We start from the raw sequence: 144,179 nt of genomic DNA on the forward strand, positions 1-144,179 counted from the left end.
ACTCATGTTCAGTACTGATTCTCCCCTTTCCTCTGTAGGCTGTACTCTGTAGCTAAACAAGCAGAGAAATTAAGTCAGCAACTAATGACCATCAACCTGGGAGAAAAGGAGAATTGGAAAGCAATTCACGCTTGAGGACACAGACAGAAATTACTCCAGGTAAGCAACACACAGCATGTCAGCAACTCTGCAGGATCTCCCTTCATGCATCTTCTACCCTGCCACAGCCCGTGGCAAAGGTTCATTTATCCCTTTGTCCCTGCAACTTTCTGAAGCATAAATGCCTTCAAGGGCTGTCCCTGGAACAATGCCACTTAAGCAACATCCATAGCCCTGGAAGAAATGTTACCATGCGTATTTCCTTTTCTCCTTAAAGGTGAATCTATTATAGGCTTTCATACAGTACCTACTTTCTTCACATTGACGTAATACAGGCTTTTACTGCCAGGAATTAATGCATCGCAGGGAAGAAGAGAATAATTTCAGCTCTGTATGTTTCTCTATTTACATCCATTTATTTAGGGAGAATACAATATTCCCATTTGAAAGCAACAAGAAAAAGGGTTTTGAGGGAATGAGTGTTTCAAGTATAGTACTTCAACATTACTACAGAAGCACCCAGCGATTCTAAGGACATACATGCAATATTCTGACTAACCTGTTTCAAATGTTTCGATATTGAGCTGATACAGCATGATTATGACAAACAAAGGCTTCTGGCCCATTTTACAGACAGGTAAATAAAGATGAAGAAAACAGAATGCAGATCTTCGAGTTCAGGTTTAGACTTCAACGCTACGCATACAACAGTGAAATGTGATTTTCTGAAATGACACACAGTATTAACAAGTGGTTCTTAATTATAGGTGTGTTGTTGCAGACCCACAGATTTGTGGCTGTTAAATATTATGTTAAAATTAAACAATACAGCCTCAGGGGAATCATCTGTTGAATTTTTTTTTTTTCTGTTTAGAGAATACCTAGAGAGAAAGAAGCCTTGAAAGTTTTGCTCTTTCATCATATCAAAGCCACAAGAAACTCAGTGTTTAACACTGATTTTATGGTTTTAAACTGCTGGTTTACATTTGTCATGTAAAGCAAATTATTCCATTTTATACTTCCGCAGGTGAGCTAAGAATCAGTCCCAGACAATACATTTGAGCAGCTAATATACAGTTACATTGAGAATTGGTCAAACTTTTTCCAGTTTTTCTCTGCTTTTTTTAAGAAAAAGGCAAGAGAGGTTTTTAGGAGCTTGGAAAGGGTTGTTTTTGGCTTTTTTTTTTCCCCCACAGATAATCTGTTTTCATCAAACTTTAGTCACTGTCCTGTTAGAAACCTGCATTTATTTGCAAGCAATGCAAACAGTTCCTCAGCTCAGGGACTATGCAGTGAGTCAGCCCCTCGCATGATGGAGTCCTGATGTCAGCTGGATGACACTTTAATAGAAACAGTGAAAAACAGCATAGTGAAATCTCAGCCTGAGAGGGACTGACATTCTAAGTCTCTATTGCCTTTTTCTTGTTATTCCATTCATTTCATCCAGACTACGTAACTGACGTCGGTCTTAAATGATGAAGGCCTTTTGGAGGATTTTCACTAAGCTTTCCCTAGCTGCTGGATTAACAGGACACTCAGATGCATTTTTTTTTTCTGTAACACTAAGTATCCTGTCACTTTTAATTCAAACTGACCTACTGCAATAGCATTAGTTCAAATGCAGTTTGTTTGGTGTGAGCGAACACTTTACATCGTCTTTGACAGAAATTTCATTGTAAGTACAATGCAACATTTACCACTACAGAAACAAACAAATCATGATCTTTAAGCACCAGGGCTACTTCATGTAACAGCAGGGACTTTCAGAAGAACAGGAGGGTTTAATGAACTGGAAGTGGCACTGCAGAAACGGTATTAGCAGAGTGAAGAAAGTTTAATGGAAATTATGGCAGCTCAGGATTAAAGGGCAGGCAAAGGTGAAACTACTTCAATTCAAGCTCCTGCTTTCTGCTCAGCAGATTTTGACTAGACAAGCCTGAACTGTTTGCAAATACCTGTTGTTCCTTGTCCAGAAAAATATATTAACTTCATTTCCCAATAATTTTCCCCCCCCACAAATACATGGCTTCTTTCTGTACCCCTGGAGTAGAAAACATAACTCCTCAGCAACAGTCTCTGGACTGCTGCTCTCTTCAGCTCCATCCAAGGTTATGCCAATGCTCTTTTTTCCACAGAGAAAATTGCAATGATGCCACAGTGCATTGTGCCCCTGCAGAAGATTTTAAGTAACTAATTAGCAATCAAGATTAAAGCAATATAGGTTGACCAGGAAAAGGCCATGAGTAGGCCTCCCACTAAATGGAAAGTCTTAAAGCAGACCTTTCCGCGCCACATTCTACATTTTGTGTAGTCATTCACAAATCCCCACTTCCACTCCTGTGCTGGCTAGTTCCTCTGTTGAACGTCAATGCTTTTCTTCCTGCGGTGTTACAGAAATGGGCTTTCCTACATCCAGCTCTAGCCCTCTGTGTGTGTGACTCAAGCTTCCTTCAAAAAAACCCCTCTCTTCATAATGTGAAGTTAGACAGGAGTGCTGGATGTGTTTCATCCTCTACAGACTATTCTGACACTTTCTGCTTGCCAGAAGGAAAAAAAAAAAAAAAAAAAAAGAAACGTTTCACTGGGGAATATTTGACCATATACTACTTAACCGTCAGCTGCTACTGGAGCTCCTTAGTGGGCCCAAAGACTGAACCCATTTTGCACTCCCAGCGTGGTTTCCCAGGCCAAGACACCCAAGGAGAGGCGTGAGAGAATGCACGTGCTGCCTGCGACTGCCTGCAGTTCCCTTCTCCCACGGGAAGGGAGAAGACTCCAGTCGCCAGGGATGTCAATCAAGTGTTAAATCTGCAATAGCAAAGCATACTTTTAAGCCAGACATCTATTTAATAATGCTTACTCCTTACTCAGAATTGCAGACAAACCTGTCCATAATCAGATAACATGAAAAAGACTCTGACAGATGGCTGGTGACGTCTGTACCTGCCCCCTTCCCCCATACTTGGCCAATTTGCTGTGGTTTGCAAGTATCTGAGAGAGGCAGCCTCTGAGAAACAGGCACGCTTTGCACTCCTGGGCAGGCTGAACGTGTCGCAGTAGTGAGCGTAACCTGCTGGTTAAAGCACAAAAGTGATTATCAAAAGAGTTCGAATGTTGTTCCTGACCACACAGATCATTCACGTGTGCTGCACAACTTGACAGGTGGTGGTTGCGTAAGTTTGGGGAAATTTTTTTGTAACACTACTGAAAATCTCGTATTTTAACTTTTTTCTAGGTTGGTGAATAAAGAAGGTTCTGCAGTGGAAATAAGTTATCTTTGACAGCATTGCTGCAATTATACTGAAATTACCAAAACCAAATAAAACCTCTGCAAATCTTTCCTCACTTTCAAAAAAACAGAAAACGTACTGATGTTTATAGGTGTTCTCAAGGAACTGTAATTCATACTGGTACACCTCACATGAATAAAGCATGATGCTTACAAGCTGTGTCTTTCATGCAGTCCAACTGATTTGTTCAAGTGGCCATGTTAGACCAGCACTGCATCTGAGCTGGTGAGGTTATTAATTGGCAATAAATAGAAACACACTATTTAAACCACTTTTGACTAATGCAAACCCAGATAAATCTGAGTTGGCAGATTTATTAGCACCCAATATTATACTATGACTGAAAGAATGATTAGCCAGGACCCTTGACAGGCTGAAGATATATGATCTGATATGGCAGCCTTTTTCTGAATCTGTTGAGAGATGGCTTTAGGTGTGTGGGTGTTTGTTTAGTGCTTGTGTAAATTGTTAGACTGATAGCCCTGAAATACGAAACTTTATCTTAAAAACTGGGCACAGGCTGGGTCCCTTTTTATAATGCTGTACTGTGCCTTAAACAAGGCTTGGGGGCTTATTGCTAAGAGCAGGACAGGAGAGTGATGCGGTGCGTTTTCACCAAGGAGACAGCTAAGTCGTCTAATGAGATATTTCTTTGCAATGTAGAAGGTATGAAAATACCTGGGACATGTTTCACATATTTGATGTGTTTACGTTGAGTACAGAATTGGTCATTTTTAAAATATCTTACAAACTTTTCATGCTGCACACCTATATTTGCTTTATGTTGTACATCGTTCTGAAGAATTAGGTATTGTTATAGGGATATCTTAGTGAAAACATTGGGGAGAAGCAGCACAAAGCAAGGTCTCCAAAGATAAAGAAGGGGGAATTTGAGACATTTCTCCCCCCCATCTCCTTTTTTCTCTCACAAAGGGAATCAGTGTATGACTTGCTTCAAATTGAAGTCAGCTTTGCAAATTCACATTTGAGCAATAGCCTGATCCAGAAAAGTCTAAATTAACTGATTAACTACTCAGAGTACCCCGGGGAAAGGGAAATCTGTTTGCAGAAATGGAGAGTAAAGGAGGGGCATAAGTAAAAGCAAGATGACAAAAGGGCCTTGAAATTTCCAGTGAGCATCTAAATTTTGTAAGCCATCCTCAAACCTAAGAAGCATGTGTTACTTAACCATAAGTAACAGGACTGCAGCTGAGCTCTTGACAGAGCTGTAATAGAAAGAGAAACGTAGCATGGACAGAGGGCATTAATGGTTATTTTCTTTTATCATTCCCTGCTTTCTTGAATTCTTATTAGGGAATTAATAAACACATATGGTTTGCAGAACAAATCCAGCCACTAGGAACTTTCCAGAGTACTTTTTTATTATTATTATTACTAATGGTAATTATGCCTACAGGTGAAGTAACAGCTGAGTGACTCAAGTTACCCTGCTGTTTAATTTAATCAAAGGAGTCATGAATCCTTTAACAAGACCTTTTAGAAAAAGGACAAAGATAATTTCCCCTATTATTGGGTTACAAAGAATACAAAGAATTTATTTCATAACACCTAATATATAGTAAAAGTATATGAGGAGAGAAAGAGAAAAGGAGAGGGAATCAATAAAGCCACTTGAAGGTATGCTGATTTTTTTTTTTTTCCTCTGAAATTTTGTGGCATGTTCTTAAATCAGTGCTATAATCTACAGGGCTTGTAGATGCTACAAATTAGTCAAGAAAATTATGTGTTAAATTCAAAAAATTGTGAATTTAACAGAAAGAGCATTTGACTGCTGCTTGTCTGTAGAGCACACAATACACATGAGGAGGAGGCAAAACCCCATCTACCAACACTAAATCTTGGGAAGCTGGACTGAGATTTCGTTATTTCTGCTGTTCCAAAGCCTGTGGCTTGCAGAAAAAGCTCTTGCAGAACTTGGGAATCAGAAGCAGCAGGAAAGATCTACTGATCTTTGGCATATTCTGTCTTCTCTGATGTCCCAAAGTATGGGAAATTTGAGACTAGACAATAATTGGAGAGGTTAGACCAAACATGGTATTTAATAAAGGTCTAGTAGATTTCAAGCACCTTACTTCTTGAGGACTGATGCTCCTGAAGATATTGTAGAACAAACCCTGGCTTATCAATAAGACAACTCAGTGCTACTACTGGGTTCTTCAATTTATGAAAATATTGAGAGTTAATGTACCAGCTCCACTGTCAGAACAAGAGATGCAATCCCTCCTGCCCACAATGTGTCTCTTCATTGTTGGATTTCTACTGCTCCCAACTTAAGGTTAAAAAAGAAAATATAAGGAAAGAAACAAACGAAAACAGTCTTTAGCCTGTCTCTTGCAGTGAGCAGCAAATAGCAATAATCTTCACAACCCCCAGAAATCTTCTGAGATGACTTATGGCCGTCTCAATTACAGAGTAGCCTGGGGACTCCCCAGTTTCTGGCAGTGTGACCTATCTCTCGCTCAGCATAAGTGTAGCCACTACTCCTCACACTGGCTACTTTAGCCATGGTGGAGAAGTTACACTGTCTATGCGTAGCCTGCAAAATAAATCCTCTGCCTTGGTGCTTGATTGCCCAACAGCTCAGGTGCATGCCACATGGCTCTGGTTCCCTCACTGCCCAAACCTGAGCTCACCAGGGCTCCTTCCCTAACTGTATCTGGGTTTTTGGAGAGAGGCATGACAGAAAGGTAAAGGCTACATGCCTATAGTCACACAGCAGGACAGTGGCAAACATAAGAGTAGAAAAATTTTCTACCCAAGAGATCCTTCTTTCAGAGTCCAGCCGAACTCAGAAAGTTAAAGAACTAACATGTGCGGCAACCTTTCACTTCAAGAGCTCATCTGAAAGGCTAATTAAGGTCAAGCATACCACACTATGTAGAAAGACTTGTTAAGTCATTCACTCTGGAGGAGCTGGATTGGTTTCCACAGGACACTTGCCAGTTTTTTGTTCAAACTACTTTCAGAAGTCACAAACAATAGGTTTTTTTTTTTTTTAGTAATTCCTTTGCAAGATACTTCAGGTCTCTTGCCACCTGAAAACTCTTATCTGATTTTTGGCTTAAATGTATCTCCACTTAAGTTTTATATCCCCATGCCTCTTCATCATGCTTGGGTGCATCAAACTACATTTCTTTCATTCCTGGATGTTTGCACACTTCAAACATTTATAGCCTGTTATAACATCATTTCTCCTTAGCCATTACCTAGTGATACAATGGATTATTAAATCATTCCAATATTTTGTCTGAGTTCTTTCCTTCCACTCCAATATTTGCTGCTTCCTACTGAACTCCCTCCAATTTGTTCCTCTCTTTGGTAACGCAGTGCCCCAAATGAATTCAGCAGGCAAAATTCAGTACTCAGTGTACAATATGCTACTGATTCACTACATTTTCCTTTCTATTCCTCCCCTATTTTTACACCCTTCTGAAAATCAAGTCCCTTTTTGGCATCTCAGTAAAACAACTAGATGCATTTAGCATCCAGCCTAACCCTTGACACACAAAACACTGAATGTGCTGAGCTCCCAGGAGACAAAGAAATCTAGCCCTGTGTTTACATGCCCGAGGATAAAGCTGGGCTCTTTTTGAAAAATCTGCACCACCCCAGCACCACTGGAAACAACCTGAGACCCAGTGCCTGTTGCCACCTTTGCTCTGAGAGCAAAGATGGGAATGATATTTCTTGAGTGCCATGAGTAACCCATGAATAAAGACTGGGGGGCAAAGGAAGCTCGGATATACTGCTCTTTCATTCTCGGGTGAGAATGCAGTGACAGCGTTGGCCAGGTCGGGCCAGGAGCGTGGGGCGCATCGCCCCTTCTCCCTTCCCACGCAGTGAGAGCTCCCCCACCTGGACCTCCTCTTGCCCGCCGCCCCGGGGTGGAGGGCTGCTCCCCAGCTCTTCCCTGAGAGGGAAAAGGGGGATTTCAACAGGGGCACGTCATTCCCTCCTGGCACAAAGTAAAACTTTGAGGCCACACAGGCTAAATGCACAGGAAAATAGCGTCTGCTGTATTTCTGCAGACAGAAAATGTATACTTCAGGAACAAAAGCACTCAGCTAGCATTTATAAGCAAGCTGTTAAACAAAAGCTGGGGGTCTCCTGCTTCCTCACGCTCCTGCTAGACGAGAGGCGCCTGGAAGAGACTGGAACAAGAAGAAAATAACTTTCATGGCACGCTCCCCACTTATGCCTTGCTGTGGGGACAGACCGAGTGCCCCAGCAAGCCCAGCCCCATGGCAGCAGGTGCCCGAGGAGTCGCTGGGTCACTGTTCGGAGCCATGGCAGGAGGCTGAGCAATGGGGACCCACGTCTCACCGCCTGCCTGCCAGCCTTGGCCCCCGGGAAGAGCCCAAGGGGAATCCTTCTCCAGCTCTGGCCCAAGATGGGACGAAACTCTCCAAACCTCAAGTATCACCACGTTAAATTAAGGGCGCTGGTTTTACTCCCTTGAACACTGGGACAGGTCTTCCCAGTTTGGGTGCCTGCTGCTGCAGCAGCTGCATTTCATGAGTGTCCAAAATGAAGCTTGCCATGGCTTGACTCTGCGTATCCTTTATCACACTCCTTTTAAAACGCTGGTATTTTCCAAAGGAAAAGAAAACATCCTGTGCTATCTGGAATTTTCCATGGTTACACTTTGCCCAGAGGTGACTTGTCCCTCCGAGGAAACTTTCAGCATTATGTAATTTTTTTTTACTCCTGTTGTTTGTATCTACAGAGGCAGGCAGATAAATGGAGAGACAAACAAATGAAAGAATAGCCTGAGATTTTTATCAGAGTGCAGAGCTAGGATGACTCAATGATCAAGACAACTGCTCTGGAAAGTTTTAGACTTTTGTTAATTGAAGATTGCTGAAATTCCAGGATGATGGGGGGTCATCCTTGAATCTTTCTCATGGAGGAAAATGTAATTTTAAGAGAGAGGTGTGACTGGAAATACCTAAAGGGAATGCCATTTTTAATTTTGAGATCCTGTCAAATTGAGCTTTCATAAAGAGCTAAATGTTCAAGTAACCACTTGAGGATATGTTTTTTGTTAACATTTAGAAAAATGCACAAATATTAGTAGTTTAAAAAGCCACAACTTTGAATCCCACTGTTAATATTTAAATATACAATTTACTTCTAACCACTGTTATCCAGATTGCCACTTTTCTGAACATTTGAATCCCTAAGCTTCATGCATCTTTTTTGAAAGTGTGTTGATTCCTCCCAGAAACAGCTCTAAACTTACTCTCCTCACTGCTCTGTAATATAAATATTGGGCATCAAGTATTTTTCTGTTTCATTGTATAATTCTTACACACACAGATACTATAATAGTATAATTTCTAAACAATATGATTACTCACACTGAACCTACGTGCGCACACAGTCTGCAAAAGAGTTGGGGGTCTGGTTCATCATGATGAACAAGACCATCCTGTAATAAATGTATTTTTATTGTGAGGTGGTTTGTGTGTGGACAATTTAATTACTTGTTTGAGCAATAAAGTTTCCACAACAATAAAGGCTGGCCAACCTACCCTTTTCTCACTCGATTAACCTGCTGAAACTCAAGACACCTGTTCCAAACGAACAGATTTTTATAGAATGAGTATCAGAGGACTTGACACTTTGCCACCATCTTGACATCATATTTCACATAAGACAACCCCTCCCAAAAATGCTTTTCATTCTGTGTGACAGATACATTTGCCTGGAGCTGTTATCAGGAAGAATGCAGAACACCTTGTCAAAAGGCAGATTTTTTTTTTTTTTTTTAAAGATATGATCTCAAGGAAAAAAAAAAGTAGAAAAGTATACTGATCATCCATATCCAGAGGCTAAGAGGCTAAATCCTTTTGTTATTGATCTACTTAGGTTAGGAATTCAGGAGATACATGTGTGCCTTTGCATGTCTGTTCTCTGCTGGTCTGTACTATGTTTCTTCTGGGACACAGACGAAAAGCTAAGTTCAAGGGTCTGTCCTAAACTAATCTTTGATTCTTAATATTGTAGATGCCCATGGAGTTGTAATACCCAAGGTGCCAAAGGCCTGTAAGCATCTTCCAAAGCATTGCATTACACCCTATTGAGGCAAAAAGTTACTCAAAAACACAGAAAAGAGCTGTTGTTTCATCTTTGTTGTTTGAAAAAATATTATAAGCCTTGATGCTCTAAATCCCATGACACAACGCACCTGCTCTGGTCATTCAACTCACTTGTCTATTGAGATCAAATTCTTAGTCGAGGCAATTTCAAATAAAATTAACCTCCTGCTTCTCTGGTATACCAATTGGGGATCACTTTTCTCCTCTACAGCCTGGGGGAACTCATGATGCGAGTTATCCTTCAGGGCTTGCGTTGTGCTGCCTGTGAAGTAACACTGGAGTGGCAGGGAGACTTCTGCACAAGCCCTTCAGTGGTGCTGTCCCAGCAGCAGATTTGCTGCAAGTAAATTTTGCTTGCTGAATTTATGACTTTCTGAATTACAAAGGAGCAACAGTTTGCGCCATTACATTAAGAATTCAAAGTAAATTATTTAATAAAAAAATCCTTGTTTATATTCCAGCTGTTGATTATCTCCGAGCCTGGTAGCAGCAGGTACTATTTACAAGAAATCCTGAAGAGTTCACACCGAAAGAGAACATAATGAGACAACCGGGCCCAAGATGAGACACTCTGCACTTCACTCCTCCACAGGCAGATATCCTAACACTGCCTGTTGATTCCTTACTTCTGGCATGCAGAGGTTGCATCTGACTTTTCTCAAAGCAAATTCAGCTTTCATAACAGACTAGTGACAGGTGGGGAGATGAAATTCCCTGTTTAGCCATGCAGCGGTGCACCATGGATAACCCCACACACGGTTACGTACATCATCCCAGCCTGAAGGGAATGCCTACTAGGCAGCAAAGATAACTCTGCTTCCAACACTCAGCCCTTCACCCACCCATAAGCGTTGGGTAAAACTTCACTGAAGCCAGCATGTCCTGCAGTGTGAAAGAGAGCGTGGTAGCACTGTTAGTGTTAATATAGCTTAACCTCTAAACTGTGCCAGCCAAAATAAGGTTTACCACCAAAATCATGTTTTCACTATACCTATCCTTGGACTTTTTCAGGTATAGAAATGCCATTACAAATCATAATGCCCATCTGACACTACTACACTACTCACATTTTCAAGAATGGATTTGGCCTTCAGTCACAAACCCTCTTTAAGCAAAGCCGGTGTTCTGAGGCAATCACTGGCTGGTATCAGTGGAAATTAAACAAACCCAGTATCCAAGATGGAAAAACGTTCTGTTGTCAATCACCAGCATGCTGAAGCACCCAGCCCCTGGCGTAAAACACAATTAACACTGCGTATGAATGAGTCATTGAAAGATTTCAGCTCTCTGAAGGAAACACTATTGCCCGCTTTTTCCTTCAGATGTTCCACATTCCCCCAAAGACACCTAAGATTATAGTGAGTATTAAGTCTTGTTCCTAAGGGTCAGTATAGCATATCAACAGAAGAAATACAGCTTATTGCTAACTTTCTGCATGCGTAATTTGCAATTCCGTTCCATGGGCACTTGCTGACTGAAGTAATCTCAATAATAAAGGTGAAAAATATATATTCCTAGAAGACTATTATATGGAATGACATAGGATGTAATACCCTGTAGCCATAGAGAAATGATGACTTTAAATGAATGAAACCAGTGCTGCTTATGTGGTGACAGGAAGATACAGCCTTTTTAAAAAAAAAAAAAAAAATCTGTATTGAAAGCTAAGCTGTTATTATGTGTAAAGCAGCTGCAGAGAAAGTGATAGCATTAAAGGCATTAGAACAAAGATTATCTGTTCTCTGTAATTAAATCCTTTTCCCTGCTTTATACCAGATGACTCCTCAGGTCACATGAGCTCAATTCAAGCATCATCCTTGAAACTAGCCTGAAGAGGTTGGAGACAGTCACTGGAAACCCCTCAATCTACAGGGATTTAATTGTTCTGTGGTTTCCATCCTGCCTTCTCTTTGCAGGAGTGGAGAGCTGTGACATTGATCCTAAAAGTATCTGGGAACAGGCGGGTGTTTGCACAGCTTCCACTTCCCCCACACCTTTTGCCAGTGACTTCTCATACATTTGAGATGACAACACATAAATATCACTTCCTTGCCAGAGTGGACAGTTTATTCATATCGTAGTTCCAGTAGCTGTATGGCAAATATTATCTCGTGGTCACTGAAGGGTAAATATCCATCTCCTGGAAAGTGAGTGCAGTGCCAGGTTATTCTCTGCATGAGTCGGGGGGACAGAGGAGTGTGTCAGCACTCCTGTGGCAAACACAGACACTCCTCAAGGGCCTTTTATCAGCCTGTGACTCTGGTCAGGCTATGGGATTAGCTCCATGTTCTCTGATTCAGCTTTCCTCCTCATCTGACACCACCTCACCTATTGCTTACCTAATACTCTTCTGCTGGAACCAGTCACACAGGTTTAAAAACAAATAAAGGTTTTGCAAGATCCAGGAGGAGGGAAGAGGGACTCTTGCTAGTTCAAACTGTGATCCACATCATCGGTGATTAAAGAAAGAAAAAAAAACCAACAAAAAAATCACTGCTGTTAGGTGGTTTATGAGAGCTGCTGGCCTCAGTCAAGTCACAAGGGGGAAAAAAAATCTATTCACATGGATGCCCTCAGCCTGGTATGAGGATCTCAACACTTGGAGGGCAGGAAGGATGAACTTACTTTTCCTCCTCCTAAGGTCCCTTTGGGTTAGAGCTGGAGGTGAAAAGAAGATAATGACTGAGTCAGACCCGAGTTGTACCACATCCCTTTACAGCCAGAAAATCAAAGGCTGACCCAGGCCACAGTCCTTTCGCTCCAACCATTCTCCTGCTAGACAAAGTAGGCTCCTTCTAGTACAGTCTTAAGGAAAGCAAGCTCTGACATTTACAGTCTGTTTCCCTTTAAGATCACATTAATTTTTCAGCTTGCAAGGCAAGTTTGTACCTTTTTAAACTTAGTACTGAAAGAAGAAAGAAAAAAGAGGAAGGTTGACTTGGGACACGCAACACTTTGAAGAAATTCAGATACGAAATGCCTCTCCTTTCTCTTTTACACAGACAAAACAGGAGTGTAAATGAACCAGCTCTGCTGGAGCCAAGACTGGAGGAAAGCCTGGAGCCTCTGTAATTCATCAAGGAGCCATAGTAGCGCTAGTGGTGAGAGGGCACAGAAAATGGTAGAACCCCAGTTGTCCAATGAAGCCCACTGTCATCCCTGGCATGAAGCCAGGCTGGACTGGAAGCGGGCAAGCATGCACTAGCCCTTGCAATTCAGCTGAAGTTCAATCTCTGCTCCCTGCCCTCATTTTCCCTGACTTGGCCTCCCAGCTTGCTTCTGCCACTACCACCGCCACCCGTATTCTGAGGGACATGGCAACCTCCCCAGGCGATCATCACCTCCATCAGCTTTCAGGATTCCCCAGACCTTTGTTCTGCTTTACGATGAATGCAATTTATGGTATGTCCCAACAGTACTATCCTTCAGTAAGAGACACACACACGGAAGGGAAGCCAACAGCAACACATAAGTCTGTCAGGTAAATGAAACCACCCCCACTGGAGGTAACTCTGATGAACTGGAGAGAGTCAGAGTCAAAGCAAACAGTGAAGTTCTGGAGAGCCCAGGCCCCTTACTTCAGTCAGTGGCCAACACAACTAACATGAGGAATATTTTTTCTTAACCTGAACTTTTCCACCCAAGCTTACAAAGGCTATTACATTTTACAAAACTTGGTAGTATTTACTTTCAGAGCTTTATTAGGCTTCTTTTTGCTGAGCAGTTAAAGGATATTCTGAGAAGCCATGCAAATGTGTAAACTAAAACAGAAAACTGACAAGAGGAAAAAGAAAGCAAATGAAGTTTTACATGAATGCGCATATGAAGTTGTGGGTGTTGTACAAATATAGCTTCCCTGTGCCACTGTTTCATGCTTCACAGCAGAGGACTGCTCAGCTGGTCCCAGGAAGCTAGGAGAAAAAGGCAGGTCAGCCCCTCTATTTTGCACAGCATGGCAACATGCTGCCAAGCCAAATCTACAAAATCTTTTACAGGTGTAACGTAGGTGACCACTTTCCTACAGCCCCCCATAAATTCTGTTTGCTCTCTGAGGGGGCTTGGCTGCAAAGGTTTTACATGGATTTTTTTCTTTTTTTTTCCTCCTAGTAGGGACTCTGACTTTTGCTTATTGAATCAACAGAGGAAAAATACAAACTATATAAAAATGTGCCTATTGGAAATTGAGACAAGACTGGGAATACATGTTTGTAGAGAGGTAGAGGGGTGCATTCAAAAGCAGAGAATGAAGTAGGTCTTTTGTTTCAGAGGCTTATAACACATTGCAGGTATTGAAAGCCAAGGCAAACAGGAGTGGCTAAGACTGCTTTCTTGTACCCTTTTTACAAGGGCATGGTAAAATCAGGCATTCCAGCTATTTAATCCACTAGCCTGTCTCTGACACTTCAACACAATGTATGAGTAAATGGTATGTTGACATATCATGGATTTAACGAGAGTTTATTTCTTAACCAAGGGAATTAAAGGTTGGTTTATGCCTCAGAGAATGAAGGTATATTTGTACATTTTTATCCTACCTAAAGCAATAGAGTATTTTTATCTATACACAAGTTGCTTGTGGAATCCTATCCGGCAGCATATACTACATGTTGTAAACATGCCACATCAAAAAAAAAAAAACCAACAAAACAAAACAACCAAAACCAAAAAACCACAAACCAAACTTTTCTGATCAGTTCCTTTTCTAAATAACTATTTGTATTCTAGCATTAGTACATTTTACTAGTATTAGCATCCTTGAGGAGAATTGGGGAGAACATGATGTACAAAGACAGGCTGAGAGAAGTGGGTTTGTTCAGTCCTAAGAAGAAATGGCAAAATCATATACTATTGCTTTCAACTACCCAACAGATACACATAGAGAAGGCAGAGCCAGAGTCTTCTCAAATGGTCAGATTTCTAGGATGGGAGGTAACAGGTCCAAGTTGCAGCAAAGGAAATTTCAGTTAGATGGGGACGGGGGGGAGTCACCTTGAGAGTGCTTTAAGACTGGAGGAGGTACCTGGGAGCTTGTGGAACCTCCATCCTCAGAGACACTTCAACCCCAACTTCAGGAGGCTCTGATCTAATTTGCCCCTTCTTTGGACAGGATGATATCCAGCAGTCCCTTCCCACCTAAATTATCCTACGACACTGCTGTGCTGCCTTGCTTTATTTCACGTTAGAGTAGCTTCTTACCTGGATTCTTACAGAGGACTTCGATCAGTGTTAAATCTCTAACAGATCAGAAACTGTATCATCTGGTGTAAACAGCAACCGCATCAGTATTCTCAAAGTTTGTTCCATGATATGCACTTTGAAGAGTTTCAAGTTCATTCAAATGTATGGGTATTAAGTCTCTGTGACAAAAAAATGCACTCCAGATTTCATTCTGCATCCCAGAATACATTCTAAAAAGGTATTACTTATTTCTGCCCCCCACCCCTAACTGTGTGCTTTAAGTGTATGGGTTTTGTCCAAAACTATCTTAAGACCCATCCTAGGCAAAACAATCCTCATGGACATCAGCTGAAGTGTTTCAGCTAGCAGTTCTTTGCAAGAGGAGGAAATTCCTAGGAAAGCCTGAATCCTTCTATCTTCACGACACAACCTCCAAGCTTATATGCGAGTCCAAACCCTTGCCCGCAGTAGGGGAGTGGGGTAGGTAGCGGTTTAGTAGCAGATGAATAAGAATGTTTTGGTGCTTAGGAAGGCTTTCAAACTTGTTTTCTTTTTAGGAGGCATTAAATGGTTGAAGGACAAAAAGGACTTTAATATAAAGAAGTTTGAAAGTACCAGAGAAGTATTTTTATCAGTATGAATAAACATATTGCTTTACAAACACTAGTCCATTTAACCCCACATTAAAACAGACATTTAAATCCAAACAAGGAAGTTATCTTAGTCAGACATGCAGTAGAACTTATTTTATATTTTCTACAGCAAACCACCTCCCGTATTGGTTAAGTGTTCAGTTTCCTGCCCTGCTGAGTTTCTGGTGACATACATTTTCCTCTGCCCCCCTTGCCAGTTCACTCACTACCTTCCATGCTCCTGCTCTCTGCCTTCTGATTTTCCATGGGATAGATGTTTCTAGCATATGACACACTTCTGCAGTTTCTCTATGCCCACTCACACCATTATGCTCTCTCTTCATTAGTATCCTACCCTGTCTCTCTTCCTGATGTTTTTCCTCTTCGTTTGTCACTGATGTTTTCCTTTTCCTTTGTGTGGTTTAGGCTCCTTCCCTCCCTGCGCCCCATGTGCTTTCATTTTCCTTCTATTGTGATTAAGATTTCATTTTAATGCAAATTTCAAAGCAAAATATTATTATTCCCAAATGCTACGTGCACACTCATGTTTGAACAAGACAGAAACACTTCTCATCCCTTACCTTTTGTTCTAGGTTTTCCCACCTTGCTATGATGGTTTCTTTCTTCCTCGGGATTAATCTCTCATTTCTTTCTTTGATGCTCTTTTCTGTAATAGCACAATTGTTTTTCTTTGATAGTACGTTAAACTTCTTTTCTTTATCAGTATTTAAAGCTTGATTGATGTTTGACTTCTTTTGTCACCACTTTCTTTGAGTACCTTATTTATTCCTTCTCACTCTTGGTCTGCTATTTTATTCCATCACCATTTTTAGGAATACTCCTCAAAGATAATGCTAAAGGAAAGCACTTTTTCTCAGAGGGCCAAATACTATTATGTCCTTCCTATGTGCAAACACTAAAATTAGTAATAGTGCACGCCTGCAAGATAGATTACATAAGCTTTTTCTTTTTTTTCTTTTTTTTTTTTTTTGACTCCAGGCACTTCTAGGGTCTGGGCTGCCACTAGTTTGCACCTTGAATATGCAAACAAAGAGAAAAGCAGGTGTTAAACATTCCACTTTAGAGCCACTTAGCAGTGTGAATGCAGAAGCCCTACTTTCCTTTTCCCTCAGCCAGGCCATAATTGAACCTAAGTAGAACACTACAGGTGCTCTTCCTAAAGGAGTCTATAGGTCTGTAGTCAATTCATTGAAAAATTATCTTTGTGACCTTTCATTCTGGCATGAACAGCCACCAAACTCCATTTTCCATGAAGTATTGTCAAACATGGATGTTTTATCAACTTAACTCTGAAAATTGGAAACCAGAAGCTCTGGAATTTAAATAACACCCTGATAAATATTGAGATTGGTAAAATTACAGTTTTGCTTATTTGACCACAATCTGGGACCTGATCTAGCATGTGCTGAAGTACATGATTAACTCTAGGAAACAAGTGAAGTTACAAGACCTACGAAAAGTGGTTTCTATAGAAGAAAAAGGGTATGGAAGATTTAAACTAATAGTTCTGCTCTTGATAGTAATTGCTCCAGGCCTAGCAATTCCTCACAGACAATTCAATTAAATGCTGACAGAAACACAAATAGAGCTCACACGGTCTTCTAGTTCTTGCAGTGTTGCACTGATGTCATCTTGTCTGGAAGTTACTGCAAAAGGCTGTTCTTACTGAACACATAACTACTAAATAACACGGAGGTGTCTAAAGCAATTAGAAAAACAATAACCCTATGTTTCAAAACTTGAGTTTCCCAATCTCCAGAACTGACCTTGTTGTACCTGGCAATCTCATACTGGATAATGTATATCTTTGCATTCCAAACATTTGATGAGTTTTGCATTTCTCCCTTTTGGGTTTATGCTTGCATTCCTGAAGAGTCTCTGATGGTAACTGAAACAGAATGCACTTGTTGTGCTGAAATTAGCAGCAATGAATCACCTGGACTGGAATTTTTTCAGTGTATAACTAGTTTATTTGTTCTAATCTCCTGTTATTGCACAGATATTTGCCTTTCTAAATTTAATCTTGTCAATGAATATCATTCAGTTACCACTCGTCTCTCCTGACTTAATGATAGAGTGCAGTATTACATATATATATATAAAAAATATCAAGAACAGTTTTGAAATGTCAGTGTTTTTAATGGTAAGAATTGTCTGCAAAGCAAGGCAAAACAGCATTGTAGAGACATACAAATAGTCATGTAGAAAGATCAAGTATTATAATTTATAATAAACTGACACAGCATGAAATTTGGGCTACTTTTAAGTTTGTGGTAAAAATTCCAAAGCAAGTATACCTATAATTAATTTTATAATAAGACAGACTGAAAACTTACAAACTGCACTAGGATGGAGGAAAATTTGAGAGCACTTCTTGCAATATTAATAGCAAGAAACTTAAGGAAATACTTCACTCATCTCAAAACAGAGCCTTATAAAATGAGGTTAAGCTTAAAAAAATATCAAAAGCTGTTAACATGGAAGTGCCCACTTAAGCCTCTCAAACAGCTTTAACTGACTGCCAGTGATATTGTTGCAGAGCAGTATTCAATAACCTTCTGACACAATTAATGCATGTTTGTATTTATCACCTCAAACTAGGAAAATGTGCCTTTCAGACACTCATTAAAAGTATATGTACATGCATAGCATCACTACACAGCAAAATCTGTGTGTGGGCACAGTAGTTGTCCATTGCCCAATTGTGCTGGATGAGTGTGATGTAAAATAACTGGCAACAGTTTCTGAGGCAGGTTAAGCATTTATACTCAAAGTAGTTAAAAAGTTTTAAAACATAAGAAATCCATGTCTATATCTTCTTAAGTTCTGTGGCCAAACAGGTTACTGCCCATGATGTATTTGTGAGTGACTCCGATACCAGTTATTAATGCTTGGCAAATATGTATAGAAATAGGTAAACCCTTGCCTATCAAAACTGTTTTTTTTTTTCTGCTTGCGTCATAAATTTTCATATGAATACCCTTGTTGAAGATTTACTGCAAGACTCTGCAGTATCACAAAAATATTTAATGAACCAAACTCCAGCAAGTGCTGGCCATAAAACCAACTTGAATAGTATACCACAATTCAAGAAAGCAAAAATAGTGGTATTATAATGGCTTTATTTGGGTCTAAGCTTCACTAAAATTTCTTGATGTACTTTGCAATCCAGCCATTTCTTGGACTTCTTTGATGAGAAATCTGTCCTCAGATCAACCCTTTCTCATTACCTGAAGCTTTTTTACACTCTTTCTTTCATAACTGAGACTGTATCTAGCTATGCTTACTCTTTCCAATGTTTCACTTGCTTTAAAAAAAAAAAAAAAGTACTAGCAATTCAAGCTGGTTTTATTTTTGTATCTCTCAGCAAGTTCTAATAAAGTAAATTGAGCAATATTCTCAGTTTATTGTATTGATAAACAGACTGTAAAGTGTTTTATGATATGGTACTTCTTGTATGAAAGACACTAGACTAACATAAATTGCAATCGAAACTGTAAAGTACTAAAATATATTTTCCCTCTAGGGCTCTCTAGTATATTTGGCTGAAAAAAAATAAAATAAAATAAAAAAATAAAATAAAATAAAATAAAATAGACTTGTTTATTGTGTATATTTTTTGTAGTGTAATTAAATGTCTCTATGGTTTCCACTCAGAAACAAAGTCCTCTTTCCCTGCTCAAAGAAGTCTAAAGGCCCACAAATAACTTTACAGAGCTGCCTTGTTCCAAATTGGAGGTGAAAAAGCACTTTCTTTTTCACTTTCTCCAAACTGTCTCCAGAGGAATGGATCTCTCAGCACTTGCAGCCCTGTCATTTCCAGGCCATGTTAATAGTAATTATTAAAAAATAGCATCAGACTCTTGATTCAATCTTTCGTACTGTCCCAGTGATACTGTCTCACTGTAATTTGGACCAATGTAAAAATTTCCATTCTCCACCCAAACTCGTGTCAAGTGGATTCTTTGTGGTGATTACTTCGGATCTCATCCAAAGTAAGTGTCGAGCAAGAAGGTATCATCTTCCCCCCAGGATCAGGACTTGTCAGTGTGGCAACTCCTGTACCCTAAGGGACGTAAAACAATCGCAGCGGCTTTGCCCCCCTACCAGTGGTGGCCGGAGGCAGCTGTCCGGACTGGTAAAGACACAGAGGTGTTCTGCCTCTCTGGTGGGGCACCCCAGCCTAGGCACAGGTTCCGCGGCCCCAGATCATGCCAATGCGACTGCAGCTCTGCAACACCCACAATGAAACTGGGGACAAACTCAGTCCTCGGTGGTTTTATTGGAGAAAAATAGAAATTTGCAGGGATGTGGTAATGTAGCTATAGGCTCCAGACAGGTCTCACTTCACACATAGCAGCTACATTTTGAAGCCCAGCTCTTCAAAGACACCAGGACCTACTCTGATCCCTCTTACAGTGTTCACCAGCAGTAAAATTACTGAAGTGCCTGGAACTACTGAAGGGTGGTGAGAGGGAACAGTGTGAATCAGAGTAGTATCCAGACCCAAGGGTAGTAGTCTTTGTTCAGTAAATACAATCCCTCCAGTTTCATACCTTCTTGCTTTAACTGCACTTCCCACCCAGACCTCCCATTAAGAAGGAAGTGCTAATGGAGCTGTTGTAATCCTTCTTCAGAAAAAGGCAGTAGTTGAAATAATGGATAACTGAGGAAAGAATACTCACAGAAAAGTCAGAGGACAGGTAATGGATCTTTGAAATAAAGGTGGAGGTGAGATACTTAAAAAATTAACCTCCTCCTCTCTTTTGGTCTTCCTTTAATAAAAAGGTGATAAATCCATTATGTGTTTTAAGGTTCAGAGCAGCTGCATAATGAATCTGCCATAATACACAGGAAAGTGCAAATTTGCCATTACATTTCAACAGCTTGTACTCTACTCTGAATGAGATGGAGGATTATACAAGCACAAAAACACTCCCTGGAGTAGCTGAATGGAGCTGGTGGAATTAAGGCTGAAACAGTCACAGTTATCTCCTGATACCTGTTTAAGCATACAATGTTAAGCCCTTCTTTTGACATAGACTTTCATAAGCTTTGATTGTCCTCATAGAAAATTTCAGATGGGACTTCTCTCAGTCTCAATTCAACAGCTTGCCTAAAAAGGGGAAAAAATACTTCCCTAGTCACATATGAAGGATCTGCTTGCTTCCCTGTGGCTCTTTCTAGATCCTAAAACTCTCTCTTATGATTCAGGATTAATTTTGATGTTTGGAACAGTAGTATTTTCTAAATCTCTCTTGAGCAGTGGTCTATCTTGGATCTGAACCTGCCATTTTAATTTGAAAACATTATTGTATCATGTGCATTCTCCAGTTCTTACTCTTGCCTAAGCCTTCTTTCATGTTTTTCAACCATTTCTTTTTTTTTTCCATGAGCATCTTACAACAGATAAACACCTCATTGCTCAAATGTAGCATAAGATGAATATTTTGTATTGTCTTGTCATGTCATTCTTCAACCAGAGAATCATACTTAATGGTTTAGACACCCATGAGGTAGAATTTTTCTCACATCTGTATCTCTTTGTACCCATTATTAAACTATATTGGCTCAAAACAGCCAACCTCTTCTATCCTGGACTTTCTGAAAAGGTCATGTCTTACAATAAGGCAAAGTATGATAAGAACACAGAATTCAAGGCTTGCAAAGCTGATCCTACACCTCTGTAATAAAGGTGGAATAGCAGCAGTAATATTAGCTGTACAGAATACTTTTTTCTCCCAAACTCTGGGGAATGTTTGAAGAGGAGGAAAAAAAACCCCACAACAAATACAAGCAAGCACATATCACAAAAGTGTACAAAATCTCAGGCAATGATAGAACTCAGTCTTAATTAATTCATACATAACTGGTCCAAGCCATAAATTGGGCCAGAGCAGCAGGGTCCCCCTTGGCCAGGCAAGTGTGCCAACTGTGCTGAGGTTTCCTTTGAGTAACATCCAGCATTTGATAAGTAGGACTTCTCACCACTAGCCTGAAGGAAGGAGGAAGAGGTACTTGAGGTGACATATTTTTTCAGCATCCTAGCAGTAACTAGTGTGTGCACCAGGTTTTGCACTCTGCAGAACCCCAGTGAGGACAAAAAAAAAAAGGGCAGATCCCCAGACAAGTCCACTTCTCTTCCTGCTCACACATACACATTTGGGGGAGAATGAAAGGAGGAAAGATAGATACCCTATCACAATATGTTTTGTGATAGCCCTGGTTATGATCAGAATTCATCTATGTTCTTACTAAATTAAGATGGTATTATACTGCAGACCTCCTCAAAGAACTTTTTTTTTTAGAAACGGTGTTTTCTTTTAAGATTTCTTGATAAATCTGTTGGTTAGTGCACACAAAATCCATCTGCTCCCTGAAGATTGCCTCCAGACTGCAGAGCACTGCGTTTAATAATGCACATCCTTCTTGTTGTGTGTTTTCCTTTTTTCCTGGGAAGCGTACTGAGTGGTTTTGATGTTTATTCTCTATAGTCATGGTAGAGGGTGTATCAAACTTTAACCTAAGCATCTTGCACGTGGGACACAAACACACTCCCCCAAAGGAGACCTTATGTACACTTTTTGAGATGTGAAGACCTCCCTCCTATCACCATTTCATCAGTTGAAATATGCTACAGTCCAAAAGCAAGGAGATAGGTAGCCTACACCAAGCTAAAGAAACATGTGGTTCCTCTGTACACAGCAGAACTCATGAAGCCTGGTCTGCCCTCTGTGCAGATTCCCAGGTGTCTATTAAAGGATGAGGTTTTTAGCTGGCTCCTCAGAGGGAGACCCTAATAGGAACTCTCCGCTCTTCCTGGTCACCCATTTGCATAGAACTTACAAGATACTCTGAGGTCATTTCTCTTCTGTGAAACTGAATTGAATTTTGCCACTGGGTTTGCAGGTTGCTTGGAGGGGAGAAGAGGAGGACAAAATCACAACTGAGCATGCTTATTCCCTTAGAAGGCCAGGCTAAAAATCCTATTTAGCTGGGGACAGGTGGAGGGAAGGTGACACACATGAGGGGTAAGAAACATCAGCAAACAAAGGAAAAACAGCATCAGGATGAAGCAAAGAGAGGAATCAAAAGCCCAGTAAATCACACAAGCACCAATCTTTCTTGAGAAATCTTTTAGTCCTTTACCTCCAAATTCCACTTTATATACAAACTTGAGCAATCAGTGTTTCTCCAGGTTGGCACAAAAATACAGATGTAGCCTTTTTACTTTAGAATATAAATAATATACTCCTGTCCGAGGAAACAAGAATTAATCAGTAAATAAGATCACATGCCTTCACTTAGTGACTTTATTGATACCTTACTCAGCAGTAATTCTAAATTATTCTCCAATACATATACTTGTACGACAATTCTGCCACATCCTACCAGAGTCTAAGGACTGAATCTGGCCTGTTGGTGCCTTCTCCTTCCACCCTTTCCTATTGGAGGTAAAACAGCTGTTCAGTCAGGAAACACTTCAGCAAAAGGCATGCAGGTTTTTTCTGACGTTGCTCACAGCCCAACACAGGTTACACGTTGCCACTATTGCTGTAGCATCTGGGGAAAAGGTGTGGAAAGGAAGAGGGTGAGCATTTGCAGAAGAAGGAAGGAGGAGAAAGGGTTCCAAACAGGGACCCTGTTATAGGTTGCAGCCTATGACTTCTCCTTTCCTGCCTTGGCCCCGCCCTTGCAAGAAGAGAGGGTGATGCTTTAGCCAAGGTTAGTGAACAGCTGCTGAGTGAAGTGCCCTGAGGGACTTGAATAAAAATTCCCAAAGGCAATTTGTCCAGTGTGACTTTAGGTCTGACCACAGTGCCCTATATCTGTAGTATCTGGACTCCAGATTAGCAAGCTCTTTGTACGTGCTGCTATTCTGGTGCCTTCAGTGGGAAACTACTGAAAGATGAAGCTAGGAATGTGTTTCAATGCCTGCAACTATAGAGACCTACATAGCTGATGTTGTGGGATGGATTAAGTCAATATAAAGAGCTCTACCCAGCAAGGCTTACCTTTGTTTTACATCTGGAGATATCTGTTAGAGATAATCAGAGTGCAAACACCACAAACTCAATGGGACTTTTAACTTGTGAGGTTTTAGGCACAATGCTGATTTATGGCAGAAAGAAGGGGGTATTTTCAATGCCATCTGTTGACAGAGGAGATAAGCATTTGACCTGGTGCTCTAATCTCATTTTGTAGGCATTGTATATCACGATGTTTTAAGAGCACGGCTAAGCAGGAGACTTGTCTGTTTCCCTTGGCTTGGTTGTTCCTCTCTGGGTCAAACAGTCCCCCTGGAGAGAGAGAGAGATTGTCTGCTCCCTGAAGAGCAGCCACCGTGCTTAGCTCCAGTTGTAAAGTGAGGTGGGAGAAGAGGATGGCTGCAGGAAGAGACAAGACTGCTGTACGGTTCCAAAATACTATGTACAGCTGAATAGACATTTGGACAATCATACTTTACTAACAGAATGGGACTTGCAAGTAGACTGGAAAAATAAATCTTTTTCTCCAGGTTCAAGGCAACACTGGAAGAGGCTGAGAATCAGAGCCAAAGTCTTCACAGGAATGTTGGCTCTCCCTGGAAAGAAAAGAAACTTGTGTTGTGCATTTGAGGGGGAGAAGAGGCAGGGAATCTAAATCCAGTTTGACATATCATGTTTTTTTATTCTCTGCAATGAAAACACTTCTAATGGCTTTATTTTTCCATTTCATGCCAATATTACAACAGTTTCTGGTTGACTAAAGCCCAATCCTACTCTCTACAACAGAGAAACTAGAAAACTATCTTAAATTTGCTGGCCCACCTGTTCATTCCAGTGCAATGCAGTTGGGCAGTATGAAATAAGCTTGCTATTATTATAAAAGACCACATTTAGCATGATTCAGTGGGGCTCTTTCAGTATTAGCTACAGCAAAGACAAGGATCAAATGCAACTGAACAGCTCTGAACAGCTTCTGAAATAGATACCTCCATCTAACATGTCTTTACATGGTGCCTCCTATTATTTTTGCAAATTAAAATACAGCAGAGCAAGTTCATTAACGACATTCTCCAAAATGTGCAGGGTCTATATGGAGAAGGTGGAGCATTTTTTTGAAGTACTACCAACCCTCTATACCATTTTTACTCTCCTCCCTAGTGTTGCTGTGACTCGCATGACTGGTGGCTGGAAAACAAATGTTGCTACCCTTTATGACCTTCTTAATCTAACCCTCACTCTACCTTCCATTCTGATTCTTTTTTTCTCCTAACCTTTCTTCTTTGTCCTCTGGTTGGGAAGTTGCAGGTGAGTGGGTGATCCAGGTGCGCTCTCTGTTAATTTACATGGCAACTTGCCGTGAATGTTTACCCTCTTCCTCTTGGGATCCTGTTGCACAGCTCTGTGGATTTGTCTGAAGGTGCCCCATACTCACTCCCTGCCTGCCTCTCTGTCCCTTGAGGATAAAGTATGCTGCACAGGACAGAGCTAACTGAGGAGGGCCTAACGGAAGGAAAAAGAGGAGAAAAAGTTGTAGGAGAGAAACTACGATGTATCCAGCCATTTCCTCTCTTGGTCTGTTTCTCAGGGGTCTCTGGGGGTTGGCTTCCTGCTGAGCAGTGGAAAGGAGAAACTTGGCTAAGGTAAATGCGCTCTGAGGGACACTGGTAGTTCTCTTCATTTAGACCAAATCGAAGCCTCACTCCTCTTGCTAGACCTCTGCCACTGAGTTAGTAGCTGACTCCTAATACCTCCCTGTAGCTGTTAACCAAAGATGCCTTCACTTTCTCAGACAATTGGTATATAAATGAGGAGCCAAATTTTCAGCAGTTCCAAGCCATTAGGCTTTCCACATTACTTACCTGTTTAACCATCCAACCCTTCATCTCTGGAGAGTTTAAAATAATGCCCAAATCACAAGTAATGAAAATTAGTTTCCTTCCTAATCTCACACCTTGCCAGCAATCTCTCACAACAGATGATGCTGCCCTTATGATCCTGATGAGAAATAAAAGCAGGTTCTCCCAACCTTATCTTCCTTCCCTTCGTCATCTCCACATCAAGCTGAAAAGACAGAATTAAGGACTGTACAAAGGTACAGCCAATGGGGATAAAACTACATACAACTGACGCTTGTAATTGTTCTCCATACCTTAAGCATATGAGTTATCATGTAATGTAAAAATAAATAGTGCATATTATGTGTATTGACCTGAATCCTAACCACATTCGTAAAACGGTATTAAGATCAGTGACTAAGCATAAAGCCCATGATTACAATCCAAACCTCAATCTTCTTTGTATGAATCACATTTTTTTAAGCAGCATAACAACTTTGAGTATACAAACTGAGGAGAGGCAAGACCCACTGGTAACGGAGAAAGCCCTCCCAAAGTCCGTTCTTATTTCAACAACAAAATAAAGGCTGTATATCTACAAAATCTACCTTGAATTTTCAAAATTCAAAACTTAACTAAACAGACAAATTACACTTTAAGCCATATCAATGGAAGAACGTATTCTTAATTTATTTTTACTGAATGAGACCCTTCTCAAGTAGCTGTATTTTCTGATAACTGGCCCAGCACATTATAATCTCTTTATTTCAATATTATGTAAGTTTGCCAGATGATAAATTCTGTTTGCAACTGAGTAGAAAATTACATATACAGTATCATTAATGTTTTAATGCTCCAAAAGATTATGGAGCTGAGGGGTTTGGGCTTCTTATGTACTGTTCTAAACATGACAGAGGCAGTCACTTTCAATTTTTTGTCAAAATTTCCTACTTGGGAACTCCAGCTCATCTAGCTCAAGACTGCAAATTTTTCACTCTTGTTCTCCACCCGTCTACTTCCGCAAGGTCCTGTTCACGCAAAACTTTTCACATGAAAGGACAGGAGGAATCAAGATAAGGGAAAATGCCAGCAGAATATTATCTCCTTCCACATATACTTGTACTTTTTGACTGCCAATAAGAAGCCCTATTATACCTTGCTTTTGTCTACTGTGTTATGCCTACCTTTCCAATGCAAGAAGAACGGAGAAGGATAGCTTTGCTCGATGCCTTTTCATAATTACAAAGTCTTTAAAGTCACTCCTTTCTGATAAATATAGGTAGACAATGACTAGCATTCAGTGAAACTGATGAATACTACATGGAATGCAAAATGTATATAGAGCAACAAAGAGAAAAATGTAATGTTTCACACTGAAGTCTTCACATGTCTTCAGGGCTTTTATGTGACTTTCTGTCTTCATTGCTGAATATACATAACTTTTCAAAGATCTTTTCAAAGAGATGCCAAAGAGGTAATTCACATTTTTATAAAAGGAGAGAACAAAATGTTTAATTCTAGTGTTAAATGTATTCACCCCTGCCTCTAGCACTCACTCTTTTCTTTAAATACATGATTTTCTGGAGAATGTCTGTTTTGATTTGAACTGCCACATTTTGCTGGGTTTGAGTCAAAACTGATTATTGAGGTTGCTAGCCACATGTGAAAACAGAGGGGGGAAAAAACCATACCATCCTACACCTGTTAAGGTTTTGTCTCACTGGATTTGACAGGAAAGTTCTCTGTAGTTACTATTTTTTTTTCTTATCCAAGACCAGAACTTTAATGGCACCCATAACTTCTCTTATCAACACATCTGTATCCAACTGTGCTAACACTTCGCTCACCTTCAACTTTTTTTGTTTGTTTTGGGAACATTTCTTTGTGGTTCTAAACAACATAAATTTGGTTTCCTCATCAAGAAGCTCATTTAGCTGCAGCTTGATTGCAAGTAATTTGCCCTAACTGTCTCCGTCTTTTAATTGTTTGTGCCTTTTTCTAATCTATAAACTGTAACTTCAGGCAGGCCATTTTTGTCTTACCATTTCCTCTTTGGAAAGGCATATCTAATAACCCACCTCATATCCTGTGGCTTTAGGCATCTGAAATCATAAGAACAGAAGGGATAGACCATCGATTCAACTCCAAGTTAATTTGAAAAAAATACCTCCATAAAATCTCCTTTTTAAGAAATAGGAAAATAAAACTTCATCCATGAAACTTAGTTTGGTGGAAAATAAATATGCATCATCATTGGTACAGAACTCACTCCCTATTCTGTTTCCACAGCGTTTCCTTATGACCTCCGAGAGACACGAAAGTCTAAGTGCCAATTTGGGTACTGCTACAATCCTTGATTTAATCAGAGTCCAACAAATTTTATTCCCATAGTTCTGAATTGGCACCATTTACCCTACTGGAGACAGAATACATGATCTCATTATTCTCTGGACTTAGTCAAGCCTAGGCAGTTTTTTTTTTTTTAAGTAATCTCATTAGAAGTTCTACCAAATATGGTATCCATATCAAATCTCTTTAATTCCTCCCACCTAATCCAGTTTACCCCCAAAGTGTAACATAAATGTATTAGTCAGATTAGCAGCACGTTCAGGAGTAATCCCTTCCAAAACAAGAGAACTATATGTATTTTTCCTGATCCCCAAACTTTTGTTTGTGTTAATTATTCTAAAGCTGGCTGACAATGTGAATAATACTCTTCCCCCCTCCAGTCTGAATAGCAATTAAGGAATTTGCATTTGCTGTTTCTTTTTCTTACAAAATAAGATATTTTCTCTGCATTTTTTGTTCTGAGCAAATGCCTGCTCTGACTCCCGCTGAAGTCTGTGGCCAAGATCCCAAATGAATGTTTTCAGCTGTGCCTTACTTTATAGCACTTGCAGAAAGCACAAAACACACACAGGAGTACGGCAGCCTTGGGATGGGGAAAGAACGCCAAGCACAGTAGGGTTTCTTTCTCTTAAAGTTCCTTAGACAGGTATTTTCTCACATGATCTCAAAAGCACGGTTAGCTACTGCACTTGCCTGATAGGGACCAGGAATTCCACCAGAGGAGTGCTCTTAGCAAAAAGAATGAGAAGCATTTTCTGACTGTGATGATAAAAGTTTAGAAAACTTTATCACTGCCTTGAGAAATTTTCCTTTCCATTGTTTAAACCACTGAAAATATCGAGACTACATTATGAAATGAAGACCACATTCATGCAGCCAAACTTCAAACAAATGCCAACAAAAAGCTTTTAACCAATCTCTGGCAGCTTTCTATGAGGGAATCAGCAGAAGTGTGCACATATACTCAGAGAAATGTTCACTAGACACATGCATGTGTGTATTGTCCCTTCAGAGCTCTCTTGTCTATGTAACATGTTTTCCTGAAGGATAAATAAAAGGAAGCAACATGACTAGACAGCCTGCACAGTTTATTGACATTGCCAATACTCAGCTATTTTGAGAAGAAGACATATTGGCTAAGAAGTTCTATTTTATAAGGTAAATGGCTGATGGCTTCTTGTATGGCCCTGCAAATTATTGAAGTGTTCCTGAAGCTCTTCCAGTTTTCTTCAAAACCTTTTCAAATCATACTGGAAGCCTCATGAGTTCATTATACTGCAACATCTCACATGTAGACTATGGGGAGACTTCCATCTGGCAAAGCCAAACTAGCATGAAAGAATGTGAAGACCCCTCAAAAACAACATAATCAAGTACTTTATTATACTATTAAAAAGAAGGTAAAAAAATACTTTTAATTCTGAGAAAGAGGTTAATTTTGTGTGAAAGCTCTGACTTCCCCACACACACGCATGCACATGCATCTGAAACAAGGAAGCAATTCCAATTCCCTGATTCCAGTTAGGAAAAGAAACTTCAGCTGGGTTATGGACACTAGCTGCTTTTGCCTAAAAGACTCAGAACGCCAAGTCTCATTTTCAAATGTGATACAAGTTCTTGGGAGCCTAAAGGACACAGAAGTTAACAGGACTGAACTGCTAAAACACTTTTAAATAAGTACCATTAGCATAACATTTCTGAAAATCCCTTGGGGACAAAGCAGTGCAAACCACATTTGGAGACTTTACGATAGGCTCCCACATCTCATTTGCGGGGGGACCCATGCTCTTCCATCAAGTGAAAATTCTGTATCGCTTACAAAAAGTCCTTTGGACTCCTTTACTCCCTATTCCCATCGCAGCTAGTGAGAGACTGGGCTGTCTGAGAATGCAGAATAAGGTATTTAGGACACTAAAAGTATTAAATCTACAAGTAAAGTATCGAGTCTTTGTGTTAATGAAACAGATATGGTTAACAACAGGAAAGACACCAACAAAATGCCACTAGCATGCTGAGTGGGAATAATATAATACACTGTGACCATATGGACTCAAGAGAGTAATTACATATGAGTAACCCATCTGATCTTTCAAGTTGCCAGGCTTTTATCTCAGATAGTCATTTTTCTCTGCTATTACCAACTTTTTGTTCTAATGAAGAACATCCTCCCCTTTCACCATCCTTATTTTGTCTAAGTAATTATTATACACGAATACAGAAGAGGGTGAATTCCTCAAAGCAGATGCATGCCGAGAAACAGTAAAACTTCCTTTCTGCAAGGCCAGAACAAGCTATATAGGCTCATTTGGTACCAGCAGATAATTCAAATTTGTCTGGTTTTAGTGGGCGCTCCCACAAATTTTAACACGATTCACATAGTGGAGAGAGCAAAGTACTGCATTTAAAAAAAAAAGTTTTTCTTTCTTTTAGAATGACATGTTTCATTAAAAAAATACAGAAAGAAAGAAAGAGACTTGCATTTGATCATTACAGCGATAGGCTCAGTGGTCAGTTGAAGTGAAGAGGAAGCACACTGGACAAAATAGGAACCTGGATTTTGGAAATATAGAGTATATCCTATAGCGCAGTAATAACATCTCAGAGCTCTCCACAGACATGAATTTCCCTCCTGTCTTTATATCTGCATTGAAAACCAAAGAAACAGCTTTCAGTGTGAAATGAATGCTTAGCCCTTAAACAGATTTTACACAAGAGGCAGACGCAAGAAGAACAGAATAGCAGAACTATGATCTGAAAAACACAATTGGAACTGGAGGGTAAGAAGGTAGATTGTGTTTTCAGGACAAAATGACAGAATTCTACTTTTCCTAGCTTTGTGGAACTTCATAAAAATGCCCATACAGAAATGCTTGCTAATGTCAGCTTCAGGCATTCCTACATCGTTCACTTTGTTTTAAAAAGAGGCGAAGGAGAAAGGACCAGGCCAAAGCAGGGGGCATTTAAACAAGTGAACAGATGCACTTGTTCATCTCAAGTGGGGACAAACCTGGAATAATTCCAGCTAGATCTGAGTCAGAGGAAATTTCTCTGCTATGAAAAGGAGATTAAAAACAGGCGTCACTACAGTCAGTAATAGCTTCCTTGTAGTTCATCTTTTAATATTCAGGGGAGCTATTCAGACGCAGTGTACCCCTTTCTAACAGGTGCTACAGAAACATGAAGGATTACTGTTTCATACCACATGCAATATCAAACCATAGCCTCCTGGGAGACTTCACAACCTGTAAGAAACTCAAGCTGTATACGATAAGGAATCTGACACACCTCAGAGTTGCATTTGGTTCTGTTGGTTACTGGCTGTAGACTTAGAACATAAGAGCTTGCAAGAGTATCTTTTATGCCCATTTATAAACTGATTACACCATGCTGGCACCAAAATGCTTAAGACAATTTGCTCGATTCCTGTAAGGCAATGATTTTACTCACTTGCTCATGTCTGAAGTTGAATGTTTTCTTAACCCACATGCAGGAATCATTTGGACATAGCAAATCTGATTGAAAGAAAATTTTTCTAAAATACTGGCTAGGGAGTTCCAGCCATGCCAACAGATCTCTGACAAGCTCCTCTCTGTGGATCTGAGAAGAGCTATTTTCTTAGACTGAAGGCAAAGATAGGCAAAATTCCACTCTACGCCCCAAAGCATAATTTTTCATGAATTTGCATGAGACAAAAGTTTGCTATGCTTTTAGGGAAAGAAAAATGTCAACTGTTTGACTAAAAAATGAGCTCTTTGCAGCAAACACTCATTGTTTTTCTTTTCTATACACAGAAAAATTCCTCTCCTCTATACAGAAGAAAGGGCATTAAGAAAAAGCATTTTTGCTTTCTCCATAGGTGTGAGTTCCCCACTGAAGACAGTTTTTCCCAGGTAGCTGTAGGTTTTTGAAATCTCAGAACCAAATTTTTTTCTCAGTTGGTAGCTTGTAGTCACATTAACCCCATTAAAATCTCTTGTTCTGCTTCAGATTGACACTGGAGTATCTCTGACAGACAAAGACTAGTGCCTGCACCTGAGGATTAGTTCCATTTACCCTGTGCAGCAACAAAAGCTCTTGTTTTCTTGGGAAGATTTGAGACAGTCTTCTGATGTGCTATGAAGTTATTAATGTTGCTTGATATTTGCTTTGACAGCTGCTCTGTACCCTCTTTAATCATCTTCATCATGGTTCACAGCTCTTTTTTCCCTTCATTTCACTTTTCCCTATGCTTCTTAGGGAGAATGATGCAACATGCAAGTTGATAAATCTTTCAGCCCTTCATGTATTTCCCCCCTTTATCTTCACTTCCAAAGTTTCACTGTTTGGCATTTTTTTCCTACTGTTCAATAAGAGAAGGGAGAAATGTTCCAGATGCAAATACCACTGGAGTATAGCATTTTTAAAACATTCTGACTCTCATGGAAGAAAATTAGTTTCCAGCCCATATCCATTCAACAGGTAATTTGGTTATGCATTAAAAGGGCTCCTTCAGTACTTGAGAAAACTTTTAAAAATCATATTATGAACATTAGCTGCCTGCCTTTATTGTATTTGGCTGCCTTTCCTTTGAAGTTATTGAAAATACTTAGAGGAGCAACCTCTGCTACACAAGAGCTTTCTCCTCTCATGACACTTTTTGGACTGATGTCATAGTTTGTCACCTGCCTTCCGTTTCCCAGGACAAACTGTTCCCTGTGAAGCTGTAGCTGTGTCCGTCTTGTCTGCTGTCAGTCAGGCTCCCGTTTCTGCCTGACAGGGTGCAATGCAGCAGTACAGATTCTCTGAGCAATGTCACTGTTATCCACAGCTCCCCCAACGGTCTTGTTCCCTCAGTTGCTGCCAGAGCAGGGGTACAACCTGGTTTGGACCCCCATACTCTGGGCTTAAGATTTTAGGTCCGATCAGTTCCCGAAGAGGGACTGGCAAAGATTTTAGGCTATGGGCTAGCTCCCTCCAATACCATCTAAGGGTCAGCAGTGAGCAGTCAAAGATGCCAAAGGACTGCAATCCTGCAACTGAAAAAGGAGTGATCTTCAACCAACTGGAGTGATTTTGAAGCTTCCCAGAGGGCCAGGACATCATCCACCTTTTCAGTCTGCCTCGAATTGGCAGCATTAGAGACAGCCAAGAAGATCCATTATCCAAAGCTTTCTTCCAGGCCTGATAACCTATTTCTCACGTCATGGGACAGTGTCTGCTTTCCGTGAGGGTCCCTGTTGGGTCAAGTGTCTATGTTTACACATTCTTTCACAATTGTATGGACAGGGATTTGCAAAACCTCACAATACTCTATCTGGTTAGTATTACTGAGAAGGCTGATGAACAGCCAAGCTTTGACCTCCTTCGCAAGAGTGCAGTTTGGAGATTGAGGAAGCCTGCACCAGTTTGGGGGATTCAAAAAAAACCCCACCCTAAAACAAAACAAAAAAAATTGAAAAAGAGAAAGAAATTCTCCAATCATGTCAGGCGTGTGGAAAATACTGTTGTACTTCAAGTTTTACAAACAGGAGCCCTGACTTCAAATCCTTGCGATCAAACTTCTGTTTTTCTCAATCACATTAAATGCATTCTTTTCATGTTAGTAGATTGCATACATCACAGAAAAGAAATGACTCTTGATATCTGTTGGTTTCCAAGTCAGACGATTATGATCAAAGTTTAGTATCTCAGCACCTTACAGGGAAAATCCATTTAGAAATACGGCGCAGGAAGCAAGAGCAGAGCTACTCCACTTTGATTTCCAGCCAGGGTGTATCTAGGAACTGAAAATACACAGGTATGATCTTTTCCTTGTTCTTCATGCACTGTAGTATTCATGAGAGAGTCTCAGGGTGACTGCTTTCCCCACAGGCATACCCTTTATATCTCAACTCACAGAAAAACAACATTTAGCAGGGTGGAAATGCAGAGCTTTTATAAGGTGACTTTCTCCCTTTCAGTAAAATCTTTCTGTCTGACTATACCCTGCCACACATGACAACAGTCTCCAGCTCAGCTGCTGCAACATCAAAACCCACACGAGACACTGCAGTCTCCCAAACACCACTCTGTATCACAGCATCTGACTCTTCCTAATTAATTTCCTTTGTTGTACAGAGAGCATCCAGGAGCTAATTGTTCTGATGAGATAGATAAAACATCAAAGGATGTTTTAAAATGGGTTTAAAAACGTGGCATGTTGACAATACTGCAGTCTGAAGCCCACCAGAATTCAACCAGCCTGTGACAGGGAAAGCTGGTCCTTGGGGCCTCGTCACAGTGTTTGAGTGCTGCCTCAACAGCCCGCCTTTGCAGGAGAGTAAGAGCTTGGTGTACAGTTCAGTCTCCATATTTTTGCTTCCTTACCTGAGGTTGTTGACAAGGATGCAAGCTCTCTCAGTTGTAGGGGAAGGTGTTGTATGTGAAGTGATAGAAGGTGATCCCCTGCTTTTACCTTCCCCATCTAAATCACCTCCCACCTCCACACACCCCCCCCCCCTTTACTCTTACTAATTTCAAGTCCTGAGTGGCCATCAGACAGTAATAAGTTTTTGCAATTGGCAAGCTGGATGGATTTGAACTACTGACCCAAGAATTAAAATGTTCTATATGTAGTTATCTGTGCATTCAGAATTTGTCTGTGTCTCACTAAGAGCACAGCAGATAGCTTTGCTTTCTGATCGGAACCTTCCACTTCTCACAAAAATAACAGTACCTCAGCCAGAAACAGGATGCACTCAAGCCCCCACTACCTGATGTTTAAGTTTTCTTTCTACTCTAACAGAACAAAAAAGTAATGTAAAAATCTGTCAGCCCAATTCTAGCCAACATAAAAAAGTTTTTCCCTTAAAAAGATTGTTCACATGATGAACAAAAAGAAATGTGAAAAAAGCAAAAGCCAAGGAGAGTGAGAGATTAAGACCCTGATACCGTACATAGGCACATGCTCACCTGGCTTCATGGGACTTACGTAGATGCACAAATGCTGTCACAAACAGCATTGCCTCTTTGAAATGGGGCCTTGGAAAAGAGAAAAGTGGAGAGAGAACAAAGAAAACATGGGAGTCTTTTAAACTATCTGAAAAGGAATCAGAAGCAAAGAAGAGAAATGGCTGAAAGAAACAAAGGAAACAGGGAACAAATAAACTATGCTCAAGATGTTTCAAAAGAAAAAAGCAAGGTCATGGTAGCATGGGGAGAGACGCAAGGAGAACATCGAGCTATATAGGGGGAGCTGCTGGAAACCACAACGTAGATGAGACAGAGCAGCCTGGCAGAAAACAGGAGCCCTCACACTCTGCAAAACAGCATGTTCCTTCCCCATCTCCTGTGCTCCCAGCACTGAGGGACTAGTCCCAATCCCTGACAGCTTTGCAGGAAAGAGGGGTGGAAAATTTTTATGCAAAATGCCTTTCGGTCCTGCAGAATTTACAGCAAGTATCAAGACAAAATTCTCTCCTGTCCCTGGACTGTCAGCATTTTTTTTGGGATGGAGGTTGGTGGTACTGTTTTGATAACAAAGCTTGTTGATACAGGTACAAAGAAGGCTCTTGGAGGTCAAACACCACCCTTGGAAATGGAGCGACAAGTTTAACAGACTCACTACGTTGTTTGTGGTGTTTGACCTTAAACAATACATGAAGCTTGCAGGATAAAAGAAAAACAGAGTTATAAACATGAACTGAAACAAGTTTTTCAGCGTTCTATTTAAAATGCAAACGTAAAAAGGAAACAGAAAAAATAATCACATAGGAACAGAAAAAACAAAACCAAAAACTAGAAGGTTTTGTTTAAACTTAGAACTACAAGGGGGAAAGTATTCAGAGCAGATATATCACCTGTCACTTAGTATTTTTTATGATTCAGGCCGAGTAACTGAAGGGACCAGCCAGTCCAATCTGACTGGAGAGGCTATTTTCCTGTGTTAGATCTCAGATTTTGTTTTAGGTTATTTTCAGCTCTGTTGATGAAATGAGATGAAAAGATTAAGTTTCACCTACACTGCACTAAAGTTATGTGGACAGAATTTATCTCCAGATCCAAGCTCAGGCCCAGGCCTGGAGTTACAGTGGTACCAGGCTCAGTGACTTTTGTGGCTGTCACTGCAAGTGCTGGCAGCACACTCAGCAACTCTCAGCATTTGGCCTTATGCATGGAGTTTCGAAAATAACTTTTGGCTGGATGGTTCTCTCCCAAGGATAGATGGAGTTTCACTGAAAGCAGTCACACGCTGTGTGACATTACATTCATAACATGTTCTCTTCTCCTGGGGTTTTAGACTTCTTTACAGCGAGACAAACACCACATCCCTAAAATACAAATACCTAAGAGGTACAAAAAGAACCAATATGGGAGAAAATGGATATTTGTAAGGAGTGTTTGAAAACAAGATTTTCTGACCTGGGATCTGATTATATTTTTTCTTTTTAAAATGGGAACAAAATGTCAGCGTTTTTCTCATTTTTTTTCCCTTCAACTGCAATTTTGAAAACTTTTCAATCCCATGTTGACTCAGTAGAGTCATTTTCAATATACATTTTCAAAGCACATTTCAAAAAACGAAAAGTCATTGCAAAGTAAAACTTCAAGTTTCTTATTTGTAAAAACATCTTCAGAACTTCTTATTAGAAATAACAACATTTCAGCATAATTGACATGGCACTAAATTTAGACTAGTCAAAATGGAAAGCTGTTCTTGAAGAAAGTTTTGCAGTGGGCTGTAATACTCACTCTAAACTTGACATGACAAGAAATACACTGATCTTCTGACCACACGACCTAGTTAGCCTGGTAACAACATGGTGCATTACTCAGGATTTCCTCTCCGGAAAGGAAGTGTATCCTGCTAAAAGTCGAGCTCAGGATTGTCATGTCCATCTCAGTGTGAGGTGAGGGGGCTTGCCCAAGGACATAGAGAAAGTCAGAGCTGAAGGTGGGTTAGACCTCTGTTGTTGGTGATTGCTAATCATGCATTCAGACCACGGTTTTCCTTTATGGGGAGCAGTGGAGAAGAGAAAAAAACAGCAGTCCATACAATTTAGGAGGAACCTGAAAGTCTCATTACGATGACAGCAGTTCCTTGGGGGAATATTGCATGAAACTGGCAACACATCCTCTCTTGGTGGCGATATCTCTGTGTGGGAGACATTTGCAGCTGGGAATTCAGGCATGCTAAGTGGTGGAATTGGCCTTAGGACCATGGGGCTGAGAGGAGGGGCCAGAAGGGTAGGTAGAACTAATTGCTAACCTGGTTTTAGTTGTTTTCTCATTGTTGACACAAATTTACTTACATATCACCATCCTATTGGTTAAAAAGGCTGTAAGTACTGTTTCGTTCTTCCCCCCGATCCCCTTTTCAAACCTGGAAATGTATTTCACGTCTATGTCCTCCCAGCCCTACTCTGTAGCCTTCTGTTTATATGATAATGGTGAAATATGGCTTTTTTCACAAGCTAGAAGCCAGATTTCTTTTCCATTCATCCATTACAGAGCAAGAATAAGAAAATGAATACTTTTATATCCATTATATATATCAAGAGACTGAATCTACCTTTTTATTTCAAGAGCTAGAGATGACTGCATAGCTCATGAATTACAAAGCAATTCTGAGACACAACAGCAGCAGAAACAGTAGCAGCGTTTGGCACAATGTACCACACAGATGCGGTATCCAGAGATTGAAAAGTAAAGGGAATTTCTATCTATTTATCCATCCATCTCATTACTGTGTGGCTTTTACTTCCAATGTGGGAAAATAAAATCTTCTTTTACATGCTATTTTTTCCATGCATACTCGACTTAAACACTTTTGATTTATGAAGCCTGTATCAGTGGCATAAAATATAACTATGTCACAGAATTTGGAGAGGTATGTTCAGACAAATATGCTGGAATACCTGAATCTGTGAATTAAGATGCATAGTATAAAAATAATAAATATATTGTTACCATAAATTAAAGCTATAAAGATTTTTTTGCTTACTTGTTGGCAAAGGGAGCGATCTTTCCAGTGTCAGGATTGAACTGCAGGGTGCTAATAAAACATGACACAAATAACAAATAAATTTCCTCTGTATTGAATGGTTTGAGATTTATTGAGGTCTCTTATACCGAGATCTATTGGGAGTTGTATAATCTAACATATAAAATTTATAGCTAGGAGATAAAATGTGGATAAAATAACCATTACCTTACAATATTATTTCAACTCTTGCATCTAATTTGAATATTGTTTAACACAAAACATGCAGCTTTGGTGGAGAAAGGCATTTACACTTAGTAAAAGTCATGACAGTACTTTGAAAGTGAATTACGAAAAGAAGAGAGAGTACATTAAGTTTTCCTGACATTTTACAAGTACATAGATTTACATACAAACTAGTGATCAACTCTCTTCAAGCTACATGGGGTTTTCAGTCATTTGTACACATGCATTTTCTTCCATTTCTCAATGGATTTCTACCCCTTTTAGCAAACAGTTTAGGTATCCTATCTTGGCTAATTTAAACTGCAGAGCAAATCCTCAGCTGGAGACACAGCACAGAGGTGCACTGATTTATGCCATCTTAAAATCTGGCCAATTTCAGCTCTGAAAATAAATTCCAACTAACCTGACTGCATGGATACCAGTGTAAGTGAGTACAGACTGTAGCTCTGATTCTGTTTTCATTCATGGTAGTGTCAGTTCAGAGATAAAGCAATGACTTCCATGTCGGCTTGAATGTAAGCCAGCAGGAGAAAAAACAATTGGTTCTTTGGATCTCATTTTACCTCTGCTTGATTCTGTGCTGATGAAAATGCACTGACATAAAAGTGTGATCACTCCTTATTTATACAAGTATACATAGAAACAGAAATGAGTTCACATTTTATTCTACTTCTGTTCCATTTTGCAGAACTTGCCAGGGCAGATATCACATTTTTCAAAACTTCATTATCCTTTGATACTGTCAATTTAACTGAAAAATAAATAACCCCTTGTTCAATAAGCATAACTTAATTTTTCAAGAAATTTCCCATATGGAAAATTTGGATACAGAAGATTGCTACCAGCAAACCTGAGCCTTTTCCTGTGAAAGTTATTCAGGAAAGCCTGAGATAGAAAAGATCCTTCTTTCCTGCAAATGTAAAGCGAGTCTCCCTATTTTCTGATTTTCAACTACTCTCATTTAAAGAGGTCCTGAAAAACATTGTCACCCACTGAGGAAACCAATCTGCTTTCCCCTGCAACATACAAACTTTTTGGAAAGAATCCCACTTTAGGTAAGGCGCCCTGGAAATCCAAGTCTTCTCTGGAAGCCCAAAGAGGTTGGATATTTGCAGTGATGGGGCAACCTCCCTCCATGCTATTAGACCACCATTCAATCACAGTGTTCAAAGTAGATTTCCAGAAGGTAAGGAGCAAACAGAGGAAACAGCCTTAAGTTGCGCCAGGGGAGGTTTAGATTGGATACTACGAAAAATTTCTTCACCGAAAGGGTTGTCAAGCATTGGAACAGGCTGCCCAGGGAAGTGGTTGAGTCACCATCCCTGGAGGTATTTAAAAGACATGTAGATGTGGCACTTCGGAACATGGTTTAGTGGTGGACTTGGCAGTGTTAGGTTTATGGTTGGACTCGATGATCTTAAGGGTCTTTTCCAACCTAAATAATTCTAAGATTCTATTCTGCCCAGATGGGTTAACAACATTAAATAGCTGTTTACATAGATGTTTATTTATCAGAAAGTTGACACCTACTCTAGATTATTTAACAAAGAACTACCAGCAGCTGTCAGAGGTAATGGTGTGTTTAGTGTTTTACGTTGAAGCCAGATGCAATCATTGACCTTGAGGTGAAAGGCTCAGTAACCTCTTCCTAGTCTTCTGAGCCCTTCCAGTTACAGTTTAGGTAAGAAGTATCTTGCTGAGCTTCTTTACAGAAACTGCCCCACAGATTTAATTGCTAATGCTTTCTCTGACTGTTTTTACCACTCTAACCCTTCTCCTCTGACGGGCTTAGGGAGCCTGCTGTTCTGAGTGCTACAAATTAGTAAAAAATCCCCCTTCTGCTCTTACGGTCAGGCACTTATTCTTAGTTTGTGAGTTCATGTGTTGCTCAGCAGAGACATGATCCTATACCTATTGAAACAATGGACTGAGGTGTTCCTCCTGTTTGTCTCCCCGAAAAGCATGTGTGGAATGCAGGCTGTTGTGGCCCAGCCATGCACAACAAACCATCCCCAAAGTCATGTGCACTGGTGAGGTCAGAGGTACATCAAACTTTTGGCCCAAAGGTTGCCCTTCAGGGCCTTGATAATGATCTAGTGTAATATTGTAGTGTTCATCTTTCTGCCGAAGATAGCTATTTATCTTACAACAATTTGACAAATAACCTACTCCAAAACCAACCCTCCACTTTTGGATGAAATGGTTTGCCTACAGTATCCCCTGTGGGAGGGCCTAAATAGTGTCAGTCACATGTCAGGAGTAAGCTTTTGTACCTCAAGGACAATAATTTGGGCTGGGACACAGGACAGACTGTTAATGAAAGTTAATAGTTTGGGCAACTGGGGTGCCTACTGTCATTCTGATACTGCATTTTGCTGTCTCTATTTTGTTTTACCTTTTAATTTATCTGCGTGTAAAGTGGGTTTGGTACTTATACTTACCTGTCCATAAGGAGTGGTGTTTAGACCTAATGAATATAGGCTTTTTGAACTCCCTGGATGAAAGAAACTATGTAAGAGCAAATTATCCTCTTGTCTATCCTCTCTGAAGCCTAACCTACTTTGATGTGATTGTGATCTATGTCACCTGTAGTGTGTATTATAGGAGGGGTTCTCACAGCAATTAATGTAAGTAAAGCTTTGAGTAACACAAAGTAACTCATGAATGCATAAGTTCAAACACAGGATGGAAATTATTATTTTAGGCATAGTTCCAGGATTTGGTCAAAGTATCTTTAGTTTTTAAATTACTTGCTCTCCATTTTCAGATACAAGCTAGCTTTCATATCCTCCTTGACTCATTAGAGGCCAGACCCTCAGGCTGGTATAAATCACCAGTACTTTACTGATACCAATACAGCTGTCCTGATTTGTACTTAGCTGAGCACCTAGTCCAGTGAGGTGTATTCACAAAATGTAGCCAGGGGCAATACTCTATTGAGATGGTCAGTACAAGTAATGTTAATAAAAGCTGCCAAATGTGAAAGCTGAAATTCTTAAATTTTATAGTCTTACTTATAGAGTAACTGTATAGGTTAAGTAAATCATCTCTAGATTTGTACCACTATTCACTTTTGACCTTTGCACTAAGAATACTTTAAGGAACTGCTAGCAATTCCTTATAAATATATTAATATAAATATTGATATGTCTGTTGTTCTGTTGTAAGCCTGAGAAGGGCTGAGAATTAATGCAGACTTTGAGAAATAATTCCTATTGTTTTACCTCTGCAGGTGACCCAAATTGAGTCAGTCATGCAAGCAGGTGAGCAGGTTTGTTCACACAGAGCTATCTGGATTCCATTGCTGCACTCTGTCTACTCAGTTAGCACCGGAACACCACATTGGTATGGGCTCCTCTCTGCAGGAATAATATTGATTTCTGTTGAAGGCTTTCTCCTAGGAGAAAACAAAAGAAAAGCTTCCATTTTTCTAGTCCTACAATGAAAAGTTAATGGGGAACAGAGTTTACAGCAGGAGAACACGAAGGAAAAAAGAGGGAGGAAAGGAGGAGGCAGCTAAGAATGGAGAAAATTTAAAGGATGCAAGGGGAGAAGGATGGATGTCAGAAGAATCTATGTCAGAAAGGTAGTTTTTCAGTTCCATCCCTCCTGAAAAGTTCACTGGCTCAGAAGAACTGAGGTCCCAGCAAACTACTACCATGGAGCTTTCACAGGCAATGTGCAGGATGTTTTTCTTTTTTAAAAGCTCCAAAACCTTGATTCAATCTCCCCAAACTCCTCCATGAGTACACAGTATTCCTACAAACAATGTGCTACATGCACCTTCCTACAAGGTCAATACTACATATGTGAATGCAGGAAGCAAGAGGAGAAGAATAGCAGCTGGAACTAGAAGACCAAACCCAATTCAGCGACCGAGGTGGGTGTTCCTTCTCACTCCTAGTTTCCAAGCAGTAGCTGTTTCACTACAACAATTCTGCCCAATGCTCTGTCTTTTTTTAAATTATTTTTCAAAAAAGGTTCTCTAAAAACCTTCCCTTGATGGAAATCATGAGCAGGCAAAATATGCCTACAGATTCAGGCATTTGCCCTATTTGCTGCTCTTCCTTTTCACCTACCCTCTTTTCACCTTCATTTTAAACAAGAGGGACTTGCACTTCATCCCTATAAACTCATTAGCAAAACCGTAAGTGGTTTCAATGGAACAAACGTTTTCAATCATAACAGAATACTGATGATACTTACTATTTTATTAAACTGCTGTATTTTTTCCACCCCATGAATCATCCCCTCCCCCCCTTTTTTTGTTGCATTGAACAACTAATTTAATCTGTATAATCTGTAATTAAACATATTCTTAAACACATAAATTCTTTCCCTTGATGATATTCCTACTTTTGAGACTGATTTTCTTCACTGCCAAAACATTTTTATGCCAATGAAATTTTTTTGCATTATCATTACATTTAGCCTTAGCTTGTACAAAAAGCACAGCAGCGTCTCCTTCCAAAATCTGCTTTTAAGGAAAACAAGACTTAGCCAATAACAAGAATGATTTTTTTTTTTTCCAAAGCAGTTCACGAGGGGAGGAGGGATAATTTTCCAGCTTGCTCTCAATTCTGATTACCATAAGAGGCATTTGAAGTGTTCAGCCCTTCAGTTTCTATGTGTGCTCTAATGAGTGCACTTTGGTGTAATCTCTGAAATATCAAATTTCTGAAATAATAAAAAAAAAGTTCCTTTGTGTGGAAGTAATCCAGATTAAAAGTAAAGGAGTCTGAAGCCTAGACAACACTCATTCTACCTTCACTGATACCTATTCCCTGGATGTGTAAGCAGAGGCTGGTTGGATCGCAATAGGTAACAGACAGGAGGCTGTTCTGCAAGAAGCATCATTTTGTGAGTATTTTGTTCATATACTCCTCTATTCCTGGCCATTTTTAGGGACAGGATCCAGCTAGGCTATCAGGACCTTTAGTCTAATTTGTATATTCTTAAGAGCCATCCCACCACAAGAAAATAGCAGCGATACAAATAGCCTTGAACGGTGCCCCTTGTGCAGGGAACTAGGAGCATTTGGTACTTCTGAAAATCAGACCACTTGTTCAGATACTGATAAAGACCAAAGAAGTAGTTAAAGTCTGAACATGTAAGACCCTGTCTGTGCCGCATTGCTCCATTATCTTCTGCAACGCCATTACAGGGATGCAGTTAAAGCCCAAAAGGTTTTTTTTACAAAAAAAGGTGACTGTACTTGAGAGGCCTAATCCTCTAGCTGAAATGATATCACTGGCTTCATTAGACAGTGGGATTAGGCTTGTATTGCTCTGCATGGGCATATTTTGAATCTCTGCTAGCTAGCAGTGTTCTCAGACAAGCAATTAATAGTACTAACCATTTTGGTTAATATAAGGGCAAAGAGACACTCCTTCTGATATGTCATTTAGGTTAAATGCGTTCTCCTTCTGTTCAACTTGTCTGATACTGTAATGTTAAGCCAAGAACTTATCTAAGTAAAAAGATTAAACATATCTCTGAGGAATGCACAACGTCATTACAGTTGAATCATGAGGTTAAAGTGTTGCACTGAGGTTGCAAAATATCAGATAGAGAAGAGATTGAAAGGATAAATCCTTAGTCATTTAGCATAGTTGCCCTATTCCACCTGCTAATGAAATCAGTATGTAAAGTGCATTGGAAAGGGGCTCTGCATGTTAGATGTTTCAGTACAAGTTACATTGCATTCTACTATGGAAAGTGATGGCTTATTGTAATCATTCTTTAGGCTTGTTTTTCACTTGGGATCAGAGGAATGTAATTCAAACATAAAGAGAGTTGCCAATAATTCATTCTTAAAGAGCCCTATAAAGATATGTGGCCAATACTGTGGCCTCTTTCAGGAAAAATAATGGTCAGACATTTTGCATGAAATTATCATTTCATTAATGTACCAATCGTTCCAAATGCTTTCAGACTTAAGTATGAATTAAACAGTATCATATTCATCTTAGAGCTGTAGATACAAGCCTCATCACCTGCCATAGCATTACATTTTATTCGCCTCTGGAAACAGACTTGTGTTTATGTATTTGAGCATTAAAAGCTCAATGAAGAAAAGCATTCCATCACATGCTTAAGCAATTTAGTGGAGCAGGGTCTAGCGTGGGCGCTAACCCTCTTCACTGGTGAGCATTTCAAAAGCAAGCAGACCAATTTTAAAACAATTAAGAAGACATTATAAGGTGAGACTGCATCAAAGAGTAATTAGACTGCACTGTTACTGGATGATATTAGGGACACAGGGATGTTTTCCAGCCCTTCCCCGCAAGTTTGCGTGCATAAGCTAAATGTAATATTCCTTTAAGGCAATGCATTCTACAGAGGGGAAATACAGCCTGACATTGCCTTAAAATTCAGGATGGTATTTTTTAGTCAGTCAGAAAGGAGGGGTTTCTGCCACATTTGGCATTATGCAAGTTGTATATGACAATACTTATGTCTTAAGCTGTCAGAGGCATCCAGAGGTGGGTTTTTAACCAACAGTCAGACCAAAGGTGTATTGGAAACAGATCACCAAAATAATCTAATTTAGACATTAAGTACATGCCCTAAGTGCTGTCCAAATGAAATTCCCATGATCACATGGCTGCGGCCTTTGATTCTCTTAGAAAGGGATGAAGATTTCAGTGAAACAGTTGATAGCTATCTCAGAAAACTGTCTGTAGGTCCATGTAAAAACTATATTTTCTATGAAGGCCGAGCTTCTGATTTCATCATGCAGCTCTGCTGGGTCTGTGGTTTCCAGGCATATCTGCCTTAAACAGGCTCTAAGCACAGCCAAAGGGGGCAGGAGCCTAAATTCTACACTCACTTCTGCTACGGGTTAGTCCCTGTAGTGCTAATCCCTGAAAAACAAGTAGTTCCCTAGACAGGAAGACTAATGAGCCTCATTTCCTGTAAATTTATGGCTCATGGCTAATTGGATTTGGCTGTTGGGAGGATGAAAGAGCCACCTGAAGTTTTCCTTGCAGCTGTAGCTTCTCTATGGGCTTCCTCCTGAGTGAGTGGATTCTTGCATGTCTAGTAAGGATTTAACTCTTCCTCCTTCATCTTCCTCATTTGTCAAAGGCACTTTTTCCTACGCTCACACACCTATTTTCATACAATTTTTTAGGAACGCTGTTCCTACATTCTACCTACAACAAATTTGATTGGAATTGGACAGTAGGTCAGAATATCCTAGTGTGAGTACAGATGATGCAAGAACAGAAGTCTTGCTTCCATAAAAAAATCAGCTTTTGGAGGACAGCCTAGGTCTACAGAGCAAACTCATTGTCCCGTTCCAGAAACAAGGAGTCAGGAGCTCAGAAAAAATGCAAGTGAAGATTGGGCAAGTAGCACTAGCATCACAACAAGGACTAAGAACCAGGACCCAAATTTGCAGCATGCAGCAGAACTGAAGAGACTGGGGCAGGGATTTCTGCCTGAAAATTTGACAATTTCTCAACATCCATAACCAGCAGTCTTCAAAAACACTTGAGCTCAGGTGCTGTCTTATAATGCTGTTTATTCCCTAGGGGATATGTTTCATTAAATAGAAATCACAATTACTGCCTGGAAACTAGAAGAGTGGCAAGAGACCATTGCCTTCACCTCATACTACTCAGGAACCATCAAACAGCTGCTGACGTGACTTTTCAGGGGGGTACGCAGAAGGTGACGGAGGGGAAGATCTTCCTTTCCCCTCTCCTTCTCCAGCTCTCCAAAACTTACGCGGCTCAAGTCAGCTCCTGAGCCACGTCCTCCTCTCCACTCCTGCCTCAGTGAGTTATTTACCCTTCCTGTGTCTTAGGTTCCTCTTCTGCACAATGAATTCAGTGTTACACTAACACAAACAACACCTGCAGCTATCCCAATGGGTACTATAAAACTGCAGGGTGTGTTATTAGCTGTATTTTATAGGTGGGAAAATTAAGATTGAGAGAATTTAAGTGACTTGGTCTGACAGGAATCACGGTCCAATGACTTTATATGAGCCTTACATAACAGCACACAACAAAATACAAGGGTTTGTGTAACTGGGTTATAGAAAAGCAATAGCGACTTCTGTTGGTAGGGCTCCCAGTTGCTTAACAGGTTAGTCTAATTCTGACCCAACCTCCCTACTTAAATTCCTTTAGCAACTTCTATTTACTGTGATCTGGAAAGTCCAACACAACTTACTGCTGGCTGGCAGAATGCTTTGGGAGTGTGTCTTAAGCTTTGAGATTGCTGAAAATCTTTTGAGGGCTTTTATGTCTGTTGATGGGTGAGGAAAGAGGCAGCAGAGAGAGAGAGAGAAGGGAGGGGAAGAACATGAGACCCTTCAAAAAATGTCTTTGACTGGAGATTTCAGAGTACAGGGAGAAAGAAAAGGTTTGGAGACTTCTGCAGGTTTTTTTCCCCAGAAAATTAGAGGTGAATCAAACAAGTACCTTCAGTCATTTTTGAGGATGAAAATTTCCGCCCAAAAACATTCATGAAAAGGAGCAAATTAATAAATGCAAGCAAAAAATTCATAAGCCAGCACACCTCCTGAAACATCAGTTGAATATGCTCCACATGTGAAATATTTATATGCATTCAACATCAGATGAAATTTCACAGTGGTTGTCTTATGTAACCACAAGGTTGCATTATCAAGTCTGAAGGTGACAAAAGCATGAATGAGTGTGGTAAGCTCTTTATGCATGAAAGAAACGAGGCCAACAAAGACCTAAAAAAACCAACTTTAGTTTATTTTATTTTTCAGGCACCCAAGGCAGTGGACAAACTAACTATATTTTTTGCTGTGCAGGGTTTGCATTACTGCAGACCTTTACAGCTTTATATTAAATTCTAAAAATGAGTCAAGGGTTTGGCTCTTTGCTTTTTGTAGCCATAATTCAAGAGGCAGAGAAAGAATTATTTAACAGAGAAAATGAAAATAGTATTTTATTAGCATTATAGCCACAAGTAAACATGGAAAACAAAGCAATTAAAGTAGGAAATATGGATAATTTGGTAGAAAATAAAACACATAAAGCATGATAAACGTCACAACAACTTAATGTGGACCCACCTGTTTGCTTAATAACTTAAATATGTCCATGTATAAACATACACAAACTGGAGAGATACATATATAGTATACAGACACACTGATTTAGAGAGATCTGTGCAGGTTTCTTTGTTGTTGATGTTATTGGTATTATTGGGTTTTTTGAGAGAATCCTGCCCAACATGCTTTCCTGTTCCTGCTCTTCACAATGATATGAAACAGAGGAGGGCTTAGCCAAAGCTGAAGTGAATGCAACAATTTTTTTCATGGCAATTATAGTTACTAAGTGTTTGGTAAACAGGTCTAGAGGACCCTTGCTGCCTATTCCTGAGGCCAGTCTCCCCTCCACTGCAGTCAGCCAGGTCACATAATCCCGTTTATGACACTTACTGAGATCTCCCATACATGCATTCAGTCCTGGACTTCCAGTACTCTATTTCCTACACTGGATGGAAACCTGATTCTAAGCCTAAACTGTGATTCACAGCCAAATTATGCCACTTAGTCTTCTATCTACATTGTCTTTTTGCTTTCGTGGCTTGCACTTATGAAGAGTAATGAGATCCTTCTTACACTTTATTCTGCTAGGCTCAGCCAACCAAGCCTTTTCATCCTCCTTGTAAGACAACTCTTCAGTCTTTCAGTGATCCAAACATTTTTCTTTTTCCGTTTTATATGTCCCAGCTTCAGATCATCTTCTTGAATAAGACACTTACTACATAAGAGGCATTGCTCTGTCAGCTATCTGTGCCTTGAACAATGGCTCTGAGACATTCCCTGCCTCCACCGCAAACACCCTCCCAACACATCTCTGCATCACACCTGCCTTCCTCGTGGTTGGAAAGCACTAGTTCTCATCTTCATCTGTGGATTAATTACTGCATGCAGATCTTTCCCTTTGTCATGGTTTAACCCCTGCCAGCAACTAAGCACCACGCAGCCGCTTCCCCCTCCCCCCTCCCAGTGGGGTGGGGAGGAGGAGGGAAAAAACAAGTAAAACTTGTGGGTTGAGATAAGAACAGTTTAATAACTGAAGTAAAATACACTACTAACTAAGAATAATAATAATAATAATATAATGATAATAATTGTAATGAAAAGGAATATAACCAAAAAAAAGGAAATAACACCCAAGAAAAGACAAATGATGCACAATGCAATTGCTCACCACCCGCTGACTGATGCCTGAGCAGCGATCCGCCCCTCCTGGCCAACTCCCCCCTGTTTATATACTGGACACAACATTCCATGGTATGGAATACCCCTTTGGCTAGTTCAGGTCAGCTGCCCTGACTATGCTCCCTCCCAGCTTCTTGCACACCTGCTTGCTGGCAGAGCATGGGAAACTGAAAAATCCTTGACTTAAGACAAAGTGCTACTTAGCAACAACTAAAACCTCAGAGTGTTACCAACATTATTCTCACACTAAATCCAAAACACAGCACTATACCAGCTACTAGGAAGAAAATTAACTCTACCCTATCTGAAACCAGGACACCCTTCTTTCCAAGTGCCAATACCAGGATGACAGCAGGTACATATATACAACCCAAACACCCGTAATATCACTTACTATAATGTTGGGCAGCTTTGGATACCAAATTGGTCTCCATTTAGCATTTTCTTTTCTACTTTTTTCACATCAGGCACCAGCAGGAAACCAATGGATGACATCTAAGCAATGAGAGAAATACAAGCACTTGAAAGAAAAATCATCAAGTCAATAATAATGCTGTTCCTATTATTGAGGGAAAACATAAGTGCTGTATAAATGAGCCTTATGGTTTTGTATGCCAGTCCATAAATGTGTAGTTCTGCAGACAGAAATTTAAGTGATTCACTGCAACAGATGTAATTAGAGAACAAGTCTGGAAATACTTTCTTGCTCCCTCCTTGACAAAAATTTTCTTCTCTTCCATGCATACGTGATTGTTGTCACACCAGAGAACTTTCAGTGGAGCAAATATGAATCCTTAGTGTTACAACAATGAAATATGAAAAAAGAGAAGAACGGAAGACAACTTTGTAATGTTGATCATACTAACTCCTTCTATAGCTAAAAGCTGGAGTGGGAATAATTCAAGGTGTAATTATCAAATTAGAAATTAATGAGCACCCCGTAGGACCTTGGAAAAAGAGGGAGGTAGAAATCAAAGGATCCCCAAGATGTAACCTAATACATAAGGACATTATACATTTAAATATGAAAATGGATCGGATTCCTTTTCATGCGAAATTGGAAAATGTCTCCTGAATATATCTTTAAAATAGAAATAAAACCAACCACCACCAGCAGATCACTAACATTCACTAATGAACATTGGATGTTAAGAGAAAAATAATACCTAATGTATGTGAACAATCTAAGACACACATATACCTTGCCCTAAAGCCCACTGAAGCTGCTACAGGGATACTCTGTATCAACTTGGAAGGACTTTGGATTAGTCCCAGTTTGTACTGAAGCAAAGGCAGACTCATGGAAAATATCAAGAGTTCAAGTGTCTGTATCTTTTCAATAATGTTAACTAAGAAGGGGATTCAGATGCTAAAGACACAGGAAATTCCATTCTGCAGTCGTCCTTTTTCAAAAGGCACTTAAGACCTTTACCCTTTTTTCCAGTAAGAGTTTGAAAATATGTTATATTTTCTACCCACAACAAAATGATCAGCATCCCCACTGGCCAAAGGCATGACTGAAGTTCTGGGGAAGTACTTGTTTTTTCTTCCCCTGCTACAGTTCATCAGATGGGTAATTCTCCCTACTACAAGTCAGAGACACAGGATGTCCTCTAAACGCAGGTAGAAAGGATGAAAGCTCAACAACATGTAGGAAGGTTAGTGGCCTCCTCATGTATTTTGGGCTGTTCAGTGGACTGCCGCTGAGCTCCTGCTACCTAAAAAGAGCTCACCAGCTTTCAGTTTTTATGTTGCTTTTTTTTCCCATTCCTCCATTTCAAGTAAAAAGTCTCTATAGCAACTGGTTTGCATCCTGATGCATCTGAAGGATGGGGACAAAAGAGACACAGTTTATTTCGAGAGATGCTTTCATTTCCAAAAGTCACCTCTTAAACAACATGTGCACAACGTACGTATATATTTTGTATATACTAAAATGTCCAGAATTCACCTGATTTCCCATGACCTTCCACAAAATGCTATGGCTAAGTGCCTTATCTGAGATTCATGACGGCACCTGGCTCAGCAAGCACTGTGCTCCCACCTTCTGGAAAGTTGAACCCCAAAGTTTGGTCCCAAAGTAATCCAAATGAATAGTCACATTCATCCTTCAAACTGCACTTTACCCAGGAGCATGCTGGAAACATGGACAAGCTTTTAGCCCAAGGTTTCTCAGAGGTAAAGCATTACTTCTTTTCCATGTGGCAGCATTGCACTAAAGTCTTTACCATTCATTGCCCACAATGAGAAACAAAGATAGCGAACAACAACTTTGAAAAGAATATACAGTAACAATAACTCAGTTATTTAAAGTACTTAATTCAAAAGTATTTTGTGTCTAGTTTATAATGAAAAAATATTCAGACAAAAGATTTCTCCCTTACAAAAATGCTGTTCCCAAAAAACTGCCATTTTGCCCTCACCTTGGCAATGTTTACTTTTCAGCTGCAGCTCTGAAAATTAGCAAGTACTTGCCTTTTGCCTTTTAGGCTAATTTAATTGAAAGTGATACTAGATTGTATTATACCTCCTTAAAATACTGTTGTAAGAAACAGCCTGGGGAACCACTCCCCAGCTGCTTTAGAACAATGCATAATTCTGTTTAACTTCCCAAGCAGCAAACAATGCTGGTTTATCATAACTACTTGGAAGGTTGCCATGCCACAACCTAACACTTCTCTTCTTTATTATTGTAATTTCTTACTTCTTAAACTCAGAAGATGGATACCCAATGGACTGAGGAGAATATTTTGTGTGATTCTGACACCTTTGAGAAAACCAAGCTTCACTGTTTGCTTGTCACTCATTGAACATGGAAAAGCTCAGGAAATACATACACACTCCAATAATTATGCGGTGCCTTTGGATGTAAGCATCTGTGATATAGCTATATAATGGTTACTGGGAAGGTGTTTTGATCGCAGGAAGTATGGTGTGTGCAGCTAAAACACCATGTGTTATGGGTCTGCAAGAGTATATGCTCTCTCCAAAAACACACATACCATTTTGTTGAGTTCAACATTTATAATCGCATACTTCAGAAGTAGTTCAGCTTCCAAATTATGTGTAGAGTTTATCTATAGAGGTAACTTAAAATGAGCATAAACTTCAGGATGAATAGATCAATTTTTATAATAAAGTAGATTTCTAGTGCCTGAAACGTTTATTTGCATATCAAAGGTTACAGAAAAGAAAAGCAGTTGCTCTAGCTGGAACTAGTGATAAACTACCTTGTGATCCTAATTTTGTGAAAATACTGTCCATGTGTCATAATATTCGTGTAAGTTTGCTTTCATTCTGTTGAGCAGCACTGCAAGCATTTGATTCCTGATGGGAAAAAATACCTAATTTCCTTGGAGGTAGGGGATTGTATGGAACATCTCAGCAATGTCAAGACTGATTTTCACTGCCAGACAGAAAAGCACTGCTACACAGGCTGGCCAGCATCACATTTGACCTACAGGCTAAGAAGGTTTTATTTCACCACAAGCAGAAGAGAATGCATTGACTAGGAACCCATGTGAACAGGGAAATGTGCTTAGCACAACTCCTTGCCTGGTTTAGGAAACTGTGGGTACTCAGACCCTCTCAGGACTGTGTCTACTGTATTTTCAAGAACACTAGCAATGGAAATTCATGGCTAAGTTCAACTACCTTTTGGATAATTTGTCCTCTAGATGACAAGGATCTTCACGCTAAGAAAAACAATACTGAAACGGATGAAAAGATTTCTGCTTCGGTGGAATGGAACATCTGCAGTTTGAAGAATTATTTTCTTTTTACAGGGGCCTGATTAATTCTAGAATTTGAATACCAGAAGGGTTTGGGTTTGGATTTTTGGGGGGGTTTGTTTGGGTTTTTTTAGTAGTTTTACAATAATGTCAATGATGATACAATATAAATACTGCAGATTTAGAGAAACACAGAAATTAATTAAGTTCCTTGTTCTTTCCTTTTTTCTCTTAGATATTCATTTATCTCTATGAGTAACCAAATCTACAGGAGCACCAGACTCAGGTACTTCTAACCATTTCAACTAAAAAAAAAAAGAAAGAAAAAGAAGAAAAGAACCCAAAGATGATAAGCATCATTGTTACTGATGAAAAATCTTTTACCTTTAACATAAAAAGGCCACAAAATCCTGTGATGTCCACTGATCTTTACTCAGTCAAAATTCCTAGTAAAGCCAATAGGAATTTTGCCTAATAAAAGAGAGAAAGCTCTTTCCCCAAAACTACAGTATTTTACAAAAATGTTTCAAAACCTGCACTTGTAATAGGGTCATCTAGAAACACTTCTGGAATGGTTATACTAGTTTTCCATAATAGTATTGCAGCCAATATTTGTACAAATGTAGACATGAATCAGGTTAAAATTACCCTCAAGTTGACTTTAAAATTCTGGAATCAATATTTAGGTTAGTAATTAATTAAGCTAAATTACTTTAATTAATTAAACTAAATGGATTTAGCTTAAACTTTAGAAGAACCAAAATAAGGGGATCTTCGGCAGGTGGGGCTTGTCTGCTCTTCAGGTTTTCTATTGTCTTTTTCTATGTTTTTAAATTACTACATAGCTTTTCATGCCTGAATCTCTCCAGTCTGTCTATATTGCAACTAGGATATACCTAATAGTTACAGAAAAGGTTCAAAGACAAGTTTTTTTGTTTTTTTCACCTCAGTGACTCCTTACATGACCCCCAGTAAGTTCCTTAATCTCAGCCTATGTATTTGTTTAAAAAGGAAAAGTTAAAACACCAACAATAATCCAAGCTCACAAAAGGTGCTGCAAAATTTAATTAACATTTAAACGTGCTCAGTGATCCTTAGGTGACAGAGAATCTAAGTACAGTGTGACTGTTACACCTTGGAGTGGTGCATAGCCATGAAAATAAAACTCCCCACGTAGTACACCTGATAAATTAGTTTGAGAAGAATGGAGGCATGTAGCTCAGATGCCACTCAATTTCTGTAGCTGGCCTATAAAGGCCTTTGCATATGTGTGTATGCATTCAAATACCAAGCTATATACTGCTGTTATTCTTACTATTCCCATGTATTTTTCTTTTACTGAGCAGGTTCCAGCAATCAGATGGGTTAATGACATGTTGCTTCATAACAACAAGTCAAGTGTTCCTCCTCATGAAAAGATAAAATAAAATGAAACACTTCACTAACAAGATTCATTAAAAGGGAAAGCAGCCTGATTCAAACCGAGATCCAGCCTAGTGCACCTGCTGTACAGCCTGCCTACTAGCTCCAGCTGTGGGTGGTGAGGAGGGGTAAAGAGCTGGATGCAATCCAGCGGTGCTTGCCTGCACACAATGTGTTATCCTTTGGAGAACACGCTAGGATGCAGAACAAATCCCCACAAAAGACTTTATGCAATTTCCACGTTAACTTTTGTTTCCTAAACCACAAAAGAAGGTCTTGCTGTCAAGAAAATGCAAAATTAACTAATACATTTTTCAGGCCTTCCCATGTTGCTATTTCTCGCCTCCTTTCTTATCCCCCAACAGAAGCTGCTAGAAACAGTAAAAGCACAAACTGCATAAACACCAAGCTAAAGATCTGAGCCTGATAAGTGATAAGAATCCTCAGGTCAAATTGGTGAACCCTGGGGATGCTCATCTCTTAGTTCAAACCTTCAGCAGTTCCTAGACTCAACCTCCAAAACACCATCAGTTGCAAGTCTCTTTTAGCCAACCTACCATGACATGGCGAGTATTTTAGCATCTGTAGGGCATGACTGTTGCATCTTTTACACCTGTCAAACCCACCCATACCTTTACTGTATCACTAGCGACACAGAAAACATGAGAAATGGCTTCAGAAAACTGGTAGACACAAACAAGTGGCACAAGTATTTTTTTTCTACAGCAACATGTGCAAATCCACCACAGGGCTTACTATTTATGTTTCCCTTCTGTTTGTCTTGTAATATGGCTATTTGCACTGTTTCTGTCATAGGTTGCAGTACAGGCAACTGAATGTCAGGCTCCTACTGAAACTGCAGAAGCTTTGATTTCTCTGAGACTGGATTTATGTACCATGCCTCCTCTTTGTATTCTCTTGTCCTACTGATTGATTTTAGTTCTGAGCTGATGCACCTCTAGACGTCATGGCACGCTTTGTAGTGCCAATGTGAATAAAGAAGTACTCGATGGCAGGTGGGGTAACTAACACGCATCCAATGCCACAAGTACCAGTTATTTTTCCATACTCTGTTTCTCACAAGAGATCACTCTGATGGTTCTTAGCAAGCATCAGGGCTGGGATTGAAGGCTACGATGAGTCTTTAATCCTGGAAATAACAAATCAAGAAGTCCTAAAATAAAAAGGTTGGAAGAGATGGAAAGGGATCTTTCTAAGCCTGTCAGACTGCTAGAGCTAACTAACACTAACTCATCTGCCTCAGAGCACTTCGGGAGGTAAAAGGTACACTTTTTTTAGTGAGGCTTTTGAAATTATCCTATATTTCACTCATTGCTGTTTCATGCACTAGGGACAGATTTTGGACTTCTTAATCACAAATTCAGTAATCTAAGTAGTCCTCTTAAATCACATGCCGAGTAAGAGAAAACATTTTGGAAGTGCCCTGTGTAATAAGGTATAGAGATCGTTTTGCAGGGCAAAATGAAGAAATGACAGCTTCTCTCCCTACCGAAGTTGCAAGGAGAGTGCAGGATACCATGCCAGACATAGACAAGCATGGTGCTAGCGGCACTCAAGCTGAATGCTGCGCTGAGCAGCCACATCTTCAGACATTCTGTGAGGAGGAAAGGAATTTGGCATGTATGAAGGGAGAAGCTGTTCAAGCCATGAGGGGCAGTGTGAAAGGCTGGATGAGGAGACAAAGAAAGCAGTCAGATAGGAAGTGAAGGCAAACTGGTGTGAAAGGGAGGGGTGCAGAAGAACTGGGGAAGAGAGGATGGAGCAAGCTCTAGCTGCAGTCTGGTCTACGTGACCAGTCCACAGGAATGTGTTACTGAACAAACTTACGAGGAATGAGTGAGAAAAGTATCCACCACACAAGCAATCCGCACAGTTAGAACCTGGGACCCAGATGCATTTAAATTATTATTTTTCCTTCAGCCCACGCATTTGTGTGCTATTGATGAAGATTTCTTTTCTCTATTAAGTCGTAGCAGGCCTCAGCCTAAATAATACCAGTACTGAACCCATGACCTTTTAAGCCATGCTGTCAGGCAGGGGGGCTGCAGTAATGTGAAGCAGAGCTAACATCGAACCAGCAGGGTACAATGGCCCCATTATTGAGTTTGCTTGCACTTGTCCGACACTGGGTAAAATCCCCTGAACGATGTCAAGACCTTTTAAATGTCAAGTTTTCTTGGGTCTGGGCACTTGTGCCTGAAAGCTCCTAAAAGAGCAGCAGGATCTGGACTGCAAAGAGTGACTGCAGGCTGTTTACGGAGGAAAGCGAGCAGGGGCAAACGAAAAGAAGAAAAACATGCCTGGGAAAAGAGATTTTTGCAGCAATCTGTGAGATTTTGCCTGGTAATTAACTTAGGAATCACGCAATTGTTGCAAACCGTTGATGTGAGGCTGCCCTCTGGGTTGAGAGCTAAATTTTGTATTTACTAGCTACCCTGGGAGAGGTGGAGCAGATTGAAAGTAGTTGTGTGGAGGAGTATTTATTAACAAATCACTTTTAAAGTGGAGGGCAAATAGCCAATGAAATCTGGCTTGTGAATTTAACATGGTTTTGTCAGCATATGGTACCACTCAGGGGACATGAAGGAGGCATTTTTGTTACATATGTACGTGTGACTGGCAAGGAAGCTGTAATGAGAAGACTGAAGCAAAAATAGATGTTTCTTGTAAATACATTTGAGCGGAGGAAATGAAGCAACACTGAAACTGTTCAAACGTCCATTAGTGATAATACTACTTCTTGTGAATTTCAAGCTGTACCTTGCAGGGTGAATGCTCTGAACTCCCTGTAGCAGAAATGGGAATACTCAAACAAACAAACTAACAAATGCATGAAGAGAACTTTTTTTTATTGAAGTCACTTATGCAAAATATTAATTGCAAGTCAAGACTTTGGAAAAAAAAAATCATCCACAATAAAGTGATTTAATATGGATGGACTCATCCCATGTCCATGCTCCAAAACTCCCACAGACTTCACAGTGTGCCCACCCCCAATCTGTTGCATCTTTTTTGTTCTTCAATCAGAGGCCACTATTTTAACAACTTAACTGAAAGTCACAGAAAACTCATGAACTGCAGAGAAGAAAGAGGAAAAAGATGTCCCATGTGAACTTGGAAATGTTCCTAGCATTCCTGTTCTGCTCTTGCAAAGATTTCAATGGACTTTGGCTCAAGTCTGTGAACTTGGGGAAGGTATTAGGAACAACAGAAATTGTCAGCAAATGAGTTCTTTTGCACTAATTCCGTAGGAGAATACAATACTTCAAGAGTGCTGGAAGATCCTTGTGCTAGGATCTTTTGGTAACGGCAATAACTTCCTTGCAGATAAGTCTTTAATCCTTCATTTACTACCTACCACATGCTGCGGACACTTATACTCTTTTGGCAGAGTATAGGACTGTTTTAACTGCAGCACACAGCCCAGCTGAGCTAGATTTTTGCAGAAGTAGTGCAACGATCAGGACTTATTCCACTTCTTCTGATATATCTTGTATTGCTGGATGAACAGTCCAAAAATATCACATCTAAATCCATGACACATACAGGTAAAATGATACAACTATCTCCTGCAGTCACATTTTTCTTTGCTCCTTATATCTATTGTGAACTCACACGGAACCAGAATGGGTTCAGACTTTTTTTTTTTTTTTTTTTTTTTGTTAAAGAACAAAACTCGTACCACACTTGAGAGAAAAATTACAAAAATATGAAGTTGAACACGACACTCTTCCTTCACGGTCTGATACTTTTCAATCTTGAATCAAAGATGGAAAGGTAAGGAGAAGGAAAGCTAGGACCAGTGATTCTTCCATGTGCAAAGCAAGCTCTGCTACCTGATTTGATAGCTATTTGCCTCCCAAAAGCAGCCACGGTGTGTGACCAAAAATTCAGGCCACAGAAAATTACAGGACCAAAAGACAAACCTCATCAATTATTGTTTAGAAAATACTTCCATTATAAGCACATTTTCAAGTACTCAGAATATTCTTAAAGACTAAGAAAAGGAAAGAAAGAGAGAAAGAGAGAAAGAGAGAAAGAGAGAAAGAGAGAAAGAGAGAAAGAAAGAAAGAAAGAAAGAAAGAAGGGGGGGGGCGGGGGGGAAGACAAGCTATCCTTGGGCAGAATATCTTTAAATAGTCCTGTGCCCAGGACTTCGTAAGAATTCTCTTTAGCTCTTTTAGAGGTTCCAAGTTTAATGTTCAATAAATGAACATTACAAGTTCATTTATACTGCCTTATTTATATTTTATTATTTTGTTCTCTTTAATAAAGTTTAGAAGTAAATTCAGACTCTGACGTGACTACCGGTGGCCTTTAGCCTATGGTCCCTTCTCTTTGTTCTTACATTCGGTCTCTTCATTTATCAAATACTGCTACATTTGATGATCAAATATTTGAGTAGGATCACTATCCATTATTTTACAGCTTTGTGGCTGACATTCACTTAAAAAACTACAGGGTGGGAGACAGAAAGGTAATCTTTTTTGCAGAGCTCCCAGCAAATAGGCATTAATCTAGTTTGAAGATCTCATTATTTAAGTCAAGATCTACTTTTAGTTCTAGGCACATACATGCAAAATGTCCTCAACAACATGTCTGATGATTCTTGTAAGATGTCCACTAAGAGACCATGAGTTTCCTAAAAAAGTACTCATTATTCACCAGTATTCGCTAAGATTCATCACCTGTCTGCTGCATTGCCTGCGCACAGCTCATTGTGCAGAGCTAAGATTTGATTTTCCAATTGCTTTTACTGAACACAAGTCATAATGTTCATTTCAGTTTCTTAGTTGGCCAAGTATAGCCTGTGAAAGAATCAGTTTGAGCAAACCCTAACGACTGAGTGCAAAAAAAAAAAAGCACCTTCCAGTGATCACTCCGCAATATAGATTTGATATTCACTATTGTGAAGAATTTTCCTGTTTTGGAAGATAGAATATGTACCACATACAGAAAGAGGCACTAATACAGTAAAAAAGAATTTGCTTAAAAATCACAATAAACACTAACAGACTGTCGGTTTTGTGTGTAATGACCCAGCTGTCATTATTGCCACGGCTGCAAATTCTGCTTGCCTGCTGGGCTGCAGAATGATGTATCGGTCGGATATCAAGAGCCTGATATTGCTGCTAATCGGCGTGGCTGGGAGCGTGCTGCGTGCAGCAGAGTGTGGCTCCCCCACCGAGCTGGGCTCTAACTGGCCCCAGCGCAGAGCTGCAAACATGGCAGACGGAGGAGAGGCATCTTTCTTCAGGAAGGAACGTACATTGTGAGGGTTTGGGGTCTGCTCAAATCCCCCCATAGAGACCTTCTTGTTCACTAGGAATCCGCATCCGAAAACGCTGCGTGAGCAGCTCGAGCAGCTGTGCGAGGGGGAAACAGAGGGCCCAGGGCCTAACACCACCCGCTGCACCACTGCTCACAGGTCTCATTCCTCAAGAACATCAGTAGCCTGCACGTTTTTTTAGAGGTGTGCAACTGCAACTCTAGTGCAGCATGTGCTGTAGTGCGAAATTCAGCTGTGCCTAAGAATTTCAGGACAAACAACAGTAACTTCATCTTCTTCTCTCCTCTTTCTTTTTTCTCCTTCAGCATGGCATTTACCTTTTAATCCCACTGAAACTTGTAGCTAGGGTGTGGCAGAAGCTATTTTGCTGAAGCAGCAGCCTTAGATTTCAAACAAATCTTAAAATAACTCCAATCTTTGTGGAAGTTCAGAAAGAAAACATTTGTAAACTTAAAGAGAAGAGGGAAAGGGGCAGCCTGAGAAGACAGAGTGAACAAAAATGCCTGGTAAAAAAAGCCGTGGTGAAAACACTCCAGAAGTGCAACATAGGCAACTGCACTCCCATGCCAGTCACTTACACACTTACAGCTCTAAATAAAATAAGGTCTACTGATTTTGTGGGGTTTTTTTAAAGAATTAGCTTCTATTACAGTTGTAACACTGGGCCAGAGCTACCCTTAGTATCAGCGGGCCAGGTCTCCACTGCTTTTGACCTTTCCTGGCCAAAAAAAAATGTTCCTAGAAAGCAACTTTAAAGTTGTGCATGTTGAATACCTGCTGACAGGAAATTTTAAATTCCCATCGGCAAATGTGTGAGCCATAAGTGCTTGCTTGTCCATCCAATTAGTGGGAAGAGAAAAAAAAAGAGAAAGTAAAGTGTGCTATTTGAGTTCTGCAAACAATCAAACTTCACAACCCAGTTTAATGCTACAATATTTGTAATCAGTCTATACATTGAAAACAAAAAGTATTTTTTATTTAACACTTTTGAATAATAGATAAATTTAAGGAAAGTGTAACCTGTTTTGCTGAGAAGAAAAGCAGGCTAAATTAACTGAATAAATGATACATTGTAAATTATGGGTTCAGGTCTGCTACTGTGTCTTCGTATATATACATTCATTTTCTGGCGTCTCTGCTGAGCTTGTTAACAAGGATACCAATTAGTAACAATGGTACTGGTGGTTTTATTTTAGCTTTACTTGTCTCTGCATTTCCTGGTTTTGTCTGGTGCCAAAAGCTGATGTACTAAAAGGACATGGATTCTTCCATTTCAAACAAAATCAGAAAATACTGGAAGTCTAAAAAAATAATAGCAAATAAACAACTTGTCTGAGCTTTACAGCTTGATCCTTCAGTCAGAAGTTTGAATCCATTTCAGCAAGTGCCCAGGCTTTGGTATAGGTATTTGGAATAAGCCTTCCAGTGTTCACAGTTGTTGCTTATCTCTGGTTATGAAACAGCAAAATAGATATCTGACCCCAGTAACAGAGAGACCTCCAACTTTTACAGTATGTAAAATAAAGCTTATTCTATAACAAATACTATGCTTGTGTAGTGATTTGGAAAGATACATGTTGCACATCTGACTTGGGTAAATCAAAGTAAAGTCAGTCAAAGAAAAATCCATCTGGGGCTTCACAAGAGACTCAATGGTGTGGGGACTTGAGCTGCTTCATGGACAGACAGTACAACATGAAGGGTTCAGCAAAGCCCTTAGTTTTTTGAATTACATTCAAGTCTTTCAAAAGTTTGAGATAACATTGAACTAAAGAACTCTAGGGTGGAATAATTTGATCTGATTTTATATGCCTACAATATAGGTATCTGTCAGAGACTGCCCTCCATGGCTGCTTTTATAACAGTGCTTTTATTGCAGTTCCTCCTACTTCAGGTGTCTGCTTCGGTTGAGGCGAACTACTGGGCCAGATGCTTTCTCTTCGTGGACTGCAAAGTAAAGTAGGGGGGTGACTAGCTCACGTGAAGTCAACCACAATGTAGACGTCTGGCTGACCGCAGCCTCTTGTGCCTCAGGACCAAATTAGAGATGGATGAGGAACTGTATGTGGTAATGCCTGTGAAAAGATGCTGACCAATAACATGCGTTGCCCATTCATAGAAAATACTATCCCCAGTATTTAGGAAAACAACGATCAAATGCACAAAGAATGAGCAAGATAGTTAAAGCCTCAGTACCTGCTGCCTTCCTCTAAAACCAAAGTTTACTAAAAATAACCAAACTAGGGTGTGAAAGCACTAAAGCCCAGAAAAAAATGACGTACCGTTTTACAGCTTACAGCCTTTGTACAGGTTTCACTTATTTCACCTCCCTTGCCCAGTGGAAACAATTAAGATAACTGATGCAAAAGTGACTATGTCTTTAATAATAAGTAAAATTGTCCAAGGTCTATTGTCTTGTCCAAAGTGAGCAACATGGCTTATGTCTGCATAACTAAGCTGTCTTTGACTTGCCAGCCCAGTGTGGCCTCATCCATGTCAGTTGTTTAAAACAGTTTCTGACCTGCAGTATTCTCTGAATTGTGTCCAGGCACTGTTTGGAAAAATACTAATTGTCATGGGCCAAAACTGCCAGGGAGCGTGCTAACAATTTAGCAGTGTGGGTCACTGGGGAGCACTGGTTCAAAACCATCCCTTTATCTCCTTAGCTTCCTAGCCTGATCTCACTAGGGATAGCTTGGATTATCTGGCCTTATTATACCTGTTCAACGAGGTAAAAATTAAATGATAGACACCACATCAAGGGTAAAACTGGAAATCTTCAGGCTTTATGCAGCTACATCTTCATCTAAAATCCATGGACTTGCTTTGTTACACTCTCATATCCTATGTCAGTCAAGCTTTCAAGGCCCCAATCCTTTCATTGGTTGCTCTGTTTATATACTGACTGGGAAAGGTCTACTTTATACTCTTCCTGTTCCAAAAATGAACACTATCCTTTTCTTTGGAAAACACATACAAATACAGATTACATGATGTGATATGAAAGAGCCAGTGGAAAAACTGTGGATCGACAGTTTCTCTTCCAAACCTCTCCTCTCGACTCTTTCATTGAATTTACTTGAAAAATACTCATCAAAATGTCAACTTGCAGTTACCATTTCCATGGCATGTTCATTTGGTTTTTAAATGAGTTGACTTTATCTGCTAAGCTAACTCACGACTGTTCTCTGTGTGGTCTTCTGATTTCTCTTCGTATCTGTGTATCTCACCCTCAGTGTGTACCTGATCTCACATGGGGCAGCCATGTACAGGCAGCCAGCTGCAGCAGACTGATACGTTTTCTTATGCTAATAGTAAGGAAAGATCTCTTGCCATGTGATGCAAGGTTTTGAGATAATCAAATTCAACACAAACTGGCAGGATATAGCATTGCAGATATTACTTAGTCACCTAATTGCTCAGTCTAAAAATTACAGAGAATCCAGGTAGTGCATTAAGCATGAATATATGGCTGCCTTTGCTGTCGTTCACAAACTCTCACTTCCTTGCTATATATCCCTTTGCAGTCAGCTGGAACAGCGTCTCTGGAAAACTCAGAATTTCTAAAGGATGATGAAACTTTTTGTTAAGGATTAATGTAGCAACAAAGCAGCACTATAAAACCAGAACAAAACTTCCTCATAAATGGAACTGTTGATTGTCAAAACAACAGCCTATGCCAGAGGTTTGTTATCATTTGGCTCCTAGTCCTTTGACTTCCATCAAGGTTGCATACGATGGTCTGGAAATCCCTCAATGACTGTGTCTTTAGAGAGAGAGGAACTCAAAGATGTGGTAGCAGTGCGTATTCTGTTCATCCTCAGGTAGGAGTCCGCATGAAGGTTCACCTGAGCCTGAAGGTTCACCTGGTGACACTGCCTTCGAAAGAAAAATCCTCACGTCACACTGTAGAATAAGGCTGAGGACTTGGATGTGGGCAACGCTGGCACTGCCGTCCTCTCCTGAAGGTCGCTTGATATGACCACCTGGGCTCAGTGTTCTCCAGGGACTGCCTATCAATCTATGCTGTCTATCAAAATACTTCTGGGATTAATTGCTATACTTTTCTGCATAGCCCTGGGGAATCATACTGACAGAGGATTGTTTCAAGGGGAACAGCAGGGAAAATGATCCTGAAGTTCCTTTCACTCAACTGCTCTGCACAGATGAATGCACTCATTAGAGGTGTTTACCGGGGAGGGGTGTGTGTGTGCACGCAACAGGCCATCCCAAAGATCTACAGAGATAGAAGGAGATTGTTTTATTTTCTGTACTGCATAACCTGTGATTTGCTGGATCATTATTCAGCTTGGTTTCTGTTGCTATGTAAAAATTACAGAGACCCAGTACTCCTTGGTAAAGGGTGAATACCAGGTTGTCTTTGTTTCCTGCTTACAGAGTCTCTCAGTTCCTTGCTAGATGCCCCCAGTGACAGCAGAGTTGACACTGGCACAGTTTATATCACTTAGACAAGCTGTTAGGAGCCAAAAGAAAGCTGATTCTTTCCTACATTAGTGTTGATTTTCAGTATAATTAATCCCTGTGGTCTAAATGGCATGGGACCGGATACTGTTCCTTCTTTTTAAACTTAACTGCTACACTTGCTGAAAAAGCATAGTCTTATTTTAGTTGCCTTTTATTTTGCAATCCAATAAATTGTGAAGATGGTATTCTGCGTACACTGTGGTTCATCATTCATCCCTATAAATCTTGTTCTGAAGAAGAGTAAACATCACACTTTTTATTGTATGAACAGTAAGTAATAAATAACACAAAACCAGAGGATTATCATTCTGCATATTATCTGGTGCAAAACGAACAATTTCAAACTCACTTTATCCACTTTTAATTATTCTTGCAGGTGTTTAAAACTTACTCATCTCTTCACCCAGCTGCCTCATATATGCTAAACTTACTAGCAAGTAAATAGCATGAACTAATGAAGTAATATTTATATATTTCACTAATTATAACTACAAGAGAGGGAGAGAGCAGCTAATTAAATGACGATCAGATCTGTGAAAGGCTTTAAGGACAATGAAGAGGGACAACGCTTACAAATCAACGAGTAAGTGGAACCCTGCATTTACAAAGTTTTCTCCTTTTTGTAATCACAAAGCAACGTAGCTCTTTTTTCCCACTGAAATAGGAAAGTGGCAGGCCTCTAATTCTGAAAGACTTAGTGAGAAAACACTTTTTTGAAACCTGAAACATTAATTTAACCCACAAGTATGATAAGTGCCAAACACCAATTTTTATTGAATTCAAGCTGAAAGACGGTTTTTCAAAACGTAATTTCTTATCAAGGTGCCTTACTAACTTCAGCTAAGGGTTTTAACTAGCTCAGACTTTAACCTGAACTAGCTTTCAGAGAAACATGCTTTAAGGTTTCTAACAGTGTCCATCCAGAGTCAGCAGTCCCTGACCTGTGAAGGTCTCCATCAATTGCACCTTTCTGTTGCTGCCGAGTTGCAATTGATCAGCCTTGTTTGGGAGGTGTATGCAGAGGTATTGCCCTTTGCTAACCTGTTGCATTTAAGGGCTCTATCTCAAAAATAATTTATGGGATTTTGTGGCCATCCACCAGAGCACAGGAGAACAAGAAGCAGAGTTTGTAAAGCATGACCTAACACTGCTGGAAACTGCATAGCACACTAAATCTCTCCTCCCCAGAGACCTGATTCAGCAAGGTAACCACCCAGGTAGCTGCTGTAACTTCAGTACAACCATTTATGCTCTGAATTCTGCACATATTGAAAACTTGAATCATGGCAGCTGCTGCTACCAGTGACCACACTCATTGCCTACTGAAAGAAGTCAGCACATGAGATTACTGCAGCCCAGTTCAACACCAAGACTGAAGTTTCACTGCAGAGTTTCAGAGAGGAGGGAACTCCTGCTGTGGGGAACCAGCATACCCAGCCACATTACCACTGCAGTGTATGTATGCCTGAAAATGACCCTAGCCAAGCAATGCCTACACAAATGGTCTTCTGCATTGTTTCAGTCAACAGCAGAAAGAAAAGAATATTCGCTTCAGTAGAATTAAAATGAAGAAAAAAAATTACCCTGACAATGTAAACACGGCATCTAATTTTGTTTAGTTTATTTAGCCCCTGCTAACCTCTCTTAAAAATGCATCAATTTCTAAGCAAAATTATCTACATTCCCTTTCTTTTCTTGGCTAGTAATATTTTCTGATTTTAGTACGAATGTGTCTATTGCTTTGGTCAGGACAAAAAAACTACCAGAAAATAACATCAATACCATCACTGATATAGTTGTGACTGCTTCCTTTAAAGTTACAGGCAACAGGCATCTGTGCCCAGAAAGTACAAATTTTCAAAAATATCAGAGCATTTATAGAGCGCCATGCTGAACATGGGGAGGGAGGTTCAAGAGGGGTACAGTGCCAAGCACACTACTCACAGTAACATGCCCACTGCATTCTCTAACACTGTATGCAGTGACCTGAGTACTATATTTTGAGATATAACACTACAGCTTTGATCCAACTGCTACTGTCTTGCAAACCGTTTGCAAAAAACTTCCCCTCTTTTGGGAAAAAACAGGTAATCAGATGTGCAGGCAACCTACACCAAATTCTAGATATGGGTGAGAAACTGTACATAAGGCCAAAATTTCAATAGTTCTCCTTGCTCTCATTTTTATCTACCTCGAAGTCATTATACAAATGCTGAAAAAAGAAAAAGCAAATATTCTCGCTAGAAATAAGGTTGACACAAGAGGCCAGAGAAGACTGGTATTCTGGTTTTCAGTGCTGAGGCCCACCGGTGGCTCTCTTGAGCAGATACATCTGTTCCTAAACATTGTGTTGGAAAGCAGGACCACTCCAACAAATATATTCAGGTTAGTGAAAGACAAAAGAAAATATGAAGATTTTCCATAACCAGTCAAGAAAGGACACAGCACTGATTATCAGAATGTGGCAGTTTCTGGTTGCTATGCTTTTAATTGACTACTTGCACTAGGACATGAAGTAGATTTTGTAGGTATTTTCTAAAGCGTGTGTGACACCTTGCTATTCAGAAATTCTGGGTGTACTTGGGGATTTTTTCCTCTTGGGAAAGACTCACGCTAGAAAACTTCCTGAGGCCGCAGAAAAGGGGAATTTTTTTTCTCCAACTGTATTATGTTGGAGAACTCTGTCTTCACTACCTGAGTAAATGTTCTAGCTTCTGCTATTTATAAGCCTAGTTGTTCGTAGCATGGCTTTAGCACAAGTTACCTTGACAAATGCAGAGTGGGAATTATTCTGAGAACGTGTTAGCAGAACCATCCAAGTGTGGCAAATATATTAAATAAAAGCTTTATTGAAATAAATATACGAAATGAAAAGCTACAATAGTACCTACCTCACTGACAGGTTAATGGCTCAGTGTTTAAAGGCAGAAAAACAAGAGTGGGCGAGAAGAGTTGATGGGTTGTGAGATGCCACACTTGGAACTTTCTATATACTGGACTCTTATAACTCCTGTTTCCAGGCTGTACAAAGTGATGCATTGCCTTTTGGAGAAACTGATTTCTTTCCACTTACAACACACACAGCCTAGGAGCTCAAGCCTTTTATCTTGGGCACATAATATTTTGAGTCCTATCTATAGCCTTCCAGGTTTACAGGTCTCAGCACTAGCATCAAGCCATGCCCTCAATTTAACCTGCTTAAGTTTGGCCCCCACCATTCAAGATGCTTCCTACACCACTGCTTGCAAGTGGGTCCATGGATTGGTCTCCACAGTGCTGGCACTGGAGAAAAAAACTCTCGCTTTGTGTGCAGCTTTTGTGCCAATTTGCATCTTGGCCTAAGATAAAGGCAAGGGGGTTGAGACTGGGAGACAGAAATACAGGGGAGGAGGTTGGTCTAAACACCAACAAGGAATAATTCTGGCAATAACCCTCGAAGAATATTTGGATGTTTAAACTTTGCTGATGTTCTTACTCAATTCAGGCAAGAATTGTCCTAAGTACAAACCATGCTACAAAAGGGATAAGTGAGGACACTAGTATTTTGGCTCATTTTTCTTTTTTTTTCTCTTTTTAGGGAAGAAAAGTAGTTAATATCATCATTCATAGCACTCAAAGGGCTCTGTAGGAGACTCAGGTTCAAATCCTTAATCTAGTGAGTTGTGTACAAGCACGACTCTAAAAAAAAGTCTAAATACTCACCTCAGAGCAGTCAGTACATTAGGGAAGCAGTAAGGATGGAGGAATTGTGCAGAACAAGAATCTGAATCTGAGTTCCCTACACTGCAGATCCCAGCTCCAATTGGAATTATTTTCTTTTAAGGTATCTAAAAGTTGTATGGGAGAGGAAAGCAATTTCTTGTCCAGACTAGCTAAACCTGACACAGCTCTTGGGCTTAGAACATCTATTTGCAGGGGGACATAAGAAACTGGAAGACTCCTACCAGCAATGCCCTTCACAGCCGTGCAGGTCAACATGGTTCTATACCACAGTCTCTGACGGACTTTGTCATTTCCCCAAACCAAGAGCTGCAAAGTCATTTGTCATTCGGCTGAGAGCCTCAGGATCTAATGCTCCCAAAATCGCAAGTGGCAAAATTTACAGGTCTGCATGAAACATCTCAGAGATATCCAGATATGACTCAAATTTGGTGAGAAAGACAGCATAACTTTGTGTAAATATTGACATTAATAACAGCAATGGCATGAAAAAAAAAAAAAGACCCAAGCAAACTAAGAGAGCAAACTTGGGAAAAAAATACCAGACCTTATATTGACAGAGATGGCATTGATTCTGTAAAATTAATCTGCTATTCGAGCAGAGGAAAACTGAATACTGAGACAGACAGACTGTAAGGGGAATAAAAAGGAGTGGCTGAGCTGGGAATTTCACCCCTGAACTTCTTTCCCAATAACAACAGCAGAAAAAAAAAAAAAAAATGCAGGCTTCCAGAACACCAACCACATATTGTTAATTAGCAGTATAATTTGTGCTGCCTTTAATGATGGCTTATTCTGCTCTGGCTGTCAGGAGAAGAAAACAGGAAGGGCATTTGGAAACCTTATGAAAAATAACCACAGTTTTAGGGCATTTGGGCTTGAAAAATATACAGCTGTTGATGGATTAAAACACACACACACACAACTCCCATAAACATTCGAAGAATAATAGATGGAAGGAAAATAGGTAATAAGAGAGTGAAAGATTTTGTTTATAGACTTGACTGGTTGACTAGGGTATAATTATGGGACCTGCTTCCAATCCATCCTATGTAAAATAATTGGTGTGTACAGGAGACGGATTTGCTCATAATAAATGGATCTCCTCATGATGGAGCAGAATGATATCGGTGTGAATACACTAGAATGACAGCATAATTTAACAGGAGTGATGCTGGAGGGTGGACGTTATTAGCTTCAGCATTTCTGAAGGCATGTTATACTTGCAGGCACATCTTACTTTCACACAGAAGGTGCACAAGGTAAAAGAAGTGGCAGTCTTATAGATCAGAAGTTTTAAAGGAGTTAATTAGATTGCACTAATCTTTCAGCTGTACTGCTGCCAAGCTGTGCTAGGTGCTGCAGAAAGAAACGTGGCCAGCCTTGGTTCAGGCAAAATTGTTCGTGTTTATTTGGAGAATGTCCTTAGATATGGAGAACGTCCTTACTGTTCTCACAGAGCTGAGCCAACCAAGGCAGGTGAGAATAATAGAGTGCAAACACCCATGGTGTTGTTCCACCCCCCTGCCCCCCCCAAAAAAAACCCCAAAACTCAGGGTTGTTCTATCGAGTACCACTGGCTATCAGACTCAGGGAGCTACTCTGCTCCTTTCTAGTATAGTTCAAATTCCCGCGGTTGCTGAGCAATGAGGAGCTAGGTCTGGCTACAGAAGAGGCACCAAAGTTGATTACAGGCCTTGAGTAGAAGGATCTTCATCCATGGTCCTAGTGGAGTTTTAAAATCCTCTCTGTAGTTCTGAAGGGTTGAGATGTGTTCAATGCACGCACTGCTATCAGCATTAACCTTGCATTTGTGAATCATCCTTGATGAATTTGGTATTCCTATCAGAATTAGAGCAGTTCAGATGCGTTCCGAGGTAGCAGTAACCAAGCATTTACCATTTGTATTGGGTCTAGCTGAGATGGAGTTAATTTTCCCCATAGCAGCCCTCGTAGTGCTGTGCTCTGTATTGCTAGCTAGAACAGTGTTGATAACACACCAGTGTTTTGGCTACTGCTGAGCAGTGCTCCCACAGCATCAAGGCTGTCTCTCCAACATTGCCCCCCCACCAGTAGGCTGGGGGTGGGCAAGATCTTGGGAGGGGACATAGCCAGGACAGCTGACCCAAACTGACCAAAGGGATATTCCATACCATATGACGTCTGCTCAGTATAAAAGCTAGGGGGAGGAGGAGGAAGTGGGGGGCATTCGTTTGTTTACGTTTGTCTTCCGGAGCAACCACTATGCGTACTGAAACCCTGCTTCCTGGGAAGTGGCCGAACATCGCCTGCTGATGGGAAGTAGAGAATAAAAACTTTTGTTTTCCTTTGCTTTCACGCGCAACCTTTGCTTCTGCTTTATTAAACTGCCCTTATCTCGACCTACGAGCCTTTCGTTTTATTTTCTCCCCCTGTCCAGTTGAGGAGGGGGAGTGATAGAGCGGCTTTGGTGGGCACCTGGCATCTGGCCAGGGTCAACCCACTACACCATTATACTTTAAAAATGTTCTCATGGACAGGCTTCATGAAAAGCTATCCCCACGACTCTACCAAAAACCCTACCAATTGCTCTTGGGGACTGAGGATCTGGAGATAGTCCTTCCAGTTGAGGAGGGTGATACACTGGCAGATCAGCATTCCAGTACTGTTGTCACTACTAGGTATTTTTTTCCAGCAAGCAGTGGGCAAGGCCATTGAAAACAGAAATGGATGGTTAGATCTGGACAGCTCAACTTAGTGAACGGAACCCTAGACTAGGAGTTAGGACTCCTGGGTTGTACAGCTTACTGGGTAGCCTTCTTTTTTTGTTTATTGTTGCATGACAGAGTCCATGTTGCCTATCTTTCTTGTGTGTTGCAGATCAAAAGAAATAGATACTATCATTATTGTATTTGCTGATACATTAGTAGACACAAGTACTAAAAGAAATCCAGAAGTTAACTGTTCTGCAGTGTGCAATAAATAGTACTACTAGTGACAATTAGTTGCTGAGCAGAGAGTTGCAAAGAGTTACTTCAAGGTAATATACCGTCATCTATACCTATATTCAGTGGAAAGAAATAACAGGGTATCTCCATGGAAAAGCCATTTAAAAATATATACTGTACAGAAGAAAATGTGGTGAATGATTTATGTAACACACTAAAGCTATAAAAATGCTTACGCATAATTTATTTATTTTTGTTAAATATCTGTTAATTTCATTTTGGAGGTCTTCATCCCTTACTTCCAATGCTACGTTGACAAATACTCCAAAGGTTGGCATAGACGAAAGCTATAACTTGTATTTTAGTTAACTGCACTCCAAGATAGTTGCTCCAATTTGAATTTATTAAGAATAATTAAAAGTGTATGTCAGAAGGGAAAGGACATAAAACACACCACAGCTAAGTCACAAGCCTTGCCAAAACTTAAATAAAAACATTGCCTTCCACCAGCTTTCCAAGGAAGGGGATCCAAATCTATCTCTAGAGCAACTCCACTGAAGTCAATAGGGTGGCACAGGGAATACATTTGGCCAATGCTACCTGGCGGATGGCCTTCTAGGAAGCGTTGTGATTTATTAACAGGTTGGCCACATTACTGTCTTCAGTCTCTCGAGTGCATCGTATCTGTTCCGCAGGATACATTTCTCCACTGTACTATCCCACTCATACTAGTAGAAAACCAGCAAGGAATGACTGACCATAAGGCACTACAGTAGGTAGTGCGAGTAAGATCTTAGTCAGGTGATTTGCTCTTTTCCCTGCATCCCACTGGTTTTATTTCCTCGTCTAGAAAAAGCCAAAATTTACATTGACATGGCTGATGGTTTCAGGTAAACTCTGGGCTCTGGTCAATAAGCAGGAACAGGTACGTGGGTTGGCATGTCACATAACAGCCCAATCTTTGCTGCACAGATGCCAGAACTGCTTATGTTACAGCTCCTGAATCACGGTAGCTTGCAGTGTGGCATATTAGGACAACACAAAATCAGTTGTTGTTCATTGCACTGACAACTGACAGTGATAGCTGAAGTAGCGTAGAATTGCCAGTGTAACAAAGGCGATTTCAAGCCAGCACTTCCTTTTTCAGAACTGTTTTTGCTGCATTGTTAACCTAAAGCATCACCTCCTCCCTGAAGGGGAACACTCAGATCATTTCCTTCCTGTTTATTTGTCTTGTCTTAACATGGATACTGCACTGTGGTCTGCTGGAGGGGGTCCATACCACCAGAAGGTTTTCAGGAATGGCCACGAACAAGGATGCTCCACCTTATGCCTATTTACACACAGCAGCTGTGGGCAGCCAAGCTGTGAAAGGTTTTGTAGCCGTGAGCAGCAGGCAAGCCTAGTCTCAAGGAGAGTCTCAGTCCTACTCATAACATGCTGGCTATCCATCGAAAATCACTCTGAAGCTTACTCTCTTTTTAGACACTTTGTAGGAACAAAAAAATTTAGGAACAGCCGGTGAACACAGGACTGCAGCATCTAGGGTCACATGGCTTTCTTCTCCCCACCTTAAATTACAGGACCAGCGCCACGGAATTGCATTCTTCCAGAAAGTGGTGTGGCCAAAGATCAAAGCAATAAAGTAACCTTGCAGCTCAGAAAAGCCAGTTGTTTGTAATAACAGCCTTAAAGAATGGCCCCAGGAACATAGTTCTAAAGAAACCATTTAGAAACAATCTGATGCTGAAATTAAATCTAAACAGTAATTAAAAAACAACAAAAAACTACACATCAAGGCCAAGGAGACGAATAGCATAACACAGAGGAGAAAAAAATGCTTAGAGCTCTTCAGAAAAAAAATCAGGATTTTTTTCTACTGCTGTTGACATATAAGCACTATAAGAGACAGGTGAATTAGGAAAGTGTTCTACAAACTCAGATCAACAAAATGGTTCAGAAATATGTTTTCAGGTGGGGTAAGGTGGATTTTACCCTGCAGGTGCTTATGCACATTATGGCCTACTTCTTAACTTTCAACAAGAAACAAAAGTGTTAGTTTAACAGTGTTCTCCTTTCCATTGCAGATTAGACTTCCAAAGCAGATAAATGCCCATAATACATGAGTAAACTCTTAGTTACTTAAAAATTGTGCTTAGCTGTCTTTGAGTCACATGAATGTGGGTGTGACAGAAAAGGACATATGCTCTGAAAAGCCTCAACAAGAATTAAACTTGAAATCAAAAGCCTACATATTAGCCTTTACTGAGGAAGAGAATATCGAGTTCAATCTAAAGAAAATTAGGTAGGCACCTAAAAATTAAGGTTATAGTAAGTTAAAACTGTAAAAATCACATATTGAACTATTTTTCTATAGGTTAGTCTCTTCCTCTCCTCAATATCCTCTGTCGTTGATCTTGGAGTAGTCTGCAGCACTGCCAAACAACTTCACAAATGGTGTTTACAGTGAAGATGCCCACAGATTCCTCCTGAAAAGCTGTGTATATGGATGTTGTCATTGATACCCCTTCTCATTTCTTTCTTCCCCCACCATCTCTAATCCCAGGAAATAAAATGGAAAGAATTATGGAAAAATGAGAAACCTAGATCAACATATAAATACAACAGGAAATGCAGAAAGAGATAGCAGCTGACTCTCCACTGCTTCATAATCTATATAGTCATTTAGATCTATGCAGCATGGTCTGAAAATCCAGCTGTGCTCTTTCAATTACACTGTCATCAATAATAAAAATTCTGCATTCAGAATTTATCTCACAGTTTTGTTGCCGATACATGAAACAGCAGCGTACAGCTTGTTTTGCCTTTCTATCAAGAATATATAATATGCAAAATCTGGAGCACAGGCTCAAAGAAGGAAGATTTGTCAAATAAAAAGAGCCTTTTTAAACAACTTTTTTTTAACAGAAACTGGTTTGTTTTTTGTCCTTCTTGTGTTTTGATTGTTTAGATAAGCTAAAAAGACAAAGGGCTATAACAATCATTGTAAGTACTACTGGTAAAGAAAGTCCATGAGTATGCTGTATATACAAAAACAACCATGACAGTGGGAGGTATGGTTACTGTTCATGAAATTTTTTGATTAACCGTGAGGCAGATTTCCCAAATACATATTATCAGAGTTCTGCAGAATAAATGCACAAACAGCATAGCTTAAACAAAGGGCTAACAAGAATACACCAGCAGGTGGGAATATGGGAAGAGACAACTGCCTGTAAATATGCCAAGGTACAGAGAAAGACTTGGGAAAGAAATTAACCTGCAGCATGACTCAGATGAAATTGGCTGAATATAACAGAAGCAGCCTCGGAAAGAAACATCTACTAGAAGCTACAGAAAGCTGTGTTATTTGAGCAGCCAACTAAATAGGTTGAGCACATACTAGTTGTGTCAAGTGCCATGGAGCTAAGACCCAAGAGACGATGGCAGGATCGACTTCTGCTGATAAAGGGCAGGAGGGTGGGGGCTGGGACAGGGAACCACAAGTGGACGTGAATCAGCTACATTGACCTACCTTTGGTGTATCTCCGTGACCTAGAATCACAGGTTTTGACTGCAGTATGAGCATTGTAGGACAGTGCAAAGCCAACATTAACCAGGGAGGGTTGATCATATTCACCCCCAGTCCCTTTGTTCAGGGCATTCCAAGGGATGTCCTGCTCTAGAAAATTCCATGCTGAGGAAGAAAAGAGGGCCTTACTGTGTTATGGGACATGAGTGGTCCACAAGACTCCTGCGCAACCTTGCAGTTTCTCTCCAGCTGTGGTTTGAGGAAGCAATATCCTCCAGATATAAATGCCTTCCTCTGTCCATGGTTGAAGGAACTGCCTCATTAATGTACTAACTTCACTTGGTTATGAAAGTTCTTATAATACTGTGTGATCATGGTTGGTCATTAACTAGCATGTCGGACAGATCCCAGTTCAGTGAAGTACTTTTTGCCCCTATAAGTTCCCTCTGCAGTTGCAGGTATATGCAACTCTTTACTTTCACCTGAATGCCACCTGCATGCAGTTGCTATGCTCTATGCTAATATTCTTTCATTGGTGGGTAGAATGACCTCTAAGAGCCAGTTATTATTAATCAAAACTGCTATTAGGCATCCTTCATCAAAGACAGTGACAGTAAATCACCTAATGATCATAAAGGGCTTAAGACAGATTTGCAGGGAGAGATGTAATAGACATGCGAAGTATTGAACGGAAAAGGAAAAGCTGAAATAATCATAATGATATTTGCTTTGAAGGGAGACACCATTTCAAGCACAGTGATTGAACAGTGGATTTCAAGAGAATTAATCCCCTGCATGTTAGTCAGCCTGATTGACTCATCCTGTAATATTCCACTTAGCTTATAATATTCAATGTTATAACAGCATCTAGAAATTTTCAATCAAGAAAGTTGTTTGGAAGCCCACATACTAGCCACAATGCTAAATACAAATATATTATAAACCAATGAATGGAAAGATACTTTCAAATCCATTTAATGGCTCTTTTTTGAGCACTATAAATATCCTGTGGTTCTCGGTTGGGGGTTTGAAAAACAGCTGATCCATGATTTACAGAATTGTACTTTCAGTTTCTCACAAGTAAACTTCTTTGCTTAAAAGAGGCACAAATTCAATTGATGTTTCCTTTCAAAATAAACCTGTCTGACAGTAGAAGCTAACAAGTTGGGAACCTTCTAAACAGATACTTTAAAGGAATTTACTGAAATTCCCGATTCCATATGTCTCAAGATTAAGTACAAAACTATCTCTGTTTAAGATAACTCTGGATCTTAAACCAAAATATACAGAAAAGGGAGATGATGCCTTAAAATATCAGAGCTTTATCAGTCTTTGTCTTCTATGAAAATTCAGGAAGTTTTCAGGGCCTGCATGAAAGGGATATGCTAAACCTCTGCTTTTTCTCTTGTGCTATTTCTGAGATACCTCAGAAAGGAAGTTTCCTCAGTATAGCTTAATAACTAGAGAATAACAAAGTAGTACAGAAAGTTCCGGATGATTTTGGCATTATAGATCATGCAGGCAAGGCAGAATGCTCCCCGGGTAGCTTATTCTTTTAGATTTAGAAATGCAATTTGCAGGCAAGTTTTAAAAATATATGTAGTAAGTAAAATAAGCATCCCAGACATCTTAAAAGAACACAAGCCCTGGTACTGTTCTCTGAAACTATTATTTGAAGGGAAAAAAGGCCCAGGATATTCCTTCTCAGTGAGTGCACGCATTTATCTTGTGCAGTTTTCCGAACTGTTTCTTCAGACTCTTATGCCTATAACTTCCCATCCCTGTTGGGCCTCTTATAGGCACTTCAAGTAACTTTTATGAAAATACTTTGGCTGAATTGTCAGTGCTGCAGGAGCGGGCACTGGCACACAGTCAGACAGCGTGGACAGACAGCAGCAGTTTCCTACTTCTCCTCCTCCTCCCCAAATTCAGGGGATCCTTGACAGCGCAGAGCAGCCAGCATTGCACTAGGAGTTATACATTCTGGTGGTGGAAAAATGTTTTTCTCTCCATCCCTGTTTTTCATTACTTACATCTTTAAATCTCTCTGTTCGGTTGGGCCTGCACTGTGGTACTGTAAGGCACAGCCAAGGCCTCAGGCTGCATCATGAAGGCTGGTACAAAGTTGGTCAGCATGGAAATGGAAACTTAGGTTGGCTGTGTTCTCATCTCACCTGTACCACTGGGTTATTCTATCACCTAGGGCAAGTTAGCTCAGCTCTCTGCATGTATAAAATGATGCGGATGATAATACATATCCATCTCATAGGGGTGCTGCAAAGGCTGATTAATTAATGAGCACTTGTAAAGCATTTTGGGAAGCTTGGATATAACCTGTTCTGTAAAGGTAAATCGGGGGGGGTATTTTGCTTTCCCGACTGTTTCAGTTTGCATTTCATTTCCCTTCACGATTACATGGAGCCATACCCAAAACATGCGCACTGAGATAAGGGTCAGTTTAGCAGACCCTTTTATAGAATTCATAAAGTGACATGACTTCTCTTTGCTCAAGCAGTAGGAGTATATTGTACAACTTCATCAGGCACTCATGCTTGTGTTGTTGTTGGTTGGTTGTTTTTTTTAATATACTTAGGTTTTATGAAGGTAGAAAAAGAAATCACTTATCAACTACTTATAAATCTTACAGTCAAGAAAACACTTTAATAGACCTGGGCAAACTACACTGGCACAGCTAAGAAAATTAAGGTGTGCCTACAAAGATGGCATTAAAAGACAATAAAAAGAAAAGCCTCAAAAACCTTGAGTCTCCATCCCTCTCACAGAATAGCCTTCTGCACAGGTAAGAAAGGAGACCTTTGAGTGAGATACATTGACCATGAACCCTTCACAGACAATCAGTAAAAGTTATTTAGCACAGATGTTGCTGTAATTGTGAGATACTGGGAAAATCAATGTTTAATGGCAGACTCCCAACTCCACCCTGGCAATGCTCTTGAGTTAACATCAGCAGGCTAGAATTTAAAACACGTAGAACAAAATTGGCTGAGATAAGTCCTCTAAAGTTGTTATCATTACTCACAATATACCGTGTTTTTTTGATCCCTGAGTCACCCACAAATAAATAGATTGTGATTTATATCCATGTACTTCTAACCTTTGCTATCCACTGCCAGTTTAGGGACAATGCTTTTGTGAAGTGCTGTGCATACATATAACATTATTCTTTGGGTAGGAACCACCTTTCTGTTGTGTTTGAACAGTATATATCACAGTGCATGCTGTTTCAATATGAGGAATTATCCTAAATGTTGAGAATCTCAGACAGCCATTATTAATGAAACACATAATCATAATGCTTCAGTGAATGGTGAGTATGGAAGCAAACGCAGAAAAATAAGTGGTGTAAAATTGGTTAAAACATTGCCAGTGAGCTTTCCACTCATACCAATCCTGCATAAAGGATGAAGATGTTGATGACACAGGGGACATCATTCATTCTTTGTTTCATTTAACGAGAACATCCTAAATGCAATCCAACAGAATTTGTTTCACCTCTCACTCTCATACATGGTCTCGCTCTCTTTCTCTCCTGAACAATATATGAGTAGAAGAGAGATATACAGGAGAAAGAATTTTATAAGCTTAGTGACATTCCTACATGGCACACAGGAGTCTTACCAATAATTCACAGATGTACACACCACACAAAGGGGTAAAATGTAATTTGTAGGAATGACTGACTGATCTGTATCCATCTGTACATTCATCCCAGGATAAGCATTCCATCTGCTGCAGATGCTAGCTACAGGGGTTTTGCAATCTCAGCTTTCGAGGCAGGGAGGCATCTACAGTATACCTAAAGGGCTGGCTGAGAGAAAGAGTTACAAAGGTAGTTGAGTTGCACAGAAGGGCTTTAAGTGGGTCAGCCATCCAGCTGCAGAACTGCGTGACATATTCCATCTGAATTAACAACACTTAAAACCTGCATAATCAGTGAGAGTGCTGAGAGGAAACGTCCTCTGCAAAAGTTTACTTTTCTTTGGTGTTCACATTCAGAAGCAATTCTGTTTATAACAGAGGGACTAGGATCCTGATCTCTTTGTTGCTTTATCCCCTTGCATTCCCTGTATGGGAGTGTTTATGTGTGTGACCTGTCTGTCTGACCTTAATTCTACTGAATCCCTCTCCTTTTTGCTCCCTGTGCCCAGTGAATTAAAGAGCACACTGGCTAAAATGCTGATGCTATTGACCAGGATTCCTATCTGCTGCCTTGAAGACTTGTGGCTTGCCTATTGCAACAAAGGTGGTCTCTGCTGTCACATACACAAGTACACACTCGGAGCAAAAAGAAGAGACAGACAGACCTGAAATACTGCCTCAACTATCAAAACAGCAGCTGCAGCACAGAACCACACAGGACCCCATTCTATGGAGTGTAACACAACATTTTTACAACCTAGAACTTGAGTACCTTCCAACTCACTACGACACAAAGTGACTAATGTCTGCTGCGTGGTTTGCATTTTCTCTCTCACACCCACACCCACACCCACATGTACAAACTGTGTGACTTAGGGAAAAAACAAACCTGTCAAAGCAATATGTCTAAAAGCTGAGGGAGTAAAAAAGAACTTGGGCACATCTTGATCGATGACCAGATTTTATGGATTAACAAAAAAGCCACTGTGACTGCATAGCCACATAACATGTTTTGCACACTTCTTTTTGGGGTGTAAGACATTTGTAAAGGTAAGGCAAAAGTCCAGGCTGCTTCTGCCATGGGAGGAGTTACATTCTTCAGTAGATAACTGTCACTGGTGTAAAAAGCAATAAAAAGACATATAAGGAGAAGATCCTTGTAATACAATGCTTTGCATGTGGAACCTATTCCCACAATTAGTATCTTATTCCAAAAGGTACCTCACTAATTTTTGGGGAGTATTCAAGAACTAAGATGTATTTCAGTGGGCAGTTTTGTTACAGTCTAGCTGTCACAAATATTTGGGTAGAGCAGGACAGTAGAGCGATTAGGAAATGGCTAGTTGCTGACCTCTTCCCTTATGGAACTATTCATACGGAGAGGTATAACTTTCTTGTTCCATTTTAGGAATAACTGATTAACCAGTGACATTATATCTCTGATGTGATTTCAGAAATCCATCCAACCTTGCCAGAATTTCTCCTCTAACAAATAAACTGTTCACAATCATCAAAAGCTCTGAAAGAAAAGATATGATTTTGCCCCGGAATTTTCCTTTGTCACAACTAGACCTCAGTGGGACTGGTTCACAGAAAGTTCTTCAAATGTTTTAGGGTGCCTGCGTTCAGTAGGATTCAAAAGAAAGGGATAAAATTATTTCCAAATCAGTGAAAAGAAGAAACACTCCGGGTCTTTTAGCTGCTCTCACACACTGAGCAGTACATTACCAGCTGCCAGGATCAAAGCTTAGCAGGAGTTCCTAAAGGGGCAAGTGACTACATAGTGTGACTGCTGATTACACCTTCCCCAGACAGCCTCGAAATGGGAATGCTATTAAAACAGGATTATTTTAAGGCTGTGTTCTCAGTGTCTCCATTGGGCTGAGCTCATGCAGTAAAAGCTGTAGTTAACGACACAAGTAAACCACAGGCTGAGGTACACCCAGTGTAGCCCCCATCCCTACCTTTGATCAGAAAAATTCCAGCCGGAACATTTAGTTTGGAAACATGGATGCGTATTACAGGATACCTGCTGGTATTTTGTACAACTTTTTTGTACAACTTTCTTTCTGCAGTTCACTTGTGTAAATTGGACTCATGCTGCTCAGTGAGCGTATCCATTATGGTGGCCAAACCAACACATCTGTGAGGATCGGTGCCATGCTCACCAGCGGTCCTGCTGACGTCAGGGGCCTAGCGGGGCCTGGTGGGGCCTGCGGTGTAACGTAAGCAGCAATGCCACAGCATAAGCAAGTCAAGAGAATCGATACGGCTCTGTCCTGGCTGAAATACACTGAACATGTTTTGCCGGCCTAAAATAATTAGGCTTCCACTGCTGCCGCCAATGAATGCCTCAGTAAAACTCTCCTTGCTTTCAGGATAAGGCTGAATCCTCAATAATGGGGGAATTTTAAAAAGTTTCTAGTTTCTCAGAAAACCCCCTTAATTTAAAATGTGTCCTTTTTGTTTTTTAATATGCTTGTCCTTCTTGGACCTACAAATATGAGATACAACCCTTGCAAGGAAAAAAAAAAAAAAATTGGAATTTCCCTACTTCTAGTTTACCCAGGTGTATTGCAAGGAACAACAAGCTTTTAAAAAATGTTTTACTTCCCTTCTGTCCCAAATGAAATTAAAAGGTTGAGGGAAAGAAGTAGAAGGGAAAGAGAGAAAAAGACCTTATTTTTTCCCCAAATTTCAGGAAGAGTTCTTTGTTTGGGAGGGAGAAAAAAAATGACATGCCAAAACCCATCAAATAAGATGACACTGTTATCTTACTCAAAATGGTGGGTAGGACTGTGATGGTGCTTCTGTCCCCTACTATTAAACAGTATTTTGGGAAGCTGCTTCTACTTACTGCTTCTGAGGAAGGAGCTCCATCTCCCACAGGACTCCAAAAATCCGTTAAAAGTCTGCCATTTGAGTCCAAGTTCTGGCAAGGTTCGAATGTGCTTATCTTTCAGTACCTGATAGGAATACATCCTGAGATTCACAAAATCACACAATCTATATGTGGAAAAGACGTCATACACTTTCCTTTTATGCAGAAGCATACTGTATGTTTAATACTTCTCTTCAAGTCTCATTTTAAATATTTAAAAAGATAAAGTTCCCACCACATCCCCTGGGACATTATTGGACTCACAAATCTCAATGTCAGAAAGTTTTTCCAAGATGTACCACCTAAACTTCCACTTGAGTTCACGCCATCCATCCCCTTATTATGCCAAGTAATTCTCTACTTCATGGGTACACTCTTCCAATGTTTGTAGACTTCCCCATCTGCAAGTCTGCCATTGCTTAAGCAGACTGCAGCTACCTACCTTAATTTTACGTTGTAAAGCAATCCTTCTGGTCCCCTCAACCTTCGCACTGCTTTCTTTTTTAATAGTTTTCTGGTACTAGTGTGCAGCGAGGTCATATGTCCTTCAGTTTGTAGTCCTTTTGAAAAGAATACCAGTCTCTGCAATTACAGCATAGGATTTCTGAGTTTAACTCTTCTCCAAAAATAAACAAAACAATTCGACATTTTTTTTCTCTTCTGTATATGTTTCAGAACTATAATTAGATTTATTAGCACTTGCAACTGTTAGTGAGACACCAGATCAACTACTTCTCTTTTTTTATTATTATTATTTCTGCACTGCCTGTTTGCGGGCACAAATTATTTCAGTAACTTTTGTGCTGTGAAATACAGAACTCCTCACCGCTGAAGTGACCGAGCTCAGACTGAGAGGTTCAAAATGCCATTTCTACCATTACAGACTTCTCTGGTGTTCCCTACGCTGAGGGGCAAAGCAACCGTTACAATTTCATGCCTGTGCTGTGCACACTTCCGATAGGAGCAAGCTGTGCTTCTTGACCCATGACTGAAGTAATCTCAAAACCATATCCCAAAGCGCACACACAGATATGTTCACTTTGGTGTTTGATCCTTAAACAGAACAAGTCCAGTCTGAACTGAACGATTGTTTTGCCCAAAACCACTAACTTTCTATTTTACATTTCTGAAACAACGCTAGAAATGCCTTCCCACTGTTAACTTAATGCACAGCAACACAGTTCAGGATGCCATGTGAGAGTGCAAATAGTGCAAAGCTTTAGCAAGCTCGAATACATACAAAAGCCAGAATGAAATTAAATACACGAAGACACTCCAGTAAAAAGGTGGTTTTGTACTTGAGCTGTGATACTTCTAATTGAGTAAACCACAATGTCTTTGATAATTTTCAACTATTATAACAATTCTATGAGGAAAATGGAAGTACCTGATTTAGTATAACTACACCGGTTAAATATGGGGGAAAAAAAAGTAGAAATTCCTAGAATCTTAAAAATTCAAGGAAAGAATTCAGTCAACTGTTCATTTTATTCAAGGATTGGTCTAGAAGCAAGTTGCAGGTTTCTATATGAACATTCCTATAAAAGACACCCCTGTTTCTTTGGTCTGCTTTTCTTATCACATAGTTCTCCATTGGAAAGGCTCCACTATCAGACCACCTCTTCCCAATCCAGTCACAACATCAAAAAAATCATTTCATAATGAGAGGCACTTTCCTCTTTGCCGAAGGCAGCCATGATATTTTGGTGATATTGCTGAGCAAGTTTAGTCTGGGAAGTAAAGGATATAATGAATAACCGTGTATGATGCTGTAAAGAGGGACAGGAGAAAAAGGTCCTTACAGGGAAAACAGAAATCAAAAGCAAGTTGCCTGAATTTTAGCAGCACATCACATTCCATTCGTTGGTCGAGTCCAATTAAGCTATCCTTGAAACCCCATGTCATATATCTCTATTACTTAGTTATTTATCAATTCTTCCTTTTATTTGAAATTACCCTGCAAACATCTAGGTTCACACTTGGCCATAAATTCAGATAAGCTTTGAAACACAAACACAGTCTTAGCCAAAACCCAGAAGTACATCTGAACACCCTCCCCCATACATCTGTTGTGTCCAGCTTTCTGGTACTGAAGTAAAATTTGCCTTGACACAGTTAGGATTTCAGAAGGTATAAGTCTAAGTTAGTTCAACCTCTAACAATATACATTTTAATCTTCCTCCAGGCACATACTTGGATACTTTTTCATATCAAATCTAAGCATCTCCCTGGAATGTTTATTTAATGACCGTAACCTTAGCATCAAGAGATTAATCAGTCAACTGTAAATAACTCCAGACTGTCCCTGAAAGTTTAAATTTTGTCAGAGAAACTAAGTGTAATGAACAATAGAGAATTGTTTGGTTTTTATTCTGAGGGCCCCTGGAAGAAAAAAATGTTTTGGAGGGGGAAAAAAAGCTAATCCCAAATGTAACCAACTATGTTCATTTTGTCACTTCAGCATCTCATTTAGCTTATATCTCTGATAGATTGATATTTCGCTCATTATTTCCTATCTTCTCATCCAAATACCAAGATGGATAATTCACTTTAGAAGAGTCTTTATTTATGACTCTCTCCCATCCTGCTTTAATTTCAGGGGGTGGGACCGGTAATGTTTTTTTTAATAGGTTTCTTTTAATGGACTACAGGATGTTGTTGTAAGGTCACTGACCACACTGACAGGAGAGAAAGGGCTGTGAATCTGTATTATTTTCAGGTCACTGAGTGACCAGGAGAGAATGGGCTGTGACTGGGAAGTGCCAGCTTTCATTATTCTGCATAGGTCTGAGTGACCTTTCATGTCCACCATCCTTCCCTACCTCTGCTGTAAGAGCTGCCTCTATTTTCATTTTTTCTCCATAGTACCCATTTTCAGCTGCGAACTCCTCATTCCAATGAGGAACACTGTCAGGAGTCTGAAGCAGTTTGTTCAGGGCTGGTTTTGTCCCAGGCCTCTCCCCAGTTCGGTTCCCAAACCCTTGTCTGTAACTGTCACGCACAGTTTATACAGCAGGGCTGTAACAGACTGCAGTTTCAGCCTGTGGCAAACATCCATATGGCTCAAGCTAACCCTGGGTGATCAACTACTGCTCACACAGTTGCCTCAAAGTGCTGTGTTCACTAACACATAGAAGTACAACCTATTTTTCAAATAATATCATTTCTCCAGGACACTCAGCTATTGTGAAGTTTGTTTTTCAATAAAACGGTTGTGCCTATGACTGGTCTGCCTAAAACAAAGAATGTAGTAAGATTTCTAATTCTTAATTCAAAGAATTCTGAAGCTTTATAAAGAAAGAACATATTCAGAACTACAGTAGTTAACTGACATTTGGGGCGGGGGTGGAATATGAAAGCAAATATAAGCAATATACACAAACAATTGAACACAGATCTTCTGCATCCTCCCTATGAAACATTGGACACTGTCAGAGAAAAGATAATGGATAAGGTGGATCACAGGCCTTAGTCTGTTTGGGGTTTTTTGTTTGTTTTTTGTTTTTTGTTTTTTGTTTTTGTTTGGGGAGGGGGGTTGGTTTGTTGTTTGTTTTGTTTTTTTTTTTTTAACAACAAAAAAAACAACTCCAAAGACACGGATTGAGAACTGTTGGCTGGAAAAATCAAGATCAAGGCTCCCAAACTGTTCTCAAGCAAGAGACTGTTCTCAGCCCTCAGCACTTCTGGCAGTTTACTATCTACCTTATCATCAGCCCTCTCAAAGACAAAAGTGATGTTGCTCTGTGCACCATTTAGCAAGTTCCTGAAAATCTGGAAACCTGTTCTTTCTGAAGCATGGAAACTGTTCCTACTAACCTGTGCCTTTAGAGAGGAAGAAGGGCATTTGGTCTATACAGGTGAGACACAGCAGACCAGAAAATTTGGCTTTTCCTGAGTATAAGATGTTTAGGACAGCTGAGAAAGACCAAGTGCCAAGTATGAATAGCCTGGCAAGCACAGGGCTTACAGCAGCAGAAGAAAGTCCAACAGGCCCAAGGCTTTTGGGTGAGAGGTAAGGCAGGGTAATTATCCAGGGGGTGAGTCAATAGAGAATATAAGGACTCACATCACAAAGTTTTATTGTTGCAAATCATTGATTGCTTACACGCGATGCTATTTACTTTAATTCCACACGTTCACCACCACATCTGTCATTGGTGAATTGGTTCATGCTTTTAAGATGCTCACATATTACATTACAGCCACTCCATTTCACCCTAACAGCAATACTACGTAATTCATCACTGTCACTTCAGGCAGTATTCTGTAGCTGTCTTGACCTGTAAAAAGGGAGGCAATAAAGATGCAGAGCAGTGTGGCTCTTTGAAATCTAGTGTGTCAAGCCCTGTGGCAACATGCATGCCGTGCTGAATTTCTTTAGCAAACTCCAGCTCAAGAGGACCCTTCGGTGAAAGGCAGAGAAAAAGGAGAAGTTTCTATCCCTGTTGCCAATGATTAAAATCACCAGACTGCTAGGGACTGTTACACAGATGGATAGGTAATTCCTAGACAGAGGGCTGCACAGTTTTGAAGAATTTTAGAAATTCTGTACAGCTCAGAGACATGTGACCTTCTGCATCCACCAGGCAGTGTCTGTTTTAAAGGAGGCACATATTTGCCTATGCAAGCTGAAATTAGACAAGACTGAACATCAGAAATCCATGTGTGCACTCAGGGTCTGACAGCCTGCAAGACAATCACATTGTCAAGAGCAGCTATTGGGATCCAAACCATCGTAATGTCAACCCAGTCACTGCAGCAGATCAGAGTGTTATGCAGCAACTTTTTATTTCTACATCCATATAAAGTCAGTCAGACTTTGCAAGGATCAGTGTAAACCCATGAAAAGAAAATGAGAGAAAGAAACTGTAGGCAAGAAAATACTATTGTATTTCAAACCGCAATACCCAGAATAAAGTAAATTCTCAAGTATGTGAAAGAGACGGCTAGAGTACTTGGGCCTATTTCCCTGTTACTTTGCTCTTTTACGAGACTGCTCGTTTCTTCCAGAAATAAGAGTGTAACTATTTCAAAGCTCAACGCAGCCACAAAGAGAGCTCGCCAGAATACATTAAAGATGCTTTTTGGTCTCTTGCATGACAGTTGCTATTAATATTGAAGCAATGAAGAACCAGTGATATGGAAAAGGCGCAGACATACAGAACCTAACATAAACTCACCCACATTTTAGGCAAACCACACTAACCAAAACAATGCCCATAGAGGCTTTTAGGTATAAATGCAAGACAGGAGGCAATCCTTTTTGTCTTTGACCTCACCTATTTAAAAAAAAAAAAAAAAAAAGAGTAAAAACTAAACTTCTGATGAATCTAGCTATAACTGTACCAGCAAGCCAATAATATGACTCAGAGAGAAAAAGGAAATAATTCACTGTTGGAAGACACAAAGCAAAGCATCAGCTAAAGTCAAGTCTCCTGCTAAGGTATAATCCTTCTGTCCTGAATATTAGAATGAAAAACTTACAAATTCAGCCCAGAAAATGAAAAATTGGTCAGGAAAGGCTGGGGTTAGGGGACCTACCCAGACAGGATTTGCTCGCATAGTCTGACATCCAAAAAGGAGCATCAGTGCCTCCTAGAATGAGACATCTGCCCAGGAATAGCAGTTTGAGAATGTTTCCCTGATACAGGTAAACAATGCCTACTGTTTGGAGTTCAACATTGCAGCTGGGCAGAGTCTGGTAATTTTCAAACAAGCTTGAATGACTTAATGACAAGTAACAATAACATGACTGATTACCCTTGCCTTAACTTCAACATTTTTCAGTATTTGGTCAGTTAGAGAATCAGGGCTGCAGAAAGAAAAATAAGGTTTCCATGGGAAGAGAAATATTATGATCCCTCACTCCTGTCAATTAGATACTCCAGAAATCACATTAACTGCCAGGTCCTAAACCTTAAAAACCATCCCATTCCCTTGGGTGATATTCAACATGTCAATTCCTCATGCTGGAAAGAGTAAGCAGCTAATTTAGTTCCCCTCACGACTATTCCAACACTGCATGCCTGACAAAGACATCACCCAGACGAAGTGAATGGGGAAATAATTGTCCAGTCCTGACTTCCCATCTGTATTTCCATTTATTCTCCAAGACCTAATCTTTTCATGCCTTCTACTAAAACCTTTGTCCATACATTCATTTCTACCCAGAATGCATAAGAATAAAAATTAGCAGTGAAAAATAAGGGGAAGAATGGTATAGCTAATCACATTCCAATATTAAGGAAAAAAAAACCCAAACAAACTAAACAACATGCAGATGTTCCCCCTCTCCCCCCGAATTACCTAAATCATTACTTTTGATTACAAAAATTAAAAAACAAACTATTCTTCTGGAATTAAATTCTTGGAACTTCTGAACTATTTAGAAACATGACTTGAGAATATAAAAGCTAACGGGTGCTTACACTACCTACCATCATTAAACAGTTTAACCTTTTACAATAATTCAGCACATTTAAAAAAAACCAAACAAACCACAAAACACCTAAAATGAAGGATTATTTGGGAGAACAAGCAAGTTGCTCTACAATGTTGTCTTCTCCCTCCTAGCCACCCGGCAGAGAGTTTTATGCCTGCCAATGAAAGCATTGAAACATCAAGCTGGAATTGATACACCTTCTCAGAGCACTACAAACCTACCCATGCTGAAGCCTTGACTCTTTTCTAGTTATAGAAGTCGTACCTGGGGAGAGGCTGTGGAGAACAATGGGCAGGAGATTTGATTCTATATGGTCTGCGAGGACAGTAACAGTAAGTACACCTCTAAAATGGAATAAAGGTCTTTCAGGGTTGATGAGGCCAAGAGCTGAGTCCTCTGTAGATGGCTCTGAGTATTTTTGTGGCTCTGAGTCTTTTTGTGGCCTGAATCAACACCCTTTCTGCTGAGGTAGAGAAATAGCTCATTGAGGAAATTCTGCCCATCATTTCTGTATGGAAGATGAAGCAAGAAAACCATTCAATGGCTGCTTTTTCCATCTCCAAACTGGATGTAACTGGAAGCAAGGAGGGGGAAAAAAAGAAGCACTACAGAAAGTAATATGAGGCAGGGAGGAACCTTTCACAGTGCTTCTCTTCCAAATTCCCCTCCTCCTCCAGACCCCCTCTTTTATGAGTGCAAACACTGCTGGTTATGCAGCCATGGGTTTAGCTTGCAGAAAAAGTCACAGCCCAGGACCCTAATTTTGAATTCCCCAGTACAAGTCTGAGGGCACTGAAAGCAAGCCCCCTCCAAACACCAAACTAAAAGGGACACAGGAGTCTGATCAAATAAAAACTGAGTATAAACAAAGTGGTACCTTAAAAAAATTTGAAAAATTCTTCAGTACAAAGATGCAGTAAAGAAGATAAAAGTTTTCTTTTGCTCCCCTTTTTTCCCACAAGAGTTTATTTTCCTTTGCATAAAAATAACTTCACTGGAGAAAAGTGAATTGTGGGCAAAGTTCTCTAATAGCAAAAGTAGTTTGATTCAATTTTATTTCTGATGCTCAAATTCTGTTCCTTCTCTGGCCCTCACATCCAGTCACCATGGCAACAAAAGTGCTGAAAAATCCTCTGCCCATTTGATAATCATTTAATCATTTAACAACAAAAGAGATTGGGAATGGGAGAGTGGAGTAGTGGGAAACACCAAAAGGAAAATAAACTCTGGTATCAAAAAACAACAACTAAACAACAACAACAACAACAAAAAAAAAAGAAGGACCAGATGTAAAGACAAATGACCTACAGTATCTCTGTGTCCACACTGAGAGAAGGTTTAAGCCTCTTGTTATGCTCCTTCAGACACCATGGTGTCTTTTTTTTTTTTTTTTCCCCAGGGGAGCCTGCATGCTGTCTGAAATGTCCTTCAAGTAACTGAAAAAATCCGGAGAAAAATCCAGGTGATCTGTGTTAAAAGTCCAGAAGATAAGCAAAGAGCTAAGGATGTTCCTCACCAATAAAAGCCACATTCTAGAGTTTGTCGTCTTCTTTCTTGTCAAAAAAGGAGGGCTGGGCCTACAAGGGTCTTTCAATAGGAAATCTCTGAAATGCTGAACGTAATCCACTGGGAGGATGCCCTGGCAGAAGTGTCTGTCACCTTTAAGCAGCAGGGTTTATGCTCCCCCGATGATGACAGCAGCGTTGTTGAGCAGCCACTAGTCTGGATCAGGATGCATTCCTTTTCCCAGAAGAATAACACCATTACAGGCAATTTTCCATCAGGGTGGAAACTTCCCTGCCAGGCAGATAAAAAAAGTTTCCTGCAGCATGTCCTTGCCCCTAATACCCACATAAGATGAAGCCCAGTTCAGCTCTGAATACAGTGGCAGTTACCTCTTTGTCCTATGCCTGGGATGGAGCTACAAGATGGATGAGACATGGAAGTGGGGACATCGAATAAGGTTGTATGCAACTAAACAGATACAGTGCACTGGCAATGCTGCGGTGGCCAAGCAACTACAGGAGAAAGCCACAATGTTGGATCTCATCTCCAGCACAACCCCTCAATATCCAAACACAGGACATGCTGCTCTTGCTCTTATCAATACCCTAGCTGTGAGTAAGATGATTACTTCAGGTTTTTTCTTTTAACAGCTTCATAACACGCCTATGCCCAAAAAATCTCCTCAAAAAACCCCAACAAAAACTCAGTAAACATACATGAAGGACAGTCTGTTTATCAGAACATCCAGGTCAGCTTTCTACCCATCAATCTAGATATGAACTTGGAAGCTATCAAGGTAGTAAGTGATTTAACTTACACTTTCCCCTCATGTTGAGATGGAAAACTGCATCTATCTTGACAACATTTCATTAAACAATGGTTTATCTGTTCAAGTTAACTCAATGGGAATGGAAATTATTTTTAAATCTTGATGCTAGAAGTCAACAGCTCCTGTGTCACCGGTAGCCCATTTGATATGGGAAACTGCAAATGATCAAATGTTCTTGACGTACCCTTGGCAAAATATTGCATCCCAAAGAAGGTGGTGAGGAGAGGGAAGAAATTTGTGTGACAATCTTGGCTACTCATGCCTGCCAGAGAAGAGCAGCTTTGCTCTTTAATGGATATTATTGCAAATACCTTATGAAAAATATCTTCTGAGTATGGCTCTAACAGGGAAAGCTACAGAATTTTTACATGGCATTGAACTGATAAGCCCTAATATTTTTTTTTAAATAATTGCTATTTCTCAGTTAGGAATAAGGTATCTTCAGGCTTTTTAAATTATTTGTAATGATTTCTGTGAGGTGCCATGTCACTGTGGCATCTCAGCATTCAATGTAATTATTCAAACACGCCTATTAGGTAGGGAAAGCTACATTATTCCCATTGCAAAGAAAGGGAACTGCACACTACAAATTTCTCCTTCAAAACCAACACATACGAAGGTCACTAGTACTGCTAGGAATAGAGGCTTGAGTCTTGCTTACATTTGCAGTGCTTTCACCACAAACCTCCCCTTTTTTGTATAATGGAGGGATGGTGAGCATTCATCATCCTCAGAGCTTATTCCAAAAGGGTCTTCTTCATTTATGCTTTCTCTTTAATTCAGGAAAGTTTGAATGTGCATCTATATCCATCGACAACATTAACAATCCATTGCCCAACAAATTAAAATACCAAATGGGAAAACTCCAGAACTAGGGATCTTTGGATTTAACTCCCAGCCTCAAGTAAACAACCAGATAAGACTTTTATTTTTGTAGCTGCCTCTAGATTTGCCTTGCTTCACACTCACTGTAATTTTTTTCTGCAACCCAAGGACATGTCAAATCTAAATTCTTGTCACAGATGTGGAGGTGAGCACAATGGCAGATACAGACCCATGGGAATTTTTGACCTGATCTGCGGTCCTTACTCACTCATATTTATGTAACACTGATGTGCATAAGGGCTTCTAACACTGCTTTCTTTAGTACCTATCCCTGACCTGAAGCACAGAGCTACAGCACAAGCTTAGACAGACGAGCCATATTGTACCTGAAATACAAATAACCATTCAAGTAGCTTTCCCCTGCAAGCCCCCATATGTTTCACACTTCCAAACCTCATTGAAGAATTTCAACCAGAAATTGTCTCAATTCTTCCAAAACCCCAGGATAATGCCACCAGAACGTTCATATTCAGTTTTATGCCAGTCTGGACCAAGATCTAATTGATAACTTCCCAAGGTAGGCAAGCTACAGTGCAACTTGAGGTTTGCAAATTCTTATTAAATTCTGCTGTGCATTCCCTTAGTGACAGCTAGCCAAACAACTGTTCAGATAAAACAGACAAGGTGGGAGGGATTGGGCTGAGCACTGACATTTTCACGCCACCATTGCAGTGTGGCTATTCAGGCTGGGGCCACCAATGCCAGCAAGAGAACACATGCATGAAATGAGGTGTAATTTGTACAAATAAAGGCCTCATAACCAAATCATAACATTATAGTCTGCAGATGCCTGTGCTGCAGAGCATTGCAGAAATACACCATTCAGCCTTAGCTAACTCATTTAACTTTTTGGCAGGGTAAATTATCACATGCTGAACTCCATCCTATGGGGTCTAAAGTGTTACTACTACCTGAGCTAGATTCTTTAAAGTGATTTCACATCTTTCTGCATTGCATTACATTGTGATATACAGACATTCCTTGCCTTACCTTGCACATATGCGGGTACCTATTTAGTCATTAAAATCTCTGCTCTAAATTTTTTTCTTTTACTTTTTACCTTTCACTCTTCACTTTGGATTTTCTAAAAGTTGTTCCCACTGCCCTTTGCCAGTTTTTTTCCAATCATTCTCTACTGACTCACATATGTGAGAGGGGAGAGGTAGATTCCAAAAAGGAAAATATACTCCTCTTGCAAAAAAACACATTAAAAATTAGTCTGCCCCCAAAATTTATAAGGTGGGGAAAAAACCAATAAAACTTGCCTTTTTATTTGTCTTTTGGGCTTTGCACCTTGAAAATACACCTAGGTTAGAATTCAGAGATTTTCTTCCCACAATCCCAGGTGAAAAAAAATTACTAAAAAGTATAAATTTTCTTACTTATTCATTTGAGTCCAGAAACCAGAGCTTTCAGTAAATCACCAGATCATGCAGCAGTTGGGCTACAGTCACAAGAAAAAGGCAGGAATGCTAATACTCCACACCTAATTCTGTAGCTCTGGAGGAAGAGGGCAACAAAAGAGTAAGGAAAGAATATGAAGCACATGGTTAAAACCAACCACTTAATTCTTTTACCTGCTCCTCTCTCTGTCTTCCAACTGTGTTATGGAGCAGACAGAGCAAGAAAATCAAGGAAAGGCAAGAGGGCACCAGTCCGAAGTCAAAGACACCCATATACCTTCTTATGAACTCTGTCTCTTTGTACTACAAGTATTTTCTAATGACACCTGTCAGGCACAGGGTACTTGGCTATTCACACCTTTCACCCAACCCAATCTATATTGGGTCATTGGGTCACCTATATGTTGTCATCATATTACAGTCTTATAAAGCCTATGTGGACTCTGGACTACTATTACTGTGATTTTACTATGCGTGTGTCATAATCACATTGGCTAAGTACTACACAGAAACAGAAAGGAAAAAATGACTTCTGCTTCAAAGAATTGTACTCTCTAGTTAACATCTGGCTCTATTTTTATTTTGTAACTTAAAGAAAAATTGGGGGGAAAAAACCTTTGTATTGTAGGCAAATGTCATCTTCAATGTACTGAAAGGGAAATTCTACAAATTAAGTGTAGGCAGAAGTGGGTAGTAACCCCCCTCCATACACATAAATCATAGCTTGTCTTTTGTTCTCCAAAGACAGGATTCACCATTAAATCCCACTGGGAAAGGGGTGTGCCATCATTTCTTATGCAGGTGGACTTTGCAAGATGCAGAAAAGGCTAAAAAAAGTTTGGCTTTATGTCCAACTAGCTTGTGTTTCTGTGAAAAGTTCATCAGTTCCAATATCACACTTACATGATTGTCTCCTGTTCTCTCAGGCATCCTGATTTAAGTCCCCACAAATCCAATAATTTAACAGTTAGCACACTGAAGCATCTTTATTATTGAAGAGGAGCTGGCTGTATTGTAACACAGCTGCTTACCACTCCAGTGGGATAAAACAAAATAATTAAGAGCAAAGATGTCTGATATTTAACTAGTGCTGTATTTAAATAACTCTATATTGCTCTTTTATAGTGAGACAATTGTCTACTAAAATATAAGCAGTCATTTCAAGTAAATAGTATTATTCTTACCTATAATTAAAAATAACTCTTCAACATTTAAACACTACCTTTATTTCAGAAGGATCCCAAAATGTTATGAAAACTATTTTGTTGCAGAACACTTACATTTAACTTGACCCACTCAGAAATGCAGCCACTTCTATGAGGGATCCACTCCATAATGGGTCAGGCTATGGAACAGGCAGCCAGAGAGAAAGTATGACAAGTGTATTCATTTGAAACTACAAGAGGAATTTTGCTGGGGCAAAAACTCATTCTCTAAGCCAGAGTCTCTCCAAGACACTGGACCTAAAACCCTAAAGCAAATGAAAAACTACAATGTTTGACTTTGTTAATAGTTGTGTAATTAATAATTTGCCTTTTATATAGCACTACGCTAATTACACATCAAGTTGGTTCACATAGGTGGGAACAGAGCTCTACTATTTATATTCACATCATTTTTCAGAGAAAATTTTATTTAAAACCAGTTGCAACAAAATTCACAGTATTTGATCTCTTACTATATAAAGAAATTCAACACCTGTATATGCTAATATGTCAGAGACATTTAGAAATAAAAGATAAAGGTGAAAAATGCACTTTGTTCTCATTCCTTTTCAGTTAGGCAGGTTTTCAGTAGAGAAAAGTTCTCCAGTTTTATGGATCATAGCTGTGACAGATGAAATGTCTGTGCAGCACAGAATTTATTTTTCTTGCAGAAATAACATTCTACCAGTTGTGCCAGGAGATCGCAAGTTTTATGTCCTTATTTCAATTGAAAACATCTGCACTAGATAATATAAGCTGCTGGGTCACATATTAAATAACACTGTTATATGTGACTCCATATAATGGCTGGTTTGCATCTTCTTTATAATAGTTTGTAAATAAACAGAATTGTCTTGGATCATTAATTGAAGTTGCTGTAACATTAACCCTTAATGCATTTATACTTCTTAGTTTTTCAATTAATTAAGGTCTGATTCAGTTAAGCACTTGAATATGAGCCATTTCCAGAAATATAACTCAGGTACCTACATTATAACTCAAGTACAAAAGGCATTCTCAAAGCACCTGCTTGCCTCCTAAAATCTCAGATGCCCACAGATTTTTTTATACGAGAACTTCCATAATTCTCATATAAAAAAACCATCCAGTTTTCTGTTTCTGAATACATCAGTGCTAAAGCGCTCCTTGCCAAAAACTACGTGCATCTTCTTTGAACTGATAATGTCTGGAGGGTTGTCTAATCAGGTTTTGCAAACTTGAGTTGCCAAAGCAGCCTAGACGCTGGATGAAGTCTGCAAGAGTGGCGAAACATTGATACAATACAGGCCTACTCCACCACCATCAGCATCACTGCTTGCATCTTTCCAGTTAGGCACATGCTTGAGCACCTCACTGGAACCTGGGTAACTGTGGTTATCCAGCCAGGTTTTTCAATGACTGACTTAAAATCCGACATGCCTGAAAATCCCAGTATTTGGTCTTAATCAGAAGCTAGCCCACAGTGGAATTCTAATGAAAAATTAGCATGCACCCCGTCACGTTAAGACTCCCTAGATTTGAGTAAATGATAGAGAAAGCAAGTGTGGAATGGGAGAGGATGTTTCATGTCCCATTTGTCCTAAGACTTCTAAAAGTTCACAATTACATTCTAGTTATACCAATTAGTGGCTTGTTGAAAACTGAATCTTTTGGCTTCCCGATTCTCCCTCACTTATGAAGTAAATCTGGAAATATTTTTCTAGATAAGAGTTACATCAATGTAAGACTGGTGTGTTTGGCCCCCTTCCCAAATATTTATAACACTGGAATCCAACATATTCCATTGCATGATAACAGATTAATGGGTTGAGAAAAAATGAAAACATCTTAGAAAGCAATGTGCCTTCTATAAACACTTGGCTACAACTTGTGGGAACAGGTTTCAAAAACGTGGATGCAATCTTATTCAACACACACAGTTAACCAGGAATCTTCTCATCATGATATACATACAGCTGGTTTTCTTCTGCATCGATGATCTAGTCCACAGTGATTTACTTTCCTGGAAGTCTATGTTGAAGCTGACAAAGGCTAATGATTGGAAGTTATTTTAGATAGCCCTACCCAACTTCTCTGCCAGGCTGCTAGGAGTAGAGATAATAGATTGCCTTATGCTTCAACAGTCTAGATCAGATCTATTCTAACAATTATAGAAATGAAAAGTGCAGAACAATGACACGAGGCATATTATTGTACCAGATGGTCCATTTTAGAACAATTCACATGCAGGTCTAGAATAAGCTGTGGCTCCGATACCCACTAAATATATTTGCAGACTGTTCCAATAGTTTCAGTCCAGTTTCCTCACTTTGATAAGGACTGCAGTATTGACACATTTTTATGTGTTGATTGCTTTCAGGATTTAATCACATTTGTTTAACAGCATTATAACTTCCACTGGCAAGAGTTTCTTCATTTATTTTGACATTCGTATGGGCTACCACTGTAATTGTTTCACTATCTCAATACCCATCATAATGGGATCTCAGCAGGATTTTCTCTTAGTAATCTCACTTTATAATTAGGGGTATCATATCCAGTCTTCTAATCAAACTGGCAGAAGTATAGTGGTTGCATGTAAATCATTTTGTGTGCATTCCCAAGACAGCAACCTGTGAAGCCCAGATCCAACAAGTGCTCAAATGTACTTGCACTCGGTGAGCTACTGCTAGTAGCGTCATGGTATCTATTTAACATGGCACGAAAATGAAGTCTTCCCCGTTTCTGAGTAACAAAAAAGGTTTTGTTTAGGACTCACAACATGGTTCTCCATTTCCTCCACTCCTCCCAAGTCACTTTTTGCATTAAATAATATTGCCTTTATATTCAGCATGATACTATGTAACCCAATGAACCACAACATAACCTGTCATCACCTAATACAATAGGATGGGAAATATTGGAAAACATTTTCATGAATTTATTTTCTTTCAGGTTGGGTACATGCTGCTATTGAGCTGGATCCTAATTCCAAGTTAAGTTTGGGCAGCACATAGAACCAATTCTGGCTTCATCAAGATAGCCCTCCCCGAAACAGATAGCCCACTGTCAGATCCCCATACTATTTATGAGTCGTCTGTTGCTGGGATTTTTTGCTTAATGCATTCTTTATGGTGAAAGAATGTGCATGCATTATGTTTTCTTTCTTCCATTCCCTTTCTTCTTATCAGTTGATTCAATAAGAAACATGAGAGTCCTGTAAATAGGGCAGTAAAACAATGTTCTGTATTAATGCTACTTAGGAATGAGATTTCCTGTAACATTTGCATGCTCCCTGAAATGAACCAAATATGCAGAGAATTGCAGGCCAAGCCCAGAGACAGCTAAATGATCCTGATTTACCATGTACTATTACACAGAGGGAGAGGTCTCTCTGATAATGGCACGAAGAGGTTCTGCGTGTGTTTAACACAGCTGCCATCTAAATTCTGAAATGCCAGGGAATAACTACAGATGAGGAAAAGGTTGATATCTGTCTCTGGGAGGGACAAACAAGCTGTCATAACAAAGCATGAAGTCAGCAAAGATGTTGTCTAAACTATCATGGGCCGCACTATGACAAAGAAAGGACAACACAATTTATTGGGAATCAAATGCCATTTTACTAACAAAATTTTGGCACTGAGTATGGACCTTTTACCACATCACACTGATTTAAGGGGAATAAATTGCGCCACTTAATTAAAAAGAATACAGATAATACAAAAGGACAGAGGCAGGGTTAAAGCTGACATTGGAGAGCTGTAATTTGCAACAAAAATCTGGAAATCAAAAGCCTGCTGGCAAGGCATCCACTGAAGTGAATGAGGTGACAAATACATGCGCTGTCAAGAGGGCGCCTGTACATCAGCTAGTGTTATAGTCTACTATTTTACTCAAACAAGTTTCTGGGGGTAGGAACAAAGTCAGAGAGTTTAACAATGAAACTTTTTTGTTGGCTCATCAAAACTGAAACTCTTTGCAGGTAAAGGACTCAATTTCTACAAGGTTCCCCACTTATAAAAGTTGTTTTTTTTTTTTTTTTTATTTTTACTGTTGAGGTATTCTAGTTCAAAAGGACTGCTTTGAAACACTGAAACACTGGGAATTTTGGTCTGAAAAGGACACCGCGCTCTGAGTTGCTAGGAAATTAATGACAAAATTCTGCTGACCCAATCCCTTGCCTTCCAGCCTAGGTTATTAATTTAGAAACATTTTTGAGACCTTCAGCATTAAATCCCTGTTCAGAATAGGAGCTAGTCTGAAACCTTTTGCGATAGGAAGCCCAGCTTTTATTTTGTTTCACTAAGGATCTTCCACTGTTGCCAGAGTCTGTTCTTACACACGGTTGTTTTCCTTCACTGCAAGTGAGAAGTCTGCTCACACTGAACATCAACAGGAGGCAGCTCTGTCAGAACTGGTTTTGAAACAGGACCATCTGAACAGAGCTGCTGTTATCATTTCAGAGCAGTATAGAAATTAGTTTTCTTGTCCAGATTTAGGGGTTCTTTTTTTTTTTTTTTTTTTTTTTTTAAGTAGAAAGACAAGCATAAGCAGATCAAGAATACAGCCAGGGCCTTTCAAAACTTCTCATGAGAAAATGAAGTAAAGGGAGAAAATGTTCTTGCTCAGGAAGGGCAAGCAGGTCAGCGGTTAGGGCAGCAAGAGTGGACAAGAAGAGAAGTCAGGCTCAGATAAGGAACAGATTCTGCTCCTCCTTGCTGTGTTGAATTTCTTTTCCAATATTTAGGTTCAAGCCAACGAGATCCATGGAAGTCTTTTCTAGCGTAACCATGCAATCAGTAAACACAGGGCTGGGAAGGACCTGCAAAGGTGATCTGGTAAACTCCTTTTCTCCAAGTAGGGTTGGCTCTACCTGCATGGGCCTGCTGGCAGCTGCTCCCAACCTGCAGCAACTAAACAACCTGTTTCCTTCAGTATGTCCCAATTAATCTTTTTCGTCACTTTTCTCTAGATTCTCTTCTCCCAATCCAAATCTCTGCTGAACTGCAGTACGCAGCATTAGACTGAATATTTTAGCCATTGCCTCACCAATTCTGAAGAGAATGGGATAATTACACCATGTGCCGTAGAAATATGACTCTTTCTTACATCCCCAATATGGTGTTCATTTTTTTTCCACAAAAGCATGAGATTGTTGTCATATTCATTGTGCCAGTAACTACAGCCCTGTATTTCTTTTCCCTTGTAACAGGACAGAGATAGCGAGTGCAACTATGAGACAGAATTTGACCCTCCAAAACGTTTATTGACAGTGCCTGCAAGAAAAAAAGGTGAAAGAAAGGATTAACTTTCAGGTCTCTTGTATAACAACAATGTGCTCTTCCCTTGAAATGAAAAAAGTGAGCTACAAAGTCACTGAGTTGCGTCAAAATGGAAATCCCCAAGACGCCGTTTTTTGTAAATCACTTTTCAGAGAATAACAGTGAAGCAAAAGAATTTATAGGTCTAGTAATTTTGCCCTTGATAACGTAATTGCCATTACTATTCTGATTCCTACAGGGTCTGATTTTACAGAGGTGCTGAGTGGCTGTAGTTTCCATTGATTTCTGGTGGAACTGTTAATGATCAGGACTTTTGAAAAATCCATATCCACTGTGATCCAATCCTTACCAAAAAATACTACCCTTTTTCATATTACTTGGAAGTTATTTATTTCCCTCAATAGGTATTTCCGATACAATTCTCCAATAAAACATAAATTACATAAAAAACATCCTTCAAAACATCTGATATCTAGCAAATGCTTTGCATGTCTAAAAAATGCCTAGGTTTTTTAATGTTTTGGAGAGTTGTTTTTTAGTGTCAGCCAGTCAAAGATTTGTACTTGGACACAAGCTCTCTGTGTATGTAACTTGGCAGAGCTTGGCATACAGTCTGAACCTGCTACAACACTCAGAATTTATAAAAATCACTGGGTCACAGCTCAGCAGGCTGTGCAATACAGTGAAGCAGACACCATATGCAACAGGTGTGGACACCAGAACTATGAAGTTGTAAGTGGGCTTTTTTTTTAATAGTTTCAGCATTTGAAATGAGCTATCAGGAAATAATCCCAACCTTTTCTGTGCTAGGTAGATTAATTTCAAAGTTATGTTATTTGTTGTATTTTAGAAATTCAAGTTTGGGTCTAAACAGCTGCTGATTTTGTTTTGCATTTGGAGGGGTGGGATGAAGACAGGGAAGTGGAGTTCTGATGTAGGAGAATTAAACATGCCTAACTTTTTCATCGGCAAAACTGTCATGGTGCAATTAACTGTAAAGGAAGAAAGTAAAGCAGAAATGAAAGCAATAGGCCATCATTTGAATAATGCACATTTTCAATGAATAATTAGGCACAAAACAACAGGAGAAAGCAAATGTAAACACCAAAGGGGACCTCAGTGGAGTGCTAAATCAACACTATCATACAAAACAGGGTGCATGAATACAATTATAAACATATATTTACATATTTTACATGCTCCCATTAAATAAAATCTACCATGTATGGATAGCTGATTTATAACCATTTATTTGATCAATGAGCTGAGATTTTGTTTGTGAGAAAGTTACCAAATTCTCAAAGAAAATGTTCAGAGGCCAGATGAATGCTCTGTTAACCATTCTGCAAGTAAGTATATTGGACTGAAGCATTTTACCAGATTCAATTTTGGGTTTTTGTTTTTGTGTTTGTTTTTTCCATAATTAAAATACACTGGTCTTCCAGACAAGTTGCTTAAACTATGTCATATGTCTAATAGTTTGACATAGATAATGAATACTCTCAAGGCAAACAGTGCTCAAAAAACCCTTAAGATTTAAGTTATTCATTGGAAACATTCAGAGACTACTGACAAATAAAAATGGCATTCACAGAAATCAGGACTAAATCATGAATGATTCACAAACAGAAGAAAGAGCTGAATTCATAATTAATATTCTTTACTTCAATAGTTCAACCACAAAAAATAACCCTATTTGAATGAAAAGTAGTGACCTGAGTTGCTTACCAAGTAACCACAGGACACTATATAACAGTCCACAGTATCTCAGGAAAAATAAGACTGACTATACGACCAGATATATTATGAATAGTAATCTGTCTAGTGAGTAAGTTGATTGATAAGCTGTTTCACCATACTAAATTGTTCTACATTTACATTCTGTGCAGTTTGCTGATGAAACCTCAAAAACATGTTTTTTAAAAAAGGTGTGGAAAGGAATTAGAGTAAGACTGACTAGATTTCTGGGAATATAAAGGAACTCCTTTTGAACAACAACTTGTTCAAAATGTTCCAAAATGTTCCATATCACTGATTTTTCCTAACATTGAAAAACTGGGTGTTTTACATTAATTTTACATTTAAATTATTCATGATAAGGAAGATAATTTTAAGTCCAAAAAATCTTCAGGACATTTTCCTTCATAAAATATTCCAAAATTCTGGCACTTTGATCAGGTAAAAGAAAAAAAAAACCTCAAAGCTTGGAATTTCCTTCAGATTAGAACGGTTCTTAGCAAATCCACTTCTAAGTACAAGACTGTCAATAAAAATGTCATATAATTTGACTTGCAGATGAAAACAGAATTCCTGAATTATTTTACATTTTTAATTTAATTGAAACAATCAACTGAAAAGAAATAGCCAAACGTTATTTTGACTAAATATTTCATAACAGGGAAAAAAAATTGCAGTATTCCCATTCTAATGAATATTTAAGCAAAAAAAAAAAAAAAGGTTAGCATTTTAAATTATCTTCCCATGTTTTCTTAATAAGAAAAAAAGCCTAATTCTTCACTAAATTTATTTCCTTATTTTTTAGTGGAAAAAGGAGGGATAAATAAAAAAAGAAGGAATGTTTTCCTCCAGGAAACAGATATTAAAGATGTTAATTTATTTTAAAATTATGTTCAAAACTCACAGTTCCTCTTTCTTAACTAATTCTAATAAGACTGTTCTTTATACCATGGACTGTTCCACTATGGTCACCACTCTCCAGTGTATTATTATACCACGCTTATCCTACAACATTTTTTTTCCTCCCTGCATCTTTCCAGTATCCACCATCCAAGTCTCTACACTCCAGATTTTTAGTACCAGTCTCTACTTCCAGAAGCGCCTCCTGAAAGCCCAACAGCACTAATGTCCTGTGTTTCCTAAAACCCAATAAACTCTACCATAATTCCTGGAGAGACTTCCAAACCTGCCTGGGCCTACAACAATATTTTCAAGGGCAATGAAAAGAAGGCAGTTTAAAGGAGAGTTGGAAATAGTTTGAATTTTTAATTTGGAAGAGAAATAGTTAATACTGAAAGCTGGGTGTTCCCTTCTGGGAAATACTGGAAGGCAGATGAGACAACGGATTTCAGAATTTTGATTTTTATGTGAATTGCTTACAGCAGCTCAACCTTCAAAGTTTCACCTATTTCTTTAGCTTTGACATGTCTTAATATAGAATCTGCATCCCTTCCATCCATACGTTGTTTTGTAATAAAGAAAAAGCATAACCATAGCAGACCTGATATTACCATAAGCTCAAGTCTTCTACGACAAATTTTAAAAAAAAAAGAATCTGAAAACAGGAATTGAGCAAAATTCAGAGTCAAACCTTCTGCAATGCTTGGTTTCATCCTGAAGCAGAACAGAAGCATTGAACAAATTCCAAGGAACAAAATGCATTCAGAAGTGTCAAAAGGTCCTGTTTTGACTTATTCAGTTAAAACATCTGAATTTCTTAGAAATAAGTGGTTTGGTTACCCAGTTGTATTTCAGCATTAAACTTTATCTTCTTATTCTCTCAATCCAGTTTTGCCTCCCATCTCCATAGCAGGCAGACAGGTAGGCATCAGGACCAAAATAAAGCCATCAACAGCATACATTAGCTCAGGTGAGTCTTATGATTCCAGAAATTTCATTAGAAAATACATGTTCGACCAAAACCTCAGCTTATAAAAGAAAATAAGTTCTATAAAGGTAAAATTTATCTATGGCAAAATGCTATTTTATATTATATTTATTTAATATTGATCTGAAGCAAAATAATTTAGATCAGTGTCAAAACAAAATCAATGCTCTTCAGGTCAACTAACATAAAATAAAATAACAATTTTAATTTTAATTCTCCATCAGAAAAATATGACACTTAAAAAAATGCTATCATACTTTTTTCCCCCTTGGAAATTACACTTCACAGTGGAATATCATTTCGGTGAAAAATTCCCAACTACCTCTAGCCAAAATGCATGTTCAGGTACTTAAATACGTTTCTTGATTTTGCAGAGGCAGAATGCTCTCTGCTTCCACCAGAATGGATTCGTACATAATATAGCCAGAAGGGACATTCCTATTCGTTAGCCTGATGTCCTGTATAGCACAGTCAATAGAGATTCCCTGAATTATGTTCGAACTAGGTAAAAAATAATTGCAGGGATGAAAAATCCACCACACTTTTTGGCAAGTTTAAGTTCTTCCAAAGGTTAAATAACCTCACTGCTAAATATTTGTACCTGATTTCTAGTCTAAATTTATCCTGTTTCCATTTCCAGACATCAGCTCTTCTTATACATTCTCATGCTAGACTGATGAGCTTTTTATTATGACATTGCCGTTCCCCACGTAGTTACTTACAAACTGTGATTACGTTCCCCCTTAGCCTTGTCTTTGTTAGGATAAACAGATTATGCCCGCTGGAGTCTTTGACCATAATGCATGTTTTTGAGTGCTTTAGTCATTCTTGTGGCTATTCTTTGATGAGAGCACACTGCTGTTAAGAGACTGAATGCACTGGGTTCATAATTTGGTCACGATTTTGAACACAAGGCCTGCTACAGTGCCCCTGGAGCTTAATGGAAAGCTTCCACTTGGATGTGAGGAGTTTCGATCTATAGTGCAGAGTACAAGCTCTTTTGTGAGAGCAGGGTGCCAGCCAGGATACTGCCTGCTCACCTGCCTGCCTTCCACTTGGTTTCTCTCCAGCTCCCACCTAAGAGATTCTCTGCATCCATTTAGACAGCTTGTATCCCACTGAGACTTTGGCCTTAACAGCATGCCCATTAAGTCAAAATAAAAGCAATACAAAATGTATAAACTGAGCTGTCTCCAATGTGCAGTTTGTGAATGCTCTTTTTATTGCTATGATTTAAGTGGAAGGATTTGGAAATCAGAACCGAGAATCTCTCTTCCTCTATATTCCTGTATGGGGGAATCAATGGGTGTTCATTATCTAAATGCTTTTGACAATCAAAGGCTAAACATTACTTTGCTGGTGGAACAAAAGTATTCAACAGTTATTTAAAACTCTTTAACATGGGTATGCAGTTTCTGAGACAGATAACAAAAGATTCACTTACAAAAAATAAGTTATGCTTTTGGCACAAACATTTCATCTCAAAGTGAGTTTCGCAGTTTCAGTGACTGGTTCCTTGAAATACAAAGTTCATTCACGTAATTTTCATTCAAGATGCTGACAGCTGTATTGCTGTTTTCTTTGTGGATTTCATAGTGCCTTCTCTAAAAAAGACTTCAAAGAAATGGAATTAATAGGCTGTTTGTTACTGACAAGGGTTGATTTGCTACCAGTCAGGAGATATCCTCACTGGCCAAATGGTAACAGCCTGCGACAGTCTCTCAGTCAAACATCCTCACATCAAGGAACGACCCATTGGATAGAGAGGAACATTTCGTACACTTCTTAGTTGGTGGGACAGCCAGCTTCCTGAACAGATACAATTAGGTAAAGTTTCCGGTCAAAATATGACATTCTGAACTAAAATCTGGATGACTGTCATGTCATCACACAGACAGAAAATGCGGTAATTGCTCTTTGAAGTTTTGCAATTTTGCCTTTGGAAAAAAATAGCTGCAGTTTTCATGCCAAGCATCATGGGGTGTACATGTGCTGATCTGCCTAGAGTCAACAAGCCACCTGAGCAAACTGATTCCCTTGGGCGCTGCTCCCTGTAGGAAACTTTGCACAATTCCATGTCTTTTCCACAAGTCACAGTTTTTCCATCAGCATTTTTATCTGCTGGCTGCTGAAACATGCATTTTGAAGTAAAAGGAGTCTTTATTGAAATCCCTTTCTGTTGTCTGATAGCTCTGCAGTAGCTTAGCTGTTCATCATGAAGCAATATGAGGTCATTTCACCCATATTTGTAGTCCAGTATGTTAACATGATCTGTTCATCTCTTAAGTGGTATGTGTAACTGCCAGTCAAACAGTTGATCGAGCCTAATGATCTCACAGGCTTTAAGAGATTTTATTAAGTTAACCCTGAAAGTTTTCATTTTACATTCATTTCTCAATGTATCAAACTAAAAATTGCTTTATCGTAAAGCAATACATTCTCACCACTCCATTGTTAGATATTCTTATTGATCGCACTTTTATTTCAAATAAACAGCACCATCCAATCTCTTTGAAGTACTCTTTGTGGCCAGGTTGCCTTGGCAATAGAGCTATGTGGAAAAAGGAAATCCCCTCTCTCAGAGAATTTTCATATTTTGAAATCTGGTTGCCTTCAGAAGCAAGCCCTATCTGCAAAAAGAAACAGGGCCCTGACTCTGTATCGGTAAGTGAAATAACCTATTGGTTGTTCGACAGGCCTGAGATTGCCAATGCAATGGCAATTTTTTTAGTAGACTGATGAGGAGGAGGACAGAGAAACTGGCAAGAAACTACTCTTTGCTGCAACGAAACCTTATCTGTGATAGATTTTAACTTCAGAGAGTGAGAAAATTCCGACGCAAGTTGTTTAGTCATAATTTTGCCAGCTAGCTCCATTTGGCAACTCATCAAGTTGAAAGGGCACTGTAATGAATACTTCGATGGTTTTAATTTTCTCTGTAGCATTTTAGATTTTAGTCAGCATCTTTACTTCCCATGCTATACAACAAATAACATGAGTATAAAACGATATCTGGAAGAACCACATCAATATTAAGATATACTATGTGCAATGTATAGCAGGAAGGAAGAAATCAGACAAGGAAATTCCTTTCTAAATTTAAAAAACTCCCCAAACTTGATGCTTAGCCTAAGCACCCATAAAAACTAAGGTTATTTTGTGAAATTGCAGAAGTGACACTTGTTCTTTCATAAGTATTAAAAATTCAGTCCTTTGGCTAAAGTTTACAATTCAAAATTCCACTTACATATGTTGGCTCAGTCTGTGAAAATTTTAACATGTCCTCCGCAGTTCTGTCCTACCTGTGTTGTATGGTTTGGACACAGCATGCTGACAGAAGTAAGCGTCTGTTAATTTAGCTGGGTTATTCAGGGGAATGGTCCAGCTACCCAGTCAGATGCAGCTACTCAGTCAATATATTGCCTTACACAAGAAGACTCTTCCTATACAGACAGTAGCAGAAGAGGCTTTTGTACTAAAGCAAGAAAGGCATAAGTTATGTTACAGTTATGCATATGTATGTGTAAATATCAGTATCAATAAATTCTATTAACTTGTCTGGCACAAAAAAAAAAAAATTAAAACCCACTTAAAAGCTTCACGTCTGGGAGGACAGGGGATGGAGAAGGATCTATAGTCACTTCAGAGGAAAATGCCTTTAAATATGCTTACACATGACAGTGCAGCTCTCAAAGAAGTATCCTACATAAAAGCTCCCATTGCACCCTCTAGCATGGGTGGCCAAAAAAGAAATTCACATTTTTCAGTCAAATGCTGAAATTCAGCATGAGACACAAACATCGATTTACACCTATGAACCTGATGCAAATTGTTTAAACCTGGCTAATACAAAACCAGATTGAAGTCACCTGACAGGTTTTCTTCAGCCACTTGAATTTTTTTCAGTATAAGGTGTTCTGCTGTCTTATTACACAGAATTTGAAGGATCTGACATAGGGCTCCAATGAGCCCAAACAGCTTACAGTTATATCCAAGGCTTTGATAATAACTTCATAATGCTCTACTTGTTTTGAGAAACATCCACAATGCTGCTCCAGAGACGCAAGATGCAACAGAATAATATGGAATTGACAACCAATGTTCTTTTGTGAATGCAGCTACAAATGCAGCAGATTATAAAGTTACTTCAGCAATCACCAGTCCAAGCGAGCCTTACCTTATGATGGACTGATGGCAAGTATGAAGACAACAACTTGTATTTATTTAGAAAGTCAGTAAAGAGGTTAAATACATTTGAAATGAGAAATTATCTCTCAGTTAACATTCAAAGGAAGAAAAATTAATCTACTGAAGAAGAGTGGAACAAAAGTGAATGAAGAAGTATGTCGTAGACTGTGAAAAAAAACTCCACTTGCTGGGTACCTAATCCAGCGAGCAAATTTTGCATCTCAGCTGAGCCAGGGTGTATACAGAACAGTCAGACACTGAGGGCTACGTGTAGAAAAACTATGAGAAAACACTTCCTTGTTAATGTTGCAGAACAGATGCACTCTGAGCATGTGCACTATTCCAAACAGTAAGGAGTGACACCAGAAAGTAAATCAATCAATACACTTTTTAAATTTAATTTTCTTGGTAGTCAAGACATACAAACACAAGTAGCATGAAGATGAATGCCAGGTAGGAATGAGAGCTGCAGACCTGTGTTACTGCTCAGATGGGTGTCACTGCTCACAGAAACTCTTGAGGAAAAAAGGATGTCTAAAATATTCTTTTACTCCTTTAAAAGTGCACAGGGTTTAGACTGATGGGGTTACTGTGGTTGGGTAAATTGCACTTCTCATAGTCTAGTGAATTGAGCCATTTTGGCATGAGGGTAAAAATCAGCATTCTGCTGATTTCTGTTTCTGGTTTTGAAGAAGGGCCTTCCTGTGGTCAAGAACTGTGCCTACCACATCACCACGTTAGGGTGTAAGTAAAGGTTTAAGTAACATGGCAACACAAAATCTTCAGCTCACTTGTCATAAGTCATGCAGAAAATCTGAGACAGAGCTGAGAAATAAGACCAAGTATCTGAATCCCAGTTTACCCACTAACACATCTTTCCCTCTGAAAATGCTATACCCTGTATTAGTTATCCAGCTAAATACTTTCTTTTCCACCCAGAAGTGACTCTGTATGCATTTTGGTGCCAAATCTATTGTTACTAATGTCAGTTTTGTTATTAAGACAATGAATTGCCTTTGCTAGTTCGTGAAAATGAGGTGAAACTGGCACATTCCCATTAGATGATGCATCTAATGGGACTACGTTCACTAAGGCTTGTTAAATCCTATAGCTTGAATAGTGTATCTGCTGAAAAAAGTAAACATATTCATGAAATAAATAATTATGTAATTAAACCAGTCATACATAATAGGATAATGTCTGATTAAAGTCTCAGACATTTTAGCATTATTATATAAGTAAAGGGCTTGATGTTATTGCTACCTGCTCAGTCAGCACATCTTCCTAATTTATTCATTGCATTTTGCAACTATCCAAACAGCTCACAACAGAGATTATTCTAGAAAACTCATGGCAGCTGCTTATACAGTGCCCAAGCATAATGGGTAGGCAAGGTAGAAGCCTACTGTAGTTGGACTACAGGAACAACTCACAGCCTGGAATGTATTCATCAGTGAATCATTATCCCCATTTTATACACAGGAAACTAAAGCAACAGAGAACATGAAGAAAGCCCTTACAGCAACTAGTTTCAAGGTATCAGTCTTGGCTGGCTAATTTAGTCTCCTTATTTTCCCTCTTTACAGTCAATGTAGAAAACTGAAGACCTCTCCTGAGCAGTAGCGTTGCATAAGTACATATAAAGTCCGCAGCAGAGGAAGACGTTGAATCCAAGTCCTTAAGAACTAAGCTGACATTGTACTTATGCCAGGTGTAAGGTCTCATCCACGATGAACATTTACTTATGGACGCAGCTGGCATCTGGTTGTATGTATGTGTTGGAAGACTGGAGATAGAAATTAAAATAGGTAGACAAAAGCACAGTTGCATCTGTACCATAACTTAAAGCACATGTACTGCTCAAGAGCTTCTCTTCCCTACTTTTTCATTCTCTCTCTCTCCTCACAAATCCTCTTCTGTAGTAATATAAACTAGAAATGGGACTAGATCCAAGATATTCTCATTCCCAGGGAAATTTCATAATCACTAGGCTGGAGAGTTGATGCTGACACTCACATTAGCCCAGCAAACTCACAGTTGTATCAAGCAATATGAAACAGCTCCAAAAAGAAAGTTTGAGGGCCCCTTCACAACACATTTGTAAGCTGAGTTAGGGTGGTCTCCTACTAGGAATGAAATATGTTCTTGAACACTGGGTCAGGAAATGAAGGAACAATACAGGCATGGAGCCACAGAGCTATTGGATGACTGAAGCAATTGCAGAGGAGGAACACAATACTTTCCCATCTTTGGAAGAAAAGTCCAAATCTTCCTCAGATTTTAGCCTGGCATATGTTATGCCTGTGGAAATGATCTTATGCAGTCATATGGTGTTCTTGCTTGTCCATTTACCTCTTCATAACTGCTTGAATGTGGCCAATTTCTGCCGAATTTGACAGGGCAGCAGTGGTCTTAAAGGTATCGAATTCCTACAGGTTTCATGCAGATAAGCAGCAGCATATTTGCCCTTCTCGCTGAGGGAGGGACAGCAGTTTGAGCTCGCTCTTGTTGGATACCAGAGCACACATACAAAGAGAGAGAGGCTACCAAAGACCCCGCTATAAGAAAAGTGGCAAAGGAGCTTGCTCATTATTCAATATCAGAGTTTCTGGCCAGGGGACCCCGAGCCAGGGGGAAGCGAGCTGCCAGTGCTGCGCCTTCTGAAACTATTTGTTTCACGGAAAGGCTTTGGTGCTCAGCTCTTGCCTCGGTCTCAGAGCTGGGAGCTCCAGGTGGAGGCAGGCACCTGCCCACGGGCAGAGCAAGGCCCCTCAGTCTCAGAGAAGAGTGGGGTTTGACACATGGCTTTTCAAGAACAGTGTTTTGTTACTTTTGCTTTAGAGGCAGGTGGCAAGAAAGGAAAGGTAGAAGGAAAGAGGAAAGCAGGTAAGCAAATTAGCTCCAGAAAAGCAGTGATGTAATCCCCACTGGACAGACTATCATAATATGTCATTAAAAACCACTGGGACGTTTAAAGGAATTAATTAGTTTACAGTTTCTATAAATATATTCTTGAGTGGCAGGTGTTCTGGCATCCATATGCAAAGCTGACTGCCCAAATACAATTGCAAAACCACCCGCCAGGAAAAAAATCATGTTTATCTGCTGAGAAAATAGATATGTTGCGCCAATCTGTTCTTCTCAGAGTAGCACGCACGGCTAACCTCTTAACTCTCTCATGTCCGTGTAATCACGGAGTGAAATGTGGAAATAAGAAGAGCTAGTATCCCTGCACAGAGGCTGAGAACACTTTTTTTCTTTCACTGACATTCTTGGTATTGAATGTTTCTTTCTCAAAAAAGGTGATAAATAATCTGCTTGTTTATCATAAAACACTGAAGAGCAGATTCCACCCTCTACAGTTACTTCAGTTTTTCACTGATGTGAGTGAGAAGTGATTCAGCTCCCCACTCAAATGTTTGCAAGTCCTTCTCCTGAGTGAAGTCTACAGTCTACAGTTCTTTATACTTGTACAATATTTTGACTCAGATTCAGTGCTCCAAATTTAAACTAACGTAGAGTTCAAAATTCTAGCCTTTAGCTTTTACGCCTCCCAATATTAACAATTAATATGCAATGCAAAAGCCTACATTCCCTTGTACTGTGAGGTGCTATGTTTACTTGATTACAGAATCACAGAATAGCTGAGGTTGGACAAGGTCTTTGGAGATCATCCTGTCCAGCTCGCCCTGCTCAAGCAGGGTCAGCCAGAGCTGGTTGCTCAGGGTTGGGTTTTGAACATCTCCAAGGAGGGAGCCTCCACAACCTCTCTGGGCACTGGTTCCACTGTTCAGTGGAAATATTTTAAGTTATTCTTTTTTTTCCACTTGGAGTAAAAAAGAATTGTTCTTTTGCTATAAGACTATTAATTATCAGCAATGAGAACTATAGACTAGTTACTATTAACTGTATCTAAAGTATGCTCAGCTGGATAGCTGAAATCATAGAGTAACTGCACTGTTTTCCAGCTTATAAATAATTTTTTAATAGTCCACTAGCAAATTTTTGAAAGTGCAAGGACACCTGTGCATATACATTACACAAGCTGTAATAAGAACTTTCCAACCATCTGACCAACAGGTAAACTGCAGGAAGTATCAAGTGTTTCCAGAGTGGTGACCTCCACCAAGGTCAGTAGCTTCTGGTTTTTAACACTTGTCTTAATCGCTCATGCAACGCTGTCTGCTGCCAACTTCACTTTATATTCTATGTATGTATGTGAATACGTAGAGTGGGCAATGCAAGGGAGTTGGACTAGTATAGAATTGCAATAATGTTTGTAGTAAACAAAACCTATCATTTTTATTTAAAGGGAAAGTAATCTACCATGCAAAATAGTAGAGCATATGACTACAACAGGGATATCATCCTGTTTGGCTTCAGGAAATGTGTCTTCCTTCTCACATGGTTTCGTTTTCTCAAGCTTCCCTCAGGATAGGGTTGCAGAGGTGAGATGAACCACCAGCCGAGTCACAGAAATCCAGCCCTGTGGCCAAAACTTTTGATTAATGGAAATCCAGCCAGCTCTGCCAAAAAGATCTCTCTGTGCTGCTCCTACGAGAACCTGTTCCTTATTTGCAGAGCAAAGGAACCCAGCTCTGACCAATGTTACCCAAGCAATCAACTGTCTTAACATGCTGCTCTCTCGGTATGCTACTTTCTTTTCCATCCGTACAGGGCTACCTTGTTCTGAGCACGGTGCTCTGAGCCCATCTCCCAGTGACAACACTCTGCTAGGAGGCACTGTGCATTACAGGGCTTTCTTCACAACATGGGAGACCCATCTCTGTGGTGACAGCTGATGTGACCTTTTGTGGGGGTAGAAGTAAATCACAGGTGATTAAGATTAAGCTAGGCTGAGGTAATAGCAATTTATCACTCTATAGAAATCAAAATGTATATTTGACAAAAGAGTATTTGTCTTGATGCTGAGATCACAGAAAAACAGTGCTTGGAAATCTGTTACTAACTCTCATCTGCCTGTACCTGTCATTTTGTAGCTAGGAGGCAGTCTTGTTAAGTTTCATCACTTCCCTTGCCATTTACACAGAGTACTGCAGTGCCTACAGAATTTATTTAGAATTAACATAATAAAAAGACATATCTATGACTCTAGGCTCCTATAGCACCTTCATTAATTTATACAATACAATGAAATCCAGCAGCATTAATCTAATAATTTCTGTGGGAATGCAACAATGTACAGAAATTACTTCCTTTCCCATGATCACTGTAAGAAGTTTGCTCTCAGCTTTCTCCAAATACTCTTCAAACAGCTGGCTTTTATAGCAGCCTGAAAAGTCACCACAGAAAGGCAATTTTTGACCCCAGGACAGGCAGCAATTTCAGTTTGCTCAGAGCCATCAGAGCTGCTCCCCTCTTTCATAATGAGAAAGCTCTAGTTTAAGGATTACAGCAGCTACAGCATGGCCCAGAGGAGAAATCTCCCCATGTATCAAGTCCCATGTCAGAGCCAGCAACTTCAATTTCAGCTCAAAGTGCCCACAGTTTCTAGAGCACTGGGATCACATTTGCCCATACAAAATATTTCCCATAATAAATAGCGGCATTTCTCACTAGCTGTGATCTCCAAATGATTTAAAGTTACAGCCCTTTTGTAAAGGATGGTGCAAACATTTAATCTTAAAATGACAGAAGCAGGGGCAACTGCACTAAGGGCCAAATCCAAAAGGAAAGGTTGCGGTCTTCTAGCCAGATGACGATGGTAGGGTGGCAGGCATAACATGACAGTAGAAATGGCAGCATGCACTGCTTGCACTGTGCAGAAGCACTACTGTAAACCATTTCCACTGAGTGCAAGCAGTGAGTGGAAGACCACTACTCTTTAAAATAAACATCAGGTTAACGGGTTTGAGGACAACCTTTTTCGTCTTTTTGTTCGAGGAAGATTAACCTTTGCAAGGCCACTTTTCCCAAATGTTATGCAAAGTTCTAAGTGGCATAAGCACTGCCATTTCCATGAGAATCTAGGCAATTTTTCATTCTCATGACTTCCACTGCTACCCTTGAGGAACTGCATTCAGAACTCCCAAGATAGCTTTTAAAATCCATTGCCCAGGAATTTAAACTTGCAAAATACGTGTTTTTACAGCATTCAAAAAGCCCAGACTCTCCTGAATAGTTGCATGTAAAGATCCCACCCAAGTGTGCTCAGATTGGAAAAAAATGGCATCTGAATCCCTTCATCTTGCCAGAACACAAGCCAGACTGACGGTTGGTTTCTATAGTATTATTAATTTATATTTATCAGCATGGAGTTGAAAAACATTAACATTTTATAGCAAAGAGGAAGAAATATCCCCTCTCATTATAGCCTGACCACACTGATGCTATCACAGTTATCACTCCAGATTTAAGAACAACAACAACAGAAAACCCCAGTACTACAACTGGGTTGTTCTGAGGGTGATTATTCCCTCTGTTGCCAATAACATGACAGAGCCTTAGAGAACAGACTCAGAGAACTTGCTTATAGAGATTTTCTACACATCTTTTTACTTCCCTCTCACATTTCCTTCTAGGTAGGCAACAGACGGACAAGGGTCAAAGGATTCAAGTAGTTTCTTTCTGTCCTCAAGGTGTATCCTTTCTTTACCCATTCCCCTCTTTCTTACTTTACATTTGCCTCTTTCTAGCTGCTACTGTGCACCAGTAAGGGTCTGTGGCAGGTAACTTCCCAAACAGAAGTGCTTCTGTCCATAGATAAAGCCTTTCCCAGAGTCACGGGCATACCAAATACGGAGGAGACCTTCTTTGATTAACTGCAGGTCTCATGGCAAAAAATATATGATAGCTGCTGAAGGACAGAGCAACCTGACTCTGTGGGAATGATAAAAGCCAGTGTGTCCCTTCTTACCGTTTTTTGCCTACTTATACTTCTAGTATTTCTCACTTATGGTCAGCCATCACATCTGCAGTAAAGTAATGAAGGCTTACTCCTTTTCTGTACAGTGATCTTAGGCTGTCTTAGACAAATATATGTGGGAAAAAAGACATAATTTTTACATTTATAGGAGGACCAAATTTATTCTCTGCATGTAGTAGTTAGTGGTGCAAATGGTCAGTAAGCAATGCTTCCATACTGTAATAAGATAAAATTAGGAGATGAAAACACATAAAGAATATGTGAACTCTGCCTACTGTTCTAATACAGGCCTTCAGCTCATTTATATTGTTAATTGATCAATTAGTATTGCTGAATTGTAAACCCACAGGGGACAGAAGAGTGGAGAACATGTTCCTGCCACACTGCATTACTCTGATGGAACCAAATAGCTGTGACCACAGGAGATCCAGTTGCTCTCCAGAGTCTTTGAACAACACAGGTGGATTTCAGCCCCTAGGGAGGGAAACTTAAGTGCATAACTGTTTGCATTTTGGTGAGACTGGTCATAGTGTACTTCTCCAGCAATCTCCCAGCCCATGAAGCCTGGTAGATAGGCAAAGAGAGGAAGGAAAGACAGAATGGTCAAGAGGAGTAATGCACCACATCCAGACCAGCCAGGCATCAAAGACATCCTTATCCATGCCTCCACTTCAGTTGGCAGAAAGTAACAATGTCCCTGAGGCTGTCCCTGTCCCCCCTCCAGTTGTTGTACATTGATATGTAAGTCTATGACTGTGTAGTGTACAGATTTTAGGCAACAGTTGCTGAAACACAAGACTTCTGAACTTGCTGATTACTGCAGAAGGAAAAAGAATAAAAATGCATAAAGAAAAAGGAGCAGATTTAGAACAGCAGCTGACTGACGGCACACAAGAGGGACTCTGCAGGGGAGAAGTTTCTACTGGGTTTCTATCAGCCTAGAATAATGCATGGGCTGGACTGGGCTGAAGAGACTCATCTATAAATAGGACTAGGCTTTCTTCTGCATTGATCAGCAGACATAGGCATAACCAAGGAATTTAAGGTGGATGATGCATCTGGCAACAACAGAAAGAGACTGTTTTTTGTCTAAAATAATACAATGGAGAAATTGCTCAGGAACAAGTAACTCATGAAAAAGTGTTATTGCTGAAATATTGTTAACATCAGTACCTGCGTGGGCTTTTTAATCTGTCACTCACAGTTAATGTCGGCCACATAAATTAAAGTCATCCAGGAGATAATTGAACTAGCCTTCAGGTTCTCTTGAAAATTATCTGAGGTTTTTACTCCATTCTTGCTGTTATGCACTGGGAATGCCAATATGACATGAAAACAATAAAATTATTTTGATGCTCTGTCAATAAAACATCACCACACTGATGGAGAACCATGAATGGAGATGTGTTTCCTTCTCAACATGAAGACAAAAGAAGGAGAAGGAAGAGGGAGACAGTTTCTCTTATCTTGTGAGATGGACCTCAGGACTAGCTGTTAACCAGGGATGCTTCAGGGCCTTTAGTGACTTGGTAAAGCCACCATTAAGTATCTCCACCTGAACCAAAAAGTGAGTTATTTAAGAGAACAGGGTCTGGTAACCTTACACAAGTCTGTAATCCCTGTTTCACTGCACAACTGCATCCATGTTGAGAAACCAATGTTGCCTGAGCATTGTTTTCCTGAGAAGCATAATAAAGTATTATTTTCAGTGCTGCGTGTCTCTCATGCTATGCAGGAGTAACATCACCCATTACCGTGATGAAACATGGCAGCTGCTTAACAGAAGACAGCTACAGATGAGGTCAGGAAATGAAAATTATACTGGGTAAAATTGGGTCTCTGTTACACCTATGAAACAACACAGTAGTTATTCTGGATTTAGACAAATTTAAACAAGAGAGTCTTCAAAGCCACTGCATGCAAAGTTGCAAAAGGAACTGTAAACAAGTGGAACACAATTATCCATGCTACAAATTGCTCTGTCTGCCTCTTCCTTAAAACATTGATAATGCTTGCGTATATCTTTCTGGGAGACCTCACATCAAACTTCTCAACTGCCTTAAACAGGTAACTGAAAGGTAACTGGGACTTGCACAGAAATAATTGTTATAGTTTAACATAAAAAATACTGAATGATTTTTCAGTGGAAGGGTCTCTGAAATCCAGAGTTGTTAACCATTTGGCACACCATTATTTAATTCAGAGAAGCAAATCACTAACGGTGTATGAACAGCACTATTTATCCATGGAGAATACATGTCATTGTCACAAGATATTGTGCATTCTAAAAAGTTCACATGATTTCAAAAAAGCAATTAGACGAATTCATGGAATGAAAATCCAACAAGTGCTATTCAATGCAGAAATAAATACCTCTACAGAAGAACATCTGGTCTAGAGATAGCTGATAACTGGGAGTGTATACCAGGGAGCTACAACATATTTGTCCCAGTCTTCCATTTTTTTCCTCGGTACCCAGTTAATCACTGCCAGTGACAGGATCCTGGGCTGGACTGAGCTTTGCTCTGACTCATACAGCTATTCTTCTGTTCTTCGAGGAGAATTCTGCATTTACTGTTGTTAGACATAGCACATTTTCTGTGTACAAGTGATACAAGTTATGCAAAATCATGTAAAACCAGGCACCGTTACTGAAAATATCCTAATCACTAAATCAATATTCACCTCTACAGTAGTTAAATTTGCCACTGTATTTTAAAGAAAATAATTTTGCAAGTCTAGTGCAGCAAGTGTTGATTACTGTATTTTTAACGATACACATCATATTACTACAGTTATTACTACTTCACTGCAGTCTAATTGAAACCATACTTTAGAAAAACTTCCAAATATTTATTTCCTTTCCTCTCTCCTCTTGTGTATTGAAAAACTCTAAAGCAATGTAGGAATTAAAACCATTGCCTTAACACAGACAAAGACAGAGATGTTTCATACTGCACTGAAGCTTCAGACTTTTTCCCTCCCAACTTCTGACAATAAGGGGTCCAAAGCAATCGCAGAGTTTTTCTTCATGGCTATCTTTACCGTCAGTAAACACTGAAAACTGTACATGTCATCTACGTAATCATTTTTATTTTCAATACACCATACAAAGATTAACTGAATATGAATGTCTATGTAGATTTTTTTAGTTTATTGATCATTACTGTTGCATCTAGCTAGCATACTGAACAGCTTACAGGCAAAATGGACAGCTGAGTAGTTCCATGATTCTCTTGTGGAAGAAGACCTAAACCCTAATCTTACAGTTAAGCAAGCATGCATGGCTTTACCCATGCGCACAGCTGTGATGTATTTGTGAAAATTATCTGCATTAGCATTAGTCAATCTGGATTTAACTGTTTAGACAATCAGTGCTTAAATCTACAATTACACAAAGCTAGCACTCAGTGTGTTACATTTCCCATTCAGAGTAAATACTACAAAAAAATAATTACATGCACTAAAAAGTCAAAGAGTTCTTGGAACACAGAAGAAAACTTACTTAAATTAAAACAGTCTTTTAGCTAGTCCTTTAAGAAAAAAATCAAACTTTATGACTTCTGAAAATTGATAAGTATTAGTTATGAGTCTTATGTGGTTTCTTCAATTGTTCTCTGCAAAATTTGCCAAGTTTTTTTTTTTTTTTTATAACTGAAGCTGTGTATTTTATGTTAAAATTAGAAACTCTTCCTTTGTGGCCTTTTCAACTTAATTATACCTCACAATTGTTCCTGATTTTAGAGCTATCACAGATTTAACCTAAAATCTCTCTTTATTACTAGCTAACTCTTTACTGTCTAGCATAATAATGAAAATGCTAGGCAAAGAAACAGCAGAGGCAACTCCAAAGTTTCCAGCTCAAAAGCATTAAAGTAGCTCTTTTCTTCTTTAAATATGTTGCTAGATCTAGCAGTGTGCATAGGTTTTATTTGAAGATTAGGATTTCAGCCTTGCAACGCCTTTTGAGTGAGAGTCAGACATCTAATTAATCAGACACCCTTAGTTGCACCTAATCCTGGTATTACCTCCATTTATGTAAACCTGGAATAAATCCAGTAAAGTTAAAGTGGTTATATAGAATAAAACCAGTGTAAGATAGGAACAATTCCTTCTCGGTCCTCCCCACCTCTGTTACACTTTTTAAGATTGACTTCACCCTTTCCCCACTGCATGGCAGCCCACCATGCAACTAACAACTGTGCTTGTGCTTCTTGCTGGTGTTTACCTTATACATCTTTACTATGAGGACCATGGCTACTTCTGAGAGTCAAACAGTAAAGTAAAGGAAGGGGATGTGGCATCTGAGGTCTAAATTTCAATAATGTAAATGAGTGGCAGGTGGGAAGTTTACCAGCCAAATAAATTGTATACAGTCCAGCTACATCCATTATAACTGCCAGAGAAAGAATCCCATTGACAGAACTTTCCCTCAAGTGACTGAAGCTGCTGGGGAGACACTGGGAGTGCTGGTGTCAGCATGAGCCCTTATTTTGGATGACAAAGGAAAAACAGTATGTCACTGGAAAGTTTTGAGAATGGCTACAGGGGAACGATCTTCTTCCACAGGGTCAGAAATGCTCTTTGTCATGTACCAGTTGCAAGCCCTCTCCTTCTGTCTGCTGCGTTTGTCACCTAGTATTAGGGTTGTCTCCTGGTAAGCAGAAGACAAGAATTTGAACCATTGTAGGCTGGTAGACCTGGCAAGTTTTCTGACTACCACTCAGTTACACAAAAGGCAGGTATACACAGTGGTTTGCCTTTATTTATTTGATGCTTTTTGTTCTTAATTACTTGTTTTAGGAAAGGGTGCATTTCCCACACTTTACTTTCCATGAGTAATTGGGTGGCATGTCTCCCAAGAAACCAGGCACCACCAGGATGCCTCCCTGCCTTCCCTTTCACCAGAAGGGGCTGCCACTGCTCTGCTGAGTCTTTCCTGCTATCACCAGGCAGCTGCTAAGTGGGACCTGCAGACCTTTCATCTGACACGTCTAGCTGCAATGGACAGGGAGCCGAGGCACTAGACTTTGACCTCCTGGTCTACTTAGCTTAAGCACCTAAACCAGATACACCTGCTCAGTTCTATGGTGCCTTGAACACTGGAGACCCCAATTTTGCCTGGGGCTGCAGGAGCTGGTATAACACAAATATTAAAGCTCTTCTGTTACCTGACAGCAATCTCTGTAACATTGCCTTGTCCCTTCTCAACCAGCAATTGTTGCAGTTTTGTATTGTAAAATCTCAACAGGGTTATAACTCTTACAGAAATACTTTGCTCCAGCAAGCCAATCAGGGACAATACACCTGAAGTCTCCTTTCTTTTTCCAGGTAGGAAGGGATGGCCGACAGGAAGTTCTCTACAAAAAACCTTTCCAACGCACTCTTCAAAATAGCTTGGATTTGATAGCTTTCTGAATGTGATCCAAATAGCTGATATAATTAGCAAAACCAAATAAGCTTCCAGGTATTCAAGCCCTTCTTCACGTCTGAAATAGAAATTACGGGAGATAAAGAAATTTGCCTTCCTCCTGTGTCAGCCACGTTTTTGTTTGCTCTTTTTTTTTTTTTTTTTTCTCCTAATACTACCTGTTGGTGGACTAAAAGCTAATACTTCTCCCTACAGACTTTGTCTCAGAACAAAAACCTGTCTCGGGTCTCTGCTGAAAACAGAATGTGTGCACCTTAGATAATGAAGGTAAGAAGTGACCAGCTGGACAGCTGGAATGGATTTTAATACTACTGATACACAATTTCATTTTATTTATTGCATGATTAATCATATTGGGATGTCTAAAACAATGAAGAGACATCTTTATTTTTCTAATAAATCAATCAATCAATCACATTATTAAGTGCCGTCTAACCCAAGTGAGGTTTAAAATCAGGTCATCCAAGGTGATGCAACAAGAATCTCTTTTCCAAGCTATCTACCTCTTTTGCAAATGCTTATAGCTAAGGAATGATCAGTGATTGATGACCATTCTCTACAAAGCCGTTCTTTCTAGCGGGGTTATTAATCCATTTTTTATGGACAGCACTAACAAAATTGTGGAAAATCTGTTGGCTTAACATTTTGTAGCCTTTGGGGGGGATTTGCCTGTGATTCATTCAGTTCAGGAAATCAGGGTGTGGACGTCCTATTTTGAGAGAATCTTCTTGCTACTCTGTTTTTTCTAATGTGCATCTGAGTACACCTCAGGAAAATCTGAGAAACAAAAATTTTTCTTACTGACATATAATTCTGTGAACAATCAACAAGCATTTTGTTCTGAGCCTTGATGATGAATGGTCCCAAGACACTCTTCATAACATCAGGGATTTCCTCTAAACGTCCTCGGGCAAATGGTAGATCAAATATCTTTTCACTAAGGGTGGTGACATTCAGAGTTGTTTGGTTGCTAACTGCTGCCTGAAAACTAGCTGGTTTTCACTTGTGGTGGGCATACAGAGATTCTGAGAAACATTGTCCTTTGGGATAGGAGAGCACTGTAGAAACATCAGATCAACTTTTTACAGAAAAACAGCTGAAGGAACCTTGGATCATGGTCATATTGTAGAGAGAGAAATACATGTCAGCTTCGTATTCTCCTGCTAGCCCAATGTCAAACTAGTCAGGTCTGGCTTCAAACAAACACAGAGTGTCTGCTGAGATGCTCTGAAGAACTGCTTGGCAATAGCAATGTCTGTCAGGGAGCTCACACAAATGAGCTCTCCCTCCCCCAGCAACTTGCCATTAATCCTCCTTCTTTGCTGCCACTGCAGGAGTTACTGCAGCAAAGCTATGCTTTGAGTATCTGTTGGGAGCGTGTCTGAGGCAGAGAGAAAAAAAACAAAACCCAGGAATATTCCAGGCTACCAACAGCAGGTAACTGAAATTCAAGGGCAACTCCTCTAAGGACTTCTACAACTGGATGTCAGTCCTCTCCCTACACCCCTGGTTTCTAAAACACCCTATTTCTCAAAATCTATCACACAATTTTATTTCCAGGGGAGCAGGAATCTACTATTACATGCCTTGAACACCTGGGAATTGAGGAGATAAGCAACTTGCTCAAAATCAAGCATCAGCCTTGAGATGGAGGAAGGAATTGAACTCATAGCTCCAGAATCGCAAATTTTCATCCTGACCCCTAGACCATCGTTCCTCTACTTACCATTAGGGATTCAGGGTAGACGTTATGGGTACTCACTTCTTGAATAGGGTGAAACCACGTGACAGCATACTTTCCTCTCCTCCTGCAGCCTCCCACAAGCTTATCAGTAGTGACAGGGTTCAATATCAAACCAGAATATTTTGAAAATAGGGGTCCCTGTCTGGACTTTGCATCCTTCTCAGCATAACTCCACATATCCCAGCTACACTGATGTACAGAGCACAATACATCACACCTCCAGCCAGCAGTGTTTTATTTTCCTGGCTTCTGTGCTGAGGAGGAATGCATGACGGGAAAATCAGTTTGGCCTCAAGGAGCTAGTTAATTCTAACTTTCTGAAACCTCCTTATTTTCTTTCTACGCTTATTTAGGTAATCACACTTCACTCTAGGGCATAGATTTGGAGTGTGCAATTCAAGCTGTGTTATGTCGTATTATGATGCAATATAATACAGGGTAAATGCTCCCTTCTTCCAGGATGCTGCATTTTGAGGCACACTACTGCCAACACATAAGTTTCTGAAACACAACTAATGACAAAATCGTAAAATCAGGAAGTACTGATTCCAGCTTAACTTAGAAAATGTAAAAAAAAAAAAAAAGGAAAAAAAGAGTGAAGGACAGGGCAGAAGTTATAACGACTGTTGACAGTTTTAAATACAAAGCTTTTTGACAGCCATTTCTTGAACTTCCTTTAAATTTTAATACAGTCGATTCTGAAGATAAAATAGACACTTTTCCCTGCCTAGCCTGCTATTTCTGCATAGTATCCAATTTCAGTATCTCTAACAAAGGCATAATCAGACTCATGATTACAGATGTGGGACATCTACTCCCACCACATTTCAAGTTGAAGCTTTAAGACCCACTTTTCACAGACTACTGTAACTACTTTTATTCTGTATATAGCTTTCTCCTTTGTTCAAAATCTCCAATTGTTTGTAAATGTTTAACTCTAAGGTGATACAAAAAAGCTGGATATTAAGCTATATAAAAATGAAAGTCACAGATAAAAAAAAGTGTAAAAATTCTAAGATAATAAAAATAATAATTAAAAAAACCCAAACCCTGCTCTCCCAGTTGGCTATTGGCAATTAAACCACTTTAAAATAGGTCTCACTACACAGAGATTCCTGTTGGGCCTTTTATAACCTTCCTCCCTAGGGATTAATCGGTGGACAGAATCACTGCTGAGATGGGTGGCATGTGTTCCCCAATACCCATATAGCCAAGCATACAGTGGGTAATTGGCTTCTGTGACATTACTACATTTTAGTTCCAAAACCCCATGTTGTCCTAATGGGAATAAATGAATGGCTGCTACTGAGAATAAACACTGCTGCTCGCTAAGAAAATTGCTCAAAATTGGACCAGCCTGAATCAACAAATTTGGGGAGACACTGAGCTTTAGTTTCACTAATTTCTTTGTATGGTTTAATATAAGGCTGTCACCTACAGTACATTGAAAACATGGTACCTGCAGCTCTCACACCGGAAACCCTGGAATGGGTTGTATCTCAGCCAGAGACCTGTCCGTCTCCCGGCTTCTCACTGAAAACTCAGAGACTGCAAATACAGAGGGAAGGTAGGCATTTAGTAGCAAAGGCAGGAAGCTGTAAGAATAGCCCCAGTATGCTCACCAAGCCCTCTACTCTTACCCTTGCCAAAATATACCTGCTGACATGCTGCTTTGCTGATACTGCATTGATACAACACTTTGTGGAAATGAGCTCATATCTTAACCTGCCGCAGATCATGTATTCGATAAAATAAAATGCAACAGAATAGTCAAAAGTAGGTTTGGACCAGTCTGGTTCCTACTGTGTGCGGTTCTGAAGGAGTGATCTTCAGATTATCATTGTTGCAATCCCTTGCTATATTGTCTGGATCACATCCAGACATCCATGGTGCAGGGAAATGATATAACCAGAAAATGATCAAAGGTTGAGGGCACACAAATGTCTTCCACGTCACTCTCCTGCTGTTGCTCAGGGACAGAGTAAAGAGATGTGTCCTGTTTCTGTCTATGGCGTCTGGCTTGCTTGGCAATCTGACTCAAATACCTTGAATTTGTGAATCTTCGGCTCTTGAAACAAGTAAACATTGGATTTTAATGAGACTGAAATGCACAGAATGAGGAAGTACTAAACTGTACTCTTGCTCCTTGGAGGAGCCCAGCAACAGGAGCACGTGGGTGAGGTAAAAAATTACAGCAACCTCACATCAAGCTATCCAACATGAAATAAATGGATTCCTATCAAACAACACCTGTACAATGTGCATCTCTGTCCTGGATGCAACGTCAAAATGGCTGCTTTTTCCATTCAAAGACTGACTGACATGAGAAGGTAAATCCTGTGTTTTGCCAGCTGTCTGGGCTACTGAGAAATAGAGGCTGCAGATACTTGGCCAAAGGATCGCTTTTATTTATGATGTCAAAATTTCTAAATTTCATAGTATCTACCACAAATCCAACTGGACCAGAATTGCTAAAATACCTCCTTATAACTATGTGAATGTAACTTACATTGTAAAACATTTACTACCCAACAGTACAGTACAGCTTGTTTGTGTAAAATGAATAGATATAAAAATATCTATATTCATTCTATATTCATATGAAATGAATAGATATATGAATAAATATATGACTTGATTTCTTTCTTTTTTCTTCCCATGTGAACAGCCAGGACCAGTCGTTTAAAAAAGATCAAATATTATGTTCTTTTTCTGGCAAATGACACAATCTCTCCAAAACACTCCAAGGTTTTGACCCATTCACTTAATTGCTTTACCTTACTTTTTCCATCTCTTGAATGGGAATAGTGAAATACTTACTGTAAGTCTCTCATAAAAGTATTTTAAAAATTCAGCTTTATATTCAATTCCTGACATATCTATGCAACTTCTTTGAAATCAAAGGCTAGTTTCTACTATCCTTTCCACTACTTTTTCTCATAAACATTGTAATTTTAGATAAGGATGCTCATTTTAATTTGCTGGTTGTTTACCATTCACATAGATGAATGTTAAACATATAGATCTTATATATACAATCCCTATGTTTTGATCACCAATGACTCATTATCTCAGAAATTCAAAAGTGATCACAAACCTCAGATTAGAGAAAACTACTGATTCTAGTGGAGTACTCCAAAGTCTTTTAAGTGCCTTGCATTGCTCATGTTTTGTATATGTAGTCCTTTTGGGGAAGTTTACAGAACTAAATATGCTAGGTAACAAATCAGACAACACAATCAGTCATTGGCAATCCTGGAGATACTGGACTGAACTGAAAGGAGTTACTGTCAGAATGAGCAGAATTTGGTTCAGTATTTCTAGAGGATTTGGAAACTGAAGAATCCTATGTGAGCACTTAATATTAGCCATGGTAATAAGAAAGCTTGACAGCCCCAGCTCGGCATACCACTTAAGCATGTGCTTAAAGCTACACATGTTCTTTGGGTGTGTTGGTGATTATGGGTCCCAATCAGTTGTGCATTGCTGTATATGCATGGAGGGAAAATATCCTTCCTGACCCACTGCGGGCAATCATCTCAGCTCCTGAAGCATGAAATTAGAGTGGCCTTATCTTTGCTTGCATACTGTAACTACAAATGTTATTAGCGATCATAAATTTAACAAGCCCTATTTTAAAATCCATCCACAGCTTTATTGCATGACTTTTGAAGACAGTCCTTTTTGAGAACTTACAACTTTTTTCCTGCCATCTTTTAATTTCATTTGGGTGAACTGGGGGAGGAAGGTCACCGTCAAACCTGCTGAAAGGCAAATATTAACAATAGTGCTTAGCTCCATTTCAGCTACCTTAGAACAAACAGTCACTTCCTGATGTGTAGAAATAATAACATTAAAATAAATACCACTCTGTCCTTCCCTGGAGTCTATGCAAAGACTTCGAACCTTTACATCCTGGGCAAAGGAAACCTCAGCTCCCGAATTACGAAATGTTCTGGTCTAATTGAAGTTACCACCTGGCCAACTTTATATCACTTGAACCCATAACCACGGTTTGCTTATCTATTTGTTTCTTCTTTTAATGGGATAGCCCACTACAGCTCAGCAGAAATGATTAATCACCAGTACAGAGAAATCACCAATACAGTCAAAGATAATTGGCTGTATTTGGAAGACAGCAGGAAGAACAAAAGACCTATCAATGCCTAATATATATCAGTATAACCTTTCTGTTCAGAGAGGGATTCACTGCAAGTATTACTACTATCTGGAAGGAGAGAAAAGGTGAACGGCAGTGCTGCCTCCCACACGTGGAATACCCATCTCTCATGCACAATGAACAACATGTGTTTTTCAGTCCAGATGACTTTGTACTTCAGCTTGAGGAAAAACAACAAAGACATAGTGCAAATAAACCCTCCATGACCTGGGGTGGGGCAGAGTATATTTCTCACTTGACCTTACTTGAAACCCTTCCCCCCAGCAGATGAGTTCCCACTGAGACTTAAACCATAAACAGCAGATAAACAGATGTTAATAGCATCTTTGCCGAAACACTGTGCTAGTCCAGAACTCCTGCTGAAAATGCTACTGGGCTTTATGCTCCCTCCTGTAGGCAGCTGTGCTAAAGGAGGCATTCTGAAAGGATTACAATTTTCTTGCAGGCTCATGAAATAGAAAAAGCAGAGTTATGAAGGAGAAAGCCATTTACTGAACATCCCTTCAAATAAGCTTACTTAACAGATAGATGAGAAAAGACTGGTCTCTCTTCTCCTTCTTGCTTCCAAGCTTTTTCTAGGGTGAACATCCTGAGATTTACATTGCATTTGAACCTTCTGCATGGAGGCCACTGTTCACCCTCCTGGCAAGCCCTTCCTTCCATTCTTTTCCTGATCTCCATGTCTTTAATAACACTGATTTAAGTAAAACCATTATATCAGAAACCTACCGAAGCAGCTGACAGAGACCGTATTGTACTTCTCTCTGAGTATCTGCAACAGCAAAAATAATCCTTGGTGCAAAGTACCTGCAATCAACAGAAATAAAACTAAAAAAAGAAGAAATGAAGAGGTTCCTTACATGTTATCCTCACAGAAACCTTTTGGAGTAGCTGCCACTTTGGCCAAGGAATGAAGCAGGGACTTACAGACCCAAACACAGGATGCTTAAACTAATGAGGGCTATAACAGATTCATTTTGTCTGCAGAATAGGCACAGAGGAACTTACATCAACATGTCACCATTACTTAGCTAAAATTTACATTTGTACCTTTATTTCGAAAAACCACTCTGGAGCATCAAGGGGAGTTCAATAGCATCTGTAGTCAGCAGGTGGAACTATTTTTGTTTTAAGATTTGGGTTCTGGTACCTGAGTTCTTAGGTCAAAGAAAAGCATCACAAGCTGTCTTTTTTTAGCTGGATGCTATCTGCATGTATCCATGCATACAGTGAGGACTTGAAAGTTGTTTTCTAGAAAACTAGATGCAAACACTTTCTTATCCAGCTTAGAGTATAGTGAAGCAAAAGGACTTTATGGGGTTTCTGTGGTCCGAATGGCAGACTTTGGTGTAAAAACAAGAAGAAAAAAGTATTGGTGGGAGAAAGCATAGATGAAAATGAAGAAAAACAGCAACCTGAAAGCTTTTCTCATTTCTGTGGGGTTTCTAATTCCTGTGGATTGGAGAAGGTGAAGAGGGTTGAAGAAAATGAGGATGTGCACAAAAATAACATCAAAACTAACTGTTACAGCAGAGAAAGCAGATGAAGTAGAAAAACACATACAGAACCTCACCACAGTACTGCTGGATCAACTTCCAGGTCAGCAACATGGAGCAGCCATGAATACATCTAGATTTTCTGTACCTTGGACCAGGAGTAGAATATGTTCTCCTTTTCAAAAAATAATACGTACACATTTTTTTCCCTTTGAGAGAGAATGACTTTCTAATGTGGAGGAAATGCAGGTGCAACAATGGTTCCTAAATGTGCTAAAATGAAGTCTCCAGTTGCTAAATGGGTAACAGTTTCTCTCCTCTTATTTTTTCCCCTTTGCTGGAGCTTCTGAACATTATTCAAAAATAAATGCATTTCAAGTGTATGGATGCACTTATGTGCAAAGTGCTATTGCATCTCCTTTTTTTTTCTTTTGCCCTTCCTTGCTCCTAATATTACAAAATGATTTTGAGCTGCAAGGCTTTTACATTAATGGAAGCCCCCATTCAGCTGAATTCAAAATCCTCTTTACTATGAATACTGAGGGACAACACAAGCAACATTAAAACTACCTGGATGGTTTATTTTATTCAGGCATCAGTTACATTAATATGTGTGAGAAATTACTTCACGTGTTTAAACACTTAAGAAAAGAAAGAGGGCTGGGGTCAAGAGGGAAGAGAGATCTGCCGACTGGAAAGAAAAAATGGGAGGATGCCCACTGCTTTGTGAGAAGCATGATGTCAAAAGAACAGACATCAGGTTGGTGACTCTAAAAACTATACACCCTTTGTAGTGGTTTCTAAGCTTCACAAAACACCTGTCTGCAATCTTTTGCTCCATATTAAGGGCTTTTTTGATGCTTTAGCAGGTTTGCATCACACTCTGAGATGACTGGTATTTTTACGATATTATTATCATTACTATTTTTAATAATAATAATAATGTGATTTGTCATCCCAATTGAGCACAGAGGCCACAGGAGGAGAAGTCTCCTCCTCAAAGCCGAACAACTGCACCTAGAGATGTAGAAAAAGTATCAAAAATATACTGTACCCTGTGCTGTTTTGCCCCACTGGAGTTCATTTAATTGGATATTGGGACTGACAACATTAGCGTGCAGCCTGACAGGCAATGATAGGGGCCCATCTGTGGCTGGCAAACTGGACTGATCAGATCAGGAAGGCTGCTGGCCTGATCTCTGGCAGAAGTTCAAAGCCTGAATTAGATCTTGAGGCAATGCTTCTATCCTTGTATCATAAAGTGGGGAAGTAAATATGTCTTTAATTTGGAGATGAGGTATCCAGGCTATGAAGCTGATGTCTGGGTTTTGGTCAAATATTTATACCCTGTTTTACACAGGAATGGATAGAAAATCACCTTCAAAAACTGAATAAGCTGAGAAGACTTTTTTTTTTCTTTTAAAGTTTAGGTTAACTGTATATCACTCAACAGTACAAAAATAAAACTCCGACAAAACAAAAATGGCAAAAAAAAAGCAGAGCAGAGAATTACACCCATAGTATGTGCAATTCCAACTCAACAAACATACCATCTTGTGAGCAAGTACTTTCAAGTAGGATATGAAAAAGATAACTTGGAGCTTATGATACAATTAATCCTGATGCCACATCTACATGCAGGGAAAATGGAGAGGAGATGTCAGGGTAGATTGCAAACCAAACGAAAAACACAGAAACAAATCACATCCTTGTAAGCTGAATAAAAATCACTTTTATCTTAGGCTCAGGTGCATGAGATCAGAAGAGAATGTTGCACAGGGCTAGATTATAATTAGCATTTACACACAAGCACACTTTGGTGGTGCTGCTGCCTCACAGGAGACCCAAAAGAGGCCGATGAAACTGCCAAGGTGTGACGAATAGGAATATTCCCTCTTTTTTCTCCCATGGTTACAGAAAGGCCTCTGCAGGACAGGACCGCACTGGACGTAGCTTGTGCCCTGACCCTTAAATATCCAACAAAGAGGAGCTTCAACATAAGAGGAGGTATCACTCTATGAAGCAAAGGCAAAGTGGCCTTTCTCTCCCTTTGTCCTTTATAATTTGCAGAAGACATGATTCCCTGAGGAAGACTGCCTACCTGACCCTAGTGCTCCCACCAGTAACACAAACTGGTCTGTTGCTGTTGCACAGAGTTCTTCTGAGGTTGCCTTGACCAGTCTTCAAGCCTACTTTCACAAAGGAGTTGCACCATTTGACTTTCCAGGTGCTTGTCCTTCTCTCTCCTGCTGCAGACTAGCTGACCACCTTTCAAAAGTGGGCCCAGGAAGACACAGCATGTGGGAGGGAAGGAGGAGGGGATTGGTCTCTGAGCATTTCCATGACTACATCTCCAGTTGCTCCTTTTCAAAGGCTTTCTTGTTGAGCAAGGAACGCAACAAATTCCCCTGCATATGCTTGCAGGGCCACTTTGTTTCAGCTTTTATTTCACTGTTTGTTTCTTCATAAAGACCGACAATATTATGGGAATGAACATCGCGAGAACAGGAGAACGTTAAACAGCATCCTGCTCTGAAAAATTCTGGTTAAGGCAGACAGCATCTATGCCACTGTGTTGCAAATAGGCATTTGGAAGAGAAGTAGCTTTGACAAGATGATAATTTAGTCCTTTTGACTCCATCACATCAAAGCACATCTATCTGGAAATTCTCAGAGGAAACAAAGTTTTGCTGACAAAAGCCAAATTCTTGACCCTGACCTATTTTGTTTGCAACAACAGGGGCGATACAAACTTCTGCCAGAGCAAAGCAGTGTTTCTAGGATCCCAGATAGATTCGTCCCTGCTTCTGAGTCACTGGGAACACTGCCTGGCAATTTCTGTCATCAGCTGCAGAATAAGGGCATTCTCAGTTTGCCTTTTTTTTAATGGGCCTTCGACTGGCAAGAACTGTCTGAAAAAAAGAAGAAGAAGAAAAAAAACTCACTCCCCAAAGCAACCAAACAACTCTCTCACAAATATATGGTGAAAGCAAAACCTTTTCTGAAGTGACCTTGATTTCTTTCTCTCTTAGTAAAGAAAATATGACTACACTGTCAATACTGGATGTTACTGATCTGAGATCACTTGGGCTTTATCTACACGAGGGATTTACACACATTTTCCCACTGAGCAGGAAGCAGCGGAGGTAACAATAGTGGTTGCAGTGAATAAGCTCTGGAGGGAAGACCTATATTTTATTTGTCTTTTCAAATGACTTATCAGCTTCTCAGCTGTTAGAATACTTTTCTCAGGAAAGAGAATGGAGGACAAATCACTGATACTGCTACCTCCACTAAATCCAGGACAATCTCTCACTTGGGATAAATTGGTGGAAACACACTGAAAACAATGAATTAATGTTTATTCACAACCAACCTGAGGATCTGTACTTTCATATGTGAATACAAACCCATAGAGAGAGTAGAACCAGGCAACAACTGACACTAGATTGATTTTCTCATTTTCTGAGTTTGGCAGTATGTTACACATCCCAGGAGCAGATTTGCCACTGGCCTAATGCTTCCCTACATGTATAGTATTTCAGTGGATGCCGCTGAAGTCTTTGCCTTTACTAATTTAAATATTTGCCCGTTTCACAAATCTCAGCTCAGTTTCTCCTGCTTCATTTCCTCACCACTCTATGGCACACAGTGGCTTACCGCAAATGAAAAATACCAACCTTGTAAACTGGCAGATGCAGAAAAGAGCTATGTTAAATTATTTTTCTTAAAATTGAGTTAATCCAGCCACTCATGTTCATTGGCTCAAAGCTTTGCAGCCCTTGCAAGGGCATCTATCCTCCCTGGAAACCAGTAGCTGCTACTGTTTATCTGCAGAGTGCACCTACATGGGTGTGGATGCTTTTCTTCTCTGATAATATTTGCATTATTCCGATAATTTTGGAGCAGTCCTGGCTCCTAGACACCACACCGTTACAATGCACTGCGAAAGTACCAGTGAAATTAGCAGACACATCCTATGGTATCTGAAAGCTTCCTCGTGTGAGTTGCCCAAAGGGAAACCTTTTCTTTTCTACTTGCAAATGACATGAATGAGAAAAGAAACAAAGCTGGCCACAGCTACTTGGTGCCTGATTAACAGAGTACATGCTGCTCCAGTGTGCTTGAAGGATAATAATTCAATTTAAAGGTATACATTAGAAGCACATGCTACAGCTGATTCTGTGCACTTTTAATTGGCTTAACTACCAGGTTTACAGAGAGAAGGTGGAACTCTTGCCGAGATGTTCACTCAGTAGAGAATGACACACCATCACAGTCAGTTATCCAGAATAAATCAGAGTTGTGTAGTGCCCTTCTTTCTCAGTGTTGTTTTCTAATCCAAACCATTCTCCTTGCTCTCATATCCATCCCTCCAAGTACTAATGGAAGCAAACTTATACCAGGGGATTTCACAGAGTGTCACAAAAGCTTACAAACAAATAAAAAAAGCACAAAACATTGCTCATTTCTGACATTTACCAAAATTTCTGCTCCAAAACTGCACTATTACTGCACTTTTTAGGAAATATTTTATCAAGTTTTATGTCTGTCATAATTCAGTCATCAATAACAATATCACAGTTTTGCTTGTTATCTCATTAATCTGGTGTTACTCACCCTCCTTCTCATAAAGTGTGCAAGAGTGTTATTATAACCTTGCTGTTCTTTTAATTGCTGTTAAAAATCATGGTGATCAGAGCGCTGTCATGATTTTTGGCAGCAGTTTCCAAGCTTTCTAACAGACCGCTTTCCACCTGGTTTCACTTCAGGATTCATAATTTCCCTCTGGCGGGCAACCCCCGCTGTTGCAGCTGCATTTCTATCAGGGCCACATGCGCAGTTGGGGTAGAGACATCTTACATGAGGAACTGTGGTGACTTGGCCAGATCATTAAATCCTCCTTTTTCCCCTCACATTTCTTGTCTATTCAGGAGATTCAAAATAGCAGAATGAGACAGGGATTCTGCATTTTAAGCACCTTGCAAGATGCCTTTATTTTTTCTCACAGTAAGAGGCCTCCAGCTGTGAGATGCAACCCAAGTTCCACCAGCCGAGACTTTCAAGATCAACTGGAAGCAAAAGTGGAAAAATGTAGCATCTTGCATTATCTCCTCAGGATTGCAGACTAGATTGCAGGTGATCTAATAGGCCTTATCCATCTTCCTAAATCTGGGAACACCAAGTAGATCTTGGTTTCAGGCTTTCTGTGCATCGAGCTCAATAAACTTGACGGTTAAGGAAAAAATAACACCCAAAAAGCCTCTACCTATTTCTACATTGAACTTAAACTAATACCACAGCTCATTTAATCTTTAAATTTTACATCTGGAAGCAACACATGTGGAGTTTTATGGCTGAACAGAAGTTTCTTAAGTTCCACCATCCTGGACTCAGTCAAAGTCTGAATATTTCCTCTGAACTTACAGTATGTCCTTATGGTGTGGCCTCTAAACTCCATGGTGTGTAGAGAATCTGAATTGCAATTAATAAGACATTATTGTAAATTGCAATGTAAACTACTCAGCAATGTTCTACAGGTTTTTGCAAAAGTAGATCAGAGTTTGTGTTTTTCTCTGAATATCTAGATATAATGGCTTATATGGAAATATGTACCTGGCTTTGGATTATAAATCAAAGAATCCTGAAATTTACAATTATGCTCCTGGAAACAAAGTTTGCTGGTGGATGTAGCAAAGAGATGCTGTCTGAGATATGGATGCAAGCCAGTTCCGCAGACCTAAATATCGAAGGTTAAGGGAACTCTGTAACCTCAGTATAAATACATAGCTGAATATATCTAATGGACACTACAGTGGAGCTTGTCCAAATAACAGAACAAACGCTCCTTTGAATTGTAAGGAATCCAAAATAAAATCCAAACTTTCTAAGATGTCCTGTAAGTCAGCAACTATTTCAAAGGAATTTGAAGGTGTTCAATAGCTCTGAAAAATCACAGCCCAAATTGTACAGAGCACATAGCAATACAGGTGCTGGTACTATTACTCTCTGCCTCGGGAGTTTTGAGAGAGACAATCCTCAGCGTAGACTGTTTCAGATTCCAGGCAATATTTCGGGTTCCAGCCAGTACAATCACATAAGTTATGTAAGCCACTTTCCAAAATGTATTACTAGTTAATAATTTTGTACTGAAAGATACACGTCTTCTACTGTTTTAAAGTTATATTAATGGAATTGAGGGGGCTTCAAGGAGGAAAAGTAACTTCCAGTATTTTACACATAAAAAAATATGAAATAAAATGGAGAAACATTAAAGTTTAATGCTGAACTTTCAACGTCGCATTTTTCACGATTTAACCCCAGCCTTCTCAATTCATTTGTTGCCATCAGTTAAAAACTAACCTGAACACTTCTTCCTATCAAAGAATGTGCGTGCAGAGCTCTCAAATTTTCTGGCAATACCTGAAGGTTGCTAGCATTGTCATAACTTACACTATCTGAATGACTACAATTATTTGTAATGCCATTTCCTTATTTAACAGTCCTCTGTGAGATGACAGTAACAATTCCTAAACCTTTACTGTCATTAGAAGGGACAACTGTCAAGGACACAGAACTGCTCCAAGTTAGAAAAGGAAGGAAGCAGAGGGAATGGCACGTAGTAAGAGGTTCCCCCAAAATGAGCACGAAAACAGAAAATTCCGGCTTCTTATTGGAATGATCCTTTTGCTCCTCTGAATCTTTGGATGAGTCAAGCTCTTGCTAATGATCAAATGAAAAATAAGGGGACAGTAGCCTCATAACTCAGGTGTGCCAGCAAAGTGCCTATATTCAAGGAAAATAAATACCCACCCGCCCATCGACCAAAAGAGGTGGCAGAAGGTAATCAGGCCCAGGGGATTTTTTTTCCTTATCTTTTCTACCAGATATACATCATTATAATCTACCTGACTATCCGAATTTTAACTTTTCATGCCCAGGGATCAGACTACACCCTGTGAGGCTATGTGTTACAAAGCAATACAAAGGATAGTAGATTTTACCCAAGGCAGTATCTTTTACACATATGTTCACAGATCTATCTGCAGTCACAGATCCTAGTTCAATTTCAGACATGTAGGCTTCTTACCTGAAGGTCTGATTATATTACTGTTTTATTTCATCATACCCTTTCACCAGAGTCCCTCATGTTAGCTCATTCTCCTCCCCATTACTCTGTCTGAAGTTAGCTAGTTACATTATTATTTTCATTCATCGTTACTATCCGGAGCGCATAGTCCCTACTGATCTCACTTCCTAAGTACCCCAGGCTGTGAGCACTTCAGCTGCTGAGAAGGTCTCCTCACCTGCATGAAAATACTTAAAAGAATGCTATTTTCTCCTCAACCAGCTAGGCAAATATTTGCATTTCTTTGCATAAATGGTCATGGGAAAAAAATGGAAGGATGACTGTCAAATTTTCTTTGCTTGAGAATTTGACAGTTGTCCATCTCCCTAGTGTTGTGCCTGTAGATGTGCACGCCACACCATGTATTTAATTTAGCACGCTCTTCCTTGCAGTTCTACTACTTCAGTATGCATGTGGGTTCCCAGTCATGCTGATACTTTCCATGCATCACCATTTAGTGACATGTTGAAATCAGACATGTTGAACTTCCCAGAAAGGCAGGAGCCTGAGGTGCCAATGAACATTTAGGGTTTAAACGGAAATCATTTTGCAACCTTAATTACAGGGCAGGTTTGGCACAACCATTAATAATGAATGCTTGCTTAGTTACCCATAGAAATTATCAACCAAGCCATCAAATGTTTATATGATGGGGATTATATCCTTTGCAAAGAACAATAATCTAAACAGTTCAATGTATCATCATTCCATGAAAGTCAGAACTAAAGCACTGTTAAACCAGATTACAAGTTGACTTGAAAAGTACCTTTCTACTCCTATGTAATATGAATGCCATAACTTAAAGCTATAGTTTTTGTTCTTGCTCATTTAAAATCAGAAAACATATATTTATAGATATTTAATAAGCATGGTATGCTGAATAGAATACAAAATATGCTAAATAGTACAGCATGATAAAAAAGCTTTACTGAATGCATGGCTTTTTAGTGCATGGATCTTGACCAGCTTTTTGTTTTACGTATGGACACAAACCATCTTTTCTGCATGATGTGATCCAAGTAGTCACATCGAGGTGAAAAAGTAGTAATATACTAATATTGCTATGTAACTTGAAACATACATTTCATTATGCAGGTGCCTATTTCCTTACAGGCTTTAAAGTTACAGCAAGGTTATCAGGGATCTTTAAACACATAAGTCCTTCATTCAGCTTTTAAAATTTCTGGCTTATTTCCTGACTCAGGAATAGGCTACAGTAATTCAGGTACAAATGAAACTGCCAACAGGCTGCTGCACTCCTTATACTCAGCCAAATACATACTCTGACTCCAGCTTTTTACTGTTACAATTTTGGTTTCATAACATCAATAAGGCATTTCAGATGTAATAGTCTTTAGGGATTATTACTGAACTTCTTGGGCGGTTATAGCTACTCAGCCTCTGGCTCTGTGACTCCACATAGACTAAGCAGTATTCTGCAGCATTCTTAGTAGGTATTCATGTACATGGATCACACCACGTGTGGTTGGGTAAGGCAGACAGCCCACAAAAGCAGGTTTCCTCCTTGTCTCCTATCCCAAGAAGAGGCTGGGTGCTTATGTCTTGCCTTACACCCCCATGAAATCTCTTGTCATCCAGCCGCCTCCCATCCCACTGGGTCATCACAGGAGGGAATCAATTCATAAACTGCGGAAATCAATCGCAAAGGAACTTTTTTTTTGCTTGTGCTTAAAAGTAGCCCGGGAGGGGAAGGAGGAAGGTGACTGACTACTCTTTCTCTTAGAGTTGTCTGAATGTAGGTGTTTCAAAAAATGAAACCAGATGAATTCATTGCATGGATAGGGTTTAAGTGTCTAACACTTTAAATAGATGGAAAGTTTGCTCGAGAAATTTCCATGCAAAGTGGCTTCACTCTGTTTTGGACAGTGAGAACTGGATAATTCCAAATCGTACAATGCTAAATCAGAATTGCTGAATGGCAAATGGCAAACGGCAAACGAAGTCCTCTGAGAGGAAAGGTACTCAGAAATCTTAGGCTTGTTCCAATATGCCTCTATTCAAACCTACCTCAAGGTAAAAGGCAGCTTAAATGTAGTCTGATCCATGCTTAAAACAACATGAAGCTATTGCCTTTTTCACTATCTTTTGCATGTTTTATAAGGCTCATTTACATGACTCATCTTGTCTGAAATGTGTTTAAAAAGTCTCTTGGATTTAAGTATCAATAATTGTTTACTAGAAGGGTTCTTCAATTGGTTCCTCAATCTCAGTGCATTTCTAGTCACTTTGCTCATACCTGTGAAAAGTAAACGCATGTTGCCAAAAACTCAGAGTTAACCATTTTAGTCAGGTCACCTGGAAGTCATGTAGCAAGAGAATAATCTTAAAGGGGCATTTGTGTTTCACTGAGAATGGCCCATGCTTTTATAAAATGATTACAAGCTCTGATTCATGACAGCTGCAGACAAGCTGGGTTAATTTTCTCCCTTTCTCAGCTTGATTCTGCCCACAAGAATCTGTATCTTGCATTCTCTTATCTTCAGCTAAATAAGATGAGATATTTCTCAGGCAGAACAAATAAGAATTATATCTCTCCGCAAGATGACATGCTGCTGTAGCCAGGTTGAGCCCATACCCTTTCAAAAATTCCTCATGAAAATTCCCTGTTTATTTCAGAGACTCTTTCCTATCTTTGTGCTTTATTTTATCTATGGTCTTCTGGGATTTTTTTGTTGGTGTTAAGAAAGTTGCATAATTTAAGTGAGTGTATCATGAACATATGTCCCTTTCCCTAAACCAAAATTGTTGCTGTAAGTTTCCAAGACTCCAAATATAACCCAAATTCACCTGCTTGTGGCAAGACACAGTTTGTATTCTCCATCTTCCTTAACAGTTTCACAGTGGGTTTTCACATAGGCGTGTCAACAGGCCAATATATACATGTAGATACCACAGATACTATAAATTAGGTAAACTCTAATCACTAGTGTCAGCCTGGATATGCTAACCACACAAAAAATAAAATGGAGAAAGAGCATCCTAATGCCGATAGGAATTCTTTTGAAAGACATCAGTTCAGCATCAGTACTGTCTCCCTTTAACGTGGTTTGCAGGTAGCTCAGAAAAATTTGGAAGTTCTGAGTACTTCCTTTTCAGAAAAAAGCTGAAAATCAAATGGGGAAAAGCTTTCTGGGAAAATATTTCCAAGCTCATGACTGAAAGCGCAGAAATTGATCAATAATGATAATAATATTATAAAATTGACTCACTCTGTTTGGAGGAGGAAAAGCAGCTTGGAAAGATACTGTTGCCATAGCTCTGTTGTATAAAAACAAATTAAAACAATCCAATGGAACTCACACGCTTGTAACTGCAGAACAAAAGTGGGAAAAGAGTTGAAGCAAAATTTGTTCAGGGTTTCCCCCTAAATAGACTGAATTTCAGATCTGAGATTTCTCCTTCTACTTTGGTTCTATATATATGGTTCCATCCTATTTAACTTTACACAAATAGCCATCATTCTTCTAAGCAACAAGGAGGAATGCATGTCATCAGAGATAACCTCCCAGAAAACCAGACAAATCACATTACACCTGCTTCAGAATACTACTTTCTTAGTAGTTAGGCCTGTGTTTTGAGAAAGACAACAGCCTGGATTCATACCACCATCCACATTTTAGGGGCCCACTTGTGCTGGATTCTTCCTCTAATAGTTGGAGATGAACATCCACCTTCAGAGAGTGACTTAGCTCACTGAGCAAAGAATCACACTTGGAAGAAATGCCCTCCAGTTAGATGTTTTAGACAAATTCAATGATACCATGTCAAAATGTCACTGTACCATGTCAAAATGTCACTGTACTCTGATCCTCAACGTAGATAGACGACACGCAGGGCTTTTGTGTGAGCGGGTGTGGGTGTGGACACATGCTAGGAAACATCTTTCTGAAGGTCTTTCCTAGGGAGTCCAAGATACATCAGCCCAAGTGGACAAAGGTATGAGAGGGGAAATTGATATGCACACTATAGATCCTTCCAGTCAAGACAGATGCTGAAATTCTGAAATACCACTCAGAGGAGAGTTTGTTCAACTTCCTCCCTGAAATTGAAATGACCTCCACTTCAACAAATGACTCTGAGACAGGACAAGTATTGTCTGCGCTCAGGACCAAGGCACAGGGTTGGGGCTCTACAATCACGCAAATCTAACAGCCCCAAGTTACATGACAAAGCCAGTGTGCTGAGGGAAGACTGCAAAGCAACCTAGACCCTGGCCCTATACTTGGGATCTTATAAATTTTACTTTTGCCCCCCTTTCTTTTTCTCACACAAACCAGATACCTCCAGATTTTTTTACCCCAGATTCACACTTCAGAACAATCAGCAATAGAAATGTTGATTATCACATTTTAAACAAACTTATCTTTAAGAAAAGTAGATTTTTTAAAGTTAAATAGCTTTTGGGAATCTTTTGGCACTATTGGTTCAGATTCTTTTTTTAAAGAATACAGATTCAGCAAAGGAAAAAAAGAATCACATATCACAGCAACAAAGTTGGGGGGGTTGCAATTGGAAGGACTACAGAAACTCAATTTCATTTATTCCTATGATATAAAAATGCATTGGGTAATGGGAACAATCAGACTTCGGCACAGCAGGATTCCCCTCCGAAAACTGTTAAAGACAGAAGCACACAAAATGAATGAATTTTCTAGTGGCCCATCCGTGTGTTAGATAAGCACACGGGACAACATAAGCCTCATATTCTAATTTGACATGAGCATATCTGACTGGGCAGATTATACCAAGGAAATGAACGAATAACAGACATCATCCTCCCCATCTTAAATCTGTACTTGTGCTATAGCTTGCCTTACAGTGAGCTTAAATCAAATCTAGAAATGTTCAGGACATACAAAAGAATAAATTAAACTGGAACCCAGAAAACAATCGCACTGCAGTAATACTACCCAGCTATCTTCATTTTCTCTAGCTTCAGCTTCTATCAGAGCCTCCTTAGGTGCTCTGCTATGCTCATTTTTGTTAAGAACTTGTTTCCGAGTTGGGATTCCAGAAAATGAGAAAGATTATACTTGCATAGGTCTCACAGAACTGCTGGATGAAAACTCTGAACAGGAACACCTCTGTCCATGAAGGACCCAATTCCAATCAGGCAGAGCTCCAAGGCAGCAGGAGACCTAACAGAGTAAGGGCACACCATAGTTATGCAAGGGGGCTTTGTTCCTGGAAAGGTAAAGCTGCAATGATGCCCAGATTGCTCTAGGACAGCAGCCAGAGACTGCGCCAATAGGAACACCTGCGGGGTGTATAAGAACATTGAAATGGCAGTGGGAGGGGAAATAAAAAATGTGCATATGGCTGGGGCTCTCTCTCCTACCCGGCATCTCTCTTAAGCTCAGGAGACCCTTTTCACACATAGGTGCTTGGAGGCAATTCACAGCCATTAGCAAGCAGCTGGCAATGAAGAGGTGAGGGTGCTGGGAAGAGGCAGTCAGATCCCAAAGCTGGCAGGAGCAGTTGCTGGAGCTGCAGCGACATTGTAAGACTCTTTCATCACTTTGTCCCCAATCACCTGCCACCATAATCACCTGTTTGCTGCGACATCCCCACCAGGCCACCTCTTTTGCCATGGCCAGAGCCTTGTTCTCCTCTTTCTCCTTCTGCTGTATCAATCTCCAACTACTTCCCTATCTTTTTCATACAAATGATCCCCTTTTGGTGAAGATCTACCTCGGCTACTCCGTAAATCATTTCTCCCCTTCCCTCCCTATGAAGCCTTTGCAGGTCACCCTGCAAGTCAAGCACTGTCCTCTTCCCTAAGTTGCTTCTCTTTAACCTTTAGCTGCTCTGAGGCAAAGCATTTTCTCCAGGTTCCTACAGTACCAGCCATCTGAGGTGAGCAATGGCCCCATGAAAGCCCACTGACCTTCTGGTTTCACAGCACTTCTGTACTCGGTGGTGTTACAGTACTTCTTTTTTAGTATTGAGAAATATTAAAATGTTGCCACCACCATTGCCCAGCCCATGGGGTACACAATTAACAGAGTACGCATAAATAACACCAATAAGATTTTGTGAGTTGAACGTGGGGAAAAAAAAGTTACCCAGTTTTGTGGAAAACATGCTTCTGGCTATTTGATTAAACAAACAAAAGCCTATTTTCTTCTTCGCATACGTATAGCCATTCACCTGCTCGTGCACTAAAGAACATGTTTATGGCAATTTCACATACTATTTTTAAATGTTATAAATAGTTCTCTTAAAACACCAATTGATGCAACAAAATGGCATGGCCTAATAATAAAATAGAGGGAGAAAGAACAAGAGTGAAAAGTCACATACAGAGGTATATAATCACACACACTCTTGTATGACAGGAAATCATTCTAAATATAACTTTATGAGGATTTTAAGAGAGGTATTGACATGGCATGGAGAAAAGGGGAGTGTAGACCACAGGCTGCCTTAGCATCCAGAGGCCACTGGGAGCCTCATGCTCTCTCCAAATGCTTTTTCATGATCAACGCAAGGGTTTCCTCTTCTGCTCTTCCTCGCACGCTCTGTTACTCTCAGTCACAAGTTCACTCTTAGGGACACGGAGACTTGAAATCTGATCTAAACAGGGTTGGCACCAGACTAAAATGCCAGAGTCCCCAATCTCTTACACACTCATCTTTAGTTTATATGAAAAAACCCTATCCCTTCAGGCTAGCCAAACCACTCTGCAAGTAAACGCGACTTTCTATGACAGTACTGCAAACTTTTCTTAGCGCTTTTAGCTAGGCCAGATCATGGCTCATTTTCTGTAGCTTGTAACACTCGTGAATCAGTACATTTCATTTTCTGAAGTCATACCAGAGACTGGGACCCAGGTGAGTTTAATCTCTTTGGAGAATATTTGGCCTTTATATAAATGTTCAGATTATAAACGAAGCCTTATGAAACAATTCATTTTCGCATGTAAGTGATCTTATTGCTTCACAGTTACACTGTGTAGTGACTTTGTAATGAATGTCTAATTTTCCAGAGCACTGGCAAATGTTTTTGATTGCTTTTCTGTAGCTATTTTAGCTGGGTTTTGATAGTTTTCTTTATCTATCCTATTTATTAGTACTTCTGGTTTGCCCAGAGGCATCAATTGGAAACACTAAAAAGTTAGGACAAAGGATCCAACCACATATTAGTCTGTGAATGAATTTTTTTCCTTGAGCTGGAAATGTTTTGAATTCAGTACAATTTCTAATCATCAGCTGGAACAAGAAGCAGCAGTCAACATAATCTAATTATGCGCTGAGAATTGTTTGCAGGAAAGTTACAAATGCTAATAAAGATTAAGCTTAACCATAAAAATTATATTACATAAAAATAAATAACGGTGTGCTGCCTTTAAGGGCTAAAGTAGTATTTTTGTTCAAAATAAACATAAATGCCATCAAGAACATTCTGCAAATACTAGTAACAAACACGTAAACCAATCATGAAAAAATCAGACTAAAGTAAGAACTCTCATAGGAGGGGGCCTAGATGCTCTGAGGGCATCTTCAATGGATTTCAAACACTTATAGTTCTAGTTATTAATTTAAATTCTGTCCAAACCATGAGTGACTGAACTGAGAGAATTATCTACAACAATCAATTAATACCAGTAAATTTCTCTGTCTGTGAACTGTCCATACATCATTATTCACAGTATATGAATCATCATTTAATCATTTAGAAATACATGTTTTATGCATTGTATCAGCCTATGGAATGCTTGCAAATTATTTGCTGTTCATAATTTGTTGTCTGCACTGCGTATTTCATCATAGTTAAATATTATAAAATACAACAATATTCTTCTCACAAGTTTTCCGGGCCATTCTCTATGATTTAAAATAAAGTTAGACGACTTCAATGTACTAGTTAAAAAAAAAATTGAAAATTTTCATGTTGAAAATTGATTGCCATTGCTGTCAGAATACTATTCAATCCAAAGACAAGCATGTGCTTGGATAGAGATAATTCATGTATTAAGTGCCCGTCTTTCAAGCTACATGGAAAGAACACCTATGCCTACCCCTACACCGAGATAGTAAGGTAACTATTGTTCAATGCCATGTACCATATAACTGAAAATCAGTAAACATCCAGACATATTTACAGGGATTTTCCTGGAGAAGTAAGTGCTAAAGATTGAAATTTGCACACTGTGGGCTTAAAAACAGAATAGTCATGAGGAAGCCATTGTGACGCACGAGACACTGCTGCTTGAGTTCAGAAAGTGTTGGAGAAAGAGGATTACAGATCTCCAGATGAAAGAACTGCCCCTGGCTGTTGCCACTGAGTTCAGGGGAACCTGTGTATTTGTAAATAGTTGGACGACTCCCTGCATTTTCTCCTTTGCCAAAACACTACTTGAAGCACCCAGTTCTCATCTACAAATTAGACAGTCCCTGGAGTTCTAGTCATATCATCTGCCCTACATTGAATCCAACATTTCCATAACCAGCTGGTCACCTAACTCATGGAAGGAAACCCATACTATGAAAGAGGGCAGCCATGAAGCCTGTGAACCTCCTTAAAGACTACCCTGAACACTGAAATGGTTGAGTCTCTACATAAGTTTTGTAGCTCTGTTCCTAGATTTTTTTTCTCTCATTTTGACTTTTTTTCCTGGTAACATTAAAGTGTAAAAAAAAAAAAAAAAAAAGAGAGAGAAGTTGCTGGGACAAGACTCAACACAAATAATCATGGAAAAATACCTTCATACAAATGTGTCCAAGGCATCCTCTATCTGTGAACATGCTGGTAAATCATTTACGTGAAGGTGTGATCATAAGAAGCCAAAGAGATAGCAGAGACCTTCAAAGAGAATTTCAAGTTTCTATCTGACTGCACCACTAGCTGGATACATTTTTCCATTAGTTGCCTGCTCACCATAGAAGAAGTTCTTGTCTCACTGAAATTAATAAAAATTACTGATGTTAGTTAAGCCAGAATTTCACTCCAGTGACTTAACAGCATATGTGAATATTCTCTTAGTCCAGCTCCAAGAGGGTGGGTGAGAGAAGTATTGTAAGAAACCAAAACCAGCTTGAAATTCAGGGTTCTTTGGATTTCATCAAAAATTCACAAATCAGTCTGTTTTCCCAGAGAAATGGGACAGGTGTCAAGCAAAAATAGACTCCTTTGCTGAGAAAACATGGCTTAACTATCAAAAACATAGCAATGAAACAGTAAAAAAAAAAAACAACCCAACCCTAATGTTAAAGTCCGCAAAACAAAATATGTAAATTTTGCAAAGCATTGTGTTGGATAAAACCACAATTAAAATGTTATCCATTCTAGCAATTTCCAGAAATTGTTGGAAGAATTCCAGTTGATACAACTAGATTTTACATCAGGTTCCCAGTAACTGTGGGATATTAATTTTCACAAAGAGGCAGTTCCCTGTGTCACAGTTGAGATGCATTATTTGGGCACTTTCTGAAAGACTGAACATTTATTATTTGGATTGCATTAATTCTATCAGCAAAAGCAGATAATTTTTTTAAGTCAAAATGGCACCTCTGCTGAGCATTCAGTTCTTTTTAAAAGAACCTCTAGAACTGTGCTTAAAAGGAAAAATGTAATGAGTGCTACACACAGATCCTTGAAATATACCTCCATACACCATTCTTCATTATGCTATCACAAAATTCTTTTGACAGGCGATTATAAGGGATAGGTAATCTTAGAGCTATGCTTAGGAGGGAAAATGTGACTTGGCTGCCTGGAACATGAAAGAACGCTACAAATTAGATCTAGTCAAGTAGTACAAAAAGTCATTCATTAACATATGCACAAAAAGAAAGTACTAAGTTAGCGCTATCATTATTCAAGGAGGTCAAAATTAGTCCTTCATGTACATTCAGTTCATCAGCAATTTATTTGCAAGAACTTTTGTGAATCCTAAAAAAACCCAGAATTTTAGCACCAGTAATTAACTTGAAAAACTTTATGAAATGTGCATTTTTATTCAATACTCAGTCTTTCTTATTTTCATTCTTCCAAGGAGGAAGTATTCTGTGCTAGCAACTGAACAATCCCACAATGCCGGTGATGGCCAATGGCTAGTCAGCAATGTAAAATAAAGTCCTAATTCTTACCCAGTATTACCTATCTTTGCCTCAATGGTCACTAGACATCATCTGTAATATAAACAGATAATTTGGATATAATATATGAAGGGAGGTTTGTTTGACTAAAATTCTTAGGTAGTATTTGTGTGACTAGGAGATAAGAATTAGCACACTGGATTAAATTATTGATTCATCTAATTGATATCCCAGTTCCACAAGGCATCAAAATGATTCTCAATAACTGAGAAAAGACTACTACAGCTGAAGTTTTGCAGCTAACTGGACAGCTTGTGCCTTGGTGGGTAAGTGTTTTTCCACTTTGAAATTTTTTTTTGTTCTGCTTAATACAAACATGGAAGGTGTCATGATCCATAATAAGCTTTTTGTCTTTAAAGAAATCTACTAAATAAGGGCAAATGGATTTTGAAAATAACAAATCATATGGATAAAGCACAATCAATTTTTTAACAACAGGCAAACACCAACAGATTCAAAAGGTAAATTAATGAAAGAAAAGTGGCTACAATGAGAATACATTATTGATGTTATATGGGTCTACTGAAATTACTGTGGCCTACTCATCAGCAAGGAATAACTCAGGAACAGAGTTTCAAGACAACAAAGGTTGAGAAACGTAGATTGATGGACAAAAAAGCTGTTCTAAATCAAACTAAATTTGAATTAAAAAGGGAAAAGAAGGAAAGCAGTAGAGTAGGAGACAAAAAGGGTAGTTACGCATTCATTGTATGTGGTGTGAGTCAATATTGTTAATTTGCTTACTAACTAGATAAGAGGAAAAGCAGAATCCTCAGACTATAATCTCCTTTTATAAAACATGATAAATTTATTTCACAAGGAAGGAGGGGAGACTTCTAAAGAGAAAATGGGCAGTAAGAGTCAGTCCTGCTGATATCTGGCTTGCAGTAAGCCTCCAGACCCAGGAAAGGGAATATAGAGAAATGGACAGTTTTACTTCAGAGCTTAGATGCCAGCTAAGCCACCAAAGCCTTCCATGCACGGATCATCCCCTCTGGCTTGAGCGGGGTTGGGGGTGGATTAGATGGATCAAATAAATATTCATGGTCTACAGGCAAATAAGTAGTACAGAGGTGCTCTAGTTTTCCTGTGTTGTCTTCACCTTTGTGAAAATGTTACTCCTCTAAGACTTCGCTTTCCTTAGGATAATAAGATCAGGGTGCTCACGATACTGAAGAGTCATATCAGCCAAGACTGATGCTAAAGATGATCTTGCAGTCAGCATAGAGAAAGATAAGATATGCTAGCAAGTATATTCATTAACACAGTTCCTCAAATTTCTGTTTGAGCAGGTTATTTTCTGGCAAAGGCAAAACCTCATGGGCGTAGGACACAATTCACGTCAGGGCAGCTCCAGCACAATGACTCTACCCAGTAGCATGGCCAGCCATAATGAGACCCAGATACCATGGAGGAGTATCTAGGTCATCTTTGTGAGGAAACTGGGGAACTTCGGAAGCTCACCGATGAACTTTGCAAATGACATGTGCTTGTGGGAGAGTAAGGACATTCCTCCATCTTCTGAAAATGAAAAGATAGTTGAAAAGCCTGTGCAAAAGAATGACTGAAGGAAGAAAAAAAAACCAAAAAAACTCTACAAAGTTTTTCAGTGTGTTTTCCTGCATGAGGAAATGATCAGATTGGCTATTAGCATGGGGCTCATTTCATCTAGAATTTATTTGCTAGGATGGATATTGAGGCTGCATTATTCCACCTCGGTATTTTTTTGAGCTGTAGGCGTTCTGCATAATTAACAAAGACAAATATCATCTTTTACCAAGTTTTATTCCCATCTAGGCAATTGGATTTAGTCCATAACAGAGAAAATCAAATACAGGATTAGGAAATGCCATTTTTTTTCTCAAATACAAGCTTGTCAACAGATGGAATTTGTATAGAAATATATTTAAATGGATATTTGTAGGGTGTTTGAACATGGAATGGTATTTTCTTTTTTTTTGGTCAAATGTATTACTTCTCAGAGCAAGTAGCTAATAATGTTGGCAGAAGACACAGAGTGTGCAAGCAGTCATTGAACTGTGTAATAAAGGCACCTTGGCCTCTACCACACCTGTCTCAATGTTACTTTATTCCAGGGTCTTCTAAAAGCACTCGGAATTGCACATCTCAATAGCTGGACGCTGACTTGTAATATTTCTGAGAGGTAGTCAAAGGGACAGGGCCTCTCAGAATGATGCCAGGTGATTTTCATACAACTGGCATTGCCTATGGTTGAAGTCAGATGCAGATTTGGAAA

Source organism: Gymnogyps californianus, chromosome 1, assembly GCF_018139145.2.
Source record: "Gymnogyps californianus isolate 813 chromosome 1, ASM1813914v2, whole genome shotgun sequence".
Lineage (NCBI taxonomy): Eukaryota > Metazoa > Chordata > Aves > Accipitriformes > Cathartidae > Gymnogyps > Gymnogyps californianus.